The following is a 113,459-nucleotide window of genomic DNA, read 5'->3' as shown; positions in this document are numbered from 1 at the left end:
GGGGGATGATGGAAATTTTCTGTATTTTGATTGCTGTGATGGCTACTTGGATATATTGATTTGTCAAAAAGCATTGAAATGTACACAAAATGGGTGCATTTTATTATTTGTAAATTACACCTCAGTAAATTAAAAGATGGGAAAAGGCGTGCAAAAGTAATATGCTGTTTGAATATGCAATATGGAAAATATTGAGGTTTTCTTTGTAGCCTAACATGGTCAATTTCATGAAAGTTCCATGTTCACCCAAAAAGGAGATACATTCTGTATTATCTGGTATTATCAGGGTAAAAGGTTTGATATTTATGCATAAGATCTCCCCGATTGTTTAGGTCTTCTGTATCCTTACTTTTTTTTTTTTTTTTTTTTTTTTTTTTTTTTGCGGTACGCGGGCCTCTCATTGTTGTGGCCTCTCCCGTTGCGGAGCACAGGCTCCGGACGCGCAGGCTCAGCGGCCACGGCTCACGGGCCCAGCCGCTCCGCGGCACGTGGGATCCTCCCGGACTGGGGCACGAACCCGCGTCCCCTGCATCGGCAGGCGGACTCCCAACCACTGCGCCACCAGGGAAGCCCCTTACGTTTATTTTTGACTCTTTGATCTGTCTCACACTGAGAGAAAGAGTTTTCTAATCTTAGTATACTTTGTCTATTTCTCCTTGCATTTCTTAGAGTTTGCACTTGACGAAGTTGCTACTGTGTTGTTTTGTGCATGGATACTCAAAACTGATAATTTTTTTGTGAACTGTAGCCTTTAGCATTATAGGGTATTCTTTTTGTCTCATTTAATGCTCTTTAGCCTGAATTCTACTTTTTCTTATATTAAGAACAGGATCTTTGCTTTCTTTTTCTTTTTCTTTTCTGTAATGCATTTGCCTTATCTACTTTTGCCTGTCCTTTTATTTTTAGCTTTTCTGAATTCCTTACGCCCAAAGTAAGGTGCCCTTGTACAGTGCATCTTGTAGACAGAATTGCTAGAGACTAGTCACTTTTTTTTAATTAAAAAATTTTTTTTTAACATCTTTATTGGAGTATGACTGTTTTACAATGGTGTGTTAGTTTCTGCTTTACAACAAGGTGAATCAGTTATACATATGTTTCCATATCTCTTCCCTCTTGCATCTCCCTCCCTCCCACCCTCCCTATCCCACCCCTCTAGGTGGTCACAAAGCACCGAGCTGATCTCCCTGTGCTATATGGCTGCTTCCCACTAGCTATCTATTTTACATTTGGTAGTGTATATATGTCCATGACACTCTCTCACTTCATCACAGCTTACCCTTCCCCCTCCCCATATCCTCAAGGCCATGCTCTAGTAGGTCTGTGTTTTATTCCTGTCCTACTCCTAGGATCTTCATGACATTTTTTTTCTTAGATTCCATATATATGTGTTAGCATACGGTATTTGTTTTTCCCTTTCTGACTTACTTCACTCTGTATGACAGACTCCAGGTCTATCCACCTCATTACAAATAACTCAGTTTCATTTCTTTTTATGGCTGAGTAATATTCCATTGTATATATGTGCCACATCTTCTCTATCCATTCATCTGCTGATGGACTTTTAGGTTGCTTCCATGTCCTAGCTATTGTAAATAGAGCTGCAATGAACATTTTGGTACATGTCTCTTTTTGAATTATGGTTTTCTCAGGGTATATGCCCAGTAGTGGGATTGTGGGGTCTTATGGGTCTTATGGGTCTTATGGGGTTCTATTTGTAGTTTTTTAAGGAACCTCCATACTGTTCTCCATAGTGGCTGTATCAATTTACATTCCCACCAGCAGTGCAAGAGTGTTCCCTTTTCTCCACACCCTCTCCAGCATTTATTGTTTCTAGAGTTTTTGATGATGGCCAATCTGACTGGTGTGAGATGATATCTCCTTTTAGTTTTGATTTGCATTTCTCTAATGATTAGTGATGTTGAGCATCGTTTCATGTGTTTGTTGGCAATCTGTGTATCTTCTTTGGAGAAATGTCTATTTAGTTCTTCTGCCCATTTTTGGATTGGGTTGTTTGTTTTTTTGTTATTGAGCTGCATGAGTTGCTCATAAATTTTGGAGATTAATCCTTTGTCAGTTGCTTCATTTGCAAATATTTTCTCCCATTCTGAGTGTTGTCTTTTTGTCTTGTTTATGGTATCCTTTGCTGTGCAAAAGGTTTTAGGTTTCATTAGGTCCCATTTGTTTATTTTTGTTTTTATTTCCATTTCTCTAGGAGGTAGGTCAAAAAGGATCTTGCAGTGATTTATGTCCTAGAGTGTTCTGCCTATGTTTTCCTCTAAGAGTTTGATAGTGTCTGGCCTTACATGTAGGTCTTTAACCCATTTTGAGTTTATTTTTGTGTACGGTGTTAGGGAGTGTTCTAATTTCATACTTTTACATGTACCTGTCCAGTTTTCCCAGCACCACTTATTGAAGAGGCTGTATTTTCTCCACTGTATATTCTTGCCTCCTTTATCAAAAATAAGGTGACCATATGTGTGTGGGTTTATCTCTGGGCTTTCTATCCTGTTCCATTGATCTATATTTCTGTTTTTGTGCCAGTACCATACTGTCTTGATGACTGTAGCTTTGTAGTATAGTCTGAAGTCAGGGAGCCTGATTCCTCCAGCTCCATTTTTCATTCTCAAGATTGCTTTGGCTATTCGGGGTCTTTTGTGTTTCCATACGAATTGTGAAATTTTTTGTTCTAGTTCTGTGAAAAATGCCATTGGTAGTTTGATAGGGATTGCATTGAATCTGTAGATTGCTTTGGGTAGTATAGTCATTTTCACAATGTTGATTCTTCCAATCCAAGAACATGGTATATCTCTCCATGTATTTGTATCATCTTTAATTTCTTTCATCAGTGCCATAATTTTCTACATAACAGGTCTTTTGAGACTAGTCAATTCCATGTGTTTTGTTTTGTTTCCTTTTCTGAATAGGAGTGTTCACTGTAGTTGTCCTGTTCCTATTCCCCCAATTGTATATTTGGTGTTAGAAGGGCAGGTAATTTGTCCTCTTGGTGCATAGATCTCTAGATCAAAAAAAGCCACATCTCCTGATACTGATACTACTACATATACCTCTTGGTGTAGAGACAGCTGTGCTCCACCTAGATCTCTTGGACTTTGAGCATGATATCATAATTGGACAGGACTTGGAGAATGTCTGTGTGGAAGAGGGGGTTGTGTAGTGTATACTTGGCCTGTGGTAGAGAAAGTGAAATCAACATTTGGTAACTAGAAGGGTAGAGTGTAGCAGTTGTTTGTGCTGTTAACCAAATATTTCTGGCTCTCTTGTTTATGGACCCAGGGTAGGATGGCTCTTCTCCACCACCTTTGAAGTTAGGTGTGGCAATGTGAATGAAGATGACATATATCATTTCTAGGCAGAAGTTTTAAAAGTCATTATGTGATGAACTATGCTCCCTTTGGCCTGCCTTTCAAATCATGAAAACATAGAGATGGAACCTTGCTTTGCCTGGATCCCACAGACCATCCCAACACTAGGGTAAATGAAAAATAGGCATTTGTTGTTTTAGCCACTGAGATTTGGGTTATTTTTTGTTTGTTTGTTTGTTTGTTTTTTACAAGAGCATAACTTAGCCTATACCAACTGATAAAGCACATGTTGAAAAGTCTGGGTTAGAACAGTTGGACAAGAAAAAGAAAAGGTATCCAAATTGGAAAAGAAGAAGTAAAATTATCTCTGTTCACACATGACATGATCTTATGTAGAAAATCCTAAAGACTCTATTTGTAAAATCTGTTACAACTAATTAATGATTTCAACAAAGTTTCAGGATACAAAATCAACATGGAAAAATCAATTGTATTTCAGTACACTAACAATGACCAATCAAAAAAGAAACTAAGGAAACAACCCAATTTGCTATTGCATCAAAAAGAATAAAATACCGGGCTTCCCTGGTGGCGCAGTGGTTGAGAGTCTGCCTGCCGACGAAGGGGACACGGGTTTGTGCCCCGGTCTGGGAAGATCCCACATGGCACAGAGCCTGCGTGTCTGGAGCCTGTGCTCCGCAACAGGAGAGGCCACAACAGTGAGAGGCCCACGTACTGCAAAAAAAAAAAAAAAAAAAAAAAAAGAATAAAATACCTAGGAGTAAACCTAACTAAGGAGGTGAAAGACTTGTACACTGAAAATTACAAAATGTTGCTAAAAGTAATCAGAGAAGATACGAGAGAATGGGAAGACATTCTGTGCTCGTGGATTGGAAGACTCAATAGCAATAAAATGTCCATACTACCCAAAGCGATCTATGGACTCAATACAATCTCTTATCAAAATACCAATAACGGGGCTTCCCTGGTGGCGCAGTGGTTGAGGGTCCACCTGCCGATGTGGGGGACGCGGATTCGTGCCCCGGTCCGGGAGGATCTTGCATGCTGTGGGGTGGCTGGGCCTGTGGGCCGTGGCCGCTGGGCCTGCGCGTCCGGAGCCTGTGCTCCACAACGGGAGAGGCCGCGGTGGTGAGAGGCCCGCGTACCAAAAAAAAAAAAAAAAAAACCAATAACGTTTGTAGAAATGGAAAGGAAAAAATGCCAAAACTGGTATGGAATCACAAGGGATCCCAAATAGCCAAAATAATCTTGGAAAGGAAGAACAAAGTTGGAGGCTTCATGCTTCCTGATTTCAAAACATACTACAAAGCAAAGTAGTAATCAAAACAGTGTTTTACTGACATAAAGACAGATATATAGACCAAATGCAACGATAGAGAGCCCAGAAATAAACCCATACACATACAGCCGTTCCTTTATATTAGCAGGGGATTGGTTCCAGGACCCTCACAGACGCCAAAATCTGTGGATGCTCAAGTCCCTAATATAAAATGGTGAAGTATTTGCGTATAACCTATGCACATCCTCCCATATACTTTAAACCATCTCTAGATTACTTATAATACCTAATGCAATGTAAATAGTTACCAGTGCACAGCAAATTCAAATTTTGCTTTTTGGAATTTTCTGGAATTTTTTCCCCTAAATATTTTCTATCCCCAGCTGCTTGAATCCACTGGTGCAATACCTTCGGATATGTTGCGCTGACCGTATTGCCAAATGATTCTCTACAAGGATACAAGACCACACATGGGAAAAGGACAGTCTCTTCAACAAATGGTTCTCAGAAAACTGGATATCCACATGCAAAAGAATGAAGTTAGACTCTTACACCATGTACAAAAATTAACTCAAAGTGGATTAAAGACCTACACACATGACCTAAACTATAAAACTAGAAGAAAACAAGGGAGAAAACTTTAAGACATTGGATTTCACAATGATTTATTGGGTGTGACACCAAAATCATTGACAACAAAAGCAAAACTAGACAAATGGGACTACATCAAACTTAAAACCTTTTGTGTATCAAAGGAAACGAGAGTGGAAGGCAATCTATGGAATTGGAGAAAATATTTGGAAATCATATATCTGATTAGGGATTAATATCCAGAATTTATAAAGAACTTCAACTCAACAACAAAAAACAGTCTGATTTTAAAAACAGGCAAAAGACTTGAACAGACAGTTCTCTGAAGAAGATAGACAAATAGCCAACAAGCACATGAAAAAGATGCTCGACATCACTAATCATGAGAAAGGCAAATCAAAACCACAATGAGGTATTACATCTCTCCCGTTAGGGTAGCCACTATCAAAAGAACAAAATGAGCAAGGGTTGGTGAGGATGCGATGAACATCCTATTAATTGGAACACTTGTGCATTATAGGTAGGAATGTAAAATGGTACAGCTGATATGGAAAATAGTAGTTTTTGAGGTGGTTCCTCAAAAAAATTATAGAATTACCATATGATCTGGCAATCTTACTTCTAGTTATATATACTATAGAATTCAAAGCAGAGTCTGAAAGAGATGTGCACACCCATGTTCACTGCAGCATTATTCACAATAACCAGGAGGTGGAAGAAACCCAAATATCCACTTAAAAATGATAAAGATGGAAAATGTAATGTGATGTGTGTTTTACTACAATTAAAAAAACATTACAAGATCCAAGTGATGCACAGTGAGAAATGAAAGTTTAATGATCAAAGGAAGTCACAGACCCATTAAGAATTGCTTCTCTAGCCACCACAATGAGAAGCCCGCGCGCAACAATGAAGAGTAGCCCCCGCTCGCTGCAACTAGAGAAAGCCTGCGCACTGCAACGAAGACCCAATGCAGCCAAAAATAAATAAATAAAAAATAAATAAATTTTTTAAAAAAAGAATTGCTTCTCTGTTTGCTGTAGTCCTGTGGGACTCACGGACACAAGCCCTGTTGGCTTTCAGAGCTAGGTGTTTTAGGGACCCATCCTGATGTGAGAACCTTAAAAGTTGGGGCACAAGATGTGGGTCCAAACCTTTCACTCCTCGGGGAGAAGGTGGGAATTGGGGGTTCCTCTCCAATTGTATGGCCCGGTACTGAGGGTGAGGTTCATGGTGAGAGTGTGTCTCAGCGTTTCGTACCCATTTTGAGGTATTTTCCCATTTACTCGATTTTCTCGATCTACTCGATGTGTAAAAGTCGCTAAGTTAGTTTCTGGATTTCTCCCAGAGGAATTGCTCTGTACGTGGCTATACATTCTGTGGGTCCATGGGAGGAAGGAAGTTCATGAGGCTTCTATGTCACCATCTTGGTCCTTCTTCATAATAAGGAAATTTTTTAATTATAGAAAAATGCAAGGAAGTGCTCAAAAATTGATGGGGACTTGCCAAAAGAAACAGGAACCAGCTTGAAAAGTCTCATGTTGGTCAAATTTGAGACAATTTAAGGATCAAAATTAGTAATGACAGTAGTGAATTACCACATGATTATTTTTAGTTTTTATTGATATATATTTGATGTATAACATTGTATAAATGTAAGGTGTACAACATGTTCATTTTTAATAAAGAATCATGTCCATAAGTTTACGAATAAACAAAGAAAATGGGAGAGATGGGGGAGCTTTTTTGTATAGGAATATTACAACTAATAAATGTAGAAGGAAGGATAGAAATAGAAAATCATTTACAATCACCATTGTAATAACTGATTTGGGCAAGAATCATCGGTGGATGTCAGAACCATTGGTAAAAAGCTGTAGGGAACAAGATACTTTCAGAACCTCAAAGTATTATCCCATAGATTACTATACATACCTTTACAATAGAGAAATTTGGCGAACACTGCCTTACCCAAATGATCAAACTTGATGTCACTACTGATGGGACAAACTGGCATACTGTACATCATGGTGTGGGGTATATAAGGATACATTAATTATGTAGTATTTTTCCCCCCAAATTAAAAAAAAAACAAAATCTAATTACAAGGAAACTGAAATCCAAAGTTTAGGGACATTCTGCAAAACAGTCTGTTTGGAGTCTTAAAAAATGTCAATGTCATGAAAGAAAAAAAAAGGCTAGAGAACTTTTTATATTAAAGGAGACTAGGTATGAAATCTAAATGCAATGTGTGATCCTTGATTGTACCCTGAATTAAAAAAATAAGAAACTGTAGAGTTCTCAGAACTCCTGGTATGAACATCTTCCCTTGGGTGGATTCTTGGCTTTTCTCCCAGCATGGCTCCCAAACACCAGTCTTCACTTCCACCCCAAGCAAAGAAACCGAAGAAACCGAGACTGACTCCTACCTCCAGGCCAGAGGAAACGTCTGCTTCTCCGAACTTGACCAACGAAGAAAAAGAACAGCAAGAAGCAATTGAACATATTGATGAAGTACAAAATGAAACAGACAGACTTAATGAACAAGCCAGTGAGGAGATTTTGAAAGTAGAACAGAAATATAACAAAATCCGCCAACCATTTTTTCAGAAGAGTTTGGAATTGATGGCCAAAATCCCAAATTTGGGGGTAACATTTGTTAACCATCCACAAGTGTCTGCACTGCTTGGGGAGGAGGATGAAGAGGCGCTGCATTATTTGACAAGAGTGAAGCGACAGAATTTGAAGATATTAACTCAGGTTACACAATAGATTTTTATTTTGATGAAAACCCTTCCTTCGAAAATAAAGTTCTCTCCAAAGAATTTCATCTGAATGAGAGTGGTGATCCATCTTCAAAGTCCACTCAAATCAAATGGAAATCCAGAAAGGATCTGACAAAACGTTCAAGTCAAACGCAGAATAAAGCCAGCAGGAAGAGACAGCATGAGGAACCAGAAAGCTTCTTCACCTGGTTTACTGATCATTCTGATGCAGGCGGAGATGAGTTAGGAGAGGACATCAAAGATGGTATTTGGGGCTTCCCTGGTGGCGCAGTGGTTGAGAGTCCGCCTGCCGATGCAGGGGATACGGGTTCGTGCCCCGGTCCGGGAGGATCCCACATGCCGTGGAGTGGCTGGGCCCGTGAGCCATGGCCGCTGAGCCTGCGCGTCCGGAGCCTGTGCTCCGCAACGGGAGAGGCCACAACAGTGAGAGGCCCGCGTACCGCAAAAAAAAAAAGAAAAAAAAAAAAAGATGATATTTGGCCAAATCCATTACAGTACTACTTGGTTCTGGACGTGGTTGATGAGGAAGGGGAAGAAGAAGAAGATGATGATGATGATGACGAAGAGGAAGAAGGATTGGAAGATACTGATGAAGAAGGGGATGCGGATGAAGGTGAAGAAGATGAAGATGATGAGGGGGAGGGAGGAGAGGAAGATGACGAATGGAACACTGATGGATTCCAACCTTCCTTTTTAAATTTTCTCCTGTCTCTCGGAGCAAGTTGCAGTCTTTTTTTTTTCTCCTCCTCTTGCGTTCAGGCGCCCTGTTTTTGAGGTCTCTTTTCTCCTTTATACCATGGCTCACAACTTATTTTGGGGGAAAATACCTTGAACAGAATTCAGTGGGAAAAGAATCTCTACCCCTTTCTGTTCCAAATTCATTTTTATCCTTTCCTGTCTCAACAAAGACTTTATGGAATCAACACCACCATGCTCTGTGGGAAAAAAGAAAACCTTCTGCTCCCTTAGCTCTGCTGGAAGCTGGAGGGTGCTAGGCCCCTGTGTAGTAGTACATAGAATTCTAGCTTTTTTCCTCCTTTCTCTGTGTATTGGGCTCAGAGATTACACTGTGTCTCTATGTGAATATGGACAGTTAGCGTTTACCAACATGTATCTGTCTACTTTCTCTTGTTTAAAACAAGAAAAAAAAACTTTAAAAAATGGGGTTATAGAAGGTCAGCAAAGGGTGGGTTTGAGATGTTTGGGTGGGTTAAGTGGGCATTTTGACAACATGGCTTCTCCTTTGGCATGTTTAATTGTGGTGTTTAACGGACATCCTTGCAATTTAGGATGACACTTTTAAAATAAAATTCTCTCCTAATGATGACTTGAGCCCTGCCACTCGATGGGAGAATCAGCAGAACCTATAGGATCTTATTTGCAATTGACATTCTCTATTGTAATTTTGTTCCTGTTTATTTTTAAATTTTTCTTTTTGTTTCACTGGAAAGGAAAGATGACGTTCAGTTTTAAACGTTAAAAAAGTGTACAAGTTGCTTTGTCACAATAAAACTAAATGTGTACACACACACCAAAAAAAAAGAAACTGTAAAGGATATTATTGGGACAATTGAGGAAATTTAAATAATGGGCCGATTGTAATTGTATTTATGTTAAGTTTCCTTAGAGTGAATAGTATATAGTAGTTGCATGTAAGGATAGCTTTGTTCCTAGGAAATACCTGCTGAATGTTTAGGTGTGAAGGGTCACAATAGCTTCAAGTAACTGTTTAATGGACTGGGGAAAAACAGATAGATAGATAGATAGATAGATAGATAGGCAGATGGAAGAGGGAGGGAGAGAGAGAATGTAGCAAAACATCAACAAATGATAAGCCTAAATGAAGGGTAGAGGGTGTTTATTTACTTATTTTTTTTTGGCTGCATCATGCAACTTGCAGTTTCCCTGACCAGGGATTGAACCCGTGCATGCATTGGCAGGCGGATTCTTAACCACTGTGCCACCAGGGAAGTCCCTCCACTACTGTTAATTGAGTCAAGGGTAGGGCATCTTACCCACAAACATCTAATCTATAGATTGGCAGAGGGGTTCATGAGATGGACTGTCTTAAGGAAATAGATCCTCTCTTTGGGGAATTTAGATCTCAAGACATGAAGAGTTGAACAGCTATAGCAAGATTAGAAATTATACATTAAAGCAAAGCAGGGATGCACCTGAAACAAGAGTACCAAGGTGGCAGAGTCCTGGGATAAGAATTGATCAAAAACTTACTAATGCTGAGGGAGTGACAGCTAAGTCTACACTGGGTCCTAAGGGCCACCCAGTTCCTGAGCTACGTTCCACTCTCTGTGAGACCTACATATTCAGCCCTTCTTGTAGTGACAAGAAGGGTTCCTGAACTTCCATGGAGCCCAACTGTGTGTCTGAGGTTACTGTTTGTCTATGTATCCTTAAAATGTACCTCCAGGTTTCAGTTAGGGTGGTTCCAGTTCAAGTAGTGGGAATCCTAACTCAGTCTACCTTAAACAGTAAGGAAATACATCTCAAATAACAGGAGTTTCAAAGGTAGTGAGTTCTATAAACAGCACTATCAGGGCTGAAGCTCCATATCTCTCAGTTCTGAGCTTCCCCCTCTGTTGGCTTTGTCATCAAAGCCCCCAGTTGGCTGTAAACAGCAGTTGGAACAACATGTTCCTTAATCCATAGACATAGGGTCTCTTCCCCAAACCATGTAATAAAAATCCTGCTCGTCAGCATGATTGTGCCAACTTTGGACAGATGCCAATCTTTGAATGGCCTAAGAAATGCCACATGCAGGGCGGTCCAGTGGTTAGGACTCTGCACTCTCATTGCTGAGGGCCTGGGGTTCAATCCCTGGTCGGGGAACTAAAATCCCACAAGCTGCGCAGCAGGGCCAAAAAACCAAGCCCAAACAAAACAAGATAAAAAAGAAATGCCACAGGCTGATTAGGTTAAGCCAGAATCTCTGAACCAATAAAAGGCGAGGGGATGATATTGGCATGACTGACTTTAACTGTAGCGACCTACTCTTGGAGCTGAAGATAGTCAGCTTTTTCTCAGTGACATGGGATATGTAAGGGGAGATGTGGACTCCTGAACAAAACTGGGATTTTTTAAAAAATTAATTTATTTATTTTGGCTGTGTTGGGTCTTTCTTTCAGTGCGAGGGCCTCCTCCAGTTGCGGCAAGCAGGGGCCACTCCCCATCGCGGTGCGCGGGCCTCTCACTGTCGCAGCCTTTCCTGTTGCGGAGCACGAGCTCCAGACGCACAGGCTCAGAAGTTGTGGCCCACGGGCCCAACCACCCCGCAGCATGCGGGATCTTCCCAGACCAGGGCTCAAACCCGTGTCCCCTGCATTGGCAGGCCGACTCTCAACCACCGCGCCACCAGGGAAGCCTCCCAAACTGGGATTTTATCAAGAAGAAGAAGGAAGGAAATGGATGTCCTGAAGGCAGACAATAGTATTCACTACACCTCATTCTCAAACAAACCTGTTGTTTGAGGTGGAACTATACAAGTTGAACTATGTTTCAGCCTAGAGAGAGTGTCTGAACATTAGTTTTTCTAAGTTTTCCTCAAGTAACACACTTTAATATTTCTTAATTCTCCTTTAATTTTCCCACATAAAAATATGTAATACTTCATACATTCAAAAGCATACATTTATATTAAGTGTATATGATATGTGTATTTAAATGTATACCTTTGAATGTATGAAATAATGTATAACATATATAGATACTATTAAATATTACATAGAGTATATTTAAGTGATAAAGAATATTACTAAAATGAACACCCTTGTACATATAACCTAATTTGAGAAAAAGAATATTACCCGTAACTTTGACACTTTCTATATAATCCTCTCTGAATACGTTCCCTCCTTCTCTCACCTCCACCCCACCTCTTAGGTAACCACTCTCCTGCATTTTGCATTTGTCATCCTTTTGGTTTACTTTATAGTTTTACCCATTACTTGCATACCTTAACAATATGTTTGTAATGTGTATACTTTTGAGTTGCCTATAAATGAAAACATGCTGTATATAGTAATTTTTGTGGTAGAATATACATAACATAAAATTCACCATGTTAACCATTTTCAAGTGTACAATTCAGTGGCATTAAGTACATTCACACTGTTGTGCAACCATCACCACCGTCCAACTCCAAATGTTTTTGTTTTCTAAAACTGAAACTGTACCCATTAAACACAAACTTCCAATTCTTCCCTTCCCACAACCCCTATCAATCCTGATTCTAATTTTTGTCTTCATGAATTTGACTACTCTAGTTACCTCATATAAGTGGAATCATATAGTATGTGTCCTTTCGTGCCTGGCTTATTTCACTTAGCATAATGTTCAAGATTCATTCATGTTGTAACTTGTATCAGAATTTCCTTCCTTTTAAGGTTGAATAATATTCCATTGTATGTAGAAGCCACATTTTGTTTATCCATTCATCTGTGGCTGGGGCACTTGGGTTGCTTCCACCTTTTGGCCATTGTGAATAATACTGCTATGAATATGGGTGTTCAAGTTTCTGCTTTCAATTCTTTGGGGTATATATCCAGTATATAGTTTTTTGCAACTTCCTCTTTTTTTCTGAGTTATGTTTGTGAGATTCATCCATGTTCGTTTTAGCCTCAGTTCACTCACCTTAATTGCTGTATGATATTTCACTTTGTGAATATTAAACAATTTGTTTATTCATGCTCGTATAGATGATCATTTAAGTTTTTGCAGTTTTTAATATTACAAACAGAGCTTTATTCTTTTACATGCCTCCTTGTACATATGTAAAAAAGTATCTGTAGTCCCAGATAATATACTTAGAAGTGAAATTGTGTCATAAGGCATTGTATGTCTTCAAATTATTGAAGATAATATATTCTCAAATTATTCTTTAAGTACTGTACACGTTCATACTCCCATAACAGTGTGGGAGTTCCTGTTGCTCCACAGCCATATTAGAACTCGTCATTGTCGGTGTAACAGATATTGCCAGTTGGCCCAGCATTCACTCTTCCCTTCTTCCTTTAATAATAGGTCTTATGAGTTTTATTTGGGTTGCCCAAGTAGAAATTTTATTTCCCAGCCTTCCTTGCAGTTAGGCATGGCCTACCATTTAATTTGTAGACAACAGGGTGTAACTGAAAATGATAAGTATCTCTTCTGGGTTATGACCTCAAAAGACATGCTCCTTGGGACTTCCCTGGCCGTCCAGTGGTTAAGACTCCGTGCTTCCACTGCAGGGGGCGTTTGACCCCTGGTCAGGGAACTAAGATCGCACATGCTGCAGGGCAACTAAGTCCGCATGCCGCAACTGCTGAGCACACACACCACAACTAGAGAGACTGCGCACCATAACAAAGAGCCTGCGTGTCGCAACTAAGACCTGACATGGCCCAAAATAAATAAATTAATTAATTTTAAAAAAATTTTTAAAGGTATGCTCCCCTAACCCATTCTACATCCCCACTGACTAGATGCAGATTTGTTGGCAGGAGCCAGAGCAGCCACCTTGAACCCAGAGATGGAAGCTTTAGGTTGAAGATGACAACTTTGGACTGCTTACCTCTGAATTGTTCTATGAGTGAAAATGAACTTTTTTTTTTTTTTTTTTTTTTTTTTTCCGGTATGCGGGCCTCTCACTGTTGTGGCCTCTCCCGTTGCGGGGCACAGGCTCCGGACGCGCAGGCCTAGCGGCCATGGCTCACGGGCTTAGTTGCTCCGCGGCATGTGGGATCTTCCCGGACCAGGGCACGAACCCGTGTCTCCTGCATCGGCAGGCGGACTCTCAACCACTGCGCCACCAGGGAAGCCCAAAAATGAACTTTTGTTTTGCTTAATCCACTGTACTTCAGTGTCTCATTGCTATAGCAGCTTGGACTACTTCCTAATTAATACATTTATTCTTTGATTTTAAAATCATTCCCAATTTTTCCTTGTTCAGAAAGCCTCTGTTTATTCTCTCTCAAAATCTTTGTGATGATATTCTTTTTGCATTTAATTGATAATGCTAATCTCCTTTTTATGCCCAGGTTTTTGAATACATTTGCCTGAAAATGGAGGCCCTTCCCCCAGGGGAGTGGATATTTGTTGCTTTTGTTTGCTAACATCCACTCCTCCTTTCTAACAGTACCCAGACTTTTTTCTTGGCACGTTACACTCAAATTATATGCAGTTGTATTAGGATTTAGATCGGAGTGCCCAGCCTTTTCACGATAGATGCTGAAGGGGAGAACTGGAGAATCCTTCCTCTTGCTAGGGGAAATACTGACTGAAACCGCCAGCCCTGGCCAGGAAATATAGTAACCACTTGCATGAGTTATCTTAAACAGGAGGTCCTGGTAAGGAACGCAGAACTAACAAGCAACCACCAACCGGAAGAATTCGGGAAAGGTCAAAAGGAGAGAGGAGATGCCAATCCATACGTCCTTCCAACCTCCCAGAATCCTCGCTGGAATCCATTTTGGCCTGGCGATGCGCAAGCCACCAGGAAGGAGCCTGAGTCAGAATGATTGGCCAGAGACAACCCAGAAACTAACCCCATTCCCATAAAACCTGAGACTGCAAGCCACGTGGCAGAGAGTCCTCCCGGGTTCCCTTACCCTCCTGCTCTCCACCTGAGTGCCCCTTCCCAATAAAGTCTTGTTTTATCAGCACGTGTGTCTCCTCAGACAATTCATTTCCGAGTGTTAGACAAGAGCCCACTCTTTTTTTTTTTTTTTTTTTGCGGTTGTGGAGCACCGGCTCTAGGTGCGCGGGCTTCAGTAGTTGTGGCATGCAGGCTCAGTAGCTGTGGCGCACGGGCTTAGTTGCTCCACAGTATGTGGGATCTTCCCAGACCAGGGCTCGAACCCGTGTCCCCTGCATCGGCAGGTGGACTCTCAACCACTGTGCCACCAGGGAAGCCCAAGAGCCCACTCTTAGCCCTGGAACAGGTCACCCTTCCTGCAACACTCTCACCACCCCCTATATCTGAGAAGGCATTGAGTGGCTAAAGGAAAAAAAGAAAGAGTTTAACCTTGTTTCATACAGCATCCAGAGCTTTGATAGTAGAATAGCTCCTGGATTGGCTTTTTCCTGCTCCTAGACCTAGTTATATGGCCTTCTTGTCTGTTTTGTGACTTCCATAATATCTTTCCAAATACATGTCTTTTAAAGTTTTAGCTGCTGCTATGGATAACATCCAAAGAACTGTAAGGGATCAACTTTTCTCAAGTTACAGGCTCTCCGAAACTGTGCAGATCCATTGGGAATGAAGGACTGACCACATGCAATTGAGATTACTTATTAACACCTATGGAGTTTATTTTTAGGGTAAAATGAAAGCGTGACTCCATGGTGATAAGAAAGGAAAGAAGTACTCATTCACACTGCCAAGGTTATATATGACCAGGTTACCCTGAACCTAGACACTATCCATCCCAAATCTTAAGGGGCCCAATAGCATATAATCTGCCTCTAGATCCTGTTGTTTAGAATGGTACAAGCTGCAAGAGGTAGCAGGGATTTTATTCCACAAAATAATACGCAAGCCACCAGCCAATCAGAATATGGCTTCAAACCACTAACCAATCAAATGTCACCCCCTTGTCCCAGCCCTCACCCAAGTCTCCCTAGTAACAGTAAGAATGAAACATTAAGGGCAGCTGGATTTTTTTTTAATATTTATATATTTATTTGGCTGCACTGGGTCTTAGTTGCAGTATGCTAGCCCTTTAAGTTGTGGCATGTGGGATCTAGTTCCCTGACCATGGGTCAAACCCTGGCCCCCCCTGCATTGGGAGCACAGTCTTATCCCCTGGACCACCAGGAAAGTCCCGGGCAGATGGATTATAAACCTAACCCAGAGAAGGCTCATGCTGAGTTGATTTTGACAGCACTGACAATTAACAGCTGACCCCCCCTAGAGTTTCCCACACAAAACCTTCTGTGTGATTTGTGCTTTAATTCATCCCTTATTTCATTTTGAATAGAGCACTTTATGTTTTCATTGTTCTTTACTTTTTGCATTCTAGATTAGTAAAATTAGTCTCTAGAAAGTGGGCTTGGTGTTGGTCATATAACGTGAAATCAATGTTACTAAAATGTCATGAGGAGAGTATTATACAAACAATGAGTCTTTTTTTTTTTTTTTTTTTGCGGTATGCAGGCCTCTCACTGTTGTGGCCTCTCCCGTTGCGGAGCACAGGCTCCGGACGCGCAGGCTCAGTGGCCATGGCTGACGGGCCCAGCCGCTCCGCGGCATGTGGGATGCTCCCGGACCGGGGCACGAACCCGTGTCCCCTGCATCGGCAGGCGGACTCTCAACCACTGCGCCGCCAGGGAAACCCCAACAATGAGTCTTCTTTTAAATAATTTTCTGGAGACGGGTTCTGTATAACGAAGATGGCTGTGGCTTTTGAAAATTAATTGTGTAGGCTACAAAATTTGAACGGCCAACTATGTGTTAGTTCCTTAAGTGTAAGAATGTAGCAGATAGAGGCTTCCCTGGTGATGCAGTGGTTAAGAATCCGCCTGTCAATGCAGGGGACACCGGTTCGAGCCCTGGTCTGGGAAGATCCCACATGCCATGGAGTAACTAAGCCCATGCACCACAACTACTGAGCCTGCGCTCTAGAGCCCGTGAGCCACAACTACTGAAGCCCGCACGCCTAGAGCTGGTGCTCCACAACAAGAGAAGCCACTGCAATGAGAAGGCCCTGCTCGCCACAACTAAAGAAAGCCCGCACGCAGCAACAAAGACCCAACGCAGACAAAAATAAAATAAATAAATTTATTTTAAAAAAAGAATGTAGCAGATAGGACTTCCTATAGGATCTAGAACAATGCTGAAATCTATCTTGAAACAATGAGGGGAACGTGGAAGGGCCTGTTTTAAACAGCATTGCTGTTTCCCTATTAGGTGCCTTGCTGAAGGAGGGTTTCTGGATAGAGGGCCTGGGGCCTGGCAGCTAGAACCTACCATGCCAGGTAGGAAAGGAAAAGGCAAAGAGAAAGCTTTCTGCCTTCCTCAACCTAATCTCATCTTTCTTTGTCTTCCACTACCATCACTTTTCTTCTCCTTCCCACTCTTAAAAACTTTTAAAAAAATTGTGAGGTACAAAACACAAACAGGAAAGCGCAAAGGATAAATTTACAGCTCAGTAAGTTTTAACAGAGAAAATATTTATGTAATTACCACTTGGTTCAAGAAACAGAACATTGTTAGCACTAAAAACCCTACTTGTGACCCCTCTTGGTCACTACCCTTTTCCTTTTCCCCAAAGGGAACCACTACCTTCCTTTTTTCGTTTCTTTTTTTTTTTAGGCCTCACTGTGTGGCATGCGGGATCCTAGTTCCCCAAACAGGGATTGAACCCGTGCCCCCTGCAATGGGAGTGCGGAGCCCTAACCACTGGACTGCCAGGGAAGTCCCTACCTTCACTTTTAACATTATGATTTAATTTTGTCTATTTTTGAACTATATGTAAAATCCATTTTACAGTAAATATTCTTTTGAACTTCCACCTTTCACAGTTTTCTTGGAGGTACATTATTATTGAATTATACAAACAGAAAAGTGCAAAAATCAAAAGTGGTTCAGCTTGATGAGCTTTTCATAAACTGACCATACCCATGTAACAAGCACCCAGATCAAGAAACAGCATTAGCAGCTCCCTTTCAGTCACTATCCCTCCACTGTCCTGAATTCTAATACTATATATAAATTTTGTCTATTTTTGAACTTATATGTGTGAAAACATATAGTATATATTGTTTTCGGTCTAGCTTCTTTTGCTCAACATTGTGAGATTCATCTGAGTGGTTTCATGTAGTTATGGATCATTCATTCTCTTTGGTGTTTTGTATTCCATTGTACAAATATACCACAATTTGATTATCTATTCTAGTGTAGGTAGATATTTGTGTTGTTTTCCAGTTTTCAGCCATTCCAAATAATGTTGCTGTGAACATTCTTGTACATGTCTTCTGGTGAACATATATATGCATTTCTGTTGGTTATATGTTTAAGAGTGGGATTCCTGGGTCATAGGATCTGGGGCTGTTCAGCTTTAGTAGATAGTTGCCAAATAGTATTTCAGAGTAGTCATCCCAATTTCCACTCCCACCAGCAGCATATGAGAATTCCATTTATTCCATCCTTTGGCTTGCAGCTGCAAAACTCCATCTCTGCCTTCACCATCACATGGCATTCTCTCTGTGTGCTGTCTTCAAATGGCCATCTTATAAGGAGACTACAGGGGCCCATCCTACTCCAGTATGACTTTATCTTAATTAATTACACCTGGGACAACCCTATTTCCAAATAAGGTCACATTCTGAGGTGCTGGGGCTTAGGATTTAAACATCTTTTTTGGGGGGGTGGGGGGGGACACAGTTCAAGCCGTAACAGACATGATAGCAGTGGACATCTGTTCTTGATCTCAGTGGGAAAACTTTCAACTTTTCAGCATTAACTGTGATGTTTGCTGTAGTTTTCTTAGTAAATACTCTGTATAAGATTAAGGAAGTTTCCTTTTATTTCTGCCTTGCAAATCTTTTTAAAAATCATAAATGGAGGGCTTCCCTGGTGGCGCAGTGATTGAGAGTCTGCCTGCCGATGCAGGGGACACGGGTTTGTGCCCCGGTCCGGGAAGATCCCACATGCTGCAGAGCGGCTGGGCCCGTGAGCCATGGCCGCTGAGCCTGCGCATCCGGAGCCTGTGCTCCGCAACGGGAGAGGCCACAACGGTGAGAGGCCCGCGTACCGGAAAAAAAAAAAATCATAAATGTATATTGAAATTTATGAAATGAAAGAAAACATTCTTTTTCTGCATCTAATGAGATGATCATCTGATCTTTTCCTTGTCTGTTCTATAGTAAATTACATTTATTTTTATAGTTTTCAAAGAGAATTTCAATTGAAAATATTAAAATTACAAGTGGGATTTCTGAGTTGGGTAATGTTCTGTTGCTTGATCTGTACACGAGTGTGATTGGTTTGTGAAAATTCACTAAGCTGTACACTATGATTTGTAATTTTATGTATATACTTTATATTTCAATAAAAGCTAAAAGAAACAGCTAAATTCTTATTTGAGAATGAAAAGTTCTTTCTTCCAAAGGAAACTTAGCTGCCCCACTTTCCGCTCACATCCACCTCCTATGAGAGGTGAAGATCTGGGTTATTAAGATGGAAGCAAGGTCAAACCTTTAAGTGGTGCACAACTGACACACTGACACACTTAATAGTCTCAGGTAGGTTTTTGTTTTGTTTTGTTTTCAGAATTCAGTGTGTATCAGCTTTGTTTTTCAGTGATTCTCTCAAGCCAAATGGGTTCATGTTTAGTATTACAGAAGATTGGATTATTTTCTAAATCCAATCTGGTCCTCTCTAGACAATCTTGTTATCTGGCTTTTGCTATCTTTCCTTTGACTGATATTCTCCAACTCAAATTCTTCTGCGTTGAATTATTCTAAAGAATTCCCTTTCTTCCCTTTTACAATACCTGCAGGAATTGATGTACTCTTTATTCTGTCTTCAGAATACATCTTCACAGATTTGTTCCTAATTGATTTTTTGTTAGAATTGAATTAAGTCTATTCACTTAATTTGAGAAGAACTGACATCTTTATAATTTTTCCTCTTTTCATTCAGAACCATGGTAAACCTCTCCGTTATTTCAAGTCTAATTTTATTCCACTTGGATATGAGTCTGTATAGTTCTGTAGTTTCCTTTATATAGATTCTGCATATTTCTTATTAGTGTTATTCCTACCTGCTTCATGGTTTTTTGTTGTTGTTGCTATTGTGAATGGAACCTTTTTTTTTTTTCCATTCAAAAGCGAACCCGTGGAGCGATAGGATCTCTACCACCGCTCTCAGCTGTGAGACTCTATGGTTCCTTGGCTATATAGGAACATTCTACTCGCCCCTACATTATCCGAACCGGAAGGAAGATGGCAACCGAGAGTCGCCAAGCCAAGGGCCGCTCTATCTTGCCTTTGTTCTCCTCTCGGTGGCTACTGCGCAGGCGTAATCGCCCCGGCACCGTCCCCACCTTCCCGGTCGCGGGCGCAGCTCGGTAGCGCCGGCGCACTGGCGCGCTCCGTTTACACGCTCCGGGGCCTGTAGGCGCCGCGAGTTCCGGCTGTCGCCGTCGCCGCCGCAGCTCCTGGAGGTCGGTTGCGACGCGTAACGACGCCGGGACGAGCGCTGCGCCTTCTTCTGCGATATGTACCCGAATTGGGGCCGGTATGGCGGGAGCAGCCACTATCCGCCGCCGCCGGTCCCGCCGCCACCGCCGGTGGCGCTTCCTGAGGCCTCGCCGGGGCCCGGGTACTCGAGCTCGACGACTCCCGCGGCCCCCTCTTCTTCTGGCTTCATGAGCTTCCGCGAGCAGCACCTGGCGCAGCTCCAGCAGCTGCAGCAGATGCATCAGAAGCAAATGCAGTGCGTGCTCCAGCCCCATCACCTTCCTCCGCCCCCCATGCCGCCCCCGCCGGTGATGCCGGGGGGCGGCTACGGGGACTGGCAGCCACCGCCGCCGCCGATGCCCCCGCCACCTGGGCCGGCTCTCAGCTATCAGAAGCAGCAGCAGTACAAACACCAGATGCTCCACCACCAACGAGACGGGCCTCCTGGTTTGGTTCCCATGGAGCTGGATTCTCCCCCTGAATCTCCCCCAGTACCGCCGGGGTCTTACATGCCCCCGTCTCAATCTTACATGCCTCCACCTCAGCCACCACCCTCGTACTACCCCCCGGCCTCGTCTCAGCCCTACCTGCCTCCCGCTCAGCCGTCCCCTTCTCAGTCCCCACCTTCCCAGTCCTACCTGGCGCCCACCCCATCTTATTCTTCCTCTTCCTCCTCCTCGCAGTCCTATTTGAGCCATTCCCAGTCCTACTTGCCCTCTTCTCAGGCATCTCCTTCCCGCCCCTCCCAAGGCCATTCTAAATCCCAGCTGCTAGCTCCGCCACAGCCGTCCGCCCCTTCTGGGAATAAGACAACTGTCCAGCAAGAGCCTTTGGAGAGCGGGGCCAAGAACAAGAGTGCTGAACAGCAGCAAGCTGCCCCTGAGCCAGATCCCTCTACGATGACTCCACAGGTAAGAAAACATCTGCCCATGCTGCGTCTCTCACCTAGAGGGCCCTAAGTGAGCAGGCCTGGGGGCTTTACCCAGTGCTTAGCCTAATTCCAACACACAATAACTGGCTAATTTACACTCGAGAGGATTCCATAAAAGTCAAAGGTCTGACATCCCAGCTTTTTAATTAGCTAAATGTGGATTATTAAAAGAACAGTGTTTGAAGATATTTCTAGACACCAGAGTGATGGGGTGACTCAAGAGTTACTTCTTAGATGTATTCCTTGGTTTCCTCTGACCATGCGTCTAGGTTTTGTTGCTGTTGCAAAGGGCTTTTTTGTTGTTGTTGTTTAATTGTAACTTGAGCTAAAATTCTGTTTTAGAGGCAGCATAAAAAAGAAGCTTCTCAAAGGGCTGACACCTGAAATGCATATGAATTTTATGACCAGATAGTTTCCTTAAAATAAAATTAAGGGCCACTGATAGCTGTCAGCTTCCTGAATTAAGAAGTCTCAGCAAATGAAGGATGGAAATCTTGTTCTAATCAGGAACATCCTAATTATGTTTATAGATATATGTGCAATACCTAGGGAAGTCTACATATTTGACCTTTTTGGGAATCTGTTGGTCATTTAAGGAACTGACCCATACATCCTTTTCTCACATCACTTAAAGATAGTTTTAAGACATGACCAATTTGCTGCATTGCATTGTTGTTACCATTTACTCCACAGTAACAGCCTTGGAATTCGGCCAAGTTTTTAAAAATGGTCGTGACATCTCTTCATTCATGAGAACCATTCTTCTAAACTTCTCTTTCAAGTGATGCTTCCCTGTCAAAGATTGATAGGGTAGCAGTAATAAATGAATTCTTTTCTTAAGAAAGAAGATAAAATTAAAGTGGAAGAAATAATTTGTTTTGGTTTCTTAAAATAGACACTTTTAGCAATTACTAATCTACCTAGATTCCGTCATGAAAAAAGAGAATCTTTTAATCTGCAAGCTCAGATTTACATATACAGATTTCCAAAAGATATTATTCTAATTTTACAGTGGTTTGGCATTAGAAATTAAGAAGAGAAGCAGGTTGTTTTAAGTAATCAAGATGTGGTGCTTGGCACATCATCAGGAGAAAACACTTGAGATGCTGGGGTAAAACAGTAGAATGAGAAATTCTGTTAGCTTACACGAAATTAGTACTATCCCATCAGGTTATTTCTCCAGATTCCTCCATTATAATAGAAATGGAATTTTTGCCCCCTTTACCACCCCACTCTGAAATTTCCAGTGCTTTTGTTGTCCAGCACTCTCAGAGTTAGTCCAAGCCAAAATATGACATTTATATCCTCATCTCTACTGGACTTTTTCTGGCCTCTTAGACAAATGAATTGTTTTTTGGTAGTGGGGGATGGGGGCGGGAATCAGACCGGTCCTTAATATGAATATTTAGCACGAACACTGTTTTTGTTTTTCTGCCTTTGTACCCTTGTCTATAGTGAACTTCTTTTAGTGCTTTGACTATTCAGTGCCTCAGATTCTTTGATGAGAGGGGTAAAGAAAGTGGTGGAAGATGAGATTTGAGAGGTGTGAATGGGCCAGATCAAGAAGGCCCTTGCTAAGCCTCTTTAGGTTTTTTTTATCTCTCTCTAGAATTCATCCCAACTTCCTCAACCCTCTCTTCCGCCTTACAGTTGTATTGCTTTCGAGACACATCTCAAATATCAGGGTCTCTGAAGCCGTGCTTCAGCTTACCCATGTGGTTTGGTTCTGTTCTTCAAATTGTAAGTCCCTTGCAGACAGACTGCCTCACTTACCTTTTTATCGCCTGTAGCACCTAGGACAGTGTCTTAACAATTGTCGGCTCTCCACAAGGTTTTGTTGAATAAGATACAAGAGTTGTCGTGTTCTAGACTTAGGATACTTTGGTTTATTAGGTGGTAAACATTTTCTTCATGCCAGTACCAATCTCTGACAATTAACCCTTCTTTGTTGATTCATATTTTATTTTTGGAATATGTCATTAAAAAATTTTTTATGGTGAAAGATTTTAAACATGCACAAAAGTAGAGAAAATGGTATGATTCTCCCCATATACCCATCACTCAGATTCAACAGCTATCAAGATTTTGCCATGTGTGCTTCACCTAGGCCTTTACTGTTGTTCTTGCTGAAATATTTTTAAATGAATCTTAGATCTCACATCATTTCATTCCTACATTCTTGGACATTTTTTTAAAGGACTTTTTCTAAGGTAAACACGTTGTAACACTTAACAAAATTAACAAGTTTCTATCATCTAATACCAGAACTGTTCAGATTTCCCCTGTTGTCTCATCACTAATAAAAATAATTCCTTGATATTATCCATGTTAAAATTCCCCCATGGACTTAATGAAGTTTTGATGGTTTGTTCAAATTGGGATTCAATATAGACATTTTGGGGCAGAATAATTCTGTTGTGGGGCTGTCTTGTGCATTGTAGGATGTTTAGCAGCCTCTCTGGCCTCTACCTACTAGATGCCAGTAGCAGCCCCCAGTTGTGACTACCAGAAATGTTTCGAGATATTGCCAAATATCCCCTGGGGGGCAAAATCACTCTCACTTGAGAATCCCTGATTTAGGTCAGTCTCTCCGATTCTGTTTCTCTACCCTTGCCATAGAGCTTGATGAAAAATCTGTGTTAGTTATCCTGTAGAATGTCCCACGTCCTGGATTTGTCTGCTGTCTCGTTGGTGTCATTTGACTTGTTCCTCTCTCTCCCATGTTTTTTGTAAACTAGGCATTAACTGCAACCTTCTTAGATTTAAGTTCACTTTTCTTTTGGCAAGTGTACTTCGTAACCTAGGTAGTGCTGTGTACTTCATTTGCATCCCATCAGGAGTCACTCAGTGCCTGGTTGTCCCATAGTTTAGTGGTGCCAAGATTGATCAAGGGGGGTGACTGGTTTCTCTGCTGTAAAGCTTCCCATCAATCTTGCATCTAATATTTCATCTAGTGGTTCATCCATTGATGGTCTTTGCTTGAGTAAATTATTTCTTTGTTAGAGGTTGCAATATGGTGATTTTTTTCTGCTGTTTCTTCTATATTTACCATAAGGAATTCTGTAAAGAAAAACTTTCATTCATGAACTAGAGCTGTTTGATTGGAAATACAGTTAGCATAGAAAAGACAGGATAAGTGCTTGATATTCTTCCATTTAATTTCTAGTTTTCAGAGTAAAGTGGTGATATAATGGAATGTGTCTTTTTTGAAGAATTAACTTTTCTGTGTGTTTAAAGGACTGGCTAGGTAAAATGCATACTGGTCTTTTTTTTAATGAACTGTGATTTATTCTTTGATTCTTAAAACTTATTTAGGTAAAGCTGTTGACTTTGATTAGAGTTTTTAGTCACTATTTTATACTCAAATATATATTGAGTAACAACTGTGTGCCAAGAACTGTGCTTAGTACTGGAGATGAAACGGTGAACAAAACAGACAAGGTACCTGCCCTCATTCACTTGTTCCAGTGCGGGGAAACGACATTTAAAAAGTAATTGAAGACGTGTAAAGTGCTGTGGAATTATAAAATAGAAAATATCACTAGACCATTCCATAAGGATTAGGAAAAGGTGAGCTTTCTTAAGCTCACCATTGAATTCACAGGGTCTTGCTCAGGGCCTAGCACATAGTAGGTGAAGAATAAATATTTTTCAAATGATTGAATATAGCTGGGAGTTCTAACCTAATTGAAGAGACCTCCCTTTGCAAGTAATATTTAAATGAAACCTGAAGAATGGGTAGGAAATAACCAGATAAAAGTTCAAAGAATTAAGTTCAGTAGGGCTTACTGAAGGTACAAACCAGGCCAGGGAGGACCTATGAGGACTTTATCCTAAGGGCAGTAGGAGGCCATTGAAGGATTTTATATAGGCAAATGTGACAGATTGGCTTTTTTGAAAGTTCACACTGCTTTGGGGAGAGTGGAATCGAAAGGAGCAAGAGTGATTTAGAGAGAATAATGAATAGAGTGATCCAGGCAAGAGTTAATAGTGGCTTGGACTTGGATGGTGATGGAGGAGATGGAGAGAAGTGGAAAGACTGGAGAAATTTTTTTTTTTTTTGCGGTACGCGGGCCTCTCACTGTTGTGGCCTCTCCCGTTGAGGAGCACAAGCTCCGGACGTGCAGGCTCAGCGGCCATGGCTCACGGGCCCAGCTGCTCCGTGGCATGTGGGATCTTCCCGGACTGGGGCACGAACCCGTGTCCCCTGCATCGGCAGGCGGACTCTCAACCACTGTGCCACCAGGGAGCCCTGGAGAAATATTCTGGTGCTAGAATCCAATTGGAGATTGAGTAGTAGTGGAGAGGGAGGCATCAAGGACGATTCCTCGGTTTCTGGGATACGAAACTGGGTGGATGGTGGTTCTATACACTAATAACCTACAGGAGGGGGAAGAACAGGTCTGGGGATGAAGGGAAAATGATGAGTTAAGTTTTAGACTTACTGAGTTTAAGATCCTTGAGACATAAGATTCCAAATGGAGATGTCCAGTTAGAAGTTAGATATAGGTCTGGAGTCTAGAAGTGAGATCTGGGAAACATAGACTTGTGAGTCATCAGCATAAAAATGGTATTTGAAGGCACAGAAATAGATGAGGTCTCCTGAGGAGTGTGTGTAGAGTAAGAATAAAGTTTAAAGAACATTGAGCCTAGCCCTGCAGAACCACAGTACCTAAGGGAACGAATGGGAAGAAAGGCCAAATAGGTAGATGGAAAATCAGGACAGTGCAGTGCCACAGAAGTGAAGGGAAGACTGCTTCTAGGAAGAGGGAGTAGTCAGCTGTGTTACTGCTGAGAGGTCAAGCAAGATGAAGACTGTGAGTTATCTTTTGCATTTACTGACATGTAGATTATTGTTGACCTTGGCAGGAGCAGTTTCATAGTGACTGAAGCCATATTGCATTGATTTGAGGAGTGATGGAAGGTGAGGAAATGGGGATGGTGAGTATAGACAACTCTTTCAAGAAGTTTGACTGAAGGAGAGAGAGAGAGAGAGAGAGAGAATGTGGGCAGGAGCTGGAGGAAGAGGCACAGTAAAGGAGTCTTTTTTTTTTAAGATGGGACCTTAATTCCTGGAATAGAGTGTGAATTTCAAAAATGTTGAAAATAAATATATTTTAAATAAATTTAAAAAATGGAAATCCATTTCATTATTTTACCAAGTCCCCCCTCCCCATCCCACTTGCTTTAGGATATGACATTGAACATTTAATGTTACAGGCATTTATCCTAATCAACCTGGACAGGAAAGGCAACCTTTCAAAATTAATCTTTAAAACATCACACACATAGACACATGTGTTCATTCATTCATCCATCCATTCATTCATTCATCCTCTCTCTCTCTCTCTCTCTCTCTCTCTCTCTCTCTCTCTCTCTCTCTCTCTCTCTCTCTCCCTGTCCCTCCTTCTTTATATTTCCCTACTTGGAGAATCATTTAATACCTAGTTTCTTACTGTACTGGTAGCAAGTGGTCAGTAAATACTTGCTGAATTAATTAGCATCTTTTTTGGTAATGGTATTTATGACAAATACATCCTTACTTTTTAACTCTATTCAATCTCTTTTTGATTGTGACATTTACTGTGATTTTCCTCTACCTATGAACTAACATCCCATATGAGATGGAGTTGTCTGATATAATGGGACATTCAGAAGAACTGGCTACTATTTCAGATTCATTAGCAAGTCCAGGCAGGTTTTATTCCTTTTTAAAATAGAGATAAAGCAACCTTCTCTGGGGTCACTGAGGACATTTCTGAATGATTTCATCATTATTCATTTGCAGAGCTTTAAAAATGTGCCAAAGCCTCGTCCTAGGATTGAATTAGATCTGGTTTCTGCTCATTGGGTTCATCTTAAATAGAAATTGATATGCAGTGCATACTGTTAGTAAATCAACAAGTACTTGAGCTCCTAACAAGGTTCTTATCCTTAGACTAGGTCTAAGATAAAGATAGAAAGCATGAGAATAAGGTGGGTATAAATTGATAAAGAATCTACCTGAATAATCTTCCTATCTATAGCTACTGGCTTCTAGTTTATGAAAGATAGTTTGCATCTTTGTATCTTTTGGTGATGCTTTCAAAGTAACTTAAAAAAAGGAAACTTTTAACTTCTACTTGAAAGAGTTTATTAATTTTTTAAAGCTAAAAACCAAGCCTGTTGCTGTTTTCAGTATTTTCATACAATAATGGAAGAAAGTTGAAAATGTTTTAATACCACATAATTGTTGACTATCATGAACAGTGTGTTGGTTTTTTTCTTTTTTTTTTTCATGTTGAATAGTAAAAGTAATTATATTTCAGGAACTGATGATTATGTGTATGATAATTAAAAAGAGAAAAACCTAGTCATGACCCAAACTTCAGGATGGAGTTAGTGAGATGGAATTTACTCTTCCAAAGGGATGTAGCAAATTTCAGGTCATAGAAATTAGTAGCCTAGAAGGGAAGTCTTTCGCTGAACAGCTACTATTTATTGACATTCTACTGTGTGTTCCAGCACTATGTTTAAGCACCAGACAGGATATGAGAAAAGCATGAAACACCTCTCTCCCAAGACAGTTACATTCTGCGAATGAAAAAAACAGATAACAAGACAGTATGTTTCGTGAGAAAAGAGTGTCATGTATATTTGCATGTGGAAAATTGGAGAGGATATACAGTAAAGTAGTAACAATATAGGAAATCCTGCTTATCCAGAGATAATGAATCTCAGTGAATGCAAATAAAATGAATCCATTTAACACAAGGGCCAACAGTTTATTGTAAAAAGTAAAAAAATTGGGCTTCCCTGGTGGTGCAGTGGTTGAGAGTCCTCCTGCCGATGCAGGGGACACGGGTTCGTGCCCCAGTCCGGGAAGATCCCACATGCCGCGGAGCGGCTGGGCCACCGAGCCTGCGCGTCCGGAGCCTGTGCTCCACAACGGGAGAGGCCACAGCAGTGAGAGGCCCGCGTGCCGCAAAAAAAAAAAAAAAAAAAAAAAAAGTAAAAAAATTAATTAGGGACACAATCTTGAAAAATAAAGCTCAAAGCTCATAAAGAACAGCTGAGTCTTAGAGTTCATAAAGAATAAATTGTAGGTCAGGTTTCTGTACTATAATTTTTGTGACAAAATTGTGTGACAACATTATATTATCATTTATTTCGTTTTTGAATATGTTGAAAAAATATTTTAGGGATTTATACATTTTTCCAGGGGCTGTTTTTCAGCATTGGATATTCATGTCATTCTCTTTTGCAGTTCCTATTATAAAAATTCTTTTTGGTTGTTAACTGGTAGTACTTCTGCTAGATCCTGCATCTTTATAATTGTAGTAGAAATGTATGCTATTGTTTTTGTTTATATGCTGTTGTTAATTATAGAAGTATACAGGGCAGTTCATTCGTGAATATTTTAGTGTTATGACAACTTTTTTTCCCTTATGCCACCTTGTAACCATGGGAAATTATATAGTGGACACTGGGATAATGAAGATCCTGTAGTTATTTCTGAGCGGTGAGATTTTTTAAAATTGATTTTAATTATTGCTTATTTGTAGTCGAGTCTCTGTATTTGAGGTATTTATATTTTATAAAGTTGTCAAGAACACTGAATTAGTGAATACTGAACGATTGCTCCTAGGGGAAGTGCAGGGTTAGGTTCCTGTGGGCCTTTGGTCACATTTTCTTCAACCAATCAGTACATAACCTTGTTTTACATGTGTTTCTGTTTAAAAACAACTTATTTAATGTATATTGTTGATTCATTATCATTGAACTCACAGCCAACAGCACTGTAACACATGCCTGAAAGAAGCTTATCCAACACAAGTATTTTCTTCTTAAGGCACATCATAGCGTTCTTGCACTTAGGAATACTAGACAGCACTTCAGCACAATGCTTGGGGGCCATTTTAAACAGCAAAGTCTTCAACCAAAAAGTACAGAAATGTGAAAAATGTGGCCCTAAATAGACCTTGAAAAGAACACTTATTTACAATATAAGAGCTAAACAAAAAAGGCAGAGCATGGCTGTGTTCTGCCTCAGACAGGAACGTGCAAGTCAGATAAGTAATATTTTGCCCATCTACGCGTGTCCACAAATGACTGTGAAAGTTCCCTGATTGCTGATTTTGTAGTTAGAAATAAATTTTAGCAAGTTGGCAAATTCACAAATACAGAATCCATGAATAATCAGGATAGGCTGTATCTTCTAATTTTTTTCCACATTAAACTTATTATTGTGGTAATTTTTAGAAAGTGGAAGCACAAAATAAGCTTCCAGAAAATCAAATTTAGAGTATAACTTGGAAGACAACATGAAACTTTAAAAATAAATAGGCATTCTAAAGCACAATATATTTTCATTTATGTATATATACCTGGGTATGGCAAGATTAATGATACAGCAGGTGTTTAAAAGAGGGAGGGACACTGCAGAAGAGAAGACAGAGAGAAGGGGTAGGACTATGTATTATATTCATTAATCACGAGACCCCCGTGGATAAAACTGAACCAACTAAAGGCAAGTTAAAAACGATAGCTATGAATACTGAAAAGATTTACTCTGATCTTTTATCAGAAGGACTACTCTCACTTCCAAAAGCATGTTTTTTTAATGAGAATAGAGAAGTGTGTTGAATTAACATGTATGGTTTAACTTAAATATATAAATTTGGGGGAGGAATTGAAAGATCATGTTTATTTATTTGCCTTTCTCAGTTCAGGTTTGCCTTTTCTTATGTATAAATACATGAACACAGGCATAAATGTAGCTCCCTGTCAAAACCAAGTTGCAGATGTATAGGATTGTCAATTAAAATTCTTTTTTTAAAAAAATTTTTAAATTAAATTTTATTTTTTTATACAGCAGGTTCTTATTAGTCATCCATTTTATACACATCAGTGTATACATGTCAATCCCAATCTCCCAATTCATCACACCCCCACCACCACCCGCCACCACTTTCCCCCCTTGGTGTCCATACGTTTGTTCTCTACATCTGTGTCTCTGTTTCTGCCCTGCAAACCGGTTCATCTGTACCATTTTTCTGGGTTCCACATGTATGCGTTAATATACGATATTTGTTTTTCTCTTTCTGACTTAAAAATGGTTTCTGTTGTAGGAACAGCAGCAGTATTGGTATCGACAGCACCTGCTTAGTTTGCAGCAGAGAACAAAAGTACATTTGCCGGGACACAAAAAAGGTCCTGTTGTAGCAAAGGATGCAGCTGAGCCAGTAAAGGAAGAAGTTACTGTACCTGCCACCAGCCAAGTATCAGAACCCCCTCCATCGGAGGAGCCCCCATTACCACCCCCTAATGAGGACGTACCACCTCCTCTCCCACCTGAGGAACCCCAGGTAACCATGAAATTACTTGGTATTTATTAAGTTGTTCCATTTTTTTTCTGATTCATATATATATGTACCTTTGTTATAAATGGATATATATTTTCATGTTTTTTTTTTTAAGTGCATGTAAAATTTCATTTGTGGAATAGTCAGTTGTATGCCATATCGGCTTTAGAAAAGTCATTTTTTCATCGTTTAAGTGAGAGTGAAGAATTAGACACTCTTCTGAACTGAGTGTCTCTAAGCACTAAAGGGATGCAAGGGTGGGTGTTTTCATATTGGCAGCACAGGGCAATAATTAAGAGATTGAACTTTTATTGTCAAACTGCCTGGGCTGTAGTCCAGGCATTGTTACTTGCTGGTGGTGATTCTGAGCAAGTTAGTTAACCATTCTATGCTTCCATTTCCTCATCTACAAAATGGGCATATTCAAATAGTAGCCTTCTTATTGAGCTATTAAAGCATTAAATGTGATAATCCTTGTCACTTAGCATACTGACTGGCACATGGAAAGTTCTCACATTGGTCCAAAGGTCATTGTTCTCCCAAGAGCCTTATGTGGAAACATTAATGAAACATGATGATTACACTGTAGTGAGCTGGTGAGAAGTGACTCAGGTGAAAAAGAGACTTCTCATAGTGAAAAGGATAGTAACTGTGAATTGACTTTCTGCTGGGGAAATGGTTATCCTATTTAGGAACAGTGAGGTGATTATTCTCATAAAGACCGTGGGATTTATAAATTCCTTTGTATTAGTATCCATGATCACAGTATAGATAGAACTAGGTATTTTATCTAAAGATAGAATAGCTTTTCTCAGAGTTGCAGGGATTCTGGACTTTAGAACACAATACTATTAGAACACAATACTTTATAAAATGTTCAGGTTTCTTATTAATTTGGTTGCTGTTTATGACTTAGAAAAAAACTGTACCCTCTCTTTTATCTTTAGTCTGAGGACCCGGAAGAAGACGCCAGGTTAAAACAGTTGCAGGCTGCAGCAGCACACTGGCAGCAGCACCAGCAGCATCGAGTTGGTTTCCAGTATCAGGGAATAATGCAGAAGCATACTCAGTTACAGCAGATCCTACAACAGTACCAGCAGATTATACAGCATCCACCACATATACAGGTGAGTGCTTCCTCAGTTGCCACATGGGAAATTGCCCCAGGATGTTAAAGGGATTTGTTTCTCATGAAAGAGATTTAAGTATGAAGAAGGAAAGATATCAAATGTTTCCCCTGGAGTGCGCAAGTAGTTATTTGTCACATTACTGGGGGCTTGGGAAATGTGGTATGAACATGCTTTTGGAGAAGGGCAGGTATAGTGGAATCTTCCGATCATGTTAACCCAGGCAGATGTTAGAGTACTGTTGCTAAGGGATTTAAGAACCAGGGCATCTTACAGACTTACAGACATAGAAACAAACTTATGGTTATCAAAGGGGAAGGCAGGGGGAGGGATAAATTAGGAGTTTGGAGTTAACAGATACACACACTATATATAAAATAGATAAACAACAAGGACTTAACTGTATAGCACAGGGAGCTATATTCACTCTCTTGTAATAACCTATAATGGAAAAGAATCTGATAAAGAATGTGTGTGTGGGCTTCCCTGGTGGCACAGTGGTTGAGAATCTGCCTGCTAATGCAGGGGACACGGGTTCGAGCCCTGGTCTGGGAGGATCCCACATGCCGCAGAGCAGCTGGGCCTGTGAGCCACAACTACTGAGCCTGCACGTCTGGAGCCTGTGCTCTGCAACAAGAGAGGCCGCAATAGTGAGAGGCCCGCACATCGTGATGAAGAGCGGCCCCCACTTGCCACAACTAGAGAAAGCCCTCGCACAGAAACGAAGACCCAGCACAGCAAAAATAAATTAAAAAATAAATAAACTCCTACCCCCCCAAAAAAAAGAATGTGGGGGTATATATATATATATATATATATATATATATATATATATATTTGATGTACACCTGAAACTAACACAATATTGTAAATCAACTATACTTCAGTTTTTTTTTTTAAAAAAAAAAGGGAATCCCCTGGTGGTCCAGTGGTTAGGACTCTGTGCTTTCACTGCCGAGGGCGCCGGGTTCAGTCCCTGGTCGGGGAACTAAGGTCCTGTAAGCCGCGCAGAGTGGCCAAAAAAAAAAAAGAAGAACCGGGGCTCCTTATGTCGCTGCAAGTTAACCTGTATTTTTGCCTGAAAAGCACTGCAGTTACAAGCAGAAATCCACCAGCAAGATCAAAGCAACCACCACAAAAAACCTAAGCAAATGCCCCACAAAAGATGAAGTGACTTAGATACTTGTTTGTCTTGTATCTGTGAGGTATAAACTTATGTCTCTAACAGATCATTTTCAGTAGTAATACTTAAAATGACCCATAGTAGTAATAAAAACTTGAAAAATATTTATTGCTGAGATAGGTATTTGCTTTAGTGTTTGGTAGATTTTTTCCAACTCAGTGATAACATACAAATAAGTCAAAGGGAGAAAGGCGAATGATCATCATGGAAAGGATTTAACAAGCTTATCCTTAGCCTCCCAAAGTCTTGTGTTCTAATTTCCTAAGGCTGCAAATGCCCTTGATTCATTAATATTTTAACTTACGATTAATTTTCTTATATGAATGTCTTGAAATAACTTTTATCCCTTTATTTGTAGACCATGTCTGTAGATTTGCAGATGCGGCATTATGAGATGCAGCAGCAGCAGTTTCAACATCTCTACCAAGAATGGGAGCGAGAGTTTCAGCTGTGGGAGGAACAGCTTCATTCCTATCCTCATAAAGATCAGCTTCAGGAGTATGAGAAGCAGTGGAAAACATGGCAGGGACATATGAAAGCCACTCAGACCTATCTCCAGGAGAAAGTCAATTCATTTCAGAACATGAAGAACCAGTATATGGGGAACATGTCCATGCCACCACCTTTTGTCCCATATTCTCAAATGCCTCCACCTCTACCAACCATGCCTCCTCCGGTATTGCCTCCATCATTGCCACCACCAGTGATGCCCCCTGCCCTGCCTGCTTCAGTGCCACCGCCTGGTATGCCCCCACCTGTCATGCCACCTTCTCTACCAACCTCTGTGCCCCCACCTGTGATGCCTCCATCTCTCTCTTCTGCAGGGCCACCACCAGTTCTACCCCTGCCTTCCCTCTCTTCTGCAGGGCCGCCACCAGTTCTTCCCCCACCGTCTCTCTCTTCAACAGCGCCTCCACCTGTTATGCCCCTCCCACCATTATCTTCAGCCACACCTCCTCCAGGAATACCTCCCCCTGGAGTTCCACAAGGGATACCTCCTCAGTTAACAACAGCCCCAGTTCCACCAGCCTCCAGTTCTCAGAACTCACAAGTTCCAGAGAAACCTAGACCAGCACTGCTTCCCACTCCTGTGTCTTTTGGTTCAGCCCCACCCTCAACTTACCATCCTCCATTGCAATCAGCCATTGGCCCATCTGAACAAGTGAATTCTAAAGCTCCACTGAGCAAGTCTGCTCTGCCGTACAGTTCATTCTCATCTGAGCAAGGACTTGGGGAGTCTTCAGCTGCTCCATCTCAGCCAATCACTGCAGTCAAGGACATGCCAGGGAGGTCGGGTGGATTGCTTCCAGATCCTCCTAGAAGCAGTTACTTGGAGGGTCCAAGAGGCCCAAGGTAGGTCTGCCTTTTTTTTGGGAGCGGGTGGGTAGTGGGGGTGTGGTGGTTTTGCTGCTTTGCTGATACAGGCTGAGTAGTACTCTGTATTACCTCTTTGTACTTTTATATACATTCCTGGTTTACAGTTAATAATGTTAGTGTTGTTCATTTATTAGACATGACATAACGAAATCTAGAAATGGCAACATGCCCCCCTTTCTTTGATGTCATTGCTTTTATCCTGTATGTAGCGATTTTAGTCCAGGATGAATGTAGTGGTATAGAGTAATGCTTATCAATTCCTTAGTGACTGTCAGCTTCAAAAGCAATTTTTATTAAATTTATTGATCTTTTTTGCTTTTTGTTTATGTAACAAATAACTGGATTGGTAACTTCTTTCTGTGACATGATATGCCAGCTGTTGGAGATAAAAATGAATAAGCATCTAGTGAAATATAAGGTAATGAAATTTAGTGTAAGGGTAAATAGGACTTTTATTTTATCCATTTGTTCAGCAAATATTTATTGATATTTGTGCTTCTAGCAGTGAATGTAACATAACAGACACAATCCCTACCCCATGGAACTTTTATCCTTTATATTTTCCTCAGTTTAGGAGATGTTTTTCTTTTGTTTGAACCACATTTTTATTTAGGAAAGCACACAAAACATTTGCTAGTAGTTTCTAGATTTTTTCTTTTACCTTTTAAAAGGTGTTAAATTTATTTTTCCAAGTTTGTAAAAATATTTTTTCCCCAAGTTGGCCTAAATGATCATTTTCTTATAGAAAAACATTTTCAATCAGATTTTTTTCCAGTTGGAAATTGTACTGGAAATACTCCTTATACAAAATTTAGACAGGACAGGAAAGTATTGAAAAAATGTAAAAGTCACCTGATTCTACTATCTGGAGGTAATAATTTTTAAAACATATGTCATAAAAAATTGAAGCATACTAAGTGTATTATTTTGTAACTTGGTTTTTCCACTTGTCAGCATTGGTTAGTTTTCCATCTCAGTGTTGATGGATTTACATCATCATTTTAAATTTAAACCTAATTTCAATATTTGAAAACAAAATATATTTTTTATTTGTTCTCCAAGTTTATATTCAGAAAACAGAACTCCATCCAAAAATGAAAGCTAATTAAAGGCAATTAACGTGAATTCCGCTGAGTACCAGAAGCCTTGTCAGAAGCTTTACATACATTATCCCATGGAGTCTTCTCGACAGCCTGTGAACTTGGCAGTTTCATACCGTACATTTACCCTTTACAAACTGGGGCTGAGAGGATTGGGTAACTTGCTCAGAATCATGTAGGTGGGAGAGTAGAGCCCAAGTCCACATCGTGGGAGCTGAGGCCAGTGGGTCCCCAGAGCAAGAGCACTAGTTAAGCACTGTGTTTAATGCCGTGATTCAGTGATGTTCATCCTGTCAGTGATTACAAGTGCATTTGTAGTCCTGATTTATTTGGCATGTGTTTCATCTTGATTTGAATTCCTAACTTATCTCCTGGATTGAGCATTACCTTTTAGATACGGTGACTGATTTGCTATATGAGAAGTACGTTCTTATAACCTCATAAAACATAGATTTCCTGCTCCCTTTTTTCTGTCGTAATAATGTTTTCTCTCTTTTGCCTACCAGATCTTGACTTTGTACATTTAGGACCTACTTTAACTTTTTTTCTTTTGCCTCAGGGTACAGTTAATAATTTCAGTGCTAGGAGGATCTTAGCAGTTACCTAGTGCAGCTTTCCCTCTATATAGCAACTCACCTTTGTGTTGCATTTTGTCATCCTAGGTCTTGCACATATTATCTCATTTATTCCTCTCAGTGATCTCATGAAGTAAATGGATAAAGGGAGCTGAGATTTGGAGAGGTTGTAAATAAATTGCCCCGGATGACACAGCAAATAAATGGTCGAGATGGGGTTAGAATCCAGGGCCTTCTGACCCACTCTTAAGCCCACTGTGCTTCCTGTGACAAGCAGCTGATGAGCGCTGCTTGAGCATTGGCACTGTGATAAGGAACACTGCCCTACGAGGTGCTGACAGTTTTACAGAAATTGTATTTCTTACATTGAACATAAGTGTGTTGTCTTGACTTCTGCCTGTTGATTCTAGATCTGCCTGTGTGATGCAACACATAATGATTTATCCTGTCGCTCTTCTACAGTGTATTCCTGCCGTTGTTTAAAGACCATCCTCTTGTCTCCCTCCACCCACCTTAACCATTCTGCTGTGCCATCACATAAACTGAAGTTCTTTTCATATTAACATTGGTGCTAGCTTTCTCCTGCTATATTGTTCACTGTCCTTTTATTTTATTTTATTTTTTATTTTATAAAATTAATTAATTTATTGATCTATTTATTTTTGTCTGTGTTGGGTCTTCGTTTCTGTGCGAGGGCTTTCTCTAGCTGTGGCGAGCGGGGGCTGCTCTTCATCGCGGTGCGCGGACTTCTCATTGTCGTGGCTTCTCTTGTTGTGGAGCACAAGCTCTATATGCGCAGGCTCAGTAGTTGTGGCTCACGGGCTTAGTTGCTCCGCGGCATGTGGGATCTTCCCAGACCAGGGCTCGAACCCGTGTCTCCTGCATTGGCAGGCGGATTCTTAATCACTGCGCCACGAGGGAAGTCCGTTCACTGTCCTTTTAAAAAAAAAATTATTGACTGATTATTTGGCTGCGCTGGGTCTTAGTTGCAGCACTCAGGATCTTCATTGTGGCGTGCGGGATCGAACCTGGGTCCCCTGCATTGGGAGTGTGGAGTTTTAACTGCTGGACCACCAGGGAAGTCCCTGTTCAGTATCCTTTGAAGGGCCTTTGGTTTGTCAGTCTCCTTCAGAATGAACACTTACTTCAGATGGAGAAGACCATAGGTCTATTACTAACTTTATTATAAAAATGTACTTATATAGCTGAACAAATTGCTTTTTTCTGGTCAGTACTCTCACAGTGTTGACTCATGTTGAGCGTAACATCAATTTGGCCAGCCAGGTCTTTTTCACCTTACTGTTATTAAGCCAGTTCTCTGTTACCCTGAACTTGTACAGTTTTTTGTCTTGTGGTTTTTTTTGTTTTTTGTTTTTTTTTTTCTAAGACTTTACATTTCATCTAGTTAGGTTTGGGCCTGCATTCTAGTCTGCTGAATCTTCATGAATGGAGATTACACTGTTTTTAGATATGAGATATCCCTTCCTGGCTTTTTCCACCTGCAGCTTTGATAAGGATGACATATTTTGTCCTTGAATTGTATCCTGCTCACATTTCTACCTTGTTTTTTTTTTTCCTACCTTGTTTTAAAAACCTTTCCCTGATCTAGATGTGTCATTGCCATTTCTATTACTCTTCTACCTCGTTTGTTCACTTAGCCCATGTAAAGTATAGTTTGTGACTGTTGCCCAGGCATGGTTGTTGTTGTTTTAACCTTGTTACATGGGAGAAAAAAAGATCAGTGGGAAGCCAGTCAGTGAGTAAAAGAGACTGAGGTAAGAATAATCCACACTATTAAGAAAACATGTGAATTTCCTTTATTAGTTGAATTCAGAGTTTGCTATATATATAACATACGGTAAACCACTCTAGTTTTTGTGTGTGTTGTTTCTTAAACAAAGCTGTGTAGAAACAAGAACTGAGAACTCAGTTAACTGATATACCAATTACGCACTGTTAAATAAAGTACTGGAAATTACTTTGAGTTTTTTGAAAAATCCAGATTCAGGCTGCTTTCTAAAAACTGAAGGTTTACAAAAAGTCAAGTGACATAAATGCATCACATGTAAATAGCATACCACATTGTTGAGCATCTGGGGCAGCTTTTTAAAACTGTTTATATGTGTATGTATCATTGGATTCATCCAGTCTTGTAGAAGACTACCACAGCTCCAATAAACTGTCATGTTAGTGGATGTCGGTTTCCAAGAATCTTTTATTTTCAATAATGAAACTTACTTATTGGGCTTCCCCGGTGGCACAGTGGTTGAGAATCCACCTGCCGATGCAGGGAACACGGGTTCATGCCCCGGTCCGGGAAGATCCCACATACCGCGGAGCGGCTGGGCCCGTGAGCCATGGCAGCTGAGCCTGTGCGTCTGGAGCCTGTGCTCCGCAATGGGAGAGGCCACAGCAGTGAGAGGCCTGTGTACCACAAAAAAAACAAAAACAAAAACAAACTTACTTATTGAAGAGGAACATACAGAGATGTGCACAATCATAAGTGTACAGCTTAGTAAATTTTCACAGATATACCTGTGTTATCGCGACTCAGGTTAAATAGAAATTAACAGTGTCTGAGAAGTCCCACTCATGCCCCTTCCCATTTTCCTCATCCCCAAAATAACCACTATTCCAACTTTTTACGCAATAAATTAGTTTTGCCTATTTTTGAACTTTATGTAAATGGACTCATGCTGTATGTACTCTTTTGAGTCTGGCATCATTTACTTGACATTATATTATTGTGAGATTCATCCATATTGTGTGTAGCTGTAGTTTGTTTCATTCTCATTTCTTTTATAGTATTTTATTGTATGAATATACCACAATCTTTATCCATTCTAATATTGATGGTCATTTAAGTTCTTGGTGGTTATTATGAAAAACACTGCTTTGTGTCTTTGGTACTATATATGTCCCTTTAGGGGTGTGTGTGTGTGTGTGTGTGTGTGTGTGTGTGTGTGTGTGTGTATTTAATTTTGTTTAGATATATGCCAAGGATGGGAATTGCTTGGTCATAAGAGTACGAATATGTTCTGCTTTGATAGATTTTGTTGGTTTTCCAAAGTGGTTGTGTCAGTTTACATTCTCACCACCAGTGTTTCTGTATTCCAGTTTTTTTGTATCCTCATTAGTACTTGGTGTTATTAAACTTTAAAATTTTAGCAATCTTGGTGGATGTCTAGTGGTATTGTAATATGGCTTTAATTTATATTTCCCTGATGATGAATGAGATTGACTTCCATTCCATTTGATTTTCGTTCAGTTGGATTTCCTCTTTTATGAAATGCTGATTCAAGTCTTTTCCCTGTTTTTCTGTTGGGTTATGTTTTTTTCTTATTGGTTTGTAGGAGTCCTTTATATATACTAGATATCAGTTCATATGTCTAGATTGTCTTGACTATTTCTCACTCTGTAGCACTTTTTGCATTCTTATCCTTCAGTATACTAAAAAAGTAGTCTCACTTTACCATCTAGATGGTCCACTGGAACCTTTTAAAAAAATATTTATTTATTTATTATTTATTTATTTATCTTTTGTCTGTGCCAGGTTTTAGTTACGGCATGTGCAGTCTTTAGTTGCAGCATGCTGACTGTTAGTTGCGGCATGCAGGCTTCTTAGTTGCAGTTGTGGACTCTTAGTTACGGCATGCGAACTCTTAGTTGCGGCATACATGTGGGATCTAGTTTCCCAACCCAGGATTGAACCCAGGCCCCCTGCATTGGGAACGTGGAGTCTTACCCACTGGACCACCAGGGAAGTCCTGGAACCTTTTAATTTTTTTTTAATTTAAAAGTAATTTTACAAATAACTTACAGAAGTAAGAATAAAGGCATAATGAAAACAACTTACTAGAAATTTTAGTTAAAATTTTTTAAATTAATTAATTAATTTACTTTTGTCTGCGTTGGGTCTTTGTTGCTGCACGCAGGCTTTCTCTAGTTGCAGCAAGCGGGGCTACTCTTCGTTGAGTTGCGCGGGCTTCTCACTGCGGTGGCTTCTCTTTTTGAGGAGCATGGGCTCTAGGTGTGTGGGCTTCAGTAGTTGTGGCGTGCGTGCTCAGTAGTTGTGGCTTACGGCCTCTAGAGCTCAGGCTCAGTAGTTGTGGTGCACAACTAGTCCTCATCCGAGGACTCATAGTCAGAGATTTTGCTTGTATGATTAATTTCACATCTTTATTAGGACCTAGAGTGTAGCTGTCTCTGCATTTATCTTTTGATTCATTTAATAATTTTTTTAAAAAAATTTATTTCATTTATTTTATTTTTGGCTGTGTTGGGTCTTCGTTGCTGTGCACAGGCCTTTGAGCAGGGGCTGCTCTTCATTGCAGTGCACAGGCTTCTCATTGTGGTGGCTTCTCTTGTTATGGAGCATGGGCTTTAGACACGCGGGCTTCAGTAGTTGTGGCTTGTGGGCTCTAGAGCACGGGCTCAGTAGTTGTGGCGCACGGGTTTAGTTGCTCCACGGCATGTGGGATCTTCCCGGACCAGGGCTTGAACCTGTGTTCCCTGCATTGGTGGGTGGATTCTTAACCACTGTGCCACCAGGGAAGGCCCATCTAATAATTTTTCTGTCACTTTTCTTTGTCAGGAAATGAAAATTTCTGAATTCTCGATTGTGCTCAATGAAGTCTAAAAGCAGGCTGCAATATTTTGGGCAATGCAAGGAGGGGTGACAGCTTATTTTACAATTCCATCATTCTTTTGTTGTCTTCGTATTTTGATCTTTATCATAGTTGGAGATAATTGATAAGGAATGATGAGTAATAATGAATTCTAGGATAAGAAGATCACAAAATGTTTCAACATATAGAAAGAAGATCCCATAATGTATCTTAGGTTTATGAAAGAAATCAGTGGACCTGTATGGTAAATGCAAGATAATGTAAACTTCATTCTATTTTTCAAAAAGTAAATTTTCTCTTTGTTCTTAGGGAAGCCTGTAGGGAAAAAAAAAGTCATGAAGTATCAATCCTTACAAATAGAACTGTTTTTAAAAAACTCAAAAACTGTAATTGAATCCAGTGAACCCAAATGAACCCCAAGGTTTAATGGTATCTTTTGATTAATAGAAATTCTTGATTTTTAAAATTTAGTAGTCTAATTTATTGATCTTTTCTTTATGGTTAGTGCCTTTTCATGTCCTGTTTAAGAAATCTTTGCTTACTCCAAGGCCATAAATACATTATTGTATTTGTTTTCTTGTATTGTTTCACCTTTCTATTTTAAAATCAGCAATCTATATAGAATTGATTTTTTTTGTTAATGTATAGTATGAGGTAGGGTAAGGTTCATTGTTTTCCATATGGCTATCAAGTTGACCCCAGTACCATTTATTGAAAAAGTCATCCTTTTCTTACTACTTTACAGTGTCTCCATCATAAATCAAGTGACTGTATATGTGGATTTGTCTGTGGACTCTATTACTTTGGTTTATTTGTCTATCCTTGCATCAGTGTCAAATAGTTTTAATTACTGTAGTTTCATAATAAGTCTTGATATCTCTTAGTGTAAGTCCTCCAATTCTATGTTTCTAGATCAGGGATTTTCTATGAAGGGCTGAATGGTAAATATTTTTAGGCTTTGTGGGCCATGTTTGGTCTCTGTCAAATATTTTTCTTTCTTCCTTTTTTTTCTTTCTTTCTTTTTCTAACCTATAAAAATACTTTAAAAATCAGTCTTAACTGGGTTTGGCCCTGGGCAGTAGTTTGCTGACCCCTGATCTATTGTCTTGACCATTCTTGGTCCTTTGTGTTTCCCATATAATTAGAAGCAGCTTGTCAGTTTTCAAAAAACCGCTAGAATTTTGCTGAACATTGCATAGACTCTATTGACCATGTTGAGGAAGAACTGACATTTTAATAATATCAAGGCTTCTGATCAGTTATACCTATTTTTGTTTAGTTATAGGATTGGAATTGTGACCTTTTCCATTCTGTAGCTGTCTTACTAGGTTTAACAAGGTACTATGAACACCATAATTTTTCTTTATGCTTCCATTTGCCATGGCTTTTCCTGTTTATAGTGATTATTTCTCTTTGGAATTTTGATTTTAGGATCTTGGTTATACATATTAGAAAATGGCATTATTTCACATGAAAACTAAAAGGGCAGGAATTTGATTCCAGAATTAAAAATCTTGTAATTACCGTGGTCTGCTGATGTGAGTGTGTTTATATATTGTGATAATCAGACATTATCTTGTTTAAGGGTATTTGTATTTCTGCATCCCTCTTAAGTTTTTGTACCCAATTTGGAGTATATTTTTTGTATCAAGTTTTGAAATTTTTATACCTAGTTCTAATGGTTTCATACCTAGTTTTAGGGGTTTTATTTTTTAGAAGTTTATGAAATACCTAACTGTACAAGCAAAAAGTTTCAAAATATTTAAACACCAGATATTTGTCTTTTCTTTTCATCTAACCAATGTACAATGCATGTGTTTTTGTGTGGTTGTATTTAGTGAATGTATACTATGTTTGTACTTTATTTCCAGTACGTTTTTATGTTTGTTTGTTTTTTGGGTTTTTTTTGCGGTACGCGGGCCTCTCACTGTTGTGGCCTCTCCCGTTGCGGAGCACAGGCTCCGGACACGCAGGCTCAGCGGCCACGGCTCACGGGCCCAGCCGCTCCGCGGCACGTGGGATCTTCCCGGACCGGGGCACGAACCCGCGTCCCCTGCATCGGCAGGCGGACTCTCAACCACTGCGCCACCAGGGAAGCCCTCCAGTACGTTTTTATATGTTAAAAAGGTCATAGTGGTTCATTGTGTTGATGTGAAGATGGCTTATTTTCGTACATATGTTTAATATGGGTATCTCTTAATATATTTATTCCAAAGGCCTAAAAACTCTTTACTTTTATAAATCAAAAAGGGTTTGATAGTCTGACATTTTTAACATCCTTGAACTTTGAAAAATTTGAAGTGCAGTATTAATAACTAATTTCCATTTATATGTAGTGTTGAAAGTATATTTCAATTGGTTTAACATATTCTGACTCCCCAAATAAAAATAAAATGATGACCCTTGGCTTCTGGTCAACGATTAAATCTAAAAGCAAAACACCCTACCTTTTCATAAACACTGCATATTATATATGCAGGCATGAGGCTTACAGAAATGAGTTCATTACGTTTTACAACTTTTCCGCCATGTTCACTTATTGTATATCTTCACACCTTTTAGTGCCTCCTGCTTCCTTTATCCTTTCCTCTGGCCTTTGTATATGCTCTTTTCCTTGTTTGGAATCCCCTTTCTGTCATTTTTTGCTTTATCAATTCCTACTTTTCCTGCCCTGGGGATGGTACTTCTATAATTATGTGTCAAGATCTTTCATTGAGTCAGACCTTGAGTATACTTAAGTGAGCAAGACCAACATGCCCCATATTTATCAAATTCTGTTTTAACTGTTGATTTACTTGTTTCATTCTTCTTACGGACTGTGAACTCCTTGAGGTTAGGTATCAGTTTATTTCCAGCACTGACACAGTACATGACAATTAGTAGGTGTTCAATAAATGTTGCTTATGCCAGAATGTCTTAGTTATGGGTAAAATTCTCAAGGCATTCGCAGTTTAGTTAGAAAGCAGTTCATTCATATTTAGAATTTGATTGTAACACTAGCTAACATGTTGAAAAGTGTTCTCATACTGACTTACGTATTATATATAGTCTTCTTTTATCACTTATATGAACTAGTAATTGCTGAATTCAATACAAAACACATGACTTTACATATCTTTAATGACCTAAGGTGTTATTTCAGACACTTTGATATAGTTACATTAATAAATGTAACTTCAAGAAAAGGAACCAAATCATCACAAAACCTGAAATGGCATACTTTTTTTCCTTCATAAATATGTGGTCTTTATCTTTAGCATTGCAACGTACCTTTTTTGGGGGGTGCTGCATCACGCAGCTTGTGGGATCTTAGTTCCCTGAACAGGGATTGAAGTGGAAGCTCGGAGTCCTAACCGGGAGTTCCCTGTGACATAGTTTTGACAAGCACCTGGTCAGCTCCTTTCCTCTTTGTCCAATAATAGCTGTGTCAAACCTTCACTATTTTGCATAGACCATCTGTGCTAATGCTGCTTTCTCTGTCTTAGCAAACATTATTATTTCTCTTTGTATTTTTAATTTAGCTTCCTGCTTCACAGAGAGAATCAAGGCTTTCAGTCCCAATGAAACTCACTTCCTGGCCGTACCATTACTTAAGTTGCCATCCTAAACTTTCTTGAAGTCTCAGAGGAGCCCTTTTCCTGGTTAGGGCTAACACTCTCTGTGTGTCTTTTAAAGAAATACATTTTACATTTTTATCAAAGTGATACATACACGTAGTTTTTTAAAAAATCAGGAGAAACAACCACCCACTGCCCCAAACCACCCTAGACGTATTGCCTAATGACATCTTTTAATTCTTTAGCTGTTTCTTTTGGTAGTTACCTTCATATCACTAAATAATGTGTTGCTACTTTCTTGACTTATACATGTATACTTATATGTTAGATACTACATGTTTACTTCCTAGTCTGGTAGATAAAGGTTTAGTTCTTATACTGTTCTCTAATCCCATCTGCCCAATATATTTATTTCATTCAGTAAATAGTGTTCATAGAGGCAAGCAGTGTACTGTGATTACATTTCCTTTAGCATAATAACTTTTTTAGAATTTCCAGTTGCCTTTCTTCTTGCAACATCATTTTTTTTTTCTTTTTTTTTTTTTTTTTTTTTTTTTTCAGTACGCGGGCCTCTCACTGCTGTGGCCTCTCCCGTTGTGGAGCACAGGCTCCGGACGCGCAGGCTCAGCGGCCATGGCTCACGGGCCCAGCCGCTCCGCGGCATGTGGGATCTCCCCGGACTGGGGCACGAACCTGTATCCCCTGCATTGGCAGGTGGACTCTCAACCACTGCGCCACCAGGAAAGCCCTTGCAACATCTTTTTGTTTTGTTTTGTTTTTGTGTTTTTGTTTTTGTTTTTTTTTGTGGTACGCGGGCCTCTCACTGTTGTGGCCTCTCCCGTTGAGGAACAGAGGCTCCGGACACACAGGCCCAGTGGCCACGGCCCATGGGCCCAGCCACTCCGCGGCATGTGGGATCTTGCCGGACCAGGGCACGAACCCGTGTCCCCTGCATCGGCAGGCGGACTCTCAACCACTGCACCACCAGGGAAGCCCTGCAACATCTTTTTAAAAGAAATATTTGTTTGATTTATTTATTCGGCTGCATTGGGTCTTAGTTGTGGCACGCGGGATCTTTTTGTTGCAGCGCATGGGCTCATAGTTGTGGCACACAGCCTTCTCTAGTTGTGGCACACAGACTTCTCTCTAGTGTGACGCGCGGGCTCAGTAGTTGTGGCACGTGGGCTTAGCCCCTGGACCACCAGGTGAGTCCCTCTTCTTGCAACATCTTTAAAATAATACTCCAACTCCAGTCTCTAAAACAACATCTCTTTTTCTCTTGAGATCTCTCCCCCAGATTCATGCATTCTCTTGCTTTTGCCTGGGCTGGTTGGCTGGTTTGCTGCTCTCAAGATCTGTCATATGGCTGTTACTCCAGCATTTCTCTTGACTATCCTTCTAGATTGTATTCACTGTTTACTGAATCTCATGGCTTCCAGTTTGTGGTTTAGTGCCTCCTTTTCCTGGAGTGCATGCTCAACTAAGAAATTGTGGGTTGGAGTTTCCTGAGCCCTTGCATGCCTGAAAATGTTTTAATCTAACCTCACACTTGATTAGTAATTTGGATATATAATTTGAGGTTGAATATATTTTTATTATAATTTATGTAAACTAAAAACCAAAAAGTTTACCCATTTTTCCCACTTCCACACCCTGCCTCTGGCAACCATCAGTCTGTTCTCCATATCTATGAGCTTGGTTTTTTAATTAATTAAAATTTTTTTAAGATTCCAAATATAAGAGAGATCACATAGTATGTCTTCCTCTGACTTACTTCACTTAGCATAATGTTCTGCAGGTCCATTTATATTGTTGCAAACAAAAAGATTTCATTCTTTTTTATGGCTGAATAATATTCCATTGAATGTATATACCACACCTTTGTTATCCATTCATCCATCAGTGGACACATAGGTTGTTTCCATACCTCGGCTATTGTAAGTAATGCTGCAGTGAACACAGGGCGGCGGGGAGGTGCATATATCTTTTTGAGTTAGTTTTTTCGTTTTCTTCCAGTAAATACCCAGAAGTAGAATTGCTGGGTCATATGATAGTTCTATTTTTAATATTTTGAAGAGCCTTCATACTGTTTTCCATAGTGAGCGTCACCAGTTTACATTCCCACCAGTAGTACACAAGGGTTCCCTTTTCTCTGTATCCTTGCCAACACTTGTTATTTCTAGTCTTTTTGATAATAGCCTTTCTAATAAATGTAAAGTACTATCTCATTGTGGTTTTGATTTGCATTTCCCTGATGATTAGTGATGCAGGGTATCTTTTCATGATGTCTTCTTTGGAAAGACATCTGTGTATCTTCTTTGGAAAAATGTCATTTGTCTGTTGGAAAAGCATCTAAGATCTGCTCATTTAAAAATCAGATTGTTTCTTTTTTTGCTGTTGAGTTGTATGAGTTCTTTATATATTTTGGAATTAGCCCCTTATCAGATACATGATTTGCAAATATTTTCTCCCTTTCAGTAGGCTGCCTTTTCATTTTATTGATGGTTTGCTTTGCTGTGCAGCTTTTTAGTTTGATGTAGTCCCACTTTATTTTTGCTTTCGTTGTTTAGCTTTTTTTTTTAAGTAAGCTTTTTAAAAAAATTTATTTACTTTATTTATTTTTGGCTGCATTGGGTCTTCACTGCTGCACACAGGCTTTTCTCTAGTTGTGGCGACCGGAGGCTACTCTTCGTTGAGTTGCGCGGGCTTCTCATTGTGGTGGCTTGTTGCAGACCATGGGCTCTAGGTGCTTGGGCTTCAGTAGTTGTGGCACACGGTCTCAGTAGTTATGGCTTGCAGGCTCAGTAGTTGTGACGCACGGGCTCAGTTGCTCCGCGGCATGTGGGATCTTCCCAGACCAGGGCTCAAACCCATGTTCCCTGAATTGGTAGGCGGATTCTTAACCACTGCACCACCAGGGAAGTCCCTGTTGCTTTGCTTTTGATGTCAGAATCAAAAAATCATTGCCAAGATCTATGTCAAGGAGCCTACTGCCTATGTTTCTTCTAGGAGTTTCATGGTTTCAGGTCTTACACTCAAGTCTTTCATCTATTTTTCTTTCTTTCATCTATTTTGAGTTAATTTTTCTGTATGGTGTAAGGTAATAGTCCAGTTTCATTCTTTTGCGTGTGGCTGTCCAGTTTTCCCAATACCATTTATTGAAGAGACTATCCTTTCTCCATTGTATTTATATTCTTGGCTCCTTCGTCATGAATTAGTATAAACATGGGTTTATTTTTAGGCTCTTTATTCTGTTCCATTGATATGTGTGTCTGTTTTCGTACCATACTATTTAATACTATTTATAGTATTAAATATAGTATAGTACTACTTAGGGTCAGCGAGCATTCTCTTTTTTTCTGTTACCTAGTGTAGCTGTTGTACTGTTTTGATTCTTTTCCTTTTTAGGTGGTTTCTCCGTACTGCCAGAATCTTTTTATTTAATCCCTTTTCTTTTAATATTTTATAGTGGTTTTTGTTTGTTTAGTTTTATTGACTGTACTGGATACTTAGTGAGCTGGGCCCCTTACATCTGGAGATTAGAGTCTCTTAACTCTGGGAAATTTTTTTGTCCTATTTCTTCATTTATTTATGTACTCTTATTTTCTGTTTTTATCTTTCTGGAACTCCTTATCTGTAGGATTTGGACTTGATGGATTGATTATATTTGTCTCTATTCTCTCTCATTTTGTTGTACTTCCTGAGATACTTCTAATCCTTTTATTGCGTTTAAATTTTGAGAATTAAAAAACAGTTCTACAGTTCTTCTGGTTCTGATCCTTTTTAAAAAAATAAATTTATTCATTTATTTATTTTTGGCTGCATTGGATATTCATTGCTCTGCATAGGCTTTCTCTAGTTGCAGTGAGTGGGGACTACTCTTCATTGTGGTGTGCATGCTTCTAGTTGCAGTGGCTTCTCCTGTTGTGGAGCACAGGCTCTAGGTGTGTGGGCTTCAGTAGTTGTGGCTCACGGGCTCTAGAGCGCAGGCTCAGTAGTTGTGGTGCATGGGCTTAGTTACTCCACGGCATGTGGGATCTTCCCGAACCAGGGCTCGAACCCATGTCCCCTGCATTGGCAGGTGGATTCTTAACCATTGTGCCACCAGGGAAGTCCTGATCCTTTTTTTATATATAGCAAATTGTTGTCAATTTACTGTTACAGTATCTTTAAGAATGTTTCTGAGGATACTTACTTGAGGGTTGTTTTTTTTTTTTAAGTTCTCTTCTGGTTTTTTTTTTTTTGCATTATGTCTGTTTCCTCCAGATCCATGTTCTGTTTATCTTTGGTTTCTTCTTTTCATTTTGGAGACATTTCTCAAGTATATTGTGATCTCTGGTTGTCCATTTATGTTTAAGAGTGGGAGACAGTGAAGTTGATTGGGAGCTCTTTGTGTATGTGGGGGGCTAACCAATTGTCAGACTTTGCTTTAGGTGATAGGGCAAAAAACTGCTAACGCTACAGGACCCTCAAATTCAGGCATTTAGAGACATCCAAGACCAGGGAAAGGCTGATCAGGGGTTCTGAATATAGATTTTAATTTACATAATTTTAGCCTCAAGTCTTACTTGTCTTTCCCCAGCATCCCTGGATTCTGAGAATCCTGATCCTCTCTGGGTTTCTGTGGACAAGCCAACCCCATTTTGACTGAATCCTTCTCTGCTACCAGCACTCTAAACTGCGGCTTCTTCCTGCTCCATTTGTTACCACTTATGTTTGTTCTTTGTCTTCCAGAATTTAAAAACAAAATTCTCATCTACTGGTAGCCCCTTCTCTCTGTTTATAGTGAGTTCATGTGTTTTTATTTTTATTTTCTAAATGTTATTTATTTATTTCTGCATTGGGTTTTTGTTGCTGCGCGCGGGCTTTCTCTAGTTGCCGCAAGCGGGGGCTACTCTTTGTTGCAGCGCGTGGGCTTCTTACTGCAGTGGCTTCTCTTGTTGTGGAGCACCGGCTCTAGGCGCGCAGGCTTCAGTAGTTGTGGCTCTTGGTCTCTAGAGCGCAGGCTCCGTAGTTGTGGCGCACGGGCTTAGTCGCTCCGCGGCATGAGTTTATGTATTTTTGAATTCCTTGCGATGACTCTCTATAGTGTCAACTTGGCTGGGCTGAAGTACATTTTCCAGCCATGTTTCTTTCTTTCTTCAATGTTTCTTATTAGGATGGGTCACAGGGGAGATTTTTGTGTTTAACATGAAACATTTATCCCTGGACAACCAGAAATTTTCTAACCCTTTCCCCAGAAAAGATTATAAAGCCCCTTTTTTGTCTTTGGGGAAATCGTCATTCTCCCTAGCTGGTTTACATCCTCTCTTTGATATTCTGTAACTTAAATTCTGAGATTTAAAGCTAGCTAGTACTAATATATCTTATGTTAGATGATAAGGAAGAAAAATCAATCAAAAATATTTGACTAATATATATTTAAACATTTAATATCAAACGTTAAAGAAGAAATATTCGTAACTATCACAGCCCTTATTTCAGCAACTGGTCATGTAATTACAGTTGGTATTTATAACTTGCCTTCTTCCTCTCCTTAATCCATATTCCCTTTGCTCTCAGTGAGCACCTCAGCTGGTCTTGGTTCCTTGTCTGGTGGAGTGACCCAAACCTTCATTTTTGAAAGGTCTGAGCTATTCTCAACCCTGCCTGAATTGAGTTATTGTAGTTTTCTGTTGACTTTAGTCACAGGACATGGAAGTACTAACGGGTGTCCTAGAGGATCTCCTCCATTCCAGACATACTCCTCACCCTCACTGTGTAGAAATAACCCAATTTCCCCTTGAGCAACAGGATTAATCCGCCCCCACCCCCACAGCCAGTACAGTAACTCCCATTTTTGCTTGTTGATTCAGAACCCAAAGTGGCCAGATGGCAGTCTGAATTGGAGTTTAATAGAGTCATTGTTGTGTCCTCTGATAGAAGCATTCTCCCTTTGAAACTAAGACTTCTAGATCACCAAAAACCAATGTCACAGGGATAGGAAGTTAATATTTTGCTGAAACCGAATTTATTACTCATTTATTTCCCTAACAAATGAAAGAAAAACCCTTCTATTTCTCATTAGAGGCATGAAAGGCATCACCATCACCGAAGCCAAAAAACCTTGGAACCATCCTAAATTCTTCCTTTTCCATTATTTTAATCCCACCTGTTAGAAAATTTATCAGCTTTACTTTCCTTCACATCTCTCACTTTTATCTCCTCCTTTACATCCTCATATCAATCACTGCCTTAGAACAGACTTCACCTTCACTTACTCAGATTGTAGAGACAATCTACAATTAGCTTTTCCCACTTATCCATCTACTACTTTCCTGCTAGAGAAATCTTTTTAAAAATCACGTCATATTTAGTGGCTGTATGTGCTTAAGGTAATTTCCAACTCCTTACACAGCTGAATTAATTCATCTGTTGTAACAGAGATCCAAAGTCACATGGCTTTAACAAGTTAGAAGTTTATTCTCTCTCAGGACTTATATGGTGCCTCTACAGTGTCAAGAATCTAGGTTCCTTCTGATTTGTTACTTTACCATCTCTTAGTATGTTGCCCTTATCTACATGGTTCAGGATGCCTCACCACCATGTCAGAGCCAGCATGAAAAAGAAAATGGTGAAGAGAAGGATGTGTTCTTCCCTTTAAGTTTACAACCTGGAAGGATGTGTAAATCATTTTCACTCTCAGCTCATTGGCCAGAACATGGCTAAAAGTTCCAGCTGCAAGAGAGTTTGGGAAAGAGAGTCTTTAGTCTATCTATCCTTATGTCTAGCTGATAATGGAGAGGCTCAATTACTGTAGAAAAAGGGGGAATGAATATTGGAGGTGTACCAGTAGTCCATGCCACCGAGGTATACAAGGTTTTCTGGAGATTGACCCTTGCCTGCCTCTTTACCTTATCTCTTAGTGTGCTGCTTTTCCACTCCTTCTCCTTTCCTAGGTGTCCTAGACTTTGTTTACTCTTTCTTTCAGCCATGCTAAACTGTTTGCCAAACATGCTATTCTGGTATGTGTTTCTCTGCCTTTCCTCATAATGCTTCCTTAGCCTGAGATGTCCTTGCCACCCACTCCCGTCATCTCCAATACTCTCTGTTAACCTGATCTCTGAGAATTTGTTTTTCAAGAGTTAACTTAAGCATCTTCTATTATATAAAGCCTTTATTGGAGAGCACCACCTTCACCCTGGTAAAACTGACCATTCTGTCCTCTGTTGCCCTTATTATATGCAGATAGACTTTAGTCATTGTACCTTTTGGCAGTTATTTACACTTAGATTCTTTCTCTTCCATTGTAAACCCTTTGAGGGCAAAGAAGACATTTACTTCATGTATCCCTTGGATGTAGCATAGTGCCTGACACAGGGTATACACTAAATATTTACCAAATATGCAAGTGGGTCCATAGCAAAAATATCTCTGTCCAGATTTTTAAATGTCAGGGCATGCTCTTAAGACATAGCTGGCTGCTGTTTTTTAAACTTTTGTCAATTAGTCAAGTTGATAATGTTAGCTCCAACAATATCTATAATCATCCTATATTATCTTGCTAATTTTTTCATATTTGGTTTTTAGTTATAATTTAACTCTAAAAGTACTTTCAGAATTAGCTGCGGGACTTTTTTTTCTGTTTGAAATGAGTGGACTTTTCTTGTCTACTAAGGCACAATATTTATAATTGCTTTTTAACAATTCAGTATATCAGTGACTTGCTGCAGGAGATTTGTCCTGAGACCTTCTGAGCTCTGCCACCTTAACATACTGGTTCTAAGATATAGATATTTCAGGGTTTGTTTAATGACTAAGAGTCATTTTTGTAAACAGATACTAAGGCAAGATTGCCTTAAGTATTTTTACGTGGAGAATTTTTTTTTTTCTGCTTTACTGTCTTGAGTAATATCTTTTGTTTTACTTGTAGATTTGATGGTCCTCGAAGATTTGAGGATTTAGGGTCAAGGTGTGAAGGACCGAGACCCAAAGGGCCTCGTTTTGAAGGAAATCGCCCCGATGGGCCAAGACCCAGATATGAAGGTCACCCAACAGAGGGCGCTAAAAGCAAATGGGGAATGATTCCCCGGGGGCCGGCATCTCAGTTCTATATTACCCCCAATACATCCCTCAGTCCTCGACAGAGTGGACCACAGTGGAAAGGCCCCAAACCAGCTTTTGGACAGCAACATCAGCAGCAACCTAAGTCACAAGCAGAACCAGGAAACAAAGAACCATTAGCAGACACCAGTAGTAACCAGCAGAAGAATTTTAAAATGCAATCAGCTGCATTTTCCATTGCTGCAGATGTAAAGGATGCCAAGGCGGCTCAGTCAAATGAGAATCTAAGCGACTCTCAACAAGAGCCACCTAAAAGCGAAGTCTCGGAAGGGCCCATAGAGCCTTCTAATTGGGACCAGAATTCTCAAAGTATGGAGACTCAAATGGACAAAGCCCAAGCTGTTACTCAGCCTGTACCCCTTGCAAATAAACCTGTACCTTCTCAACCTACTTTTCCCTCAAAAACAGGGGGGATGGAGGGAGGAACAGCAGTAGCAACATCATCATCACTAACTGCAGATAATGATTTTAAACCTTTGGGTATTGGTCTTCCCCATTCAGAAAACAACCAAGATAAAGGGCTGCCTCGGCCAGATAACAGAGATAATAGGTTAGAAGGCAATCGAGGCAGCAGCTCATCTTACAGAGGTCCTGGGCAAAGCAGAATGGAAGACACACGGGATAAAGGACTAGTAAATAGAGGTCGAGGCCAGGCAATCAGCCGTGGCCCAGGGTTGGTCAAGCAAGAAGACTTTCGTGATAAAATGATGGGTAGAAGAGAAGACAGTCGAGAGAAGATGAGTAGAGGAGAAGGCAGCCGGGACAGAGGGTTGGTGAGGCCAGGAAGCAGTCGGGAGAAAATGCCAGGTGGTCTGCAAGGCAGCCAGGAGAGGAGTAGAGCTGGCAGCAGAGAAAGGGGACCACCTCGGAGGGCTGGCAGTCAGGAGAGAGGACCCCCTCGGAGACCTGGGAGTAGAGAGAGAGTACCACCACGAAGAGCCGGGAGCAGGGAGAGGGGACCACCTCGAGGGCCTGGCAGTCGGGAAAGGGGTCTGGGAAGACCAGATTTTGGTCGTGACAGAGGTCCATTTAGACCAGAACCAGGAGATGGTGGGGAAAAAATGTATTCGTATCACCGAGATGAGCCTCCTAGGGCAACATGGAACCATGGAGAAGAGAGAGGGCATGAAGAGTTCCCATTAGATGGTAGAAATGCTCCAGTGGAACGAGAAAGACTTGATGATTGGGATAGAGAGAGATACTGGAGAGAATGTGAACATGACTATCAAGATGATACAGTAGATTCATATAACAGAGAGGACAGGTTTTCGGCACCATCTCGATCTCATGATGGCGATAGACGAGGCCCTTGGTGGGATGACTGGGAGAGAGATCAGGATATGGATGAGGACTACAACAGGGAAATGGACAGGGACTTGGACAGGGATGTGGATCGGATTGGAAGACCTATGGATATGTATGATAGAAATTTGGATAATGAGTGGGACAGAGATTATGGGAGACCACTGGATGAACAAGAATCACAGTTCCGTGAACGAGATATTCCATCTCTTCCACCTTTACCACCCCTCCCACCTCTTCCACCTGTGGATAGATATCGGGATGATAGATGGAGAGAAGAAAGAAATCGAGACCATGGGTATGATCGAGATTTCCGTGATAGGGGTGAGTTGAGGATCCGAGAGTACCCAGAAAGAGGAGATACGTGGCGGGAAAAGCGAGATTATATTCCTGACAGAATGGACTGGGAAAGAGAACGATTGTCAGACAGATGGTACCCATCTGATGTGGATAGACATTCCCCCATGGCGGAACATATGCCCTCCTCACATCATTCTTCTGAAATGATGGGGTCGGATGCAAACTTAGACTCTGACCAAGGCCTTGGAGGGGTAATGGTTCTCAGTCAGAGGCAGCATGAAATCATTTTGAAAGCTGCACAAGAACTGAAAATGCTTCGGTAAGTTAACTACTTAAGATCATTTCTTTTAGTCAAAACCGCATTCAGACTGCTCTTTTTAAAATGATGTGTTATATTTGAATGGATTCATTTTTTTTCTAGCTCTTACCACATGATTTTAATTTTAATTTCTAGTCATTGAGTGCTGTTTTAGGGTAGGATGGATATTTAGGAACTGTATTAATTATAAACTTATGTCCTGAAATATGAAAATTTGATAGCCATTCTTGGCTTTTGTAGATATGTTGCCGACATGCCATGCCTGTGATTGTTTCAAGTTCAAACTTCAACTTGCCAGTGCTCTAGATTTCACAGAGCTCATATGTAAAATTCCTTTTTTCCCCTGAGGCAGTTTGTTCTTTGGTATTAGATCTGATAGACTTCGTATTCACTAATCTTTGGTATAACTTTGGAAAGTGCTGGAAGGATTTATATTTTTCTCTGTTGAAGCTAAGAATGGTTTACCTGGAAGCAGCCTCAGATTTATCTAACTATTGATTCTTTCTTTTTGGGATGTTTTATCTTTCATTATAACTAGAAGCAGGTATCTCTGCTTGAGGATATTATTTGTTTCTACATAATCAAATATTTTCTTTGTGAGATTGAGAATAGAATTTGTATTTCTTGATTTACAATCACCCAACTATGTATAGGTATCTACATAATGCTTCCCATTAGTAGCATAATAATAAAAGCTAACATTTATTGCACGCTTACTATGAACCAGGAACTGTACTAAGTGCTTTGTATGTATTAATTCATGTAATCCTTATACCAACTATATCCTGAGATGAGAATTTAGGAGTCACTGACAGATTGCAATAAGAAATTACTTTTCAAGTAATTTCTTAGGAAGTAGTAATGTTTTGTGAAAATAAATTAATGGTTAGTTTTTTATATATTCCAATGTATTGTGTTTTTTTCATTTTCAATTCTGGTCTACATTTGTGGATTATGCCGATTGAAATTATAACTGAAACTTTATGACTAAAAAAGTATAATGAGGAAAAAATACCTGTAAGTAAAGATGAAAGATCAGGTGCCTCAGGAAATAAAACAGATTTCTGTGGTCTATAGAAGATACACTCTAAGAGATTTGACTTCTCCAGATTACTCTTGAAGAAAGTAGTAAATGTGGAAAGTATGCTATAGAACATTTAGCTATTCTCTGTTCACTTTTAAACTATGGACACCTTTAATTTAACACCTACTGTGTGCTGGCACTGTGCTGATAATTTAACATGTATTATCTCAATCCTCCTATCTCAAATCCTTATCTCAAAGGCCTGCAAAGATAAGTAATATAGTATTCCCACTTCACCAAAGACACTAAGGCTCAGAGAGTGCCACTTGGCTACTAGAATTGGTAAACCTAGAATTTGAACCCAGTCTGTCCAACTCTAAAATCTATGTTTATGGAGAACACCAAGCTGATTGGTGTTACTAAGCTGCCAAGGTTTCTTTCCTTTCTTTTTTTGAAATTTCCTTTTCACCCGTTATTGCTTTGTATAGAAATGCTGGATACAAGGTTGCCTTATCATCCTTTTTTAAAGCTCTTTCTAGGCTACATAATAAAACAAAATATGTGAAGTGATGGGTAAGAGTGGTCATAGTTGAATACAAGTCAGTCACATTGTATTGGAAAAGTCATAGTATGATTTACATGAGGCAGAAAATAATCTTTTTTTTATACTTGACCCTTACTTTGCGTCCATTTGGGTCATTACACTTTACAAAATGGTAGGGAGAAAATTGTAAAAGGTCTGAAGAGGTTGTGGTAGATGTTGTATGTGTTTACTGTGGGCATTGTAAGGAAAAATGAAGGGAATTTGATGAGCGATTTAAAGAAAAATTGTAAGAGTTACATAATTACTCTTTAGGAGTATGAAGTGTTGTTTTTAAAGGTTTAGACTGACAACTGTTCTCACTGTTTACAGCAGGGGCTGTAAACTAAAATGCCCACAAGAACCAGACAGGTAACTAAAATGAGTGAAAGCCGGCCAGTGTAACTTAACTGGGTTTGGTGAGGACTGTAGCAAACTGCTTCATCTAAAGCAGGCAGCCACTACTCCACTGAGCTGATTGTTGGCATGTGGTTATGTAGGCCCAGTGTCTGCAGATCTCTTAAAAATTTGAATTTATATGGAAAAATATATTATTTTGCTTTGTAATTAATGGCAGCTAGCTCAGATTTTAAAACTAATATGGAAGCTAAATTTTAAAAAACCTTTTAATACATTCATATATATCCAGATACATTGATATTTGGCCCGTGTGCCAGCATTTTGCACCCTCTTATCTAAAGACTATTGAACAACAAAAAAAAATAGCAAGAGAGATTTTTGTTGGATGAAAGAAAAACATGACAAGTAGGTGAGATATTAAAATAGACTAAAGAGGCAGGTTCTAGAATCGGTCCTTGAAGATCTTCAATAATTTATCATTATTTTATAGGTCGTAGATGACTGATCAGTTAGCTCATAAAGGCAAGATAGTATTACCCTGGAGATGCTTTATGGGTACTGTAGAGGGTTTGAAAAAAGGTTTTAGTTTCCTTTTTTGTTCTTCAATATTAATTATAGTTATTTAGGAATGGAGAACACATGCCTTATGTACAATGGCAATTTTATTTGTTTACAGAGAACAGAAAGAACAGCTTCAAAAGATGAAAGACTATGGGTCTGAGCCACAGATGCCTGACCATCTACCACCCCAGGATTCGAGATTGCAGAATACATCTTCAAGACCTGGAATGTATCCGGTATGGGAAAATATGTGCCCAGAAAATGAAATGGTTCTTACTTTGTATGCTTGTATGTCGTTTGATTTTTTTTTTATATATATTACAATAAGTATAAATTTCCTCTATAAAAAATGTAAATTTTGGAAAAGTAAAAAGCTAATGGTAATGGACCTTTGAAAATATTATGAGTATGGTCGAAAGTGTGACAGAAATGCTTTCTCCCCCAGGGTTTGATAAGTACACCAAGCACACCTGAACTATATATATGGCTTTGTGTTCACAAAATTGTAGAATTTTCTTGGTAATGCTTTTTGTTCAGATAGTCCTGTTTTCCATTTGGACAGTGCAGGGACTCCCTGTGAGCCCTGCTCATGTGAGCTTTGTAGTCTCCCTGCCTCTAGTAGCCTTACTAGTCCTTAGCTAGGGAAGGGGTTGAACATCATGCCCCAGTTCAGGCTGTGAAGCTACGTTAAAGACTTGTGTTATTAAGCTCTCCCCTTGTTTTGCTTTCATTTTGTTGTTGTTTTACCTTTAAGCCAGTGATGGGCTTTAAAAATGTTATCATGCAAATATAAGTGAGAGAGAGAAAAAAAACACTGCTGAACCATTTCATCAGATGAACTCTTCATTTCTCAACGTTCCCTTCCATCCTAATCTAACGCACAACACTCAGACATAATTGTTGATGTCAGCAACCACCATGATGTTGACTCCCCAAATCGCATCTCTTGGCCTGTGTATGCATCCATCTGCCTACAGGGTTTCTCTCTGGGTGTGTCTCTTGCTAAACTCAACATATATAAAATGGAGCTCATTACCCATCCTCCATGAACACTTGTTCTTTCTCCTCATTATCACCTAGTCACCCGAACTTGAAACCTGAAGACAGCCCTAACTCTTTTCTTTGTCCTAACGTTCTGTGTTCAGTCATTCAGTTGATTAATTTTACTATCTTTTTAATATTGTTCAAGTATTCTCTCCTCCACTTCCCTACAACCTCAGTTCTAGCCTTTGTCAGTTCTTGCCTAGATTATTTCAGAAATACCCTAATTCATCTCTCTCCATCTCATTCCCCTCTGATCCATTCTTCATTCTGCTTCCAGAGTGATTATTTTTAAAATATTTTTTGAATCAAATTTTGAGTTATAATTTACATATGTTTTAAGCCCACAGTTTGAGTTTCGACAAATGTATACCAAAAGATTAAAAAAATTTCCATTGCCCCCAAAAGTTCTCTCATGCCACTTTGTAGTTAGGACTACCCTACGCTCTACTTTAGGCAGCACTGATGTGACCGCTGGCCAAAATAGTCATTTTATGTCTTTTTTTTTTGGCTGTGTTGGGTCTTCGTTGCTGTGCACGGGCTTTTTCTAGTTGTGGCGAGTGGGGGCTACTCTTCGTTGCGGTGCACGGGCTTCTCACTGCGATGGCTTCTCCTGTTGCGGAACACAGGCTGTAGTAATGCAGGCTTCAGTAGTTGCAGCATGCGGGCTCAGTAGTTGCGGCACGCGGGCTTCAGTAGTTGTGGCATGTGGGCTCAGTACTTGTGGCGTCGGGTCCTAGGGCGCGTGGGCCCTAGGGCACAGGTTCAGTAGTTGCGGCTCATGGGCTTAGTTTCTCTGTGGCATGTGGGATCTTCCTGGACCAGGGGTTGAACCCATGTCCCCTGCATTGGCAGGTGCATTTTTAACCACTGCACCACCAGGGAAGTCTCCAAAATGGACATTTTAAAACATAAATCTCACCATGTTGTACCTTGGTTTTAGAACGCTTCAGTATTCTTGTGTTCCTTTCAGGATAAAATCTAGATTCTTTTGCCTGGCCTTTTATGTTCTTCCTGAGCTGGCCCAAGCTCTGCTTACCATTACTTGCTACTCCCTCTCTTTACTTTCCCTCCACATGGAGCTTCTGACAGTTCTGTGAGTGTGACTGGCTCTTACTTCTCCATGCCTTTGCATATGCATGTTGTTCTCTAAACCTAGAGTTTCTTTTTTTTTCTCTTCCTATCTTCTCCTCCAACTAGTTAATTGTTTATTTTTTAGAACTCATTTCTGTATCTTCTTTTCCACTTGTTTAAGTCAATTGCCCTCGCATGTACACCTGTAACATGGGCCTCTGTCAGAACCCTTATCATACTGTATTTGGATTGTCTGTTTTCTTGTCTGTCTTGCCTTCTGTCTTGTCTTGCCTTCTCTTATCTTGCCTGTCCTTCATAAGGATAGGAACTACATCTTTTATCTTTGACTCTCTTAGCAAATAGTAGAAGCTCTAGATTATAGATCCACATTTCTGCTTTATTCACTTGATAAATCAGTCATATACATTTTAACATATTGCTACATGCTTTATATTTTTGATGCACAATTTATTAAAACTATTCCATTTAACAAAGTTAAACCTTTGTTTCTAATCTTTTATTAATACAATGTTAATAAATGTCTTTGTATCAAATCCTTATTTTTTTTAGTTTTAATATTTTTTTATTGAAGTATAGTTGATTTACAATGTTGTGTTAATTTCTGCTGTACAGCAAAGTGATTCAGGTATACATACATACACATTTTAAATATTCTTTTCCATTGTGGTTTATCCCAGGATATTGAATACAGTTCTTTGTGCTATACAGTAGGACCTTGTTGTTTACCCATTCTATAGATAAAAGCTTACATCTGCATTCTTTATTTTCTACAAACCACTATGCATTATGCTTCAAATTCTTGTTTTAGTTAACTTCTTAAAAGTACTTTTAAATTCCTATACTGGTATACTTTAGTTAAAGAACGAGGACATTTTTAATGATTCCTATAATATAGCCAACAGCTCTCTAAAATAGTTATATAACAACTGTACTATAGCCTTGCAAGCATCAGCTACTTAATATTTTGGGAAGATTTAATATTTTATATTAACATTTATTAACATTTTTAACATTATTAACATTTATTTAATATTTTATATTAACATTAATAAAATGTTTTAAAATGTTTGGTAGTGGGACATCCCTGGTGGTCCAGTGGTTAAGACTCTGCGCTCCCAGTGTAGGGGGCCGAGGTTTGATCCTTGGTCAGGGAACTAGATCCCTCATGCTGCAACTAAAAATCCTGCACACAGCAATGAAGATCCTGAGTGCAGCAACAAAGATCCTGCATGCCACAACTAAGACCCGGTGCAGCCAAATAAATAAATAAATATTTTTAAAAGTAATAAAATGTTTGGTAGTTTTGATAATTAGTGAACATGAATATGTTCTGATAATTGTTAATTACATTTCTTATAAAAATCCTATTTTATCTATTTGACTGTTAAGGTTTTTCTTACTAATTTATGTTATCCTTAGTATGATTTATGTTATCCTTAGTATGGTACAGATATTAATCCTTTCTCCTGTAAATACTGTAGGAGTGTTCTGTCTTTCACAAATGTATGTATTGCTTTCACTATGTAATATGAAGAAAACACTTTTTATTTTTAGACAGAGTCCAGAATTCTTACGATATTTAAAGCATGTCTGGATAGCTGTGCTCCAGACTCAGTATCTTTGTCATGTATAGGCATTTCCTTAACAAAGTTTAAAGTGCCATAACCTAAAGTTTACCTTACATCATTTACCTAATAGTCATTTGTCTTTAACTCCAGCCTATAGTGGCCTCTTGTTAAATAATATTTCTTACGTATTAGCCACAATGTAATTTTGTTACTCAAAAAGTTTAACACGCAGCCTGTGTATGAATAAATATATAAGTAATGTGTATTGTTGGCTTTCCAAGGTCTAAAGTAGCTGTCAGTTTGTTTGTCAATGGTACAAACCAGAAACATAGAACTAAGAAATGGGTAAAGAGTGTTCGAATCAGAGATTAAAATTATCTCTGATTGCAAAGATTAAAATAAAATTTGACAATTGGGTTTCAGTATTAAGTAAATAGAACCTATCTGCCAAGAGATTCTACTGGTTCCATAATATACATTTCTGTTGACATTTGGTGGTTGTCAGAGAGATGACTAAATGTCCCATTTGGTTTCTTTGTTTTGTTGTTTCCCGGTTCTGATGTTGTGTGTTGGTACCAGCCTTGCCACAAACTACTATTGTCAGTCAGGCAATTAGATAAAAGTGAGGGAGCTAGCTAGAGTTTGTTCCTCTCACTGGAAATTCACTTTATTTGTGGAGGAGATAGGTTACCATAGTGGGGAGATAGTTTATATCAGAGATTCTTAACCAGGTGGTGAACATCAGAATTACAGAAGTTTTGTTTATTTTAAACTAATGCCAGGACCTCACTCACAGAAATTCAGCAGGTTTGAGGTGGGCCTGGGATATTTGTATCAAATTGGCTAGCACCCTAATTTTTCTGGAAGGAGAAGAAAAAGAAGGTGGTTCATTGCAGGGAAGGGAGGAGGTGATAGTGTTGAAGGCACTTTTTTTTCCTTTTTTAAACCAACCTAATTGAGGTATAATTTACATAATCTAATTTGCCCATTTTAAGTTTATAATTCAGTGATTTTTTTAGTAAATTTACTGAGTTGTCCAACCATCACCATAATCCAGTTGTAGAACATTTTCATCACCCCAGTAAGATCCCTTGTGCCAATTTGCAGTTAATCCTCATTCCTACCCAAGTCCCAGGCAACAGCTAATCCACTTTCTGTCCCTATAGATTTGCCTTTTTGGGCATTTAATTTAAGTGGAATCATATAATATGTGGTCTTTTGTGTCTGGCTTCTTTCACTTAGCATAATGTTTTCAAGGTTCATCCATGTTATAGCATGAATCAGTACTTCATTTCTTTTTATTGCCAAGTGACAATCTATTGTATGGCTATACCATATTTTGTTTATCCATTCACCAGTTGATGGACATTTGGGTTTTCGAATAATGCTGTTGTGAATATTTGTGTGCAGGTCTTTGCGGGGGCATGTTTTTCTTGGTTAGAGACCTAGGAATGGAACTGCTGAATTATTTGGTAAATTGAAGTTTAACTTTTTGACAGATTGTTAGACCATTTTCCAAAGTGGAAATTTTACATTCTTCCTAGCAGTCTAAGAGTCTTTGTGTTTCTCTACATCCTTGCCATCATTTGTTAGTGTCTGTTTTATCAATTATAGCCATTCTACTGGTATGAAATGGTACCTCATTGTGGTTTTAATTTGCATTTCCCTCATGACTAATGATGTCGAGTATATTTTCATGGGCTTCTTGGCCATTCATAAATCTTCTTTGGAAAAATATATGCAAATCTTTTGCCCATATTTTTTTTTACTATTTGTCTTATAAGAGATTTTTATATTCTGAATACAAGTCCTTTATCAGATAGGTGATAAGCACATATTTTCTCCCTAATGGTGTATTTTAAAGTACAGAAAGTTTTGAATTTTGAGTAAGTTCAGTATATCAAATTTTTCTTCTATGGATTGAGAACCAGATTTTACTTTCTACTGATATGTGAAAACATGATGGTATGCTCATTCGTTAAGCCATTTACTCTGTTCTCCAGCCTCCAGGGTCCTATAGACCACCCCCTCCTATGGGTAAACCACCAGGTTCAATTGTAAGACCCTCTGCTCCACCAGCAAGGTCATCTGTTCCTGTGACCAGGCCACCTATCCCAATACCGCCACCGCCACCCCCTCCTCCTCCGCCACCACCTCCTCCTCCAGTGATAAAGCCACAGACTTCAGCTATGGAACAAGAACGCTGGGATGAAGATTCTTTCTATGGCCTCTGGGATACAAATGATGAACAAGGACTGAATTCGGAATTTAAACCTGAAGCTGCAACGATTCCATCTGCCCCAGTGTTACCACCCCCACCTGTTCACCCTTCCATCCCTCCTCCTGGCCCGGTGCCTATGGGTATGCCACCAATGTCCAAACCACCACCAGTGCAGCAGACTGTCGATTATGGCCATGGCCGAGGTGAGTGAAAGTGGCGAATTTGTATTTGGGATTCTAAAGGAATTGTTAGCTTCAGCTTTGGCTTCCTTAAGCTTACTCTTACAGTGTTTTTATCCCTGATTTTGTTTACCAGACATATCCACTAATAAAGTTGAACAGATACCCTATGGAGAAAGAATAACTCTGCGTCCAGATCCACTACCTGAAAGATCAACTTTTGAAACAGGTAGGAGTCCCAGAGAGATCAGTATTTTTAAACCTTTTAGGACCCAATTATCATATGATTTCCCTTTTGGTAAGATTATCTGGGCCTCCTGTTTTTTTTGTTTTGTTTTGTTTTTGTTTTTTTCAGTGTTCAGAAATAAAGTTTTTGTGTTTTTTTATTTTTAAAAAAAATTATTAATTTATTTATTTTTGGCTGCATTGGGTCTTCGTTGTTGCGTGTGGGCTTTCTGTAGTGGTGGCGAGCAGGGGCTACTCTTCGTTGTGGTGCGCGGGCTTCTTATTGCATTGGCTTCTCTTGTTGTGGAGCACGGGCTCTAGGTGCACGGGCTTCAGTAGCTGTGGCACACGGGCTCAGTAGTTGTGGCTTGTGGGCTCTAGAGCACAGGCTCAGTAGTTGTGTGCGCAGGCTTAGTTGCTCTGCGGCATGTGAGATCTTCCCGGACCAGGGCTCAAAGCCGTGTCCCCTGCATTGGTGGGCAGATTCTTAACCACTGTGCCACCAGGGAAGTCCCAGAAATAAAGTTTTAATGGAACACAGACATACTCCCATTAGCTATTGTTTACAGCTGCTTTTATGCTAACAAACCAGAGCTGGGGTAGTTGCAACAAAGACTGTATGTCCTATAAAACATTTACCGTCTGTCCCTTTACAGAAGAAGTTTGCTAATCCCTGTTCTAGACACTGGGAATTCAACATGAGAAAAATAAAAGTTTTTGTGTTTATGAAATTACATTCTAATCGGAAAACAAACAAAGAATAAATGAACAAGATCGTTTCAGACCTTTGAATGTATTATAAAGACAGTGAAACATTTGATGTGATGGATAGTGAAGGTGGTTAATTTAGACAGAGTGGTCAGAGGAGGCCCCTGTGACAGTGAAGCTGAGAGCTGAATGACAAGGAGTCAGCCATGAAGCATCTGCAAACAGATGGTCCCAGTCAGAGGGAACAGCAGGTGGTAGGTCTCAGGAACAGGAAAGTGTGGTTGCATCACAAAGAGGTGGGGAAAGTAGTAGGAGGTGAGATCAGAGAGTGAACTAGGGTTAGGCAGGGGCCAGCTCACAGAAGTCCTCTTAGAATGTGGGCCTCCCTTTAATATAGCTAAAAGATTTATTTATAAGTTGAATTTAGGGCAACAATTTATACTAGTTCTAAATTTAGATTTGTACATTTCTGCTTTTATTTCAGAAAAAAAGGGATATAGTTCTTATTTTATATTGTTTTTATAGAGCATGTAGGCCAACGAGATCGTTATGATAGAGACAGAGATCGTGAGCCTTATTTTGATCGTCAAAGTAATGTCATGACAGATCATCGAGATTTCAAAAGGGATCGGGAGACACATAGAGATCGAGACCGGGATCGTGGCGTTATTGACTATGACCGGGATCGATTTGACAGAGAACGCCGACCTCGAGATGACAGGTATGCTATGAGAAATATCTTTGCCAGGTGTGCAAATTACCGTATACTTAAGTTCAGCAAAAGTCACTGTAGTTAAAGGAAATTTAGTAAATGATGTATTTTTCTCATGCATGTGTGTGTATAATTTGAAGAGGGAAGAGTACCAATTTTCAGGAAACTAGGTGGTTGAGTTTTGTGAGCTTGAATTCCAGAGAGTTAAATGGGAGATGGAGATAGCCAGAAAGGAAGGGAAAGAGTATTGTTAACAAAGTTGTAGTCATTGCTTAATTAATAGGCAAACAATTTATTTTTATAATTTGTGAGCTCTGTGGATGTGTGTATGCAAGGTAGATCTAAATGGGAAAGCAAAATGAAAATATAAATATTGACTAGGTATAGTAAGTACCCATAGAAAAAATTGGGCAGATAATGGTGTTGCATGATAAGAGATCTCCATATATTTTTTATTTACCAAAGCACTTCCTGTTAAACCTTCTAGGACTCAGTCATATCGAGACAAAAAAGACCATTCCTCATCCAGAAGAGGAGGATTTGATAGGCCATCCTATGATCGGAAGTCTGACCGACCAGCCTATGAAGGACCGTCCATGTTTGGAGGTAGATTAGTGCCTTGTTAACTATAAAGATGCTGAGAACTGAAAACAACATGAGATGCTTTCCATTGTAGTTATGGATTTAAACTTTCAGAGTAAAATGCACTCACAGATTTCTCAGAGGTGACAACATTATCACCAAAAATAGCCATGTAATTAATGAAATAAAATGTAAATTTCTTTTTTTACATTAAAGAAATTTTGGAAGCTAGAAACAAAATCGCTTATAATCCCAACACCTACCATACCACAACTATTGTAATTTTGTATTTCCTATCATTCTCTCTTCACACACATATTAATGAAGTTGTAATCAAAGTATAAAGACAGTTTCTTTTTTATGCTTGTTCCCACTGATATTGTGTACTATATACATTTTCCATGCGTAAACCTATTATATTAATGGCTCTATGGTAGTCCATCAAGTGGATGAGATATGACTCTTATTTTCAGACATTTAGTTTGCTTTTAGTTTTTCACTGTTATAAATGACACTTAAACTAGAAGTTCACACCTACTTATACAAACAAGCTTTCCTAAGCTGGTGACTCGTTCTCAAAATTGTAAAGCAGAAGTTACATACACTTGGACTATAAATCATACTCAGGACTATTCAGGAGTACATGTTATTCTTCTATATTCTGTTGCTTAACTTTTTTCCTAAGTTTAATACAAACAAGGATGAATTCAGTATTTTTCAGAACATTCTTTTTGCCTGAAATCATACCTAAATCTTTTCATTTTCTTGATTTCAATACATTTACATTATGTTAAACTATCTCTAATTAAGGATAAAAGTAGCCCCCAAATCACCATAAGTTATATTACCTTAGGAGGAGTGGAGAGAGTAAAATTTTAAATAATTACTGTATAAATAGTAATTTGTTCAACTGCTGGAATCCTAGGAGAACGAAGAACTTACCCAGAGGAGCGAATGCCCCTGCCAGCTCCTTCACTAAGCCACCAGCCACCTCCAGCTCCGCGGGTTGAGAAGAAACCTGAATCTAAGAATGTGGATGATATTTTGAAACCACCTGGCCGAGAGAGCAGACCTGAGAGAGTAAGTTCCTATGTAAATGACTAGTTTTCTTGCAAATTAGAAGCTGATAAGAAATCTTTTTTAGTATCCTGAACAGAATTTCTGTACTTGGGCTTCCCTGGTGGCACAGTGGTTGAGAGTCCGCCTGCCGATGCAGGGGACACGGGTTTGTGCCCCGGTCTGGGAGGATCCCACATGCCGCGGAGCGGCTGGGCCCGTGAGCCATGGCCGCTGAGCCTGCGCGTCCGGAGCCTGTCCTCCGCAACGGGAGAGGCCACAACTCTCTCCGCAACAGGAGAGGCCCGCGTACCGCAAAAAAAAAAAGAATTTCTGTACTTTTCTGTGACGTAGTATTTTTTTTTAATTTTTAAGAAAATTTTAATTTATTTTATTAAAGTATAGTTGATTTGCAATGTTGTGTTAATTTCTACTGTATAGCAGAGTGATTCAGCTACACAGATATATACATGCTTTTTCATACTCTTTTTCATTTTGGTTTAATCACAGGATATTGAATATATATAGTTCCCTGTGTTATACAGTAGGACCTTGTTGTTTATCTATTCCGTATATAATAATTTGCATGTGCTAATCCCAAACTCCCAGTCCATCCCCGCCACCCTCCCCCTTGCCAACCACAAATCTGTTCTCTGTGTCTGTGAGTCTGTTTCTGTGTCATAGTTAAGTTCATTTGTGCCATACTTTAGATTCCACATACAAGTGATATCATGGTATTTGCCTTTCTCTTTCTGACTTACTTCACTTAGTGTGATAATCTCTAGGTCCATCCATGTTGCTGCAAATGGCATTATTTCATTCTTTTTATGGCTGAGTAGTATTCCATTGTGTATATGTACCATATCTTCTTTATCCATTCATCTGTTGATGGACATTTATGTTGTTTCCACATGTGACGTAGTATTAGTATCAGATTCAAGGCATCTTACCATCTCCAAATCATCATAAAATCTCATAAACTGCCTATGCTCTAGAATCTAAGAAATTAGAGCTTAATTGCTTGGCAGAAAAAAATGTTGAAAATTTCAGAAAATAATTCATAAGAACTCAATTCATTGCAATTTGAAGAAGGGAAAAGAGGATTTGGTTTTATGGTATGTGGAACTAAAAGAGGGAGAATTAGGAGACTTGATTAGTTTAGACGTATTTTCCTCCATATGTATACATTCTTAAATTTATCTTATATTGCAAAGTAATTAGATTCCATTGAAATAAAATGGTTCCATTGAAATAAAATGGGAGATTTCCATCAGAAGTTTGACTCTGTATATGTATGTATGTCACTGTTTTAAAGTCTGTTTCATCTATTATTAGTATAGTTACTCCAGCTTTCCTGTGGCCATTGATATATCTTTTTCCATCCTTTTAATTTCAATCTCTTTGTGTCTTTCAATGACACAAAGTATGTTTCCTATAGACAGCATATAGTTGGATCATGTTTTTTTATGCAGTCTGATAATTTTTGCCTTTTAATTGGATTGTTTAAATCCATTCATGTGTAATGTTATTATTGATAGATGGCTTAAGTTCCCTGGTGGTCTAGTGGTTAGGATTCTGCACTTTGACTGCTGTGGCCTGAGTTCAATCCCTGGTCGGGGAACTGAGATCCCGGAAGCCACACGGTGCTGCCAAAAAAAAAAGGAAGATATAGATGGCTTAATTCCATTCTTGGGTTGTTCAGTTGTATTGAAATACAATTGATTTTTTTGTATTGATTGTATATCCTTCAACATTGCTGAACTCATTTATTGGTTCTAATAAATTTTGAGTGGATTCCTTAGGACTTTTCCTATATATAAAATCATGTAATCTGCAGGTGGAGATGGTTTTACTTCTTACTTTACAATGTGTATGCCTTTTTCTTGCCTCATTGCTCTGGCTAGACCTCCAGTACAGTGTTGAATAGATGTGGTGAGAGTGGACATATTTGTTTTATTCCTGATCTTAGAAAGAAAACTTTCAGTCTTTCACCATTAAGTACTATGTTAGTTGTGGGTTTTCATTACATGTCCTTTATCAAGTTCAGGAGGTTCCCTTCCATTCCTAGTTTGTTGAATGTTTTTATCATGAAAAGATGTTGGATTTTGTTAAATGTTTTTTCTGCATTGAGATTTTTTTGTTTTTTATTGTATTGATATAATGTATTACATTAACTGATTTTCAGATATTAATTTGAATCTCTGGGATAAACCCTACTTGGTCATGTTGTGTACTTCTTTTTATATGTTGCTAGATTCAATATGGTAGTATTTTGTTAGAATTTTTGTATCCATAATCCTAAGAGATATCTGTAATTTTCTTGTGATGTCTTTGTCTGGTTTTGGTATCAGATTATACGCTTGATTTGAAATGCTGGCCTCATAAAATAAGTTGGGAATTGTTCCTTCCTCTTCTATTTTTGGAAGAGTTTGTGAAGAGTTGGTATTCTTTAAAGGTTTGTTAGGATTCGGTAAAGAAGCCATCTGGACCTGGGCTTTTCTTTTTTGGCAGTTTTTTGACTACTAATTAAATCTCTTCACTTGTCATAGGTCTATTCAGGTTATCTACTTCTTCTTGACTCAGTTTCAGTAGGCTGTGTCTTTCTAGGAATTTGTCCATTTCATTTAAGTTATCTAATTTGTTGGTATACAGTTGTTCATAGTATTCCTTTATAACCCTTTTAAAATTTCTGTAAGGTTGGCAGTCATGTCCCCTCCTTTTTTCTGATTCTAGTACTTTGAATTTTCTCTCTTTTTTCTTAGTCTAGCTAAAGGTTTGTCAATTTTGCTCTTTTCAGAGAGCTAGCTTTTGGTTCCGTTGATTTTTCTTTGTTTTTCGGTTCTCTTTTTTATTAACTTCTGGTCTAATATTACTATTTCCTTCCTTCTGCTTGCTTTTGGTTTAGTTTGTTCTTCCACTGTCTTATGTTGTGTCTTCATTTTTGTTTATCTCAAAGTATTTTCTGATTTTTCTTTTGACTTCTTCTTTGACCCATTGGTTATTTAGGAGTATGGTGTTTACTTTCTACATACTTGTGCATTTCCCAAATTTTTAATTTTACTCCATTGTGGTCAGAGACATGCTTTGTATTATTCCTATGCTCTCAAATGTATTAAGGTTTGTTTCATGGCCTATCATATGGTCTGTCCTGGAGAATGATAGGTCATTGTTAACTCTGAGATCTCACTGTGAAAAAAAAACTTCTCTGGGTGACTTTTTTTTTTTTTTCATTGTGTTTCAGATTGTTGTTATAATGAGAGGATTGCCTGGCAGTGGAAAGACACATGTTGCGAAACTTATTCGAGTGAGTATGGGAAAGTGAAAGAATCAGTTGCTTCTGTTAGCCACTTGCCTTCTTAGCAAGTAACATGATATTGATACAGATATTTCCCATTTGATCCATTCTAGTTGGCCCATCTGGTAGATGCTATCTAATAAATTTTGATCTGCTTAGGCAGATACTTTGCCCCTGCTTGATTTGAAACTACAAGAAGATTGCATGGTATTTAGCCACAAGAAAAACTTTGGGCACGTTTATTAATTTATTCCATAAATTCACTTTCTTGAATATATGATTCTTAGGATAAGGAGGTAGAATTTGGAGGACCTGCACCCAGAGTTCTAAGCCTGGATGATTACTTCATCGCTGAAGTTGAAAAAGAAGAAAAAGATCCAGATTCTGGAAAGAAAGTGAAAAAAAAGGTATGGTATATTCCTCTCAGATTACATCCTGATTCATAAATAGTATTGAAAGGAAAACATGTTGGAGAGAAATGTGGCTTTTTTGAACACAAACTTTAGTACTCAGGTGTGAAGGAAAGACTAGAAAGTTGTCTCTATCCAAATGCTAACAAGGGAAGAGATTTAAGATGATTCTTTGCTTTTGCTAACTCCATATCTCTTTTGGGGGATCTTAGGTAATGGAATATGAGTATGAAGCTGAGATGGAGGAAACCTACCGCACCAGCATGTTCAAAACTTTCAAAAAGACTCTGGATGATGGCTTTTTCCCTTTCATCATCCTGGATGCCATCAATGACAGAGTTAGACATTTTGACCAGTTTTGGAGTGCAGCAAAAACCAAGGGATTTGAGGTATAGATTTAAAAGAACTTCAGAGTACTTTGTGTTATCATGTAAGTGCTGCATTTGTTTGCCTAATCATTATTCATTCTTTCTTAGGTGTATTTGGCTGAAATGAGTGCAGATAACCAGACTTGTAGCAAGAGGAATATTCATGGAAGAAAGCTTAAAGAAATAAATAAGGTGATTTTTTTGAAGCACAGAGGGTGTAATATTCTAAACTTCATTTTGCCTGTTTCATCACTGTTGTCTGGAAATTCTTATTTATCCCCTTTACTTTCAAAATATATTTTCTACCTGCTTTAGTAAATGTTTCTTACCCTTTGATTCTAAGGGTACGAGGTGTCCTAGCTCTTCCTGAAACTAGCCTGTTAGACTTCACAGTATTAGTTAAATTTGTCTTGGATATTCTCTTGGTCTTTCTTTGAGTAGTTTCCAGAGATAACTTGACCTCCTGAATCTCTCAATTAGATGGCTGATCACTGGGAAACTGCACCTCGTCATATGATGCGTCTGGACATTCGTTCTTTGCTGCAGGATGCTGCTATTGAAGAGGTGAGCGTCCTTTGGCTTGAAAGCAGTGCAAAAGTGACCTCTTTTTCAACCGTTTTTTATTTTGAAAAAAATTTAAGTTACAGAAAGTTGCACGTATAGTATTGCGTTGGCCAGAAAGTTTGTTTGGGTTTTTCCATAATGGAAAAACCGAACAAACTTTCTGGCCAACCCAGTATAAGAACACCTGCATGACTTTTGTTGAGATTCACCAATTGTTAATATTTTGTCTCATTTTTCTCTATTTAGATTTTTTCTATTTCTTCTTCCTCTTCTTGTTACTACTGCTACTGCTACTGCTACTACTACTACTACTATTCCTCTTACTGTGGAACCATTTGAGAGTTAAAATGCAGACCTCATAAACCCTTTAGCCCTAAATATTTCAGTTGATATCTCCCAAGAAAAAGGGCATTCTCTTACAAAATTAGAAGACTCAAATATCAAATTTAAGAAATTTAACATTGATAAGATACTATATTAGGTACTATAAATTTCCTGAATTCTTTCATATACAGTCCATATTCATATTTCACCAGCTGTTCCCATACTGTGCTTTATAAGAATTTCTTAAAATCCAGGATCCAGTCCTTTAATACAAAAAAATGGTTTCTCAGCTATGTCATTGTCATGAAAGACAAAACATTTTTGAAGAGTGTAGGCCACTTAGCTGTTTTGTATAATGCCCCTCAATTTGGGTTTGTCATGATTAGCTTTAGGTTAAACGTTAGCAGGAATGCTACGTAAGTGACATTGTGTTCTCAGTGCATCATATCAGGGGTCATATGATGTTGTCTTATTTCGTTATTGGTGATTTAAGTGTTGATCACTTGGTTCAGGTGATATCCATCAAATTTGTCTGCATTCTTCTCTTCCTAATAAGTAATCTATAGGGAGATACTTTGAAACTGTTAATATCCTGTTCCCCGACAGATTTTCACAGATTGCGAATTCTTGTTTAAATCAATTACTAGTTTGAAATAAATAAATCTTAATTATGGAAAAGGAGAGATTTTTCTCTTTTAAACAGTTATATACTTCTGTTTTATTTGACCTCTTCCTGTGAATGAGAGTTATCTGTACTCAGTGTTGTCACTGTATTTTTATGTGTTTTTACCTCCCATGCCACTCCTCAACCCATTTCCTCTGGCTTCTGCCCCAGCCATTCTCTAGAGACTCTCTCACCAAAGATTGCCATGGCAATGGACAATTCTCACTTCTCTTGCTTAATTTTGCAGCCACACATGACATGGTTGGCCATGTCCACCTTCCTGAAACCATTTTTCTCTTGGCTTCTGTGAGTCTACCTTCTCCTGGTTTTCCTCTTGCATCTCTGGCCATCCCTTTTCAGTCTCCTTTGCTGGCTTCTCTTGCTACCCAGTCCTTAAATGCTGGAGTTCTTTAGGGCTCTATCCTAGGCTCTGTGTTCAATCTGCACATTCTGTATAGATAATCAGGCTTTTTGGTACCTTGGATTGCCACTTATATGCCCTTAATATTAAATTGTAAAGGCTGGAATGAATTGTATCAATATCTTAACAGTAATTATATCTGTGTGGAGGGGTTATGGGTGATTTTTATATTTCTACAATTATTTTCCAAATTCTCTACCAAAAAATATGTATTATCTTAGTACACCTCAAACTCAACCTATTCAATATGTAATTCATCCAAACCTGTTCCTCTTCTCACATTCTCTATTTTAGTAATTAGATCCATCAATCCACTTGGTTGCTGAAACCCAGACTCTCTACTCTCCATTATTCTTTTTGTGTGTGTGTGATTTGCGGGCCTCTCACTGTTGTGGCCTCTCCCGTTGCGGAGCACAGACTCCGGACGCGCAGGCTCAGCGGCCATGGCTCATGGGCCCAGCTGCTCCGCGGCTTGTGGGATCTTCCCGGACCAGGGCACGAACCCGTGTCCCCTGCATCAGCAGGCGGATTCTCAACCACTGCGCCACCAGGGAAGCCCTCTCTGTTATCTTTGACTCTTTACTTTCCCCTTGTACCAGTGTTTGATTCTATCCCTCCACCATGTAGTCAGTCTACAAGTTTTGTCAGTTTTACCTTATAAATACTTCTCTAATTTATCTACTCTCTATTTGCATTGCTACTATTCTGGGCCAAGCTATTATCATCTGACTTTTCACTATACCCTTTCTTACATTTTGAAATTTGAATCATACCTGTTTTACTTGATTGAAAAAATACTTAATAAAGGTTTTAAAAAGAAATCCTAAAAAAAAGAAAGAAAGAAAGAAAGAAAGAAATCCTAGTAATCCATTGTCATTCAAAACAGATAACCATCAGTTTAGATCATTATACCTAACTTCATAGAGAATTACGAAGATGGATATCCTAAGAAAATGGAAAGCAGGAACATCATCCTGTCTGTCAGTTCTGTTTCAAAGTTTAGGTGTTAGAAATTACTTAGCATGTAACAGCAAGTCTGTGTGTCTTGTTCTGGGCAACTGTGCTCATTTCATATCTCAGTGAGGGACTCAACATTTTCCTAAATGTTAACTCAATCTTTTTGTGTGTGATTATTGCGGTATTGTAGGTGGAGATGGAAGATTTTGATGCAAATATTGAAGAACAGAAGGATGAAAAGAAAGATGCAGAGGAAGAGGAAAGCGAACTGGTAGGAGACAGAACAACCACTTTGAACAAAGTGTCTCTTTATTAAAATTCTTAAGGGTTTAAATTCAGCTCTGTGATCAGATGACTATTGTTGATATGCACCTTAATGGTAAAAGTTTCCATAATCATCTTCAAGGAGACTTTTGAATACTTTTTGTTTTTCCCCTGACCAAAGGAAAAGAACCCTCTACTGTGTTGTTACAAGAAAATTTTTAGAATGCTAAGAGACTTACCCTTGTACTCACTCATTTATTTGTGGGTGGCTCTAGGGGAATACACTTTTTAAGAAAATCGATTACATTTGAAAGGGTATTCTTACATCCCAGCAAATACGTGGTACAGCCTACCCAATGTATACATAATTGTCTCTTTTTTGCTATAAGAACTCAAAATTGATTTTCTATAAACTGAGGCAGAAGAACTTATTGAATGAGGAGGCAGAGGGTTGCCACTGACTGCTGGATTTGTTCTTCCGCATTTTATCCTACTAAGTGATGGGGAAAATGATTTGACTGTGTAGGCAATGCATTTTGCTTAGGCTGATTAAAGGCTTACGTAGTGTGAATTCAAAGATCCCGTGTACCTACTGTAAATGCTTTTGATCACACCTCTGTAGTGATGTCTGCCTTACCCTGTCATTCAAGAATATGCGACCTATAGACTTAACGTTATTTTCAGTGTTTGCTAATGGGGTACAGAGATTAGCAGTGCCTTGGAATAGTGTTGCTTTTTAAATTCAAAATATTATTTGTTTTATTTAATACTTCAGCCCTTGCTAAAGCTGCTTTTCATATTCTTCTGAAAATGTGCAAAGCGAGAACCCTGATTTCTAACCCCTAGAGAATACATTCTCTCTAAGGAGTGGTCCCATCAACCCATGTGTGTTATAGAGGACTCTGAATAGAAACTGTGTGTTTGCATAGAGATGGTGTCAATCTCTACATTCCTAGATTTCATATGTGGATTAAAAAATAAGCTTTAAAGTTAATGGCATTTGAGTCTCCTATGTTTTTTTTCTTTAAACAAAGTATTTTTTATTAATTAGGTTGTATTTTGACATACATGATCTAAGATGTAGGCAGGAAATTCACTTAAAGGTCCACGCTGTCCTGGAATATGGCTAATGACCAGTTTAGCTACTTGCAGCGTGCGTACTAGCAGTCGATCATGTGAGAAGTCTCTAATGTTAGCTTTCTGAAGCTCTGTCTTCCTTCTGTGGAGATTTCAGTTCAGCATATGGTTCATAACATCTGACTTGCTTAGGTGTAGGTCAAAACTTGGAACTTTTAATTGAATGTACTATTATTTTTAAAAGTGAAACACACTGTAATACTATATTTTTTCATCAGAAACATGGCAATGAAGCCTTAGAACTCTACCCTGCTGAACTCTCTCTTTTATTTCCAAGTAGCCGAATATTTCAAACAGTGAGAAGATGATTTTAAGTTTTAAGGAAGAAAAGGGTGGTTCCAGCAGGGGGAACTTAATGTACTCGTTTTGCTTATCTTTATGTTATAAAACTTCTCTTAACCTTTTTTCAAAATGCAGAATCGAGATCTTCTACTATTGGGTTCTATTCCAAGAGTAAAAGATTCTTGGAGAATTGACCCTTGGAAAGGGTTAAGAGCAAGCCTTGTGTCATTCAGACCATTTTAATGGAATTTTCACTGAACTTTACATTTTCTACTCTGTACTGATTACTATAGCTGGGTGAAATCCAAACTTTTCTTGGTTAAGAGACTCCTTTGGGGGGATCATTGGTATGATATTTTGTCTTCTTTAGTGCTTCAGTGAACCTCATAGATCTGACTCAGAATTTATAAATATATTATTCTAGTGATGTTTAAGGTTTTCAGATGATTTTTTTGAGATACAACTGTACAAATTCCATCAGTACTAAACTTTTAGCACCATCATTTCAACTTTTGTCTTGGTTTGTTCTAAACATGTATTTGGAAAGGATGGTATAATTTATAATCTGAAATACTACCTAATTAGTTGAAATTGAATTATTAGTCTGGCTTAAAGACTAGAAATGTATAAAACCTGTAGATTTCCTGGAAGAATGATGATGCTCTAGTACACTCTTACACAGAAGCTATTGTCATGAAGTGTTCAACATACTTTCCAACTTTACCTGTGTGTCAGTCTATTCTATGAACTTGAACATTCCCAATAGTAGAAAGATATATGGATTCTTAAAAGAAGATGCTGACACCTTTGATGAATCTGTCCTATATAATAAGTCCTAATATTAAAGTTCTGTATGTTAAGACCTAATAAAGAACAGAGTCCAAATGAAGGAACGGGGGAATCAGTGAATTATGTGGAAAAAGCATACACTTGCTAGGTGAATAAACTGAAAGGCTTACTACATAGCTAAATAGGTACATCGTGAAATTTGAAAATCTTATGTAGGACTTCGTTTGAAATAAACCACCCAGTTATTTTATTAAATAAGATATAAGTTGCCTGTGGAGATTTCTGGGTTTTCATATAATAGAAAGATGTAATTTTTTAAAAGACATCAGAAATAATAATCTAGTTTCCAACTGATGAAAAAGTAATGCTCTGAAATTGATTCAGTAAAATTAGTCTTTTTAAGATCTAACTGGTAAATGGATTGAGTCATTTTAAAGTGAAGTTGAACATCATAATTGTGTTCAGTGATACCAAGTTTTCTCCCTTCTTTTGAGTATCTAAAAGTACACTGGAATATAAAGTAACTGTCTTGAAGAACACTCTTTGGACCTCATGGCTACTATCACTTGATAATAGCAGTTGTATTTAGAAAATAACCTAGCTAGTATTATCAATTCTCTGCTACTCTGATGATATTAAATGAGCACAGTAACTACCATACATTCTTACCGTATTTGCTATATAGCTGTTGTTCAGACTACAGTTGTGTGTCCTGAAGTGTAGTTGCTGCCAAGCGCCTTCATGATACTATTCTGAAATCTGGGCAGTGAAGTTTGGTGAATTTGGTAATTCAGTTTCTTCAAAGATAATGAGACTGTGTTTTCCCTCAGGATATATTTATAAATAGTGAGTGGAAACTGAATCCATTCCCAGTTTTAATGCTTTTCCAATTCAAAAGTGATGTGCATGTATGTGTCTCTTTCTAACCCTTCGAGCTTCTCTCTGTGTACGATTTAGGGTTACATTCCGAAAAGCAAATGGGAGATGGACACATCTGAGGCAAAGCTAGGTGGGTATTTCCTTTTTCCTGTTTTTATATGTGATACCTGATGGTAATGGTCATAGATCTTTCTGCTATAAGAAGAACAAATTTCCCAAAATTTCTACTTAAATGAAGATTTTTGGCCTACCTTACATCCTCAGTCTATTTTGTTGGCTTTCATTTATGCCTTGTGACAGAGTGAAAGAAGAGTATTTTAAAAGAACTACCTTCGGTACCACTTAAAGTTTTTAGAGTAAATGGAAATATGTGATAAATTTAGTAATAAAACACTGTCACTTCTAAAATCCATTCATTTATATTAATCAGAAATGTTGGTGTAGGTGAGATTTCTACTTTTTAAAAAAAATATTTAACTGCAGTCCGAAGTTGAACCTGATTATGAATACTTTGGGTAACATAGTGGTAGTAATAATAATAAATATTGAAGTTTAAAATTAATTAAAAGGCAGTTATTTTCCTTGTATAATAAATTAGAGTGTCTGAGTTGGGGAGGTAGATATATAATTCAGGTCTTTGAGGAGCCTGCTTTTTAAGATTCCATTTAAATTTTCCTCCAGCTTGTCTTTAGTGCCAGATTACAAGGTAGACTGGTGAAAATAATTGTCTAAATCAAAAATTGGAGTTGCTTAACATGGGGTTCTTTGTCAAGCAGAAAATCATACATATCCAATGGATTTTCCCCCAATATTTCACGGTAATATTGCAGAACAATTTTTTTTTTTAACCTCACCTAAAGAGAACCATTTAACATGTTGATTAAGATGTATTAGTAAATAATTTAAGATAATGGTATAAGATTTTTTGAAAAGATGGACCTTACTAATATATGAAGTATGACTGTTGGTCTCTGCATTTCTCCTCCTGGAATTATGCTGTAACTCCAAAGCTGTAGTAACCATAGAAATATATCTTAAATTTATAGAACAAATTTGAGTCATTTAGCTGCTTCACTGTTTGGGGCATATTATCTGTGTTTCTGACATCAGAGGGATGCACTTTACACAAAGTTGCATAGGCTATACTTTTTATTTTGCCCAGCTGATCATGTGAGCCATTGATGATGACCAGGTCCTATGTGAAAAGATAATTCCGTAAACTGTAGTATTACCATATTGTTGCGATAGGTGCTTTGTTGCAAAGTCTAGGATTTTTTTCTAGTGTATGGCATGTGAAAATTATCTGTGGTTACTGACATATTCTTGCATTCGTCCTCCCTCTGTGGGAAATCTTAATAATAAACCATCTCCTTCCCTAAACTTTTTAAAGTATTCATAAGTGTTTAAATGCAATTAAATATGTAGGAAAATAACAATCACAAATTACTTTTTTAATAATAATGCTTTAGATATGTTTATTTTAAGATTAGATTAAATCTGAAGTTCTGTACTTACAGAATAACCTATAAGGCTATAAGATCATTTCCCTATTTTCTCGTTCTCTAAGTAGTGATTATCTTTTGGGGCAAAGAGAAATGGTAATTAAAGAGACATGGGGATTGTAAAATATTTTAGCTAAGCATATAATCTTTAGAGGCCTTATGTATATATTATCTAGGATAATGCTTTTTTTCAACTTGAGCTAGTCCACTTTCTATTTTCCTTTCTAATTTCTAAAGAGAAGGGAAATGGAATTTAGTTATGATGATTATTCAAGGTAATATGACAATCTTGGTATCAATTTCTGGAAAGAATTCTGGCCTATCTACTATTTGCTTCTCAGAAAATACATTTTGTGTAAATTCAGTCCATTTTAAAGGCAGAATGTTAGACGGTGATCCATAAATAGAACTGTTAAATAAACCATTTCAATTAAAGGCACTGAAGATCTAGTAATGAATCTAGGAAATAAATTCTTACATTTTTGCAGTTGGGTTTTTGTTTCTAACAGTGATGTTTCATATAATGACTTGCCTCTTGCACCACTGTGTTATCTTGAGAGCTAGATCATCTGTAGAGAAAGGCAGATGGAGTGTGGGCATTCCTGAAAGTGCTTGCTTCTTTGAGATTGGCCCATGGAGCCAACTGAGAAAAAGAAGAAGAGCCTAAAACATGAGGCTCTTCATTTGAGAATTAGCCTATTTATGTTGCCTTCCTTATCATAGCAAATTCAGTAGATTTGATTAGCAGGTACAATTTATTTTTCTGAGTATTTTACCAACATTTCTTAAATTACTCTTGGTAACATGATTATGCTGGGTGGAAACATACTAAGCTTTAGCAGTGTTATACATTGAGCTAGACAAGCTGAATCTGTAACTGAGGAATTTTAATTTACAAATGAGTCTGCCAGTGAGAAAATACTTACCTATAATCTTTCAAAGAGCTGTTAAATCTCATTGTAGAGTTTTGATCTGTGTTCATTAAGTGCAGTATACAGTTCAGCCTATGTGTGAGTGTTAAATTGGAAGTGGTGTAATTTTAGAAAAATTCAGAACTGGCCTGAGCTGCATCTGGCATGGGTGTCATGGAGTTGTTGAAGACTGCCTGTGGTCCACCTTCAGTAGCACCTGAATGGCTCCTTTCCAGCTGGGACACAGGCACCCTAATGCAAGGGTGGGTGTTACATGCCACATCAAATGCTGGGATTCAGCATTCAAGCTACTTAAATTCCACTGACACGATTTTGGTTTCTCAAACTGAAAAACCAAAAGAATATTTGAGACTGTTGTCATCCTAATTTAGGCTTCTTCATATCGAGTACTTTTGCTTTTCTCATCTCAGTGTCATTTGTCTCTGCTTATGAGTTATTGTGTACTGGCCTTCTACATGTCAGGCAGTTTCATCTCTTCACAGTTGGAATGCAATTATTATTTGTATAGGCACGTAACCCTTGTGTGTTCACTGTGATCAAATTTTCAGAAATATCATTTATGTTTAGAAAATATATAGATATATCTAAAAATATTTTTCTGTTGTGCTGTAATAATAATATATACTGTTTTGAAGATGTGGTAAAATTCTGTGACCTGCCAAGCTGGATATTTAAACTTTCATCTTCATCTTAAAACTTCACCTTTTGAAATTCAAACCTCTGAAAATCATTAGTATGAGTGTGTTGGACACCAGTCGTCTTCTGTAACTAACAAATACCCCAGATTCCTCTTCCTTCACCTTATGCCATACATCTGTGTGTTTGGGTTTCCAGGATGCCATGTGGAAGAGGTATGAACCTTTCTTCAGCCCTGAGAAGGAAACTTTAAACATGTTGTGCACAATAAAATTTCAAATTAAACATTACAAACAAGGGTGTTCAGACTAGAAATACATGCTCTTCTGAACTTCCATGTTGCAAATATGGGACTCCTGGTGTGTAACTCCTGTCATACACCCAGTGTATGAGGAAAAGTTCTTGCAGTTTTCTCACTGCCCTTCTGTATTGCTGCCTGGCCATGTTCTATTCTTAGAATTGAAATATGAAATTTTCCTTTGAAGTATGTTAATGTGGAAGTTGATTGATCTTATTAAGTTTGGAAATCCTTTGAGGTTTATTCAATAAGTGTATTGGAGCTGCCTACTCTTCTGCTAATACTGTACACTGTTGAACTGAGAACAGTTTTACTGTTTGTGGGACTTCGTTGGTTTTCTAATACCATATTCTATGTCCCTGTGCAATCACGGTGTCACTTCTTTAAGATCTTGTATAATATGGCCTGTCGTATACATGTAGGTTAGAGCCATTTGGTACAGCATGTGATTTACAGAGGAGATTAGAAGACTGTTTCTGTTGAACTCAATCCGTGTTAAAAATTTTCCAAAGTGATATGATAAAAATTTCTTGGGTTTTGTAAAGTGTTGTAGTTTGCCTTGCTGATATTTCAACAATATTGCTTTTATGGGGGAGGAACTTAGGAAATAAAAGCTTTGCCAAGTATGCAAAATCTTACTGGTTTTTGAGGCCTGTATGGTATGCACAGTTAGTTGTGTGTATAACTTTTACATTTGAAGCATAAACTCACCTTCCCTTCTGCTTCCATTGTACTTTTATTTTCATGTCAAGTTCTCTCCACCTTGATGCCTAAAAGTTTTCTATTCTATATACACTCTGCACCCTTTATGGACTTAAATGAAGTGTGATTATTGTGTGTTTCTCAAGTGTTTAGGTTTTCCTTTATTGACCTACTTAATAATAGTGTGTTTATAACTACAGATGATCCAAAAATTTAGTGCTATAATGTAGTGCATATATATATATGTATAACTCATAATATTTCACGTGTAGAATTCAAAATCAGAATTAACCAATAAAAAAACCCACACATTTTCATCGTGTGTTCTTGAAGACACCTAAACTCATATCTAATAATTTCTGAATCGGCAATCCCTGTTCATTTAATTGATTACAGTTTGGGGCTTTTGGAAAGCCTCTGAGATTGAGGATTCAGAAAGAAAATTCAGATCCAGCCACTTTGGCTGACTAGCCCTTAGCCTCAGGATGGTCAACAGCACTTCACAGTATAACCAAAGAACGTGGTGATTTGTATAATCAAGTTACTCATAAACATTCTCATGACGAATCGTCTCACAGTGGTCAAAATCCCAAGAAACCGTTAATCTAAAATCTTTCTGAACGTTAGCTTGGCTCATTAAGTTCTTGTACTACCTGCGTTTCATATAATACAATATCACACATGATCGCACATCTAATGGGTGGTGTTAATTAATATTGTGTTAAAGAAAAAAAAAAGAATGGAAGAAATTGCTTTTAGAAAAACCCAATGTTGCATTTTCATCAGAACATGAGAGCTGAAGTGTTGTGACTTTAGGTGGGGTGGGAGGATAAGGAGGCCAGGAGACAATTGCCTTCTCTTGTTCTGCCCATATTTGTTACTTAAACCAACATAGTAATATAAAGGCTGCCAGTATGAACACCAGATAAACAATGGAAATTGCACAGAACTTGATATTATCTCAGCCAAGAAGATAGTTTGGATCTACAAGTGATGCTGCTCTCAGAAATGCGGATGTGCCCTCTGACAGTGTTTCCAGCCTTCTTTTCCCTTGTTTGTATGTCGTGTGCCAACTCACACTCTTCCTTAATGCTGCGGCTCTGTGTTTGTCCCTCAGACAAGTTGGATGGCTTGAGAACTGGTACTAAAAGGAAACGTGACTGGGAGGCTATTGCCAGCAGAATGGAGGATTATCTTCAGCTCCCTGATGATTATGACACTCGTGCTTCTGAGCCTGGGAAGAAGAGGGTAAGAGACTGTCAATAACTACCAACAGATAAAGGGCCCGTTTAGGCATCTGGTTTTAGAAAGTTATAGTCAGATAATCATATGAATATGCTGTTTTTTTAGAGTGGTTTTGTTGGTAATGTATCATATTACACATTAAAAAAAAAGAGTCCTTACAAATTATCAGATCAAAATGTACAAGCAACTTAAAAAATGGAGAACAGAACCTCACGTGGCCAGCATGTTGTCAACCTTAAAGGAGTTTGGAATGGCTGCTTGTGCCATTTTGTCATGGGGCAAAAGAGCCAGGTGCAAAGTATAGTATTAAAGAGAATCCATGGGACTTCTTCATGGATTAGATGTAGAGGGTCCAGGATGGATGAAATCAAAGGTGACTCTTCAGGGTTCTGGCCATAAGCATTCCATGTATGTGGTGCCATTTACTGAGTTAGTGAAAAGTAGGGGAGACATAAGTTTGGGAGAGAAAAATCGGAAGTTCAGGGAGGTACCAGTTAAGTTAGAAGTGATAATAGGACTCAGGTCTCCAAAATGTAGAAAGTTCAGATAGAGGTAAATGTTTTAAGAAGTAAAGAATAGTCCATTGTTAAATGATGCAGGGAAGACAAGTAAATTGAGAAAAGAGAAATAGCTATTGGATTTGGCAACGTGGATATTGTTGATGTTTGATCCAAAAAAAAAAAGTCAAGCTTTCTTAGAGAGTTGAAGGACAGAAGCCAATTTGGAGCAGATGGTGGAAGAATAGGAAATGAGGAAGTACAGAGGAGCAAATGTAGATAACTTTTTGAAGAAGCTTTGCTATGATAGGGAGCAGAGTAATGAAGCCAGGATGTTGGATAAGTCTTCCACGTAGACGTCAAATTCAATAAAAGTGATAATTGTATATATCCTTTAAAGTAAGAGGGATCATATTACATATGATTTGCATAAACCTTTTCCAGTAGTCTGTCTTGATCTTCCTATTTAAGTATATACAAACCTACAGTTCTTTTAATTTTTTTGGCTGTGCCACGCAGCTTACAGGATCTTAGTTTCCTGACCAGGGATTGAACCCCAGTCCTCGGCAGTGAAAGTGCAGAGTCCTAACTACTGGACTGCCAGGGAATTCCCTACCATTCTTTTTAAATGCCTGCCCAGTGTGCCATTGTTTGGCTGAATAATCAGTTATTTATCCAGTCCCTTATCGGTGGATGCTTATGCTGTTTTCGTTTTATTGCTAATATAATACTCTGGTGAAAGTCATATGCATATGTCTTGGCATCTTTTTGACAGTATATCTCTAGGGAATATCTTTAGCCTCAAAGCTGCAGACTCATAGAATATGATTTATCATTCTGACAGATATTGTGAGATTGTTTTCCAAAAAGGTTGCACCTATTTATACACCCACATGTAAGGAAATGCCTGTTTTTCCACACTTGCACCAGCAGTGCTGTTATTGAACTTTTTAACTTTTGACAGTCTAATAGGTGGGAAAAAAATGGTATCTCATTTTTCATTTCTCTAAGTAAGAATGAAATTAATAATAATTTCTTTATCATTACACATCATTTCTTTTTTATGAATTCCCTTAGTAATTCAGTATTAAAAGGATATTTATTGTAAGAGAGTAAAAATGCCAGTAAAACTTCATTACAGTGGATACCATTACAGAGGACTCCAGGTTTCAAAGCTCTTTCAAATATTGCAGACAGTCCCTAGACCTGCCCTTGTCTGTGTCTTGAGACCTGATTAGTGGCCTTCTGTATGTGCCCAGCTCCACGGAGGGACTACTTGTCTTGATACCTCTTATTCCAGTTTTAAGGTTGGGGCAACAGAAAAGTAGAAATAGCTCTTCCTTGGGCATAATAATTTGGTGTAACAGTGAATAATTCCAAATGAGAAATATTTTTCTCTAGTTCATTTTTAGTCAGGTAACTAACTATTACTCTCTTCAATCAGGAGTATGTGATCCCATGTAATTTACTTTGTAAGCTGGGTGGACAAAGAGCATGAGCGGTACACGTCCTAATTCTTGTGGCTCCTCTTTTCACTCTCCTCCCTGCCTCCCACCCTCATTTCAAATAGCTTTTTTTTTTTTTTTTTTGAGGAGATAGTAATTTTTTAAACATTTTTATTAGAGTATAATTGCTTTACAATGGTGTGTTAGTTTCTACTTTATATCAAAGTGAATCAGCTTCAAATAGTTTTTAACACTCAAACCACTTACCAAATTCAACATCAGAGCACAAGGAAATCCTACAGGTAGCAAGGAATGCAGGACTCATTACTCATTCCTTTCCTGGGGTCTCTTGATTTCTATAATTCAGCTTTTTATAAATATTGGGCAGGTTTCTGGGATTAATTTACACTGTAACACAAAGGTAGTTCCATAGAGTTGATCATATTAGAATTTTACCAAAATGGCTAGGTTTTAAAATATAATTTTTTAAAAAAATTTCCACTTGCTTAGTTGGGTATAAAATGGACTTTAATTTGTGGGTTTTTTTGATAACTGTGGAAAAGTGAACATTTCTCTTGTTTTGTTTGCTGAACGCATATATTTCAGAAATATTTTTGGTGACAACGGTTAAAATATATGTATCTGAAACTTTTGAGTTTTGGTCAAGAGTTTTCTTTATTATAACTTTTTTTTCTTTTTACAGTTAAGATAAATAGCAAAAAATTGAGATTGTAAATTTCAGTAAAAGTACCTCTAGGAAGATTAGGAGGGACACTGACATTTAAGAAGCTATTTCTAGTTGAAAGTCATTATTTTGCTCCATATATTTTTAGTGTTTTTGGTAATTATTCATTCCTTCTACAGCATTGTATGTCTGTGTGTCAGGTCTGTGCAATTGGAGGCCACTTAAGGAGTGGACCTCCACTGGAGGAGCCCAACATGTAAATAAATAATGTTGATATAGCATCAGTTTTAAAGACTTAGAATTTAAACTACAGATTTAAAAATTAGCTCTTAGTGTGCTCAGGGCAAGATTGATTAGTGTGTTTAACTCTGTGCTAAGGAAGTACTGTGGACTGGTTACCATTTCTTTGTTCAGTGGCCACACAGTCCATCTGTCCATCCGTTCATCCACTTTTCATTCCCCTTAACCATAGTCATCTTTTGCTAAAATGTGTACCCTTGATCCCAGGGAGAGCTGAGAGAGGGTACATGAATCTGTCAAAATAAATACATCAGCATTAATGGGCAGAAGGCCCAGAGATCTTGGTACACAGAAGCCCACATTGTTTATTAAAATAGCTTTTTACTGAGGCCCGTGAAAGAAATTGAGTCATAGGTTTTCTACCCACAAAAAATCTACTTTAAAAAGAGTCAGGTTTTGTCATTTTTCCCCCACAGCTTTTACTGTGTATCTTATCTTTAGCTAAATGGTTGCTAAAACCAATGGTTGGGAGGGGGAAAGAAGCCTAGCCATTTGATTACCATTCCTATAAATGATAATATGGAGGGTCAGTGTACCTCTAAGAGCAATTACACATTTCCAGGTGCAGCATGGTTGAGCATGCTCTGGTTCCCTTTCCTTGTCACAGATCACAATCACAATAAATCACAAGCCATATTTAAAATACAATCTCTGCAGACTTTGGTACTAGGTACCGCAAACCACAGTTTCATAGTCTCTCTTTTTTAAGTATTTCATTTTTTAGAGGATATATCTGCTTATATTTTAAAAATTACTACTATAACATGTAAGAATCCATATTTTAAAAATATCAGAATACCAATAGAAAATATCCCTGATCTATATATTTGTAGTTATAATCTTGCCATAAATGGTATCAACTGAGTCTGTCTCTTGGTCTCTTCATCTCATAAATGAAAGTAATCATACCAGCTCCCTGTTTTCTAAGGATAAATTTCCAAAAAATTTATTATGTGGAGATAAATAAAACTTAGTCTTTCGGGACTTCTCTGGTGGCACAGTGGTTAAGAATCCACCTGCCGATGCAGGGGACGTGGGTTCAACCCCTGGTCTGGGAAGATCCCACATGCTGGAGCAACTAAGCCCTTGAGCCACAACTACTGAGCCCAGGCGCTAAAACTGCTGAAGCCCGGATGCCTAGAGCCCGTGCTCCGCAACAAAAGAAGCCACCGTAATGAGAAGCCCACGCACTGCAACGAAGAGTAGCCCCCGCTTGCCACAACTAGAGAAAGCCCGTGCATAGCAACGAAGACCCAACGCAGCCAAAAATAAATAAAAGTTTTAAAAAAGAAAAAAACAACAACTCAGCCTTTGACCTAGGGTGTATATAGTCTGTTAGGGAAGAGAGATCTGTAAGTGGATAATTGCAATATAGTATGGAAGTTCAAAACTAGACATGTCAAAATCCAGAAGTAACTCTAGGGAAGCAGTGATTAATTATTTGATTGGCAAAGGACAAGAGGGATAAAGCAAGGGTTGATGACTAGACTCATGCCAGGTGGACCAGGTTAGAACAAAGACGTTTCAGGAAGAGAGTCTAGTGTATGCAGCCTTACGGAGATGAGAAATGGCCCAGTGTGCTCTGAGAGCTGGAAGTAATTTTGTGTTGCTGTATAAAGTGCCATAGGTACTGCCCAGAGTTGCTGCAGGAGAATAGACAGGGCCAGATCCAGAGGGACCTGTGTGCTTGGATTTTATTCCATAGGTAGGGCACAGATTTAAAGCTGTGTGTATTTTAGGACGATTCCTCTGGCAGAGTGGATTGGAGGGAGTGAGAATGAAGATAGGAAGACTAGGTAGAGGTTAGTGCTTTTCCTTAGGTAAAAAAATGAGGCCAGTGAACTAAAAAGGAGTGACAGGAGGGGGAAGGGGATAGGACTGAACTGAGGGCTGAACTGTTCAGGAGCTGGAGTGGTTAGGACTTGGTGATTGACTAGAGAGTTTTCTTTCCGTAACTTAAGATATATGGCTTCCTTCAATTCTCCACAGTTAACTTCTAATTTTTTAGCATTCTGGCTTTAAATTAGTTATCCTACCCATTAGACTATTGAGAAAGCTAAGAGGCTCTTTGCGTACTTATTTTTTTTTAAAGCCCAGCCTAATGCTGTGTTCTTTTTAGGTGAGATGGGCAGACCTGGAAGAAAAGAAGGATGCAGATAGGAAAAGGGCCATAGGTTTTGTGGTCGGACAGACTGATTGGGAGAAGATCACAGATGAAAGTGGTCACCTGGCTGAAAAAGCCCTCAATCGAACCAAATATATATGAGACTTAGTTTTTGAATGGAGTCATTACTCCTCTAAGGTAAGGGTACACAGTCATATAAATAGCCTACTGTTTGTTGTTTTGAAGAGTTTGAGATAAAGAAGACAGCATGCTTTGCTAAAAATGCTTCTCTTCTTGTATTGTTTTCTGGTTCTAAAAAGAGTAAGTATGTGCTAGTTGCCAGCATTTGCAATACAGGGTATTAGAAAAGGAAGCAATTTTCTGCAACCTGGCTTACTTATAAAAATATAAGACTTAAGAAAAGCTTGGATTCTGTAGATTTGGGAAGGAGTGGAGTGATGAGAGAGACTAAGGTCTGCTGAGTTTTCTGTCTGTTCCTTCCTGCTGTGACAGCCTTTTCTTTTCTTTCCAGGTGGTTCGCTTTGAGGTGGTCTGAAGCCAACGCCTCATGGAGCTTCGTTGTGTGTCACCTTGCTTCCACATTTCAGTTTTTGTTTTGTTTCTACTGCTTTAGTTTTTTAAAGTTCTCCAGTGTCCCCAAGAGGTATTAGGATCTTGCTCTACCCAAGCAAGATATTAATTTTTCTTTTTAACTACTTTGGGGAGGGAGGGATTGATAGCTTAACTGCCGAAGCCAGGTGGAGATCTGCCGGAGGACTCCAACAGACAACGTTTCCTCCACTGTACAGTGTCGCAGACTATCTCTATCATCATTGCTTTGTGGCTGTTTTTGTTTTTTTACTGTATGTAACTGGTAGCTGATTGTACTAGGATTAAAAAAAATAAACTTTCATGATAAAGCCAATGAGATTCATGGGCTGTACAGCATGAGCCCCTTTCTCTTGTTTTCTTAATTTTATTTTTATTGCTTTTTTAATATGGTGTGTTCTAATTACATGCTAATTGAACATCCCAAAACCTCTTTTCCATCCAGTATTATGTAGCTCAATGATTCCATAATTCATGTTGTAAACACAAGGCTCAGTGATGTTCACAACACTTACCTTTGTTTTATAGCTGATTTCTTTCTAGTGTCTTAAAGACTAGTAGAGACAATTTCAAATATTCCTCAGTTCCCTGGAGCACATCTGTTCTGTATCATGATGTTTTATTGTTTTATTTATTTTTTGGATCCTTTCTCTGCTCCCCCCTCTTTTCTTTCCTTCCTCTTCTTACTTTCTCCCTTCACGTTCTGTTATGTTTTGATTTTTCCCTGATCTGGCTTTGACTCCTGGTAGACAAAACTGATGTACTCCATGAAGCTTGGGAGCTTGTTGCCTTACTGCTAACCTTGAATTGTTGATTTTTTAAGTCAAGATGTCAGGGCAGGAGTATGGCGATGCAGAGTGCTCTGGTAGGCAGCCTTTAAGCCTGTCAAGTTTTCAGGTTCTTGCCAGATTGCTCATTATTAGGAAGCATGGCCTTCTGCATAGAATTTCCTCTCTTGTGAATGGTACCAGGTGGAGCCAAGAAATATACAGAGCTAAAACCCAAATATCGTTCCTGTTTAAAAACAGAAAAGGAGCTCTTTTCCCTTTTTCATTTGCAAAGAAAAAAAAAAGTTATTTCCAGCATGAGAGAAGACAGAGAAGAGACTTCTTTCTCAAATATCATTCCCACTATGTAATTTAACTCAGTAAGCTGTAAATTTGTTTACAAAAGGCTTGAGTATTTTGAAACGTTTACTTTTGGGCTACAAATAAAAACCTTTTAGTTTTATGACCTACATTAAATACTGTGTGAATAGAGATAATATTTATTATTTATTATAATATTTATTACCATTCAAGTAGTATCATTTTGGGTTCAATAACTTGAAATTATAGTGCTGAAGACTAATGGGAAATTCTGATGACTCTCTGTACTTTTTAAAATCTTTCCTGCAATTCTGAATGTTTACATGTAAGAGGCTTTATGTTATTAACAAGTCAATACTGAATGTATAATTTGCTACATTAAGTAACTTCTGGTGATTGTAGTGTTTAACAAGCTACTTTGATTGCTTATTGGCCGACAAGACATTTCTATGTAGTGATCTTTCTCAGCCGCCTCTCATGTTGAATTAAGGTATATCGCGAGATAGTCAATAGAATTATCATTTATACAAAGACCAACTTACTAATTACTGAATCTACCAAATGTCCGTTCTCATCAAAAAACAGAATTTCCAGAATGTGTTGTTTAGTTCAGGAGGTATATATGTTCTTATAGAGAATGTTTTACTTCAGTTTTCTTAATCTTTTTATGTTCTGGCTGACAGTATTCAGAATGCCAATGAAATGAGAAGTGTTAATCACCCACGAATCCCTTTAAATCTGTCATGCTTTTTGCCTTGCAGCCATGGCTTTGTGTCTGCGATCTTATGCCAAGAGGGGGCAGGGAAAAATGAACAGGGTCAGAAATAGCCTCTGCTGATTTTTAGAAAATACAGATTAACATGACCTTAGGCGATGAACATAGAGTGTTGCCTACTTTAGGAAATTGGTATAACACATAACCTCGATGAAAGGGGATTAATGAAAAAAAGATCAGGCACCAAAAAGAAAGTAATAGTTGATATTTGACTTTGCTGTTAAGAAATTCCTAAATTTACATTATTGCTAGAAGCAGAATAGAAGAAAAAGATCAGGAATATCTTGGAGAAATTTGGTGTGGTTAGAAATTGCCTTGATAACACAAATACTTTAAGTTTATTAAGAGATGTCCTTGGAATACAGAGGACCAAACTTGGGTTGCATTTATTTGGTAGCATTTTACTGTTACTTATTAACATTGTTTTCCTTATCTCAGAAAGCTGCTTGGTATGTGTTTTTTTAATTTTTATTTTAAACATATTAAGTTTAAAATCTTTTGTGGTATCTGTGTCTTAATACAAAATAGTCCGATGTTGGAAAAAGTTCCAGTTATCTTTAATGTTTCAGATCTTTTAAACTAAATGTAAAACCTCTCACTTCAGCAGTTCAACTCTACTTGTAAACTCCCATGCAAGTAGTGTGGTAGATGAGATGCAGAAATTTTTCTATTTGGGAATCATTTATTTAGGGTTAAGCTGGCATATTCAAAATATGTTGTGACTGATTACAGAGATCGAAAGCCATTAATAATACACGGTAGTCTGCTTGTTGACACTTATTTGATTCACATAATTTTCCAGAAGTTCAAATTTGATTAAGATATCAATAGTTAATTTAGAAGTTTTTTTGGATAAAGATAAAATCTTAAATTTTCTGGTTGGATTCATTTCTTGTGAAAGAATTCTGATTGTTGATTGGACAGATCAAAGTAAGTGCCATCTCATCTGGAGACCAAGTATTAAATTCTGAATTGGATTGCCTAAAAACTTATTACTTTGGAGGCACCTCAGCTTTTTGTTTAGTGTTTTATCTTCCTAACTACACAAGATGCAGGTATTTTGGTAATAATAGACATCTGGAGCCAACTTACTGCTAGCATTGTAAAAGCAGCAGGTTGTCAGCTACAAAGAGACCATACAGCTGTTTCAGATGGATTTTAGAGTTCAGTGTTACCAAAACTGAGATGAATTTTACTAGGCTATAGAAGAATGATTCCCCATTTCTAGTATTGACAGACCCTAATACAGGTTCAAGTTCCTTTCTTAGAAGCTGTGTGACGTTAATCAAATTATTTACCCTATCTGAGCTCCAATTTCCTCATCTATAAAATAAAAATAACAAAACTCACCTATTAAAGGTTTCTGTAGAAGTAAATTGATAATGCTTGTGAAGCTGCTTGGCACAGTATCAAGCTCAAAAATTGGTAGCTGTCATCATCATCATTTTTTGACTTGTTCTCATATATGCTTTTAAAATTAAAAATTTTCACGTGGCTTGAAGATAATTGTCACCTCTTATAGTCAGCTACTGTAACTGAGCTAGGCCATATGAAATGATGCAGTGAGTGTAGGTTGGAAGAGTAATAATTTAGAAGCATTTTCAGGTAACCAGTGAAACTGATCTTCAGAACTAGTATGGAGGCTTAAGAGAATCACTTAGGTACAAAGGCTCATTAGTAAGTACCCAGGAGGGGATGAGTAGTAATGGAAAGATATTGCCAGACCACATGTATGAACAAAGGCACTGAAGCATTGATTTGCCTTGTCATATATTCAAAAAGAAAATAGTAATTTTTACAAATAAGTAATACATTCATATGGTATGACATTCAGTATGTCTAGTAGCATCTCCCTTCCATCCAAGTCCTCAGCCTCCTACTATGCCATCTATAGAGGCAACCAGTATTGACTGTTTTTTTGTGTCCTTTCAGAAAAATTCTGTGAATAAGCATTAACATTTTTGTTTCAGTTTACCCAAATGGTAGAGTGCTACACACACTACTCTGGTGTTTTTTGTTTTTTGCTTTGTAGTATGTCTTAGAGGTCATTCTGGTCATACAGAACATTCCCGTTCTCATCCCCCCCCATTCCCCTCTCCCTCTTCTCCCCCTCTTCTCTTTCCTCCTCTTTAACTTTCCAAAGGTACCTTCTTATTGTAAGAAGCTTTACTGATAATTTTTAGAAATTTATCTGTATTTCTGTTCTTTTGATGGCATGGAATATATACTGTGTGGGTCTGTTTCTGTACAGTTTTATCACATGTGTAGGTTTGTGTATCCACCCCCATCTTCCTCCCCCTCCCACTGCCCCATCTCTAACTCTAGGCAACCACTAATCTGTTCTCCATCTCTGTAATTTTATCATTTAAAGAATGTTATATAAATGAAGTCATATAGTATGTAACCTTTGGGGACTGGTGTTTTGGCCTTTTTCACTTGGTGTCATTCCCTTGACATTTATCCAAGTTGGTATGTGTATCAATAGTTTGTTCTTTTTGATACCTCAATAGCATTCCATCCCCTCCTCTTTTATAGCTGTAGAATGTTTTATTTTATGTCTTTATCATAATTTAACTTACCAGGTCTCTGTTGATGGGTATTTAGGCCGTCTTTTGCTGTTATAAATTGTGACTTTCATATATTGTCATCATTCCGCCACTTCTATACTTGCCTAATTTCTAGCAATGAAGGAACACTGCTAATGGCATCCTTTCCATAGACATCCTCAGAGGGTGACAGGTGCTTAAGAGACAACACATCACAGTGATGAACTGTCAAGGGAGATGACAAATGAAATGAAAAAGGCAAATCTTGTTTCCTGGAAAATCCTGCATGATAGAATTCTGACAGAGTGAAGAACCGTGGTGTGTCTTAGAGGGCTAGCTAGAGTGGCCATACTGATGGTTCATGGTCCACACATGACTGAGAGTTAAGACCTTAGTCCACTGTCCTCTGTACCTAGGTATTTATGATTCTGCACCTCAGTGACTGATCTGATCTCAGGCTCTATTGCTTTCACATCAGACTGTAGTCAAGGAGCCATCCTCGTGACTGAGGCTGAGCTTCTGCAGTTATGGATAGCCCTCGGCCTGCTAGCAGGAATCTGCATTTGTGATCCTATGAAGAACCTGTAGACTTACTGGTTTATTATGTAGGGAAAAACTTGACTTTGAATCTTCTACTTAAGAAGCTTGAATATTTTACCAAATATTCACATTCTTGTTTTTGACAATATTGATCTAGATTATAGATCCCTTTCCTTTGATATTTGAAGAATTAAAGTAATTTCTTCCACCATGACTTGAAATCCCACTCTCAGATCTATTGTTTCTGATAGTGAGTTCCTATTTCTTGACTAGGTATGTCTAATTTTTTTTTTCTTTTACAGCATCTAGCTCAGTGCATGGCTCATATATCTGTAGAGTGAATAAATAGAGGGGATGCCTCCTATGTGTATGGCAGTGGTCATTCACTCAGAGTCGGACAGGTGACAATTGTGTGAGGCAGAGGGTGGAGACTGTGGCAAACTGGAAAACAAGGTAGGTCCTGTTAAAGGGGAGGCGGCATCTGCTCAAGCACAGCAGACTGTGGCCATCTGGGGATTTGGATCTTGTGTTGCCAGATTTTCTGGGGTTTCAAGAGAAGTGAGAAAACTGGATTTTTATGTGAGATCTTCAATATTTCAGCACCAGGAACTTTTTTGTTTGGTTTGTTTGGGTTTTTTGTAAATGCTTCATTCAGCGCACACAGGCTGCCTGTCATTTCACACTTGAAGGCTGCGAATTGAAATTCTTGATATTAGGCAAGAGGTTGAAGAGACCATAGAGCTCATTCCTGTTGAGTTCCTTCATTTTACAGGTGAAGTTTCTGAGGCTGAAAGAAGAGAAATGACTTGCTCACTTACTTCATGGCAGAACAAGGCTAAAACTTGGTTTTCCAAGTCTGTAACCTGGCACTTTCTTTTTCCTTAACTACAACACCCCCTTTATGAGGGCCTTCATAAGTTCTAGGATGGCACATCCTCCGGTATTGAGTATGTTGTGTGTGCATGTGCATAGGTGTGTGTTTACTAAATTCTGTGGTCCTGGAACAATGTGACTCATTTGATTACCTCTGAAACTATCTTGACCTCTCAAGAAGCAAAAAGTAGCTATACACATGGGCTCTCATTTGTTACTTATTAGATTGGTTGACATTTCTTTTTAATCACAGAAGCTTAAAAATTTGACGAGTATTGAATCGATTATTGTACAAGAGCAGTGGGGTTTTCTCTAGAAAACAACTCATGTATCTATGCTTATAGAAGCAGCTAGCTTATCTACCTTATGTAGAAGCTTATATCTGAGCTATGAGCTCAGATAGCTTACAGGGAGTAATCTTGTTTGCTGTAATTTATTATTATGTAATGTAACCCCCCTATTTGCTTTGGCTCCAATGACAACTGTTATTCTTACTTCACTTGGAACTTCCCTAATACCCACTTTATTAAAGGCAAACGTTATCAGCTTAACAGTGAAGTCTGTCAATAACATGATCCCAACTACTTCTCCAGCTTTCTCTTCTACCTTTCTTACCACATGTACACTATACTGCAGGTACACTGTGTGACTTACTGTTCCCGCAACACTCCCTAAAATTTCTTGGTTTACTGCCTCCTCTTATTTTATCCTTTAGAAATTGTAACTATCTTAATTTGCCTTTCTAGGAGAGTAACTTAATATACCTCTCTATTCCTTGTTCCCCATCCCTTCCCACTCCCAAATGCAAGCTCCTAGAGGGTAAGAACTGTTTTATTCATCTTCATCCTTGTAATACTGAATGTGCAGTACCTGTTATGTATAGCTGGTGCTCAGCAAGCATATTTATTTATTTATGCTTTCCTTTTTTTGTTGTTTTTTGTTTTTTTTTCAACAAGCATATTTAGAATTGATGGCATGGTATATTTAAATGTGAAGTTAATTCATTTCGGTAAAAGTGTATGTAATTTACAGAACTCCAATTTTTGTTTGCTTCTTCACTGCCTCTGTATCTTTTGGTTGGTGGCATATCCATAAATGTTATATAAATCAGGCATTAGAAATTCAAATGCCTGATATCGACAGGAAGATATCATAAGTGAGAGAACTGGCCAGTAGTTTCACAATGGCATGTTAAGTTATATTCTTTCACTAGAAACATACTTTTTTGCAGTTGGACATGTAGAAATATTCTTCATTCTCATAGAAAAATATCATCTTTTCCATTTTTCTTAAAACATCTGACACGCTGTATCTTTAGCTTTTCCACTTTTGGTAGAAATGTAAGTACAAGTATTCATTTTCTTCCTAACTCTCCTGTGAGAAAAACGGCAGTGGAAACAGAATGATATTGGCACCTGACTCTCAGCCTCAGTACTGGGGAGGCATTAAGGCATGGTGGGGACTGGGATGTTACAGAGTGCTTGCCCTATCTCAGTGAGACAGTTCTTCTCCAGCCAGTGGTTGCCATGAAGCAAGGTAGACCTAGTGTTACCAGATGAAGATAAAGTAGAAATCTGGATTTTTGTGTGAAATAGTCTTCTCAAAAATACCATGGGGACAATACAGTAGAGACAAAACAAATCACATCTGAAAGTCACATATTTCAGCCATCATTTTGGAACCTCTGACATATACCATAAGGGATGGTGAATCTTGAAAGGCAGTTATTGCAAAGAAGATATTCTATAGGAAAGGAAGCATCAGCTTATATCACATAGATGGTATAAAAATATTTTGACCAGCACCTTTTAACTGATGTTTTGGAGTGAGCAATTCTGTTTTCATTGAACCAGGTGGTAATACATACATAATGTACTGATGCTGAATTTGCAGTGGGTTGATTTTTGTCCGTTGCTTGCTTTGACATGGAAGCATGTGTATTGCCCCCCTCCTTGGCTAACATCCTTCCAGTGCTTCCATTTATCAAGATGCAGGTAAGCACCTTATGTGTGCACAATTAAATAGTGGGCACACACCTGTCCCACAGAAAGAAGACAGCAAGAATTCCCTTTGGTTAAGTGGAACAGCTAAGCAGCCATACCTGGATGCAAATTTGACCAGAATGTTCTCTTAACTCTCCATTGCTTTCTACTATTTCCTCTGGGGGAAGAGGATGCATGTCATTCAGCTTCTTGTTGGCACCTGTCAGTGTCAAGGTGGGTATACTTTTGATATGTTTGATTTCTTAAAGTATGTTTTGGGGCATTATCTTTTTCAAATTCATTTCAGCCATAAAATGTGAACTCATTCTCATTATTTAAAAAAATATATGACATATAATACTAAAACCCCCCATTGAGCAACAAACACCTTAAAGTCTTAGAGGTAGTTACTGTTATCATTTTGGAGTGTGGCTTTCCAAACCATTTTCTGCGCGTTTGTATACATATACATGTATCTATTACGATATAGTTTTATTGTTTTTTTCCATGAGTGATATTCTTTTCTTTACACGTTGTTTTGCAGACCCACTGTGTCATATACATGTACACATATGCATAGCTGTATGTGTATATTCTATTATAGGTATATAACATAGATTATTTTCCCTTATTTGTGATAATTTTTCACTGTCATAACAATGTTGCATTGAACATCCTTGTAAATGCCCCTTTTGGGGTATATTTTCAAACTTTCCAGGGAAAATACAGAACTAAATTACTGGGCCACAGGGAAACAATTTTTTATGTCTTCCTAATAATTATCTATCCATGTGTTTTAGAGAGAGTCCGAACTTAATGTCCAGGGTTTCAAAAGAAATGCTTTCTTCCAGTATTTTAGATTTCTAGTTTTCTATGCTGCTGTCATTTGAATTCTGCCTTTTCAGTTAATTCGGATTTGATATGGGTAAGCAAAATAGGTTCTAAGTTCTAGCCATGGTTCAAAATTAATAAGCTTTTGGATGATGTGTTACAGTGGTGGGGAAATTAAATTTTCAGTTGAGAAGATAATCACCGTTAATCATGAAGTTCTTTTTTCCAAGTCTTTCTCTGCTCCCTTTGGAATTATAACAGCTGAATCCACAGGAGCCATGAAAATATTTTCTCACATCGCACATTTTTAAAGATACTTGTTTGAATAATCCTGGAAAGTGTAGGTTTTGATACTGTGCCCTTTTCAGGAAAAAAAAATATATATATTATTTTAGTGAAGGTCAGTTTTCTTAAGAGAATCTAGTTCATTTATTTAGGTATTAAAACTTTTATTAAAAGAATATTCCTTACACAAATTACTAATGTTGAAAATGAAAGAAGATGTCACTACAGATTGATTCCATGGAAATTAAAAGGATAACAAAGGAATACTACGAACAACTCTTGGACCACAAATTGGGTAATCTAGATGAAACAGACCAATTACTTGAAAGACACAATCAGCCAAAACTCACACAAGAAGAAATAGACAATTTAAATAGGCCTATATCTATTAAATAAATCAATAATTATTAACCTTTCAAAGCGGGAAACACCAGGCCCAGATGGGTTCACTGGGAATTCTATCAAACACTTAAGAAAGAAATTATACCAACTCCTTATGATCTCTTCCAGAAGATAGAAACAGAGGAAATACTTCCTAACATACTATGACGCCAGCATTATCTTAATATCAAAACCAACGACATTACAAGAAAACTACAGACTACAGATTTCTCTCATGAAATGCAGAAATCATCAACAAAATATTAGCAAATCAAATCCAGTTATGTAGAAAAAGAATTACATGTCACGACCAGGTGGGAAATATACCAGGTATGCAAAGGCTGGTTCAACGTTCAAAAATCAGTTAATACAATCCATCATATCAGCAGACCAAAGAAGAAAAACCACATCATATCAATAGATGTAGAAGCAGTGTTTAACAGAATCCAACCTATTCATGGTAAAACTCTCAGTTAACTAGGGATAGAGGGGAACTTCCTTAACTTGATAAAGAATATCTATGAAAACCCTACAGCTAACATACTTCATCATACTTAATGGTGAGAGACTTGAAGCTTTCCCCCTAATATCAGGAACAAGGCAAGGATGTCCCCTCAGACCAGTGCTTTTCAGCGTTGTATCAGATGTCCTAGTTAATGCAGTAAGACAAGTAAAGGAAACAAAATGTGTATAGATTGGGAAGGAACAAATCAAGCTGTTTGCAGAAGATGTGGTTGTCTATGTAGAAAATCTGAAAGAATCAACAAACTCCTGGAACTAAGGAGCAATTATAGCAAGGTTGCAGGATACACAAGATTAATTGATAAAAGTCAGTTGCTTTCCTATGTACCAGCAGTAAACAATGGAATTTGAAATTTAAAACAATACCATTTACGTTATCACCCCCCAAAACCAAGTACTTAGGTATAAATCTAACAAGACATGTACAAGACCTATATGAGGAAAAAATACAAAACTCTGATGCAAGAAATTAAATACAGCTATTCCATGTTCATGGATGGGAAGACTCAATATTGTCAAGATGTCAGTTCCTCCCAAATTGATCTACAGATTCAATATAATCCCAATCAAAATTCAGCAAAATTTTTTGTGGGTGTCAAACTGATTCTAAAGTTTATATGGAGAGGCAAAAGACCTGGAATAGCTAACACAAAATTGAAGAACAGAATTAAAGGACTGGTACTACTTAACTTGAAGTTGGACTTAAAGACTTACTATACAACTATAGTAATCAAGACAGTGTGGTATTTGTGAAAGAACAGACAAAAATAATTAAATGGAGTAGAATTGAGAGCCCAAAATAGACGCACATGAATATAATCAACTGATCTTTGACAAAGGAGCAAAGGCAATATAATGGAGCAAAGATAGTATTTTCAACAGATGGTGCTGGAACAACTGGACATTGACATGCAAATAAGTGAATCTAGATGCAGACTTACACCCTTCACAAAAATTAACTCAAAGTGGATCACAGACCTAAATGTAAAACACAAAACTATAAAACTCCTAGAAGAGGACATAGGAGAAAATCTAGATGATCTTGGCATAACCCAGGAAAGCAAGAATTGATAAGTTGGACTTCATTCAAATTAAAATTTCTGCTCTGCTAAAGACACATTCAAGGGCTTCCCTGGTGGCGCAGTGGTTGAGAGTCCACCTGCCAATGCAGGGGACATGAGTTCGTGCCCTGGTCCGGGAGGATCCCACGTGCCGTGGAGCGGCTGGGCCTGTGAGCCATGGCTGCTGAGCCTGCGCGTCCGGAGCCTGTGCTCCACAACGGGAGAGGCCCCAACGGTGAGAGGCCCGCGTACCACAAAAACAAACAAACAAAAAACATAAAGACACATTCAAGAGAATAAAAATACAGGCCACAGGCTGGGAGAAAATATTTGCAAACTACATATCTGATAAAGGACTATTATCCAAAATCAAAAAGAAGTCTTAAAACTCAACAATAAGAAAACAACCCAATTTAAAAGTGGGCCAAAGACCTTGACACCTCACAGAAGAAGGTATACAGATGATAAGCATATGAAAAGTTGCTTCACATCATATGTCTTTAGGGAAATGCAAATTAAAACACTGAGGTACGACTACACACCTGTTACAATGGCCAAAATCGAGAACGTGGACAGTGTCAAATGTTGGTGAGGATGTGGAGCAACAGGAACTCTCATTCATTGCTGGTAGGAATGCAAAATGGTACAGCCACTTTGGAAGACAGTTTGGCAGTTTCTTACAAAAGTAAACATGTTCTTATCATACAGTCTAGCAATCACACTCCTTGGTGTTTACCCAGAAGAGCTCAAAACTATGGGCATGCAATAACCTGCACATGGATGTTTACAGCAGCTCTATTCTATAATTGTCAAAATTTGGAAGCAACCAAGATATCCTTCAGTAGGTGAGGGGATAAGTAAACTGTGGTACATCCAGACAATGGAATATTATTCAGCGCTAAAAATAATTGAACTACCAAGCCATCAAAAGACATGGAGGAAACTTAAATGCATATTACTAAATGAAAGAAGCCAATCTAAAATGCTACATGAGTCCAACTATATGACATTCTGGAAAAGGCAAAACTATGGAGACAGTAAAGATTAGTGTGATTGCTAGGGGTTAATGGAAAAGGATGGATTTTTAGGGCAGTGAAACTATTTTGTATGATACAGTAATGGTGGATACATGTCATTATACACTTGTTCAAACCCACAGGATGTACAACACCGAGAGAACTCTAATGAAGACTGTGGACTTTGCGTGATGCCGATATATCAATGTAGACTCACCATTTGTAATGTACCACTCTGGTGGGGATGTTGATAATGGAGAAGCCTGTGCTTAAATGGAGGCAGGGAGTATATATGGGAAATCTCTGTACCTTCTGCTCCATTTTGCTGTGAACCCAAAATGGCTCTAAAAAATAAAGTGTGTTTTAAAAATATATATATAGAAAGACAGAGACAGGGAGGGGGAGAGAGAGAGAGAGAGAGGAAAAGAGAGGATTTCCCATTTTTCATATGAGCCTTCTGCTTTCATTAGATATGAACCTGAGCGTGTCAGTAGGGCCTCTACAAGGCATTCCCAAAGTTCTATGGTCAGGGAAGGGTATTGACAGTGGAGGCCCTAATCCAAGAATTGATATGTTTCAAGTTGAATAATTGCTTATATTTCATGAGCACTCAAGCATATGATTACTTTTCTTTATGCATGTTTGGAAGAGTGATGAAATATGAAAAGTATTCCATGTGAAGAGTTGTGTACTAAAGCAGTAGTTATCAAACTTTGCATATAAGAATTACCTAGGGATCTGTTAAAACTCCCAAAGTTCAGGCTACACCTCATAGCAATTAAATCAAAATCTAGAGGTGGGACTCAGACACTGGTAATTTTTAAAGTCCACTGAGTAGTTCCAATGTGTAGCCAAGTTTGAGAACTGGTAGGCTAAAGGAGATTTTAAATTTTATTTTATCTCTGTCTGAAGGTAGGTTCATTGATCACAATTGCCAAAGGCCCTGGTCTGTCAGTAACTTTGCAAGTGTGGAAGAAATTGGAGGTGTAGGAAGGCTATTTGTTAATAGGAAACTCCTAAAGTGAAAAATAAAATCCACCTAGCCTGAAAGAGTTAGTGTAGTTTCCAAAGGTACTTGATAGCCAAGGTACAGCTTGGGCACAGGAAGAATCTGGCTTATTGGGAGCAAATAAACCCAAGATTTAAAATATCTTTTAATCTAAAACACATATGTGCCCCTGGGCCTGAAAACAAGCCAAGACGTTCACAGTTGTGGTGAAGATTCCTAACAATACAAAGAAATGAATTGCTGTACAATGTTACTTAAACTTGGAAGTTTAGAGGGGAAATGTGATTTGTGGGGAGGTTGTAGATAGATGAGGAGTGTGGTGAGCACGCAGGACAGATTGTTTTTCCATTACTTCTTTCTGATCCCGAAGAGAGCAGAACTAGCTGATAGTTCGATTATCTGTGTACTCAGAACAGAACAAAACCAAACAGACCCTAACAAAATGAAAATTGTGTCCTTATAGAAGCTCTCCGGTCTGTGCTGGTGTGGGCTTTTATATGCTTCTTCCTTAGAGTACATCACTTCTTGAAGAGAACCTTTTCTTAAAGATTCTGATTCTACGTGGGTTATGTTTTTTCTTTAACTTTTTTTTTTTTTTTAATTTATTTTTTTTTTTTGCGGTACGCGGGCCTCTCACTGTTGCGGCCTCTCCCGTTGCAGAGCACAGGCTCCGGACACGCAGGCTCAGCGGCCACGGCTCACGGGCCCAGCCGCTCCGCGGCATGTGGGATCTTCCCGGACCGGGGCACGAACCCGTGTCCCCTGCATCGGCAGGCGGACTCTCAACCACTGCACTACCAGGGAAGCCCCTCTTCAACTTTTTATTTTGAAATAATTATAGATTCATGGGAAGTTTTTTAAAAAATGTACAGGGAAGTCCTCGTGCACCCTTCTCCCAGCCTCCCCTATGTTAGCATCTTACATAAGAGTTTATGTATCAGAACCAAGAGATTAGTATTGGTATATTTCACAGAGCTTGTTCAGATTTTACCAGTTTTACAAGCACTCAAGTGTGTATGTGTGTGTAATTCTGTGCTGTTTGATCACGTGTGGCTTTGTGTAACCACTACCATAATCATGATACAGCACTTCACGTGGGGTTTCGAAGAACTGTTAAAAGATACGGAATGAGTCACTTTGCTCGTTGTCCCACCCCCAGCATGAGTTCAGGACTTTGTATTGCTGGGAGGTGCCACATAGCTTTTGCAACCTCAAGTGGCTTTTTTTTCATGGGATCATCAGTACAAGTGTGTTTCTCAATAACTATGCTTTGAAGAGGTAAATTGTGGTCACTTTATTTAAAGGAAGTGAACTGATAAGTGTATATACCCCAAAGCCGAAAAATCTGTTATTGATCTTCATTTTGGGGGCAAATCCACCAATTCTGGCACAACAGCAATGGACTGAATGCTTGGGAGTTTTTTTCCTGCCAAGTTTTAGAACATTTGAGATTTGCTCAATAAATAGTGCATCTTTCTAGTTCCTGAAACAGTGAGAAGACTGTCCATCTGCCAGAGAAATGCCCTGATACGTTTGAAGTGAATAGGCATGATTCTATAGTAAAGAAGTGAAAACTGTCACTTAATAGCATATTCTCAGCATTGTCAACATATTAAACTCTGCCTCACTCAAGAGCCAAAGGATACATTATCATAACTACCATTCACATGGTATGAGGATTTTAATTATCTTTGCATCTAGTATAGCAAAACTAAGGTGTTTAGGAATGTAAGTCCAGTGTTTTTAAGCTTTCTGTTCCCAGGATTTGCTGACAAATCTACAGTCTAGCAAAAACTATTTATATGTGTGTTCTGTTCTAATACCTGCACCCCATTCTCTTCTCTAGAAACTCTTATTTCTGACACTATTTTTGGCAAGAGTCCCATAGGAGAGGAGTTTGGGAGTTTGATCTGGTTGGTCCAGAGTCAGTAAGCTCAGCCCTGATGAAGTAAGGGGATATATGATGAGGAATGAAGTATCTAAACACCAAGACAGTAATCTTGAATAAAAGCAGCTTTGGGGTATTTATAAAGAATATGTTCTACCAAATTTAATTGTGGTTTTTTTGTTAGGGATTCAATAGAGTGAGAATTCAGCAAAGCATCAAATTGATAATCCTATTGTCTCTTAAAGCTTGATTTGAAAAAGTCAGTTTATTTAGAAACAGTAGCCAAAAAAACATTTAGAGTCTTAAATATTCTGAAAAAGGTAATCACTGACCCATATTCATGAAAGAGCAGAGGAAGAAAATAATCAATTTTAATGACTATTAAATGAAAAAGAATCAGAAAAGAAGTCAGGTCATTTTCAGTAAGAAAGCAAGCAGCTTATCTTTGTGGAAATGTAAATAGATTTTAAATGTTAAGAGAGGAAAATCAGGGTTGTGTCAGTACATGCTCCCCCTACCCACCCACTCACCCAATCAAGAAAACAGTGAAACAGCCTCTTTAACAAGTGGAACAACTATAAAGATGTTTTGAATAAATGGCAGAAGTTAATTCAGAAAATACTCAAGCCAAAAACAATCTATCCAATGGATACTGATACAGCCTCAAAAAGCAGTTGCTGAAGACAGCAAGTTGAATAATTTTAGAAATACTACATCAGTCACAAAGCTTACAATTAAAAGGGTGTCAGAGAGGCAATGTATTGGCCTACAGAAAAGAAAAGCAAGTTGATATCTTAGCAACCAACTAGCAAATAGCAATAATAGCTATGTCATGTGTCAAGTAAACAGCACATCAACAGGATTGTTATAAAGAGTGAGGGAAGCATATAGAGTTAATGGCACATGGCTTTTTTTTTTTTAGGCTGGGTTTTGTTTACCTCTCAGAAAACGTTAACATACCACTTTAAAGCTAAGTTTTTTGTTATCTTTACAGATATTAGTGCATGTTACTACATAGTTATAGTAAAAATGAAATTCAAAATATGTTTTATATCAGTAATGTCACACATCAGTGCCGTTCTTAAGAAATAATTCTTCATCACTGTTAGGAGTACAAGGTCATGATTTTGCTAACAGTTTATGACTGCTGAGTAATAATGTAGCTAATATTTGCTGAGCACCTACTTGTACGCTAGGAGTGTGCTGAGAATTTCATGTATGATTTTACCTAAAACTTAGATCAGTGCTATGAGGTAGGTACTATTTTACTATCTCTGTTTTACAAACGGAAAAGCTGAGGCCAAGGAAATAAGTAACTTGCAGAGATCAGAGCTGGTAGGTACTTGAGCCAGAATGACAAGACACTCCAGAACTCATGCACCTAACCACAGAACTCTACTTAGGGAAGGTATTGGTTGAGGGGGAAAGTGAAGGGGGGCAGGGGCAGCAGATCAGATAGCTGAGGATAAAGTGGGGGAAAGGGAAGGGGAGAGATGACATTCTTGCTTGAGGTACTCAGTGCTTACTTACTTTTCAGACTTAGTTAAGGAGAAGCAGTTGTGAAGGAGATAGCCTGAGAAATCAGTAAATATGGGGAGGAAAAGGGTTTTCTAAGGGAAGACTGTAGGACCTGACGTTTGTTTGAGGGGTGATGCTGGAGAATTCGGAAATGGCAAAACAAGTGTTTGTCAGTGTGAAGGGTAAGATTGTTAGAAACAACCCCGAGAGACTCTTGGTAAAAGAGAAAGCAGAGTCCTCAGTGTCAGTAGATGGACGTGTGAAACTGGTGGGGTTTGGAGTGGGTGTTCCTATACTGTTTTCGTTGTCTGTACCTGCCCTCAGCGTTTCATCAGACATTCCCTTCTTCCTCTGGGGCCTACAGCATCTGGTTTTCTAAAAGAATATGATTGAGCGTTCAACTCCTGGACACTTGGTTATACTCTTTAGGCTTATATAGTCTGAAAGAGCTTCTTCTGGTCTATAGGAATTGTCTACACCTGAAAAATACCCTTTTCATGAATTATCTTTTTCCATGGGTGAGCACTTAGTACACATTTTTAAGTATAGGTACCATGATCTACCTCAGAGATACAGCATGCATTATTAATGCTCTCAACTATGTAACCAGAGCTCAGTCTTTACAGTGTGTGTTGTATATACTTAAATCTGACCAAGAATATGTTTATACTTTCATGAGAAGTATTGTATTTGCCATATTGTCACAAGCATCAGCCTGACAGAACTATAACTTTAGCTCTCCCCCTCATCACTTTATCTCATATCTTTTCTGATTTTCTCAGTCCTGAGAAAATGATCTTACATTGTGTGAAATACAGATACACGTGTATTATGTGAAATAACAAATTACCTAATAGAGTTTGTGTAAAAAATCAATGGATTTTTTAAATTTCTGTTTTGTTTTGAATGCGTGCATCATCAAACTATGTTTGATCTGCTTTACAGAGCAAAGGTTCAAAACTATAAAAGAAAAAAGATAGAATCAAAGATTATGAACATTTATACTTTGCTGTACACCAGAAACTAACACAACATCAACTATACTTCACTTAAAAAAAAATTATGAACATTTAGAATATATACTTCATCCAGGAAATGGGTTACCAAAATTTCAGCAAATTTTATAAAGGTTTTAAAAGAAATATTTTCTTAAAGGCACATGTAAAATTATGTTATGGAAGCCTATTTTAAATTATTTTTTCTGAGGATTCTATATTACATCATTGAAAACAAGAACAATTTTTAAAAGTGGACCTGTGTACCTCCCTGGGACTGGGGTATAGAACTTTGTTAGAGTGCTGTGCTATCACTGCCAGGTATACCCTTTCTCTGATGGGAAGAAAATGGCTCAGGTACCCCTTATATACCTAGGAGATGCCTTTCACCTCTTCACTGTATGAATCTGGTCTGGAGCTGTGTATACTATATACAACCATGTTTGACGTTAAAGGGTCCTAATGAACATTTTTCTGCATGGAATGCCAATTAACTGCCTGCTTTCAGTTAATCATTGGACATTAAGTCCTCAGTAGTGCCATCATCTTAAACCACAGTCCAGCCCCTACTGTCCAACAAAGAAGGATTGGACAGTTACGCAGTATTTTACCAGACACTGAGCATGTCTAATTTGGGAGAGAACAGTATCCACATACACCTTGATGGAAAGAATAAGCAGACCTTTGGCAATATTAATGACTGCTAAAAGAACACAATAACCATCTCAGTTTATGCTTGAATGTGTTCCCACCATACTTGGTAGAAACAGAAAAATATAGTAAACTAGAATTTCTTCTGTTGGCAGAGCATATATATTTAGGCATTCTTGTGTGTTTAGCTCAGTGGTTAGAGAACACTTCCTGGAAAGACCGCAGTACCCAAATGTTTTCAATTTGAGCTTGTACATTTCATCGAATTGGTCCCTGGGACAAGGTTCACTGCCCTGGAGGTGGCTTGGCTCAGTGTTTAAAACACTAATGAATTTCAGGTTTGGGACAGAAAGTGGCTGTTCATATTGGACAGTCATGTGAACTTGGAATTGTTTCCCATGAATGTCTTCAATGACTATGTAATGTCACTCTGGACGGCAGGTTCTTCTCCTGTCCCCATACACAGATGCCTGATTGCCCTTGCTCAGGATACGCAGTGCCTGCTTGCTTTTAAAACTGAGTTTTGGCGGAGTCCTTCATTTTTGTAAGGAGAACATTGTGGGAGAAAATCGGGCAAAGATCATCTGAGTGCAGTTGTATGTGATGAAGGACACTTAACAAATAGCCTTAAAGCAACCCAAAGAGACTGGTTTGGGCTGAGTATGTTTGTTTTGGTTTTCCTCTTAGCTGTTTGGAGTAAGAGGAAATTCAAAAGGAAGTTGTCTTTCCTACCTTTTTATGTTGATACATCTAGCAATAATTTAGGCATTTCATCTTATCTGACCCAGCTGACCTGAAAAGTCAAAGAAGTGGAGTAGTTAAATGTGGAAACTTGTTTTGCACAGATGGAAAAGAAGTAAACTAATGAAGTCACAGACACCCCTTAATCAGAACACAGAGCTCCAGCTCTGTGACGCCTATCCTGACCTGCGCGCCTTTGGCATATGCTTTCAAAGACTGGATTCTGACTAGCTGGGAAGCTAGATACAGTTACTCAGCTTTGCAGATGTCTTGCCTGTATGCGCAGAGCAAGCCACAGTTTGTGTTGGAGCGGTAGGTGAAAGAAATGTTGATTTCATGAATTCCTTTATCTGTGAAAGATTGACCAGGGGCTGTAATGTCCTTATGGAGCGGGAGAATTTCCATTTCGGTGTGATGCTGCATTTGTCCCATTTAAGCCATCCATAGTCTGTGCAAAGCCTCGCATCTGGGCGTCAGTTTCCTCCTTCCTCTTTCAAGCAGGGTAGGGCAGATGAGCCCCTAAGGCCCTTCTAGCTTTCATGGTCTGAAGTTCAGTTTCTTCTGCACATAGCAAGTTGGGGCATTAATTGCATTGGTCGCCTCGAGACTGTTGGGGTTATTCAGCTGATAAACTCTTCCAGCAGATAAATGTGAATGTACAGCAACACTCAGGTCCTGCAGAAAGTTTGTGTCGGCTTTGCTGGAATGATCAGTGGACATCCGGGTGACGAAGCACTCCTGAGTGCCAGGCAGGGGTTGTCAGAAGATAGTGCCGCATCAGCACTGGATGCTCACCGGGGATGGTGGCCTGTGTGAAAGCAGGGGCGGCAGCATGAGGTGGCCTCCTGGCATCAGAAGGCCATGGGGGTCCTCCCACGCCTGACTGCCCCTACCAACCCAAATGTCCTAGCCTCACAGCCTTTGGCGACTCATCTCACAGTTCTAAAACTTCTGTTGGGTTGTTTTAAAAATGTTTCAGGGTAAAAAGCTTAAAGATAATGTATTTGAGAGTATCTTGCAAATAAGTGGAGCTTGATAAATAGGTAACTCCAAACAGCAGTTTATAAAAACCCCAAATAAGATAGCCTTATCTGAAAGAGGAAGGAGAAAAAAAAAAATGACATTTGTGTAGTGAGAAACATTGCACCGAGCACTTTAGGACATGTCTCTTTATCCTTACAACCTCATGTTACAGATGCAGAGACATCTGCAAGTTCCCGGGGTCATGGTACCTGGAAACAGTGGCGTGGAGATTCTTCTGGTTCCAAACTGTTGTGTTCCTTGTACAATATTTTACAGTTAATGTTAAACCTCTGGTAATTCTGGAAAAGGAAATAAATGATCAAAAATGGTAATGGTACCTATTTGAGGGGTTTCTCCTTATACTCTTTTTATATGACTACAGCTGTACTGGCTTCCATTTAAGATAAGCCCAGGAAACCCAGGCCAGTCGCTCCTCACTTTGTGGGACCTTAATTCCGAAACAGCTCCTGGGGATAGCTGGAGGATTTGAATATCTCTGGGATGTCACTGTCCAGTTTCGAAATAATTTTGTAAATGGGTTTCTTCCAGGAAGGATCTGAGTCTTTGCCTGCGGAGACAGCCCTGAAGAACTCCTGTAATGTCAAGCTGGCGATTTCCAAGAAGCAATCTGGGACCTGCACTCCCAAAGAGACCCCCAAGGAAGAAAAGACGTGAGGCTGTGAACCACTGGCACCATACAGACCTCACTGCCTGATGCTGCCTGTTCCTAGGGTTGTGGGCTGCTCAGAGCATCCCTGCTCTACTCGCCCCTGACTTTTGTGGAATCTCTTCCTCCCTCATCAAATACATACCTGAAAATGATGGTACTGATGAGACAGCCCTGGGAGAAAGCGTATTAGGGACACTCCCTTTGTAGGAGTGGCTGACTCCACTAATGAGTGACGTTTTTAGTAAGTGGGAAACTCTGACTCTGATTGAAATTAAATCTGTGGCTCAGAAGAGGGTTTTAGTACTCTTTTCCTTAGTGCCTCATGTGGAAAGAACGGCCCCCAAGCTTCCGACTGTCGTACCTCATTCTGCCATCTTTGGGGACTGGGTTCGAAGGACTTGGAATCATTCCTGCTCCCAAAGCCAACCAGGAGGCTTGCGGGGGTGGGGGTGGGGGGCCTCAAGAATATGATCCAGGACCTCACCCAGACTGGCACCATTAATGATGGGACATTCCTACAGGGCCTCCGGATCCAGCCTGCCCTGGGGCTTGCCACCACTGCGTGCCAGACGACACCCGTACTTGGAAAGACGTGGCAGCGCTGCCTCCCATCCACGTGCCTTGACCCCCACGAGCCTCACAAAGGAGGCATGGTCCATTTTCCCCACAGGTAGCCTTAGGTTTTCAAACATATTCTGATGGAGCATCTAACCAGTGATTGCCAGCAGTTCTTCCCTTTTTTTGGAGGTGTCAATAGAAGAGGGAAGTGTAGTCAGTGACCAGACACCCCCCAGCACCTGCAGAACAAGATGCCAGCCTCACAGAGCTGTCAGCCGCACACAAGGAGGATGACGAGTTCTCACCAGCGACACTTAGGCCACTTGCTCACCCTTTACTGATGCTTTACCTCTATGGTGCCACCAACGTGCCTTCACAGAGATAGATCCCCAAAGGACTGAGAAGCTTGAGTATTGTTTATTATTTCCAGAAAGGATTTGAGGTGACCTGCCATGGAAGACCCACAGGTAAAACCGTTCAAGGGAGAATGAAGATAAAAACCAAATGATGGCAAGAACAGAGACTGTCGTAAAGAAAACCCAGGCCAAGACTAGGTGCTGCAGCTGAGCCCTGCATGCAGTCCTGGGCCTCCTGGCGCCGAGGTGAGAAGGTCGACAGGCTGTGTAACTCGGTCATTACAGAGTATTGTCTAAAATGGCATAACAGCTCACGTCTGGCCAAGTTTATGAATAAAGACTGGCTGTACAGTCAGTTTGCAGCATCCATCCGTTGCCTAAGAGAAGAGGTGCAGGCTGTAATCTTTGTGGATGGTACAGAGATTGGCCCCAGGCTACCCTGCTCTCAGTGATGTAAGGACAGTGATGTAAGGAGGGGGATCTTTTCTAAAACTCCAATCACAAAGGGAAGGCACTCATCAGACCTCCTGGGACCCAAGCACATGCTCTTACCTCAAAGTCGTTTCCCTTGTTATAGTGCATATTGAGAGCTCGAAAAAGCTCCGAGTTGCGGAGAACCGCCAGCACTTTGGGATTTGTGACACCATCTGAAATTGCTTGCCGGGCAAATTTCTCCATTTGGATATAATAAAACTCACGAAAGTTGCTGAACCACTTGATCATCTGGGAGGTAATGCAGCGGTTGAACTGTACAAACAACAGGGTCCATGAAGTCAGACGTTTGCCATGAGGTGCTCAGAGTCAGAACTGTCAGCTTCCAGTTCAACACAGGGGTTAACAAGAATGGCTTCAACCAACACTAAAAAGGGCTTTCTTTAAAAAAGAAGCGACAGCTATTTTCTAAGCCTATAGTTATACACAGAAAAATCTGAATTAGCCATAATGCCCATTAGAAAATAATTGTATTTTATAGCCTAGGTTTATAAAGGTTTTCCACTCTTGAAAAGTGTGACTTTGGGAGGGTCCAGGGTCAAGACTAGTGTGGTCCCAGCTTCTGCTGCACCCAGGTAGATTGCATGGCAGCCCCAGAGCCCTCTGCCAGGTAAAGAGTCAAGGAAAGGGGTAAAGGTGTAGATCAGAGAGCCATTTACTGGCAACTCAGAGCTGCAGAATGAATCAGAATGAGAGCTTGGTGCAGGGATCAACCAAGCAATTGGATATGAGAGAAAGAGCTCAAAAAAAGCAAAGGGATGATATAGATACAAGGTATTAACAGCCCCTAACCCAATACCCAGGGTAAAGGAGGCCCTCAGAAACTTTAATGGAAACAGGCAAGGCCTGGTTCCAACCATGAGACCTTGATTTTTCTTATTGTCACATTGATCTGTATGCATCTTCAGTCGGTTTTAAAACACAGCAGTTTGAATGTAAAGTTGACAGGGACAGTGTCCAACTCTTGATACACTCTTTCTTTTTCATAGTGTCCCCAGCAAAGACAGAACACTAGGCCAAAGACGCCATTTCCTAGTGGTTCTTTCTAACCCTGCTTCTCTCCCCATGTGTTTCTGGGTATACCTACAGTTCAAAAGCTTAAATTCAGACACCCAACTTTCCTACCCCCAAAGTTACCCCTGATTATTCAGGCAGTTTCTCAGCCCAGACCAGAAATGCCACCAATTCCATCCACAACATGAAGGGGAGCTAAAGTGCACATATGATGACCTAGGACTTGCCTCACATGGGAAAAACCCGCTGCCACTTGGGAGTTTTGCAGAGGCTGAAACTCAGTTGAAGGACTTTACCTGAACATCAGGAAAATAAGCCTTCAGGAGGTTGGAACTGGGATAGCGTGTGAAGAAAAACATTAGTTTGGCCTTCTTCAAGTGACCAGGGTTGAGGCCCTCCTGGATTTACCCCAGGGTCAAGGAAAACTAATAACAGTTAATCAAATAATTTTGTCCAATTATCCAAATAGTAAATTGCCCGGTTCCTTATGGTATCTATTTTATTTTTTTCTGGTTGAATGATGTATTTGCTGTTTTTCTGCCTCTAGCAAGTATGATCAGATAAGCTTTTTCTTTCCAGATGCTAAAGCTGCAGAATTTAAAAAACATTTTGATGTGTAAAGTTCTATGGCATATGTGATATCAAATACAGTTTGTTGTACTGTGTGTGTGCTTTCACAATACGATGGGAAGAGACGGCAACTCTCTCCCAGATAAACCATTTCAAAACCTCAAGTAGAGATTTACTTCTCTCTGCCTCAGTTTCCTCATCTGTAAAATGAGAGGAGTCGACTAGATGGTCCGCATTCTGGCTCTCATCATTGCCTTTGCAGTGTTGACGCCAATGAGCATCTATCCAGACTGAGTACCAGATCACAGTTAACCTTGGCTCAAGAAGCTTGAATTGCTGAGTTGCATCTGCTCTCCATTTGCCTGGCAGAATTTTCCCTCATCCTTCCTGTCTCAAATCAGATGCTCCCTCTGCTGTGAAACCTTTTCTTGCCAAATTAGGCCTTCCTTACCCTGGGCTACCAACACTCTTTGTATAAATCTTTTTTTGGAACAATGACATTATTGGAATTTTATTGCACATTTGTCTCCCCGTTTAGACTGTTAGCTCCTTGAGAGCAAAGACCTTATTCTTTCATCTTTGTATTCCACATGCCTAGCCCGGTGCTAGGAACATAGTAGGTGCTCAATAAATGTTGGATGAAGGAATGAGTGAGTGATTAAATGGTCAATGGTACGTGGGCCTCTCACTGTTGTGGCCTCTCCCATTGCGGAGCGCAGGCTCTGGACGCACAGGCTCAGTGGCTCATGGGCCCAGCCGCTCTGCGGCATGTGGGATCTTCCTGGACCGGGGCACGAACCCGTGTCCCCTGCATCGGCAGGCGGATTCTCAACCACTGCGCCACCAGGGAAGCCCAAATGGTCAACTTTAATCCATATACAAGTATGGCAATTCTATTCCAACTCATTCCTCACTCTGGGAACAGATTCCTTCCCCTTTAATAAGAGTAGGGGGCTATGGTGTGAAAACTAGCACCAGGGTGGGAAGGAAATAAAAGATTCTTACACAAAAACACCTAGCATTCCCAGGAACAATCCTAGGGCTGAGTGACAAGCATACAGAGTTACCCTGGAGCTCAGGCCTGAGAGCTGTAGCCTTCTCAGTAGGATATGTCAGTTTACCTGAAGGAAACCAAGCAACTAATTATAATTACAGCTGGCCAGGCACCCAGGCTGCTGTCCGGGAGGCCCCTGCCCCCTGCCTCATTGGCCCTACTTCTTATCCTTCATAAATGCTGTGGACAGAATCCTGGATTGAGTCCAAAGACCCAGTTTCAGATACAGATTTTGCCACCAAGACCCTGTGTGACCTTGGGCAAGCCACTTAACGTTCGCTAGGCCTCATTTCTAAACTGTGGAGTGTATTGGTTGAAACTTGTGCTTGGCAGTCAGATGCTGGGTTTGAATCCTGTCTCTCATGTGTCTGTCTTTGACTTTGGGCAAGTTATTTTGCTTCTCTGTCCCTGCCTCCCTGATACTGATCTAGAGTGGATGCTTGAGGAGGGTAAGATAACACAGGCCCATAATCCGTTATCTGAAACGCTGGGCCAAATGGAAGCCAGACTTCAGAATCCCTGTTATTTTATAAAGGTAATATGGTGCATGTACGATGTGTTAGTTAACACCCACAGCAGGGTCTGTGGCAGGAGTCTAATCCATTTAATATTCCCACAGCAAAATCAATGACTAATTATACTAAGTGAGATAGTCTATAAATAGTCTCCCATCAGTGCAGGTCAGGTTTTGCAACCAAGTGAGTTCCCATCAACCTTAGGGGAAAGAAATCATAGAGATTTTCAGAGTGCTTTGTGTCTCAGAATTGTGGCTAAGTGGTGGCGAGCAGGGGAGCTGCCAGTGCCGCAGAGAAGGTGTGCAGTAAATCATCATTGTCTCATCATCGTACCTGCTCTACCTGTTTCACGGGGGTATCATGTGAATGTGAAGGTCCTTGAGAGCAAGAACCTTATCCTTTCATCTTTGTATTCCACGTGCCACGTGAAGAACTTGCTCTTAGGTGGCTTTCATGGCCCAGAGGAATAAATCTCTAATTCTGGAATGAGGGAATAATTGGGGACAGGATGCTGCCTGGGGGCCCCCAATCATTCCAAAGGTAGCCAAGTACCTGACCGGGGCAGCCAGGCTCTGTGGGTGGCCCCCGAAACCTCCTGAAGCTCTTGCAGCCCAACCCTCATTTCACGAGGCAGGGCCAGGCACACCCCTGTGTGTGTATTTCTCAGGGCCAGGTGCCTGAGAAATAGCACACCCCTCACAGGGGAAGGACAGCAGAGAATCTTTGGGGACTGAGTTCTTGAGGTTCTTCCACCACCTGACTTTGACAGAGTCTTAACCAGTAGCCTCTTATCAAAGGCCCGACAGACAGCTTTCCTCACAGAGGGCTGTGACCTGACGAGAGATTCATTCTATGTTGATATCTCTATGCCTACTGGTGGCTGGCGAGGTGCTCTCAGCGTTGGTTTTGTAGCTGTTCACTGCCTGCCAGGAAAGCAACCAGCGGTGCCAGAGCTTCGGGAGTGTTTCCAACACCTGTGACCAGCAGGGGGTGCTCATAGCATTTGGGACACAAGGGCGGGCCTGGCATGGTAGTGACCTGGCCCCACCCCATCCTGCGCCCTCACCACAGCTTGCCAGATAGAGGGCCCCACTGTTCACACCTGCTTGTGTGACTCCACAGACACAAGGAGATTCGACTTAAGGCTGTCTCTGAGAAGCAGCAGCGTGAGCTTGGCTCCCTAAAAAAGCAACATCCAAAATATGTTCTCAGGAACTTGAGTCCTACAGATGCCTGTTGGAAAAGGGTCCTTTGGTCATAT

The 113,459-nt window shown here is 39.2% G+C and overlaps 2 protein-coding genes and 1 pseudogene across 5 annotated transcripts in view; 2 read left to right on the top strand and 1 right to left on the bottom strand.

The window, feature by feature from the left end:
- Positions 1-7,477: 7,477 nt before the first annotated feature.
- Positions 7,478-8,872, top strand: LOC131751932 (protein SET-like; annotated as a pseudogene).
- An 11,136-nt stretch (positions 8,873-20,008) lies between these two features.
- Positions 20,009-87,583, top strand: YLPM1 (YLP motif containing 1). Of its 4 annotated transcripts, none has more exons than XM_059055754.2 (21): positions 20,009-21,088; positions 30,219-30,455; positions 31,400-31,579; positions 33,121-34,115; positions 51,912-54,023; positions 56,664-56,784; positions 62,256-62,676; positions 62,789-62,881; positions 64,192-64,306; positions 64,785-64,903; positions 65,805-65,959; positions 69,177-69,239; positions 69,518-69,637; positions 69,853-70,029; positions 70,117-70,200; positions 70,489-70,572; positions 73,129-73,209; positions 76,368-76,419; positions 81,477-81,607; positions 86,651-86,833; positions 87,168-87,583. In XM_059055754.2, the coding sequence occupies exons 1-20, from the start codon at positions 20,216-20,218 to the stop codon at positions 86,795-86,797; spliced, it is 6,360 nt and encodes a 2,119-aa protein (XP_058911737.1). In that variant the 5' UTR covers positions 20,009-20,215; the 3' UTR covers positions 86,798-86,833; positions 87,168-87,583. The 4 variants fall into 4 exon arrangements, 2 of the variants coding, with proteins under 2 accessions (XP_058911737.1, XP_058911736.1); XM_059055753.2 differs by having other exon boundaries at positions 64,111-64,306; XR_010839471.1 differs by lacking the exon at positions 76,368-76,419.
- A 19,835-nt stretch (positions 87,584-107,418) lies between these two features.
- PROX2 (prospero homeobox 2) overlaps positions 107,419-113,459 on the bottom strand; it is an 8,615-nt gene continuing 2,574 nt past the window's right edge. The window contains exons 2-4 of the mRNA XM_059055843.2: positions 110,356-110,465; positions 109,106-109,300; positions 107,419-107,604 (exon numbers count right to left, since the gene is read on the bottom strand). Of these exons, the coding sequence (XP_058911826.1) occupies positions 107,419-107,604; positions 109,106-109,300; positions 110,356-110,465 (491 nt within the window). The remainder of the gene's footprint in view (positions 107,605-109,105; positions 109,301-110,355; positions 110,466-113,459) is intronic.

This window comes from Kogia breviceps, chromosome 3 (genome assembly GCF_026419965.1).
Source record: "Kogia breviceps isolate mKogBre1 chromosome 3, mKogBre1 haplotype 1, whole genome shotgun sequence".
Lineage (NCBI taxonomy): Eukaryota > Metazoa > Chordata > Mammalia > Artiodactyla > Physeteridae > Kogia > Kogia breviceps.
The sequence above is the reverse complement of the archived record's forward strand: the minus strand, read 5'-3'. Positions and strand labels throughout refer to the sequence as shown.

What these genes read in the sequence shown, in the direction of transcription:
- YLPM1 (XM_059055753.2), top strand. Translation starts at nt 20,216, where the DNA reads ATGTACCCGAATTGGGGCCGGTATGGCGGGAGCAGCCACTATCCGCCG. An exon ending in CAAAAACCAAGGGATTTGAG is followed by an intron (nt 70,030 to 70,116) that starts GTATAGATTTAA and finishes ATTCTTTCTTAG; the next exon opens with GTGTATTTGGCTGAAATGAG. An exon ending in CTGAGCCTGGGAAGAAGAGG is followed by an intron (nt 81,608 to 86,650) that starts GTAAGAGACTGT and finishes TGTTCTTTTTAG; the next exon opens with GTGAGATGGGCAGACCTGGA.